General features: G+C 33.0%; 13 protein-coding genes, 5 long non-coding RNA genes and 1 pseudogene across 40 annotated transcripts in view; 10 read left to right on the forward strand and 9 right to left on the reverse strand.

Moving 5' to 3' along the window:
* The window catches only part of LOC122537359 (abasic site processing protein HMCES), a 1,760-nt gene extending 1,706 nt beyond the window's left edge, over positions 1-54 (reverse strand). Inside the window, exon 1 of the mRNA XM_043670452.1 lies at positions 1-54. This exon is cut by the window's left edge and continues 117 nt beyond it. The gene's annotated coding sequence lies outside the window, so the exon portion shown is untranslated.
* Positions 55-6,585: 6,531 nt separating this feature from the next.
* Positions 6,586-7,629, forward strand: LOC122537349. Its single transcript, XR_006308607.1, has 3 exons — positions 6,586-6,833; positions 7,019-7,179; positions 7,298-7,629. It is a non-coding gene; the product is annotated as an uncharacterized LOC122537349 (long non-coding RNA).
* A 7,715-nt stretch (positions 7,630-15,344) lies between these two features.
* Positions 15,345-16,248, reverse strand: LOC122537380 (annotated as a pseudogene).
* LOC122537364 (sarcospan) lies at positions 16,178-32,421 on the forward strand. Of its 5 annotated transcripts, none has more exons than XM_043670472.1 (8): positions 16,178-16,773; positions 20,601-20,935; positions 21,275-21,425; positions 22,177-22,357; positions 22,978-23,157; positions 30,192-30,358; positions 30,438-30,533; positions 30,801-32,421. In XM_043670472.1, exons 3-8 carry the CDS (start codon positions 21,312-21,314, stop codon positions 31,206-31,208), a joined length of 1,146 nt encoding a protein of 381 aa, XP_043526407.1. In that variant the 5' UTR covers positions 16,178-16,773; positions 20,601-20,935; positions 21,275-21,311; the 3' UTR covers positions 31,209-32,421. The 5 variants fall into 5 exon arrangements, with proteins under 5 accessions (XP_043526407.1, XP_043526405.1, XP_043526409.1 ...); XM_043670470.1 differs by having other exon boundaries at positions 16,182-16,773; positions 22,963-23,157; XM_043670471.1 differs by lacking the exon at positions 16,178-16,773 and adding an exon at positions 19,966-19,988 and having other exon boundaries at positions 22,963-23,157.
* Positions 32,422-32,438: 17 nt separating this feature from the next.
* Positions 32,439-38,316, reverse strand: LOC122537361 (transmembrane channel-like protein 3). The gene is made up of 17 exons (XM_043670461.1): positions 38,154-38,316; positions 37,829-37,994; positions 37,215-37,452; positions 36,947-37,135; positions 36,516-36,751; positions 36,253-36,444; positions 35,820-36,068; positions 35,658-35,727; positions 35,413-35,584; positions 34,444-35,124; positions 34,249-34,352; positions 33,856-34,151; positions 33,582-33,761; positions 33,291-33,411; positions 32,953-33,100; positions 32,731-32,884; positions 32,439-32,602 (listed from the first exon to the last, which is right to left on the reverse strand). The coding sequence occupies exons 1-17, from the start codon at positions 38,173-38,175 to the stop codon at positions 32,452-32,454; spliced, it is 3,369 nt and encodes a 1,122-aa protein (XP_043526396.1). The 5' UTR covers positions 38,176-38,316; the 3' UTR covers positions 32,439-32,451.
* Positions 38,317-41,062: 2,746 nt separating this feature from the next.
* LOC122537363 (carboxyl-terminal PDZ ligand of neuronal nitric oxide synthase protein-like) lies at positions 41,063-74,851 on the reverse strand. 7 transcript variants are annotated; one of them, XM_043670462.1, is made up of 12 exons: positions 73,844-74,851; positions 66,555-66,702; positions 59,974-60,045; positions 59,790-59,879; positions 58,666-58,727; positions 58,046-58,154; positions 45,284-45,488; positions 44,942-45,066; positions 44,653-44,841; positions 44,111-44,293; positions 42,560-42,829; positions 41,065-42,474 (listed from the first exon to the last, which is right to left on the reverse strand). In XM_043670462.1, exons 2-12 carry the CDS (start codon positions 66,660-66,662, stop codon positions 41,989-41,991), a joined length of 1,899 nt encoding a protein of 632 aa, XP_043526397.1. In that variant the 5' UTR covers positions 66,663-66,702; positions 73,844-74,851; the 3' UTR covers positions 41,065-41,988. The 7 variants fall into 7 exon arrangements, with proteins under 7 accessions (XP_043526404.1, XP_043526400.1, XP_043526403.1 ...); XM_043670463.1 differs by lacking the exon at positions 73,844-74,851 and adding an exon at positions 67,121-67,259; XM_043670464.1 differs by lacking the exons at positions 66,555-66,702; positions 73,844-74,851 and adding an exon at positions 60,238-60,312.
* A 441-nt stretch (positions 74,852-75,292) lies between these two features.
* LOC122537365 (diphosphomevalonate decarboxylase) lies at positions 75,293-77,587 on the forward strand. Its single transcript, XM_043670475.1, has 9 exons — positions 75,293-75,442; positions 75,763-75,833; positions 75,904-75,971; positions 76,041-76,087; positions 76,150-76,292; positions 76,490-76,657; positions 76,731-77,024; positions 77,102-77,260; positions 77,337-77,587. The coding sequence occupies exons 1-9, from the start codon at positions 75,391-75,393 to the stop codon at positions 77,484-77,486; spliced, it is 1,152 nt and encodes a 383-aa protein (XP_043526410.1). The 5' UTR covers positions 75,293-75,390; the 3' UTR covers positions 77,487-77,587.
* A 192-nt stretch (positions 77,588-77,779) lies between these two features.
* On the forward strand, positions 77,780-78,844 carry LOC122537366 (acyl-coenzyme A thioesterase 13-like). Its single transcript, XM_043670476.1, has 4 exons — positions 77,780-77,862; positions 77,963-78,085; positions 78,215-78,399; positions 78,469-78,844. Exons 2-4 carry the CDS (start codon positions 78,008-78,010, stop codon positions 78,626-78,628), a joined length of 423 nt encoding a protein of 140 aa, XP_043526411.1. The 5' UTR covers positions 77,780-77,862; positions 77,963-78,007; the 3' UTR covers positions 78,629-78,844.
* Positions 78,845-79,324: 480 nt separating this feature from the next.
* Positions 79,325-94,836, reverse strand: LOC122537360 (peroxidasin). 8 transcript variants are annotated; one of them, XM_043670454.1, is made up of 6 exons: positions 94,693-94,836; positions 93,534-93,917; positions 85,148-85,665; positions 83,046-83,814; positions 82,139-82,484; positions 79,325-81,697 (listed from the first exon to the last, which is right to left on the reverse strand). In XM_043670454.1, the coding sequence occupies exons 2-6, from the start codon at positions 93,716-93,718 to the stop codon at positions 79,640-79,642; spliced, it is 3,876 nt and encodes a 1,291-aa protein (XP_043526389.1). In that variant the 5' UTR covers positions 93,719-93,917; positions 94,693-94,836; the 3' UTR covers positions 79,325-79,639. The 8 variants fall into 8 exon arrangements, with proteins under 8 accessions (XP_043526389.1, XP_043526395.1, XP_043526393.1 ...); XM_043670460.1 differs by having other exon boundaries at positions 94,656-94,788; XM_043670458.1 differs by having other exon boundaries at positions 93,534-93,960; positions 94,693-94,774.
* On the forward strand, positions 90,337-91,626 carry LOC122537367. The gene is made up of 3 exons (XR_006308608.1): positions 90,337-91,027; positions 91,113-91,327; positions 91,434-91,626. It is a non-coding gene; the product is annotated as an uncharacterized LOC122537367 (long non-coding RNA).
* A 1,188-nt stretch (positions 94,837-96,024) lies between the features above and the next one.
* LOC122537376 lies at positions 96,025-97,882 on the forward strand. The gene is made up of 3 exons (XR_006308615.1): positions 96,025-96,126; positions 96,197-97,630; positions 97,726-97,882. It is a non-coding gene; the product is annotated as an uncharacterized LOC122537376 (long non-coding RNA).
* Positions 97,883-99,103: 1,221 nt separating this feature from the next.
* Positions 99,104-103,042, reverse strand: LOC122537381. The gene is made up of 4 exons (XM_043670489.1): positions 102,790-103,042; positions 102,299-102,593; positions 101,587-101,775; positions 99,104-99,223 (listed from the first exon to the last, which is right to left on the reverse strand). The coding sequence occupies exons 2-4, from the start codon at positions 102,311-102,313 to the stop codon at positions 99,104-99,106; spliced, it is 324 nt and encodes a 107-aa protein (XP_043526424.1). The 5' UTR covers positions 102,314-102,593; positions 102,790-103,042.
* Positions 103,043-109,374: 6,332 nt separating this feature from the next.
* LOC122537368 lies at positions 109,375-123,822 on the reverse strand. 2 transcript variants are annotated; one of them, XM_043670478.1, is made up of 4 exons: positions 123,620-123,822; positions 122,666-122,894; positions 113,236-113,389; positions 109,375-112,972 (listed from the first exon to the last, which is right to left on the reverse strand). In XM_043670478.1, the coding sequence occupies exons 3-4, from the start codon at positions 113,376-113,378 to the stop codon at positions 110,458-110,460; spliced, it is 2,658 nt and encodes an 885-aa protein (XP_043526413.1). In that variant the 5' UTR covers positions 113,379-113,389; positions 122,666-122,894; positions 123,620-123,822; the 3' UTR covers positions 109,375-110,457. The 2 variants fall into 2 exon arrangements, with proteins under 2 accessions (XP_043526413.1, XP_043526412.1); XM_043670477.1 differs by having other exon boundaries at positions 123,629-123,818.
* LOC122537375 lies at positions 120,733-121,733 on the forward strand. Its single transcript, XR_006308614.1, has 2 exons — positions 120,733-120,938; positions 121,275-121,733. It is a non-coding gene; the product is annotated as an uncharacterized LOC122537375 (long non-coding RNA).
* Positions 123,823-124,428: 606 nt separating the features above from the next.
* On the forward strand, positions 124,429-128,814 carry LOC122537369 (cleavage and polyadenylation specificity factor subunit 5). 2 transcript variants are annotated; one of them, XM_043670480.1, is made up of 6 exons: positions 124,429-124,643; positions 126,642-126,842; positions 127,022-127,085; positions 127,934-128,099; positions 128,434-128,548; positions 128,626-128,814. In XM_043670480.1, the coding sequence occupies exons 1-6, from the start codon at positions 124,525-124,527 to the stop codon at positions 128,645-128,647; spliced, it is 687 nt and encodes a 228-aa protein (XP_043526415.1). In that variant the 5' UTR covers positions 124,429-124,524; the 3' UTR covers positions 128,648-128,814. The 2 variants fall into 2 exon arrangements, with proteins under 2 accessions (XP_043526415.1, XP_043526414.1); XM_043670479.1 differs by lacking the exon at positions 124,429-124,643 and adding an exon at positions 126,379-126,503.
* Positions 128,815-129,343: 529 nt separating this feature from the next.
* Positions 129,344-136,651, forward strand: LOC122537372. Of its 2 annotated transcripts, none has more exons than XM_043670485.1 (3): positions 129,344-129,518; positions 129,610-129,741; positions 136,314-136,651. In XM_043670485.1, the coding sequence occupies exons 1-3, from the start codon at positions 129,489-129,491 to the stop codon at positions 136,530-136,532; spliced, it is 381 nt and encodes a 126-aa protein (XP_043526420.1). In that variant the 5' UTR covers positions 129,344-129,488; the 3' UTR covers positions 136,533-136,651. The 2 variants fall into 2 exon arrangements, with proteins under 2 accessions (XP_043526420.1, XP_043526421.1); XM_043670486.1 differs by lacking the exon at positions 136,314-136,651 and adding an exon at positions 130,534-130,728 and having other exon boundaries at positions 129,352-129,518.
* Positions 130,248-131,992, reverse strand: LOC122537370 (pyrimidodiazepine synthase-like). The gene is made up of 5 exons (XM_043670481.1): positions 131,681-131,992; positions 131,497-131,602; positions 131,025-131,268; positions 130,730-130,942; positions 130,248-130,627 (listed from the first exon to the last, which is right to left on the reverse strand). Exons 1-5 carry the CDS (start codon positions 131,703-131,705, stop codon positions 130,502-130,504), a joined length of 714 nt encoding a protein of 237 aa, XP_043526416.1. The 5' UTR covers positions 131,706-131,992; the 3' UTR covers positions 130,248-130,501.
* On the forward strand, positions 132,794-136,044 carry LOC122537374. The gene is made up of 2 exons (XR_006308613.1): positions 132,794-132,928; positions 135,350-136,044. It is a non-coding gene; the product is annotated as an uncharacterized LOC122537374 (long non-coding RNA).
* Positions 135,630-143,770, reverse strand: part of LOC122537371 (transcriptional regulator ERG homolog) — a 13,534-nt gene continuing 5,393 nt past the window's right edge. For 2 of the 3 annotated variants that reach the window (XM_043670484.1, XM_043670482.1), the window contains exons 3-4: positions 141,465-141,702; positions 135,630-139,660 (exon numbers count right to left, since the gene is read on the reverse strand). In XM_043670484.1, coding sequence (XP_043526419.1) covers positions 139,324-139,660; positions 141,465-141,691 — 564 coding nt within the window. In that variant the 5' untranslated portion in view covers positions 141,692-141,702 and the 3' untranslated portion in view covers positions 135,630-139,323. The remainder of the gene's footprint in view (positions 139,661-141,464; positions 141,703-143,770) is intronic. The other variant, XM_043670483.1, reaches the window with a different exon arrangement.

A 143,770-nucleotide genomic window follows, 5' to 3' on the forward strand; every position in this document is an offset into this window, starting at 1 on the left:
CCCTGTCACCTTCAATTTGGTTAAAACAATTTGAAAATAAGTTTGATATAAAAATAATATTAATTCGAAAAATATTTCTAGTAATTAACTCTTTATTTATCTATTTTACGGGATGAAAAACACTAGCGTCGTTATGATGAATTGGAAGGATTAAGTGTTTTACATTCACATTAAAAAAAAAAATTAATTTTAATGATTTACACCAATAATTTGCATTTATTAGATATATATTTCAAAGATGATGTTATCGATTACATTCACAAACAACTTTGATATCAATATTCAATGTAGTTTACGAGAAATTGACCACTACTTGCAAAAGAGTTTTGATTTATTAAGAAAAATTTTGAAAATATTAATACATTCTGAAATATAAATGGAATATAAAATAAAGGCTGGGCGTCTTAAACGAACGATGCAATTTTAAAAGTTGACAAATTATTTCTTTTGACTAGCGTTTTTTCGCAATTAGTGCAAATTTTTTCGTTTTACTCCTTTTAATAAATTATATTACGATAATTAGCAAGAAATCACAACTACTATTTATTTTAATTTCCTTTGCTTAACAATTGAAATTATAATATATTTTCCGCTATTCGATTTTCTTCTTTCTTCTTTCGTAAACGTCGCCGCTGTTAAGCTTGGTTTAAAAATGCCATCATAATTTTGTAGCGACCTCTACTTCGAAGAATTTAGATCAATGACGTCTATATCCATTAAATCATTCCGAGATGTGTATTTAACATAAACAATAAAATATTTAAAAATTATTAGTAATTTTATTATCACCATGGAAATATTTACAGAAACTTATATATACTGCAATCATCATGTTAATTATTCATTCGTTATTTACCTTTCATTATTTAATCTTCGTTAAACTATTAGTAATTATATATTTTGTTATATTGATAATATATTTATATAAACTACTAAAATTAATTACGGAATTATTATTTATTTGTAGTATTGTGATATTGATTTATTTATCGTCATAATTACTATAATTTTGTAGTGATTATGATGATAATTTAAATTAATATCACAATACTACAAATAGAAATAAGAACAACTTTGTAACTTCAATAATTTTTTATAACACAAATAAATAACTGTTTCTATGAATGTTGATTATGGAAAGAATAACTAATTATAAAATGGGAAAATCTATATATACATCTCTGTCAATAAGTAAACATGGTAATAACATTTCCATAGTAATAATAAAAATAAAATATCAATTTATAAATAATAAAAATAATAATAAATAATAAATAATAATAAAAATAAAATATCGATTTATAAATATTCTAATGTTAGATGTCGATTTACAGTTGGCGATGTCGATTTACAGAAAATGTACTTTTCGGCGAAACGATTGTGTAGATGGCGTTGATATTAATTTTGAAGAGGTAACAGTCGCTACAATTTTGTAATAATTATGTGATGATTTAAATTTATATCACAATACTACAAATAAATAATAACTCCGTAATTAATTTTAGTTGTTTATATAAAAATATTATCAATATAACAAAATATATAATTNTTCTATTGTTTATATTAAATACACATCTCGACGGAACGATTTAATGAACATAGATATCGTTGATCTAAATACTTCAAAGTAGAGGTCGCTACAATTTTAGACATAGTGGCGCTATCTATCGGTAAGTGGTATTAATTGTTTTTAAAAATTCCTATTTGTGCATTTTATGCTGCAAATGGGGTATAGAAAGAAAGCTGGAAATCTAATTAACAAGATGCAATTACACAAGATGAAATCTAATTTACAAATGCAATTAATTAATTTTTCTCGCAACTTAAAATATATCTGTTTTTTTTCTTTTTTTTTTATTTATTAGCTTCAAATCTGTACTTGGCCTATATATTACATAATCTAACATGCTGTAAAATTTGTATCTAAAGAAAAAAGACGTTATATACAAAAGCAAGCAACAGAAGAAGATATACAAAAGAAAAATAGCTTACAATAGTATAAAAGTATAAAAATAGTGTGTAAAAAAGATGTTATATACAAAAGCAAATAACAAAAGGAGGTATACAAAAAAAAAGTAGCTTTGTATAGAAATATAAAAATAATGGCTAGATTTCTTCTTTCCTACTGCGTTTAAATTTTTATGTTACTAGTTTTTAGGAAGCTGTCTATGATTTTTAGCGGCTTGATTAGAGAATCTATTAGGAATTGCTTAATTGCATATTTAGAGTAGAACCAAAATATGTAGTTCAGATTTTGCATTGTATGGCCACAATTACAAGAGATATCCTGAACCAACTTTGGCCAATGAGGAGCCAAAACTGTAGTGGTCAGCTCTATTAACCAATACTGTCACGTGTCTGGATATTCTTTTGTGAAACCAGTAATAATTACAAAAATAGTTACCACCTGATATTAGCTGTTTTGTAATAATTTCAAAAATAGTTACCATCTGATATTAGCTGTTTTGTAATAATTTCAAAAATAGTTACCACCTGATATTTCGGCTTGTGCTTTCCTTCAGTTAGTAATTGAATTTTTTGCTTTATAGCTTGTATATAATTGGTGTGTGAGATCTGTAGGTGTTGGAGAATTGCTTGTGCTGACGCTGTCTTTGCCTCCTTGTTTGCCATTTCATTGCCTTCTGATGCGAGCTGGAATCCACATTACGAAGATAGAATTTTTCATTGTGTTTGCTCTGAATTTTCATTGTGTTTCTTGATATTTGTTACATGTCTGTTTCTTCTAGGATGGTGTAAGTGCAGGGATCATCGATCCATTAATATGGATCATCGCGTAGTACAATTGAATTCGAGAGTTACAATACATTATATTCGTTTGAGTATTGCGGAAACCAATGTTTTTCGCGAAGGCTGGTCCAGCATTTATTCGATGTCCGACAGCGAACATATCTTCAATGTTGATTTCTTCAGGATCCCGTCCATAATCTAGATCAACGATATCCAAACACTGTCTGTTCCAGGATACAGAAACAATGCTTTTGCTTGCCTTTTGCACTACTTGTAAACTCATAGCAGATACGTATTTTCTTTGCTACCGCTTCCAGAAATGGTTATATATTCTATATACATTCTATGAAGGCTCGCGTTAGAAGCGAAAAAATTTTTATTTATATCTAGTCACCTATCTTACTATTAGCAATTGTATGCCTTAATGAACCAAAGATTGTAGAAAATTTAAACTCAAACGAACTAAAGAAGTCATTTTTTCAATTATTATAGTTTAGAAATGTTAGACGACATGTAACATGAGTGAAAGAAGTGAAGTAAATATTAGTCGAAAAATAATTATTCAATTTGAGATAAACAATTAGTAAAAATGTCAAATGTATAAAGATATTCAGATTACAAATGAAAATTTAAAAGATCCAATATTTTTAAAAAATGAATCTATTTTATCTTTTTTCAAGAATAAGTAAAAGCAATGTAAATATTTAAATATGAAAGCAGAGGAAAGAATTAGAATTAGAAGAAATTCTTCATCTAAAAGGAATTGGAAGATATAGAAAACGGTCCAAAGTCTTAAAACAAGCATAAACAAATTACAGGAAACTATTTATTTGTTAACAACTGAAAATATGAATATGAATAATACAAAATTAACCACAGAGCAAGAGAATGCAAAACAAACAGAATTTAATCTTAAGAAAACAATTGATGAACTCTATGCGCGAATTTCTGAAGTTACGAATGAAAAAATCGCGTTAGAAAGCGATTTAGCAGCTTTGCAAGATGTCAGTAGTATATAATGAAGAACACAGTGATATGCTTGTAAGTTGTTACAATCATATCAAAATAAAATTGATAAATTAACAGAAAATATCGAATTATCAATTTTTATTACAGAGAAAAACAAAGAACTTGAAAGTATTTCAAAGAAAATAAGTTACTTTTATATGATCACGATTGATGAATACGATTGTATTTACAAAAAGAAGAAGCTAATCTTAAAGAAAACAATAAGTATTTGCTAACTGAAAATAATGAACTTTCTACATATTTAATAGACACAATAGAAAAAAACATGTTAAAGGAGCAATGTGATATACACAAAAGTAAAATAGAACAATCAACAAATGAACATTATACTAAAAATAACATTGAACTGAAATGAGTAATCAAATATTAGTAATCAAATATTAATTTTATTATAATGAACCCTTCAAAATCTTATATATTTATTTCAGATAATTCTGCGATTAAGTATAGCGATACAGTTTTGAACAATCGTTTTGATATCACAAAATTCAATGTGAACTTCAATTCAATATCTACAATTGACATGTTTGATGGGAAAAAGAACACATAAACATTAATTGAACACAAAAAAATTGATTTTAGATTTTTGCAATTAAATTCAATTTTTTAAAGTAGCATCATTGACTAATAGGACCTTAGTTAATAATAACAGATTGTGTAATAATATAATTATATTAAATGGACTTAAGTTGTAAGAAATTTTTCTTATTATCATATTAATTTCTAAATAAAAAATAATCTTTATTAATTTTATAATATATCTAACATTGCACTAAGTCGTCAGTTAGAACCAGGGCTTTTCAAAGTAACGTATAACTAAATTTCAAAGTCGCAAAAATTTTAGTAAAAGAAAAAATTCTTGAACGCGCAACGACTGAAAATTAATTCAAAACCAATTTAATACCAAATAATTGTTTTCTTTATGATTTATTATCAGCAAATGTTTTAGTTCATTTACAATATAATATATTTGTTTAATGTTATAATATATAACATAATTTATTTGTTTATAATATATAATGTTTATATAATATATAACATTTATAATAATATAATGTCATAATTTCTCGTTTATATACCCTCTATACCAGGATCGCGAAAATATTTGCTTGGATAAAGGGGATCGCCAAATAGAAGAGTTTGAGAAGCCCTGAGCTAGACAACAGGTTTTCACCTTGTTTTAACAATTCAAGTACAAAAACGCCACGTGTCAAAGATTCACAACCATCGGCTACGTCAAGACCATATATATTTTTGTCCAATATTCTGGACGGTCGCAAACCTGTTTGTTGATATTAAAAACACTTTTAACTAAAAACATAGAGAAACGTCTGAAACGATCGATGTTGCTAGGCAAATGTGATTGGCTAGAATGAATTAGACTGATTATACAAAACAGGTTCACGGGCGGCCAAGCAAGCAGAATTGATAAAATCGTCTGGAAGAGCAGAAGTAAAATTTTCAACTATTAAATTAGAAACTAATAAATTTAGACTAAGAAGAAAAGCCCAAAATGGACGACGAAAGAACTCGAGAGGAAGCGGTTGCATCATCGTCAACCTTTCCATTCTCCACGTGAGTTGATTACTTAGCTTACATAATCCATTGCACGATAAAAAATTAGTTGAAAGCGTCAATAGCCGAACGCGGTTTCATCAAGGCTCGAACCTAAAGTTTAAGAAATTCGTCGATTCGTCGTACGAAAATCGTATTAAATATAATCGATCACTGCTTGACAAATTCGATGAAGTTCAAACGAGGGTAAAGGCAATAGGCGTCGTGTGTGTGAGGAAATATATTTACAGGATCTCGAGTCTTTCGAAGATTGCTTTTATAATCTCATTTCCCGCGCTCATAGAAATTTAAATGGCGCTCGTCCTTCCGATGCGCCACTTTGAATAATGGCGCGTCTCTTAGTCCTTCGAACGAGACTACCGGCGTGATCAATTTGTCGATGTTCGATGGCAATTTCGGCTAGTGGCTCCGCTTTAAACAGTCACTCATCTCACTAGTTCATAACGTAAAGCAGTTATCAGATTTCGACCGCTTTAATTACCTAGTAGAATTTTTAAACATTTGATGATTTAACCGACCTTGCCGCACGTGTAGTAGAAGATCATGGCATATCGACCGCCAATTAATAAGCTGGCGTGGTCAAGACTGCAAGAGCGATAGGATGATTCAAAATCACCAGTAGATTACCATTTAATTTTAAACTAAAGTATTTTTTATACTTTTAATATAGTTTTTAACACTTTTTAATTATACATGATTTTTAATACTTAACAATTTTTTTTTATCTATGTATAAAGAATAAATGTAACACATTATAGAATATTCAAGCAAATTTAAGGATTTTTTTATTTATTTTTTTTTTCTCTTACAAAACTTGCTTGAAAAGAATTGTTTCTTTTTTACAGAGAAAAGACGCTGAAACTCAAACAGATGAAATTGATGTTTCGAACGAATAAATCAGGCTTCATAACATTGGTAATGAAGAAAGCCGTTAACAAGTTCAAAGAATGAGAGATCAATGTCGTGGTAATATTGATAGATTTAATGACAAAGTGACAAATTTGGAGAATCCGAATATGCAAGAAATAGCTAATATCATATAGTTGTTCTTGCTATAGAGCAAAATATTCTACCAAAGTTTTGTGTAAAAAAAAATATTCCATGAAAACAATGCTTCAAGTGTAACAAGAGCTTTAATTAAATATGAGATACATATATAATATTTGGAAAAACCAAGGATGCAGGTCATCAAACAATGAAAATTTAAAATCTAATGAAGTAATGTACAAAAAAAGAAGAAAGAGGTCAAAAAAAACCTTGAAGTAAATAATTCAAAGCATAATCATAAAACTTAGATCCTGTTTTAATGAAAAGAAACTAAAACAAAATAACAGAAATAGAAAAGCGTACATACATAAATAAAAAAATCTAAACAAAATTAACGGACTATGCATAGTATTATGCAATAACTGTATGCATAGTATAACGTTTCGCAAACGTCATCAATAAAATCTAAGAAAGATGTCAAAGAAGCAATAAAGGTATGGATTTAAAATATCAGAATTTTAATTAAAAATAAACAATTAATTAATATTATGTATTATTGTAGAGGAAATCATACAATCATCTGAACAAAAAAAAAATAGATTATCATAAAATAGAAGCACATAATAAATCATTAATTTAGTAACAATATTATTAAATATGATTTTTTAATTTTTTTTAGGACAATGATGATTTTAATCCTATGAAACCTAAACATCTAAAATACCAGTTGGTGATAATACTGAAATAAGATCTTGTTATATTTTTGAGATATCACCAATTATGTGTAACAATTCATCTATCTGTCTGTTATTTCCACACAAGAAGAAGAAATTCCTGCAGGTACGTTACAATGTTCTTAAAATATTAACAATCCAATTTACTAATATTAATATTAGATACAATATACATAGAAATAAACATTCTTCTCTTGTTTTTGAATTCAATTTTTCCCAAATAGATTGGAACAAGTTTGCGTCCAGGACACAGCTGCGTGAAGCAGAGCAATTCACAGCCTTTTCAATCTGCAATTCTCAGCCTCTTGGAACTTTCTTGGAACTTTCTTAGAACAACGAATGAGAAGTCTAGAGAAAGCGGGTGCAGCATCGTCAATCTAATCATCTTGCATGTAAATTTATAGCCTCTCAATTTGCTTGATCCGTTGGAACGACGGAAAATCAGTTGAAAACATTAGTGGACGAGCGTGGCTCCATCAAGGCTTCAAAAAGAACATCGTGTTTCTTCTGTAAATATAATATTATTAATTTATTAGTTTATTAGTTATTTTACTAGTTATTGTTTCTTTGATTTTATCGATAACATTTGCAAAATGTTATATTATGCACATAGTTTAATATGTCTGTTAATTTATTTAGATAGTTTATTTATTTGAGTATTATTTATTTGAGTATCGTTGAAACTCCTCTTGTACAAATGTTTTTCTATTTCGGTTATTTTGTTTCGATCCCTCTTTATTAATAGAAGATCTAAGTTTTCTATTATATTATGCTTTGAATTATTTGCTTCAAGAAATTTTTTCCGCCTTCTTCTTCTTTTTTTGCACGCTACTTCATTACATATTAAATCTTCATCGTTTTGATCTGTATCCGTGGATTTTTCAAATATTATACATGTATTTGATATTTAGTCAAATTTGCTGTTGCATTTGAAGCATTGTCTTTATGAGTATTTCTTATACAATCTTATTTCTTAATCTTTGGTAGAACATTTGTTCTATAGCAAGAACAACTATAATATTAGTTATATCTTGCATATTCAAATTCTCCAAATTTTTCACTTTGCCATTAAATCTATCAATATTATCACGACATTGATCTCTCATTCTTTAAACTTGTAAACGGCTTTCTTCATTACCAATGTTATGAAGCCTGATTTATTCGTTCGAAACATCAATTTCATTGGTTTGACTTTTAGCGTCTTTTCTCTCTGTAAAAAAAAGAAACAATTCTTTTTAAGCAAGTTTTGTAGGAGAAAAAAAATGAAAGAAATCTTTAAATTTGCTTGAATATTCTATAACGTGTTACATGTATTCTCTATATACAAATAAAAAAAATTTTAAATATTAAAAATCATGTATAGTTAAAAAGTATTAAAAAGTACATTAAACGTATTAAAAATACCTCATTTTCAATCAAAATTAACGAACACTGTAAACACATGAAGGTCAAACAAACTTGAATATAAATCTGAGAAGAATTTTCTGTAGAAAACTGAAATGTAAGTAATTCCTTATCTTTATTTTTTTTTTTTTGTTTTTTTTTTTAGAAAAATAAAGATAAGGAATGACATACATTTTAGTTTTAAGTATTCGTAACATAAAGTCTGTGACATATAATGCTAATTTATGAAAATAATCATATTATAGCCAAAATGAAGTTGGCTGTCTCTTAATAATAGTCATGCAAATGGGAAAGCGTTTATATTCAATTAAATAAATAATTTTTGGTGTAACAACATGTGGTATATGCACAGACGAGAAAAATAATTTTGTAAACTTTTGTGATTGTATTGTGAATTTTACATCCTTGGCTTTCGTTCTATGTACAATTTATATTAAGAAATATGTGATATATACTGTGTAATAAATATGTATTAATAAATATTTTTAAATTTCGCTTAGATCGAAACTTTCTTTCAAATACTGTTCAATTTCCTGCAAACTACGTTGAATATTGGAATGAAATTTCTTTGTGGACATCATCGATAGCATCATCTTTGAAATGTATGCTTACAGAATGCAAATTACTGGCGTGATAGTTTAAAAAATTAATTATATTTTTTTAATATGAATACAAAGCGTTTAGTTCCATCATTTTGCCGCAACATGTTTTGGACTTGAATAAAACCAGATTGTTTTTAACTTACTTTTACTCTTCCACTCCTGTTTTCTTTCTCTTTTCCTTTTTTTCTTTTGTTTTAAATTAAACCATGATCTTGAAAATTAGAGTCTGCCTTTTACAACAAACTTGTAAAACCTGTTATACAATTTTTTTCCTCATTTTATTGAATTTGTCATTTTATTAGAATTAAACGACGAAATGACTTGACGACTTGAATTTTTGTTGTTCAACGTTAATGTTTAAAGTTCAATAAAATAGCGAAAAATAATCATACAGTTAGTTTTAAGGAATCATTGTAAAAGAAAGATTTTAATGTTTAACATCATGATTAATCAGTCACGACAAAAATTTTTCAGCGATTTAAAAATTTTTTCTCTTCGGCGAGAAAATTTTTATAATTATAATTTTTATAATTTTCGAGAAGAAAAATATTCTTACTTTTACATACTTCCTGCATTATGTAAAAATAAATATCCTTGTTTCCTTCAACAAACAGATTGTTAAGGTGGAGACATCACTCTTTAAAATAAAATCGAGCTAATTGTTCTAGAATTTTTTTTCATGAAATTATATAATAGTTATATAATAGTTTTCATGAAATTATATAATATGATTGTTTTCGTCCTTTTTTAAGAATTTCTCATGAATTTTGTATATTTGATCTAGAGTTTTTTATTTTTTATTCCGAGTTAACATTTCGTGTGAAATGCGCGCGTATTGAATTTAAATTAAAGATTACAGCGTCAACCGTGAAATGAGCAATACAATTCCTACGATTCTCGAACGTAATCGATATTTCTCACGACTGATTTTTAAACGGGAACTATGGCAGAAAGGAGCACGCCTCATCTGTAAAAAAGGAAGTATTATCCAGAAGAATCCTCCAGAAAGAAGTATCAAGTTCTCAAGTAAAAATATAAATCAATAGCTGTTAGATTTGTGTTGTGAATTTTTAAGATAAAACGTGCATTTTTGGCTTCAAATCAAAGTAAGATTTAACCAAATAATTATTACATATAATTTTCAATAATTAAAAAAATAATAGCATATAAATATTTAAATAGAACATATTATGTTAAAAATTGTTATTATTTTATATAAAATTTAATTTCAATTCTAACCAGTAGAAATATTATAACCTTATAATTGACTAACTCATTGTTATATATACACACGTATTTTATCATATACTTTCACACACACACTTTTGTTATAACATTTTCTACTTATTTGTTGATTCTTTAACTTCATACTGCGTATACTAAATAGTTTCATACTAATTAGTTCTTAACAATTCCAATATTAAATTCAATATTATCGTTTCATTTTTACACATTTTCCTTTGTTTGTTTTAATTTTTGGTATTTTTTGCAGGTTATAACAAACGCTAATAACGAACATTCAGAATACAATTTCTACAAACAAGGTTATAACACTAATAACAAACGTTCAGAATACAATTTCTATAAATAATTCTGCAAATATTAAGAAATACTTTATAATTTTCAAATAATATTTTTGATACATATTCAGGTTCCTTCGTAAGTGTTTTCTAGAAAAATAACAGTATTTTCAACGTGAACATACTCTCTACCCTTTCCTTTCCAGTCAGCTTTATATTCAGAAAATTTTTGTCCGTAAAACATTGATAGAATTCTTTGTGATGTATTGAAAATTTGACAACACTGTAATGGATTTCAAAAATTATGTTTTTGGCGCATTCATTACTTGATCAACTTCGATCGTTTGATATAGTTATAGTCCAATTGATAATCCAATTCATCGTTTTATGTCTTTTCAAAGAAGTCCCCTAAAAGATGCAATGTCCGCTTGTAAATCTCATGTGTGCTTCGTCCGATTAGTCATTCACCTGATTGCCAATAGAGGTAGACAGTTGTCAGTGGAAACATTCAAATGTAAGTTTTTAATTATATGAATTTGTTATAAAGTTAAAATATAAAGTTAATCATAAATAAGATTCTAAGTGAAAGTTAAAATTAAAATTAAATGTAATTATAAATTACCATTATATTTGAAATATAAAATTCTATATATTTATAACACTTATTCATTTTTATATAGATTGAGCAAAAACAATTGATTGGAGCGAAAATTTTAGATTACTATACTCTTAATTATTTTAATATCAGTGTACAAATTTTATTTACAATATAAGTATAAACCATAATTTCAAGTTTCGGACCAACTTTTTAAATTTCGTAACCATTAATACGTCAATTTTGAAATATAAATAATCGATATTTTATTATTATTTTATATATATGTATAATTTCCTAATATATATAATTTAAATATTTTAAATAATTTAAATAATTTGTTTGTATTAACAGAGATATGATTTCAAATGTTCTAGATTATACTTAACACGGTCCTGCAGATGATTAATGTGAAATACAGCCGTTGGAAACTGAATTTAATTATAAGGAATCATAATAATTATCATTTTTCCATCGTATTTACCTTTACAGTAATGTACTTGACCTCTGTGCTCAATTTCTACAATTAATCGTACTACACTTACATAACATCAATGTTAACCTCAATATGTTAATTTTATTTAGTTTCCTGTGTGATGTATGGAATGTGATTGAGGTATTACAACTTGACCCGATTGCACATTCCGTTGGCTTCTTGTACGTAAATGCAATTTTCCAAATATATGCAACAATCTTCCTTGTTCATTTCGAAGTCAATTTTCATTCAAGGATCAAATCAAATAGGTATTTCAGTGTTCATTTGTATGCATATCGGTATATATCAGGGGCAAACAATTCGCATAACAAAATTATTCCAATGAATTATTCCACTGTATATAGTTTCTCATTCGTATGATAGGAATTAACTAAATTCAGTTGGCAACAGTTCATTTGATTGGAAAAATTATGATCGGAAAAATTTTATTTATTGATTGTTTAAACTAAATGTTCTTCTTTTTTTATTTTGTATTAATTATATTGATTATTTCTGTATATAATAAGTTTCAATATTTTATGCGAAATTCAATTGAAATTTAGTTAAGATGACTTTATTTTATTTTATTAGAAAGAAATTTTAATTGATTAACTTTTGCCAATTGGATATACTAATTTAAATATATTAGTCAGTGAATTTTTCCATGTATATAGCCATTCAAATTTATCCATCTTACTTGTACAGATAAATGAAATTGCAATTCCAGTCAATTTAATTTCTCAGGGAAACGGTAAGTTGAAAAATGTTACGAATTATAATAATAACAATAACTAACGGATATGTATATTGTTCATAGTTTTTCTGTGCAAGCGCACATGGTACACCTGGAGAAATCGCGAAAAGAAACGATCGTAGAGTTCATTAGCAGCACAAATTAGTGTCTATACTTGAACGAGTGCTTCATGTCGGTATTCTCTAGAGGCGAAATGTACCGCGTTCGTTCGATAAGCATTCACGATGCGTCTCTACGTACAAAAGGAATGTGTCCCTTCTCCACCTTGTTGCTCATTGTCCGTCTCATGGGTGCGGTTTGATTTGTCTGCATTTCGATCCAATTTCATTCTTTTCTACGTTTTAATTTCCTTTCTTCATTTTTTCTTAACTTTTTGAAGAACATTCAATCGAAGTATTACCCTTCGTCTATTATCTGCAGCTTGTAATTATAATATCAATTACAATCTTATTTCGCGATCCAATCTTAATTGCGTATATTAAAGTTGACAATGTAATTTTTCTTAATATCATTCAAATTGTTTTTCTCTTTTTGTGTCGTGATATGTTTTCTCTTTCTTTCCTGTTGTAGTTTTTTAAACTGCTCGCATATAAACCATTAACATTTCAAGATACAGAGGTAGATAAAGCACGAAGGGCTTGAGGGATGCCTTCGTTTCTCTCTTGTTCTTCTGTAAAGCCCTGTTTTATCTCTACCGAATTCCTGAATGCCAACTCATCGTGCCTTATTGTAATGTTGATGTCACGTCGAGAACGTGTCTACGCATTGATTCACAGAAATTAGAAATTGAAATCTAAATTTCATACGCATTTTTTTTACCATTTTGCAATCTACAATTAACGAAGAACTAAAATTAATAGAAACTTTTGTTCTTTATAAAAGAGTGCATTATTAAATGTAGTATAATGCACTAATGTAGTATAAAGTAATGTGAAATAATATTAGTATACTATATAATAATAATAATATTCTCTACTGTACAATTACTACATAGTATTTATTATAAAATTATTAGTACTAATTAAGAACCGCTATTCCCCATTGAAATAAATTGGTAATCAAGGCTAGATATTCATCTGTGTAACATTTATCGAAGATCGTAAAATAAACGTGAAGTCAGAAATAAAGGATTCAAATGAATATCTATCAGAAATTGTTCAATTTTTAAAATTAGATTCTTCTCATCTTTCTTTTGTAAAAAGCATCGTTCGCATTAAAATAGTAGTAATCATCGATTGAAATTGAACTTTATTTGCGTTTAATAGACCATCAATGGAATCTTTTTAATTTATGCGCATAATATTAGAAGCTATTTATGTCATCTTTTATTTTGTTCCCTGTTTCATTTCTTTTTATTTTTTACTGAAAGATCATCTAACTTTTTTTTATTTCAATCATTATGAGCCATTAAATAAAGTTAAAACACCATTTAATTTGCATTGTTTTGTAACATTCAATGAAAACAAAATTTTTCATTATTTTTTAAATATTTCTTATAATTTTGTAAAGTTGTATAATCATTTGTATAATCACGAAAGGTTTCTTTATACCTCTATGACTTCTACGAATTATTTGTTATTCATCATTAATCATCTCTTTATTACTTTATTAACGTCTTTCAATAATGTCTACGCAAACACTTGAATTAATTGGATTTACTACATTTTTTCCCCAGTATTCTACAGAAATTCCGGTTTTCTTGATTCATTTGTATCAAACATTACAACGATCGATTAAAGTATCGTTAGTAACGGCGAGGAGAACGTATTATCTCCGCTGGAAATGGAATTTCTCTCGCGGCCGGCGTGGTTCTTTTGTACTTCTCGACTTAGACGATTTCGAGAGACCGGTTTCATCCGCAGGTATTCGCGAACCTGGCGGCGTATCCCCTCTCGACGACGTGTTTCGGACGACCGCTAACGATGTAGATGAGACTAAAGCAAAGAGACAGAGAAAGAGAGGAAATACCAATACGTTCGGGCAGGAAAAAAACTTGAATTTATATCGAACTGATCGTAGGTGGTGCGTCTCATTAAAGCGGAGGAAATGATCGTGGATGAATGAACGGCGTCGTGTAGGTGGATGAGATTACCAGCGGACGACGACGGCCAGAACAAAAGTGAAACGTTCCACTTGTACCAAATAGTAAATTACTTTTCCCGTAGTAATTTGAAGAATTAAATAAAGTTAATAAAAAAGGTTATAACAATTTATAATGTCTCGAGAAATATTGTTTGCTATTTAAAGTATTTATTTATTTTATTTACAGAGATTGAAATAATTCTAAGATACCAATATTTTTTTAAGATTTTTTGCTATAGTTACTTCATTTTTCACTTTTATATTTCTTTGATAAGTACTGAAATTTCATATGAAGATGAAATTCCATAAATTTTAGTTAATGACACTGTTACAAAAAAGATTACATTGCTAGATTTTTATTACAAATTCTCAAAAATTGTTCTACATAATCAAACAATTATATACTTTCAAAACATTTTTATAGATATAATTTCCTCACTGTTTAGATTAGATTATTGCATATTTTGTCAGGACTAGGATGAAACCTAATCCAAATCGAAGTTATCTAGCTTATCTTTATTCTATTCTATTCTTTTTAGAAGTCATACTGTTTCTGAAGTTTTCATTAATAGTACTAATGTGTCCTGACAAGTTTCATTTTTCATGAAATTAAAAATACTTCTACGAAACTTCTTGGAATGCCATAATACTTACATTGCAAGTAATGAAAAATACGGAATCGTACCAGTCGATGCTATAATCAAGGTAAAGATCAGCTGATTCGTGGTGAGATACACGATCTGACTACTAAGAGTTATACGATTCTTCACCATACTCGTTTACTTCATTTTTCACACGATCCAGATGTTTTTAATACGAATGAACTTCATTCGAAGTTTACATCCTTCTACATATCTAGTTATATAGAAATACTAGATAATTATCTAATTAGATTTGTTATTATTTATATGTCAAAGCTTAACTTAATTTTATTGGGAAATTTTTGCACAAAAAGGAGAAACTGCTTGTTAAATTTATTACCTAGCTGCGTGTCTAATCATGTTACCGACCTTGAATTTTATTGTTATTTTACAGTTTTACGTAACTATGCAGTGCCTTGCATTTTTTGCATCAAATATCCTAAGGTGATCCTTTAAAACGAACCAGTTTGTACCATGATCACCGTTCAACAGGAAAGAAAACAACGATGAAAAAGAAGGTTGCAATAAGGTTGCAAGAAATTGTTCAAGGTAAACGTGGACTGGTAGGTATGACCTTCTTTCACCCTTTTTCTCGCTATGACAACTTCCTTCATTGAAGGAACCTCCTTCAGAAACACGGTGGACGATGTGAAAGTGAGGGGACAGTGGTGCTCAGATAGCTAGAGAAAAAAAAGAAAAAAAGAAGAACGTTTTTTTTTTTTATTTCAACATCGAGACATCCGGTTTTGAAAGCAGAAGAGATGTCACTCCCTACTTACAAGTAGGAGAAAAAGATAGATACGAGATAATTAAAAATAGCTAGGATCAAACTGATTTGAATAATGAGTAACAGTTAAAAAGTGTTTGTTATTTGTCCAGCAAAGCCTGTAAACAGTTTTTTTACACCGATTAATTCGCATGAAATGCAGGATGTTTTGTTGGTGGAAGCATTTCTTGCTAAAGTAGTCATCACCTGCATCGTGATTCGTTCGATTTGAGGCCCGCTGACACCTGGTGTGTCTCTACTTCGGTGAATACTTTGGTGGGGTCTCGGGAGTTGGGCGAGCCTCGTCGAGACGCGCGAAACCGGAGACTTCAGTTGTCACTGTGACACCAGTGGAACAACGTTATGTTGTGTAACTTTCCAACCAAGAATTTTAGTTATATTAAATCATTTCCACTGCTACTCGCGCGTTGTTTATTTTCTTAAAAAAATACGATGTTCTTGCGTTAAAGTAGCATTTCAATCGAGTTTCATCGGATCTGATTCAACAAGTGTTCTTCATGTGCTTCGTGCAATTTTTCAATCAAAATACACTTCTTTGGAACAGTTAATATCGTGGAATATCTTGAAAAAGAAGTTCGATTGACGTGAAGTTGAAGTGTCTTTAAATATTTTTTTCTCGTTTAATGATTTTTTCCTGTATAAAATAATCAACGATGAAGAGAAATAATAATCTGTGTTCAATTATATAATCAGACGTTCAGTGAGTTTAATTGTACTTTTTGTCTACATTTAATCAATCAAGGAATTGCACATAAACGCGCGATAAATCTTGCAAGGATCGATATCCGTGGTATGGAAAGGAAATTAGTGAACGAGTTTACAACTTTCCACAGAACCTAGGTATTTATACTCACTCATTTCTTTCTCGTTTCACTCTCGAACGATTTTCGTTAATTCCGCCAAACAGATACTATATGGGAATTGAACGTATTTTCGGAATTTGTTAAAACAAAATGATGAATTCGCACGTGCACGTCAAGCCAGGAGCTGTACAGGTATCATAAACGAAAAAAACATTTGTCTTGCCTGATAATAATAGCACGTAGCAATAAACGTATAAAATCTCCGTATCAGAATACATTATAATCTCTGACGTAAACTCCTTCATTTGCCTTCTTCGTCAGATAAAAGATCAGCGTTTATTCTCTTCTTCTACAGAAAATTAATTTATCTCTTGTTTAAAAAAGAAAAAAAAATTGTTGACAAGAACATTGTAGACGTGATTAATAAGTGATGTAAATTTTGTACCATGATGAAATATTTTTTCTTAGAAAACAAAAAAAGAAAAAAGATATAAATACAGTGTATAAGAATCGATGCACGATTACATGAATAGATGAGGATACAGAGTATGTATGCTTTTTATTTCACATTGTATGCGTACAAAGGCGCGCAAAAACGAGATCCTTCCGGTGATATTGCTCTTTTAAAGCTCATTTCGTATGAAAGACATCGAACAATGGCATACAAAGCGACGCGATATCGCACTTTCAGGCACTTGATAAGAGTCGCACGTTTATGAACATGAACCCTGGGAATGGTTTGTAACTGGAGAATTTAATTGGAACTGTAGGTTGCACGTGTTGAACATGTTCTCGCGCGAACTTGCAGAATTCTCTAAGTGCACTTCGACGATGATCCTAATCAAGGCGAGGAGTCTCCTCACTTGTTCACATCTGAAATAAGTCTTCTCTTCTTTTAATGTGATATTATTAATACCACGGTGGTATACTTTGCTCAAAAGTTCTAAACAATTTTTTTACGACGGTCTACATCAAGACAGTAAAACAGTTTGATTATTCATTATAACGGAATCGATCTATCGTGCATGTTGATATACGTGATTTCAGAGATTAAGCTGTCCTACTTGTTTAATGTAACATCACGTACGACCATAGCTCACGAATCTCGAATATCGTGTTTCTTGTTGCACATTTCAGTACAAATATGCTTCTTTCATCATTTCGATAGAATAATAAGATCGAATAGTAAATTTAATAGGACAACGCGGTATAAGAATATTTTTTAGAGAGATATTTTCTTTCAGTTGGTACTCATATTAGGTACGCAATATAACAAAATTAAATAAAATAGTATAGGTACTCAATATTTAAATAATAATACTCAATATTTAAGTAATAGATTTGTATAAATATTTGAAAAATAGTGGTTAGATTGGTAATTAAATAATTTTACATAGAAAATAAAGTTTTCTCGTGGTGCACAATTATGTAATTTTATGAATTCTCTATCCTTCTTATAACTGGCAACACTACATTTTGGCAGACATGTGTGTTCGTACACACGTAACGCACAAATAGAACGCGATGGGTTTATCTCATTTCCTATAATTAAGTGCGCGAATGATCAAGCGCGTCACTTTTACAAAAAGACCGATAGAAATACGCAATTCTAAAAAAGACAGCGATACTACATCTAGCCTAAATACAGGAGAAAAAGGGGCAGTAATTGCGTTCTAATTGAGTCTCATTATGCACTCTTTTGTTTTGAAGTTAGTTGATCGTTGAGCGTTTCCTATTAAGATATGCAGAAGGAAACTTACACATTATTAACTATTAACTTCTAAAATGTAATACGAATCGAATCGAGTGGAAATTTATAAAATACAAAATATTGTTGGAAGTCTAATGAAAATATTTGGATATTTATAATGGAAAATTTTTGCGTGCATGTATATTATACACGTTACGTAAAATATTTTTGAAATTTCGTTAATACGACAGACAATTATCGCGATTATGTATATTGGTAAAACCTGTCTGAAATGTACATTTAAATATCTCGTGATTTCCATGTACATTCTACTTATTATAGTTTAGTTTTATTACAATATTAATGAAATTTTTAAATGTTTCATACGACATACGTATTTAAAAAAAAAAAAAGCACAAACACTCGAGTATTTTTGTGATCTATTGCATACGTATTTATAAATTAATTGAGCCGTAAGCTAGAATTTAAATTCGACGTTCGTGAATCTTCTAGAGTTCAGTAAACTCTCGGTCATGGTGACATGACTGTGAGCGCCGCATAAAGAGGCTTAATGGAGAAATGACTTATTTCCAGCCGTAACCTGAACACCGGCCCAGGCATAGGTAGCCCACATCATTGTACAGGGCCTCAATGCGCCACGGTTTCATTGCGTTGCGTACCATGTTGCGCAACAGCAGTCGGTATTAACTTCAGATGTGGTATCGTGAAAGTAAAGCCTCACTCACAGTCGTCGAGTAAAAGATTAAGGAAAAAACTAACGTAACAGTTGTGTATTTCGATGGTTAATCTTCATTAAATCTCAGGCTCTCCCTCGATATAATCGATCATCACAAACATTGATGAAACATTCAACTTGTTAAATTCTTGTGAACTGCTTGTCACTCGTCACTATCAATCGTCTTATCTAAAAATATACATCCAAGAACTCCTCATTTCCTGAAAAATTTGAATTCAGTATTCAAATTCACATATAAAAGTTATGAAAATTCATATCTTCTTGGTAATTATGTTTATACGTATATATTAGTAGAATATATTTGTACACGTATATTAATAGCATAGAGTAGACTTAACAGAGTAGTAGTAACTAGTAGAGTAAAATCATGAATTTTACATTTTTGTATTTACATACTTACTGTTTTTCATTACATACTCAGTATTAATACGAACAAAATATTCGTGATGATAATATTTGCTAGCAGGATCTCATTAGGTTGTAGTTCAAATTTTTTTATATTTTCCTGCATTTGCAATAGATTTATTTAAAATTGTTAAATGTTACAAATACAACTTTACTCTAACAGATTTTGCCTTTAGGCATACCACTTAAGTTATAACGCACGTGACCTATGAAATTCGTATTTAATTGACTGTTCTTCTTGTTCCACGAGGTCAAGACAATCGAATCAGCAACGACGCTTGTTCCCACGGGAAAAAGTAACTTTTTCTTTTAAGAGCGTCTCAAGGGTCTGCAAAGGGACTTGCTCGTCCCTCCTGAGGAAACATTTCCCGTGCAACGAGATTTGACGTTTCATTATATTGTAATTTCAAATGATTTATCGTTCTAGAAAGATTATCTCAACATCGTTAACCTTTTTAGTATATCAACCATAATACATATAAAACATAAGAATTACCTGTGTACGCACAATTTCACGTAAATTACCATTTCTTATATTTGTAAATCTTAGTTAACTCCTAAATTCACATTGTTTTATAATTGTTATAAATAACCCAAACAATCGTGTTTCTTTATTATAATTGAAAGTTCGTCTACTTATAGTATAGTTAATTTTAATAATATTCTACAAGAATGATACATTAAGATTACTAATACAATAAAAAAACTACTACTAATACAATAAAAATGACTGGACATTTTGCTTTTATAATTACTAAAAACCTTTTAATAATATTTACTTTCACTGGAACAGAAACATAATATATTATACATATTTATATTATGTTTATATATATTTATTTTCATCGTTCCTCTAATTTATTATACATAATACATTTATGTACGTATTAAACGCCAGTAGATCTAATGTTAATAGTTAAAGATGCCATGATACATACTGTACTTTTCTCAAGTAATTGATCACAGAATGATTCGAGTATTCCCAAGCTGACGATTTCTCTTCGTTTTTCAGACGTTTATGGGGTGACAGATAACGGGCGCACGTGACCGATCACGTGGATAGAACATCAGGGAAATCGAGGAACGCAGATCGTGACAATTCTCCGGCAATTCGTTCAAAGCTAGATAAAGAATTCAGCGCGTGACTTATGGCGCATCGAAGAAGATTAAGAGAAATTTCCCCTTGATCTATTGCTTGCAAATCGACTGTTGATTCATACAACGGTCATAAGACGCAGGTGTGCTTCCGGGAAGTGCGAAATTTGCGGTTCGAAGAACGAACAGATGTAATTTCTTTACTCATCGTAAAAGGAAACGTTAACATGAGCTGACACGAATAATATTCAGGTACGGATATTAACCTGCTAACCGAGTGATTCCTTACCTTTTATAATTCAAAATTTACCTAAAAGCGCGGGTTTAATTCTTCCAAATGTAAATATAATATAATTCAATTTAAATAGGAATGGAATAATGTACTAAGAGATAGAGGATCTATAAATAAAGAAATCATTTTGTTCAAGAAATTGGAAATGTCTTGCTTGGTTAACAGATTATAATTGTTATCTTAAAATTAAACGTTTCTACGTTCTTCTCAGTAAATTTTAATTCAAATTTTAAACTTCAGCTTGCTTGTTTGAATTTTAAATTCTTGGATAAATTAGATCGTTTTGTTTGATTTCACAGCCGCTGGAAGTGGTAAAAAAGAAAAAGGAAGAAGTGCATGCGCGCGCAGCCCTTAGATCCGACGATATACGTTGGTAGCATAATGCAGCCTGACGAAGAGATTCAGTACGCGCCAAGGAGCCGTCCTGTTAGCTTTTATGACAATTTTAAGGTGTGCCCTCATGTTGTACCACGTGTCACTGTTTATGTTTGTGTCTTGACATACCACCAGTATTAAGGATCCATGTACAAGACCAGTAATACACAGTGTAATGATAGTACGTTATATTATACAGTATTAAGTATGAAGTGTTAAATAGTATTTAAATAAAAGTTAGTTTTCATCTCCATACAAATTTTAATTGACAATTTCTCTTCTTCTCTTCAATTTATATTTTTTAATTAATTTTCCCAGATTGAATACCCATTAATTATCTTGTTTTGTACATAAAATATGTAATGGTGCGTAGTGCGATGTTCTCACGAGGCAGCATATAATTGTCGATCAAGTTCATTCGATTAATTCAGATTTACCTTAATGAATAATCTATCGATAGAATCTATCGCGAATTTAGTTAAGTGGAAAACCGCAACATGTAATGTATGAAAATTATCGATCCGTGTATACGTAAGAATAAAATTGACAACGTAATTGTAATTGTAACGTCATAATTACATAAACTGAAGTGGACATAAAACTGACTTGACACAATTTACGAGTGAATATTGAATCTTATAATTAAACATTAAAATTTAATTGCTTTGTAGTATAATTTCATCATTTTATTATATTTTATCGACATGAAAATGGCATTAGTTGTCAGAGTCTTTATGTCATCGAATTGAATCAATTTGTTATTGATTTGAATCAGTGTCACGATACATTCATAGTAATCTTTGCATTTTTCTGTTTCATTGTTCAGGACGTGCCAATGGTGGCACCTTGCGTGACTTCCGCTCTAAGCGCCGACAATTTGAATCAGGTTCGTGACAACGGTATCAGCTCGTCGATGGCCACGGCCAATAACAACAATAACAATAATCGAGTGAGTAGCGCAGTCAGTGCTGGTAACGTGTCGAAGATTCAGAACACCAAGGTCACAGGTAAGTTCAATGAACTTTCCACTTTCTTTTTTAATCAATCAGTATCCTGAGACAAACGCTTATTCGTTTCTAATTGCTACGAAATAAATACATGTAATTCTATAAAATAAATATCATATCAAAATGATTTACTTTAATACTTTTTTTAATCGTTTTTTGAATGGTTGTTAATTAAGACAATCATTGTGGTATATTTAACTTCAAACAAAATTGGATATGCCACCAGTCTATCCTAGGAAAGTTATTCAGCTGTAAATAGAACGGTCACGAGTGAAATTCGGTCGACACTTTGCTAGCGCTCGGTATTCGTGTAAACTTTCTCGAATTTCATTTTGTTCGTGCACCAGACAACATCTCCGGTAAAATAAAACCGAGCAGGAAATTTTGTGCGCTTTCTAGCCGTACCATCTTGATAACGAGAAGAAAGATTTTTTTTTTAATTCGCGTTAATTTTAATTAAATTAAAGAAATCCAATCAATTATAATTATAATCTTCCCGCGTAGGATGATTTTCTTAGTGCCACTTGGAATAAATACGAATCCTTTTCATTTGAAACATTCATTCACAACTGACTTTCTGTAACGATTGCAATTTACCGTGGTAGGAGCTGTGTCAACAGGGAACATTGGAAAAATCTATCGAGAAGGAAAGGAGTTAGGTCGTGCCCCATCAATGGCCAATTGTTTGTCAACTACGGTTCCCGTTAATCTGGCAGCCGCTCAAATTGCTGGTCGCCACACACCCACGAGAAATTCCCTCAGGCATAGCAGAATGATCGTTTTGCATCGTAGCGGCCATCGTGAGTACACAACCACTAAATCTCTTTTTAATTTCCCCCGTTGTTCTCTACTAGTTTTTTCCCATGAAACTAATTTGCTTGTCTATTATAAATATGGATAAAAATCTTTCATAGGATTGACTTAGAAAAAAAATGATATAGATTACTGTATAATAATTAAAGAGTTATTTATTCACATCGTGAATTATTTCATTTTGTTAATTGTATTTTTAAGAAATACTGTAGTATAAAAAAAATTGTAGTATATTTATGAGTGACAATGTAATTTTTGTTGAACTTATATTGTTTCTTAAAGTTATTTAGAAACAATCTAGTTTGAAATTACTTACTCAAATACTATCGTTTAATCAAGGAAAATGTTTCAAAATCCGGTCACTCATAGTGTAAATGTTACGCTTGAATGCTTTGAATCGAGTATATTCTCCTGTTGATTGCACGATACATAATCCTTTCCCCCATAATTTTGCTACTATTACTTTCTCTGTGAAAACAAAAAAATTTCAACTTTTTTATATGTAAAAATGAAGTAAAATTTTGAAATAGAATGTAAAACTTTATGAACCTAATAAAAATGAAAGTATGTGCAAGCATTTGTTAATTTATCTTCATCTTTAATATACTACAAGTTTTCTTTGAAAAGTAATTAAAAAGCCTACATTCTTCCAAAGTCTTATCAGTTTATTACACATCGTATGATTCACACTATTGGATATCTTAGGTCACTGAACTTTTTCTGCTGACTAATTTCACAAAAAGTTAGAACTTGAATATATTCAAATCTGTGTCTATCAAGTCGGAGAATATCTTACGTCGAATTCCTAGAAACATTAATTTTCAAAGATATTAAAAAGAAATTAGATACTTCAAAAGTATCTAATACATCAGCTGAAAGATGCTACTACTTACATATGTACATACGTACGTTTCTCATTATCATATAAATAAGTAAAATACTGTAATCTGTAAAAATTGGAAGAAAAAAATTTTTTTTTTGTAATTCTATACAATTATATGCATATTTTTATATTAAGAAAATTCTTAAGAAAGAAATGTTTTTTGTCCGAGCATTTAGTAATAAAATGACTTTAGAATTTTTGCTTTCATGTTGAATAACACGGATGCAACGCTTGTTGATTTAACAAAAATCAGAGATCGGAACGGGTAAAATACACGCGAACGAGTCTCGAATGTCACCGAACGGCCTTTCACGGTGCAATAAACATTCTTTCGAATAGAAGAAAAGTACAATGCTACTGAGAATGATTAATAATTTATATTATGATGTAAGGGACAGGATCCCTTCAGATTTCCTCTCTTATGAAATTCAATGTTGACGGATTTTAAATTTAAATTCGCAATACCTTTCAAAATCTAAATTCGATTACGTTTAAGCTTGTATCTTATTATTCGGTTCTATTCATTGATTCTTTTGATTCATTGATTTCAATTGATCCGATAGACATGATTTGAAAAAGGATTGGACGTTCAATCGTGACAGGCATCACAAATTGGTCCAGAATAAATCAACCTCTCTTGAAGATTTTTTCAGCTAGTTGCGTGACTGTTGCAATCTCGTTCTGCACTTGTGACGACATAGTTTTAATAAACTACTGACATCGAGATTGTTGCCAAGATAATCAGGAAGATTATGATTGAAAGCTTTCGGTTCTAAGGAAATCCCAACACATCCTTTTGTTTCTTATCTTCAACAAGTATATTTCAATTTTTTAAATCAACAATACCCAACTCAATATGTTAATTTTAACTGTGAAACTTCAACATTCCTTTCATACTTGTATAAATAAATGGTGGTATGAGAATTTTGCTACAATTATTTCATTAAAAGCAGGTGAAACAAAGAGATTAAGACTTCTTGGTTCGCTGCCGCTTTAAAGTGGCTGCACATGCTTCTCTGTGAATAGCGGAAGTAGCAAGCCGGAAATATATCATGCGATCCTTTTTCGTTCACGGGTTAGCGTGTACGAACTTTGTACGATGTAATTCTAATCGCTCCTTCCGTTTTGTAACTATAATACTGAATTTTTCAGTGACTGATTTATGCTCGCGTGTACCTATAACGCGAATCTGAAACGTTTTGTATAATAGAAGACTTCTCGAACATGGTTTCTGCTTAACTTCTATTGGATCTATAATTGAACAACTTCAATTATAGATTTAAGTACTAACGAAAAAAACGAGATTGCAATGTTATGCCAGTTTTGCGAGGGATTTCTCATTTTGTGTTAGAAAAAAATTCATAAATTATCGATAATCATATTTTGATTCTTGATGTAAGATATTTCGTGGAAACCTTTTAGAAACTAAAGATTTCAAGAAACTAAACGGATGTACGAAATATTCTTACTTGTTTTCAGTGCGTTAATTTACTTAATTAGATTAACACGGAGGAGATATTTTTCTTCGAAAAGTGTTACATAAATAGTGCGTACATTTTGCGAGTTTTGTTTAAATGGATAAAACGTGAGCATTGCCCGGTTTGATTTTCTCCCGTTTGGTTCATCCCTATCCATCAGATTCTATTTTTAGACGCAATAGACAGACAGTTTTAAAAAAGATAAACGAAACTGAAAGCGCAGAGGTCGATCAAAATTCCAGCAGAGAGAAAAAATTTGAATAAACGTGTATTACAACTGTGCGATAGAATTATTGAATTATTTCCAGTTTTGTTAAGTTTGTTTCAGTCATGTTTAATTTATCCTTTTTTGATTTGTAGGACACTTGTTATTGCAGAGAAAAAATACACTTGCGAGAATCTAATGTTAGGTAATGTGAATAATCTTAAACAATCAAATACCATGTATGACATTCGATTGTGATTTGTCATATAAAAAATTACGGAATCTGTTGTGTCAATGAGGTTAATACATGATCATGCATAATGCAGAGGTGGAAAGAGGTCTCGTGAGATGGCACGAGATGTCTGTATTGTCATGTGATGCTACATGATATATTATTTGTATATATGTGATACTTTGAAACAGTATGCATGCTTATTTTTTGATTATCTAACTAATTGGATCTGCATTCCTTCTATTTTTTTAGTTTCACATGTACTGTGATATTGGAGGTGATAAAAAATTTCCAAGAGATTTTCAAGTATCGTGAGCAACAGCAATTCTCCACAATGCAGTTACACAATTACCATGTTTCTTCTTGCGCGAGTTGAACACTCTGTCATTATACATGTATCGAGGTCACTAGATAATGAAAACGTACTACCCATATGTTTCCACACTCCGATCGTGCATTTAAATGAGTTTGCAATAAATTCTCGTGTTATTAAATTTTTTTTCAAAAATGAATCGAATATTTTAACTTGCATAATATTTTAACTTGTATGTAGTGTATATTCATTTTTATATATAGATCTCTCATTACAAGATCAATCAGAATATATGATAATTATAGATAATAAGATAGATATATCTTCTTGTTAATTGAGATCTTTGTATAAATAGTCCAATTGCAACTATATTTCTGAACGTTTGTAGACACGATACTTATCTGACTCCTGTAGACGATGTCCTGACTACTGAAGGATCTTATTCTGTTGTAATGAACATACATCTACACACATACACGTACAGACGTATGCAAACATAGGATCAGTATACAATAGAAACGACATACACATTCGAGTCCCCCCATTATTGCATCGTGTGAATCGTTCCGCGAGTGAGAAGCTATATGCTTGCATCCGGCATAAATCATATTTTTCCTAGAAAATTTTAATTACAGAATGTTGAACGTTTCTTCCTAAATAATTACCAAAATGTTGTTATAATCTATTTTATTTAAATCTTATTAAAACAAGTTTCTTACTAATCTTAAATAATTTCAAAACTATCATGTACTTTGATTTCTATCTGAATACTTAGAATACTTATATATTTGAGACAGGAAATATTGTTTTTTAAATAAAAAAACTTTTGATATGTATTATATGAAACATATTTCATTAGCACTATAATGAAATCTATTGATCTGTTGACAACTGATTATATTTGTATAATTTGTAAAATTTTATATAGAAACTATAAAATATCAAATCTAAATAACTATATATATATTATAAAAATCAGAAAAGTCTTTAATACTATATACTACAGTAATATATGTATATATATATTGATAAAATAATATACTATATCTATACTAGCATATACTATATCTATACTAGCATATATTAATTTTTATGCTAATTTGTTTTTACATTGATTTATACATGCTATATAGCATATATTAATCTTTATGCTAATTTGTTTTTACATTGATTTATATATGCTATATAGCATATATTAATATATATTTGCAATAACTTCTATATATTATATATATATTTACAGATTGCTTTTAATTTTGGTCAATATAATCACAATAGTCACGACTCATTACAGTGCTAATGAAATTTCAAAATATTATCTATAAATAATATTTTCTATAAGTAAAATATTATCTATAATAATGTTTTCTATAAGTAAAATATTATCTGTAATAATATTTTCTATAAGTAATTTTGGTAATTGTAGGTATTTAAATACTTTTGTAAGCCACTGTAAGTCCAATTGAGGATGAATCTTTAAATAGATCGATTCTTTTCTTTTTCTATTTTATGCTTACGTCTGGTACTGTTAGAACGTTTCATATGCAAACCTCGTGCAAAAAAGACCCCCATATCGATTGTAGTGCGACGAATGAAAATGCGGTGCCGCTTTTAGTTCCGTCGCGTCGCAAACTTAGTATATTCCTTTCTTCTCTTCACCATGTGCTTTATTCGTTGGTTGTCGATCAGTTATAACCATTCATTAATATTCTTCGGGTGTCGACTAATATTCTGCAAGAAGGTAGTTAAAGAATTTTCTTTTATAAGCATCATTCTATAGCTTCAGCGTCTTCGAGTTTTCTGAGCTTGTGTTATCATTGTAATACAATATAACTATTATAATTTTAAATCTTGTCGATTACAATATTGCAAGATCTCTTTAAAATTATTCAAAATAATTCTGTCTTTTACAGAATATGTGTTTTGCGATTCTTCAAAGATCAATTCGTCGATAATGACTCCATTATCATTGAATGATCTATGAATCACTCGTGATGAATCATTCATTAATACATTTTCTAAAAATTTAATTCTTTAACTGTGTCGAAATACTTTTAAATTTTCATTCTAATTCTTCAAAAACTCAAACAATATTGTCTGATGAAATTAATTAGTTTGACTTCTGAGTGTTTTATGATCTGAAATTTACTCGTGGAAAATTACTATTATAAAATGAAATATCATTACGGACTCGTCAGCCAGTGAGGATTTAAGACGACATTTGCTATTCTTCTTCGCAAAGAACTATTCTTGCGGTTTCCCTTTCCTGGATCAACTTGGTGCGCGGTCTTAAGCCACACATTATTTCTGAGGATTGTTCTCCCTTCTTTTATTACCGAAACTTTTCCATCATCTCTTCAAACCAACACGAACCCTCGGTTGCAGCCAATATAAACGCCAAATACAGAGCAATATAAAGTGAACAGAATATAAAGTGAAAGCCAACTATTTCTTTTGCTCCGTTTTCATGAAAATATTCTTACGTTGCTTCGTATTTTTTGCATTGCAAACTTCTAATCATACAATAAGCAAAATATCTTAAAAGGTCTTAAAGGCTTTTACAAATCGTTATTCTAACTAAATTCCAAACGAAATATTAACATATATTATATTATAATATTAATTATATATTATATATATATATATATATTATAATATTAATATATTATTCTAACGAAATTCTAAATTCCATACGAAATATTAATTCTAGATTTCTCGGATTATACCTCTCATCAATTTCCTAACACTGTTAATTTCAATATCAGCGCCAACATTGTCGCGAATCAGCATAGTGCTAGGCGACGAGAACGTTGACGCGTTGCTTTTCCTTTTTGTTATTTTGTTCTATTTTCTCCCTTCGAATTCCTGTCACAAACATGTTGCACAAACGATCCTAGTGGGCGAGTTTCCTGGCGACGGAGTTCGACATCGGCAAGGACGGGTACACGTTCGATCGTTCGGTTAAGATACCTTGTAAGGAGGGACAGCGAGGTCGCTGTTCGGAAACTCTCCTTTCTTTCGGCCCTACATTCGTTTCTCAGAATCTGTCACGTCGTATCAACCGTCGATCACTGTGGGAAAAATGTGTGTCGCCAGCTGCGAGAAAAACACAACGAGGAGATAGGTTATATGCGTGACGTACGGTGCGTAAAAAGTTGTAACAGCTAGCTCAGAGAAAATCTTTCATTCGTTCGTTGATGTCACGTTGCTTCTTATTTATTGCCACAGGTCTGTCGCCATCGTTGCATTTTTCTTCTCGTTATTAATGTTTTCATTGGATTATGTATGAACTTGTCGGTTCCGTTGTGTAATAGATAGGATGAAATCAATTTGCTCTTCGTATACGGGAGGAGGAGGATGGATGTCTGTTACGTAACTGGATAAGTGATTGAATGGCATCAGCGATTCTATCTTTAACTCCTTGTTGTGGGATGTAGTAGATTAAAGATTTTCTCTGTCAACGAGATTCTCTCTTTAACCCCTTGCGCTGACAACTGATTCGCGGACCGTAATGAGTGACCGAACTGTATACAATAATTCGTCGCTTTCTTCTTCTTTTGAACTCGTCCTTATGATACTCACTGGATTGACACTATTAAGAAGTAATCAGCTTATCATTTGTTTTGCCTGGGTTACATTTAAATATACATAAAACTGAGAAAATGTTGCAATTTAGGACAAAAAGGCCGTCATTCCAGCGCAAGAAATTAACTCTGGATTAATAATTGAAAAAAATTTGTGATAGAAGCATTAATAATATTAAAAATAATAATATTTAGTAAAATATTGAATGATTAAATTATAAAATATTTAATAATTAATATTAAATAATAATATTTAATCTAATAACATAATAATATCAAAATATCAATGAAAATAATAACATAGAGTGTGTTTTTTTTTTTTTCAGGACCACAAAAATTCCTGCCGCCACTGGTTTATCACTGGCGATTAGGCCGATGTCTAGCGGCGTTGCAAACGATCCTCGGTGTAGCCATTACTTCATTATCATTATGGTTATTGCTGTGGGCACCTCATCTACCTGTCGCAGATAATCCTTACTGGAGTGGAATGCCGGTAAATATTCAAGCAACGATCAGTCTTTGACGTTCTTCAAAAATTAGTCGCTGAATCACCCGTTTGTTTTCTTTTGCAGTTATTACTTTCGGGTAGCTTTGGTATTTGTTTACTCTGCTGTTTTAAGAAGGAGTACCCCGGCCTGAGTCCCGGGTTTTGTCTCACATCGACTAAGGTGATTATTTATCATTTTGAAGCATATGAAATGTATTACCTTCAAACACGTGGTACTCCATATTGCGCGTAATTTAAAAGATCAAGTATTAAAATTTATTTATTATTCTCATATAAATTATAAGTTTCTTTTAAATTTCAACTGCAATTTATCATTATTATAAGTCAAGATTTATATTGTTCACATGAATTATCGAATTCTTTGTATCAAGTTTACTGAAGTTTGTATCATATTTTTCGTTGCTAATATTTTCTTTTCTTTTAACAGCTAATTAGTGTATTATTAGCAACGTTGGCGACAGTGACCTGTTCTATCGCGTGTGTATTCTCCGCGATACACCTGGCACGTTTAATGGGCCTAGAATGCAATCCGGCGCGCGTATTGAACGCTACATGCGTGTGCAAGCCTCGTGAGAATGCGTCGAATTCCACCGAAACGGCAGTCAGATACATGGATCTGAATTGTCCCGAAGTCGAAAGTATTCTGACCATTCTTCTGATCTTCTCTTCCACTTGCAACGCCTTTGGGGCCGTAGTGGCCAGTTGGTATACTTATCTACATTGGAGTACCAGGCACAAAAGGCCGAAGTACATGCAAGTCAGGACCAATCCGACCCGTGGGAATAACTTTCTCAGTAACAGGCCGATATACAATCCGAATCTGAACGAACGATGACAGCCTTCACTTAATACCGACCAACATACTTCGTATCTTCGTTATTCATCGCTAACGGTGGATGACGAGGCGTTCGAAGAACTTTCGAAGCTGATACCAACAGGATTTCTTCAGGAAATGTGCAATTAATGTACAAACGACAGTAACGATGGTTTTATTTAAATGGTTTAATTCGTTGGGGAGGCTTTTTAACATGTATGTTTTTAAATTACGATGACAAATTAATAACGAGACACTTCCGTTTATTACGGATATATATTGAAAGTAAAATATCGAAATACGTGTGAACTAGTCTCAGCTGAATAGAATAGTTCTGCGAGTGGTTCCTGAGCGAAAGGTCGTAATGTATTAACTTTTTAAGAAAGATTCGAATGATCGTTCTTCTGGTAATTGAGAAGAAATCGTGGTAGTAATCAACATGAATAGGATAAGGATCGTTTCATTGAATTTACTCATTTAACAAGTTTCTTAATGTGTTCTTGATAGTTATTATACGATAATTAAGATACACATTGCTATACATATAGTAGCACTGTATATATATAGTGTAATAATTTATTATCTTCTTAAAAAAGGTGAACGCAAATTTGATTTAACATGTTGAATCTTATAATACTATTTTTAAACTTTATCGAAGCTGTCGATATTACATGATACGGTGATATAGAAAAACAAAGCTAAACAAAACTGAATTAAAATAAATTATCTTTTATTGAAAAATAAAGTATTAAGATGGTTACATATCATTAACATAAAATTAATGAAGAAGAGACAAACTTTTTTGATGGTAGAGACATATTTACAAGAACATATATAGAACAATGGCAAATTCAATTTCTACAAAGATATCAATACTATCACGATCGAATAACGCGCGATTAATCTCTAATCGTGTAGATCGCCAGTATTTTAGATGTAATTAGCGTGCATGAATGTCTCGTGTGCATGAATTTGTACGTGTACGTGTTTGTAACGTGAACAACAAGTAAATTAAGAGGACGAACGGAACTCTTTTTAACTTGTGTACTTGAATGTCATCGATTTTATACCTCATCGCGACTAGTGAAGTTTAGAAAAGAATAGATTTTAATTCGTAAATTATATCGTAATGTGTGCACGTTGGAAGAAGAATTTGTCAAATCTTAATAAAAGTGGACGAATGAATCAATACAGTATTCGTAAGGCCTGGCTGAATAAAATTGACGTGTTTGTATCTGAATCTTTTTACTTCTTAACCGTTTATTCATTTCTTTTCACTTACATTGTGACTTTTTCTAAAAGCTGATCGAGAATGACACTCCGACTTTCCTTCAGCTTCGTTTATGCGAATCTCTGGTATCACGGCACAGTCACTGGATTGTGATTCCCAAGAATCGTAAGAAATTCTCGTCAACCTGTTTGCAATGTTTGAATAATCATCAATGATTTCTTTTTGTCAATTGCTATTAATTGAATGTTTCAATAATTTAAGTAGATAATTTTATAAAGAAATAATCTTTCATAGCTTTAAGTTAATTATCACCTGCTATTAATTGGTGCTTTTTCATCGTAATTGTTTTCAGAAACTTGTGCCTGATCCTGTGGTATCACATCCTGCTCCATATCTGTTAACTCTATCACTTCCGAGGCTGAACATTTCCTTTCATTCACGTCTGTTCTTGCAATTTCTACATCATCTATAATTTCATTGACAATTCAATTAATTATTTTAATTATTTATTAATTATTAAGTCTTGTTGTCTACCTTTGGCTCTTGTTTTTGTAGATTTCTTAGATAAAATTGGTAACATTCTTTTCCATTTTAGAAAGGACAAGTCGGACAATTCTTCTCTCTTCTTCACTATCTTAAATAATTTCCTACGTTCTTCAGTACGTTCGTGACGCAGTTGTATCTGAGCAATAACGAAGAAATCACCAACTTTTTACAATAACTAAATGAATGTAACAGATGAAATTTTTTCCATTCACTTTATTAAGTCATTTACTAATTATTATTAATTAAAATTTGATAAATTAACAACAAGCTCATTTGTACTTGGTAATGTTAATTTCTCCACTCAGGAATTATAATTTAATGTTTACCTTCAAGTCATTATTAGCTTCTCTCAATGAGCCAGTTAATGAGACCATGTAATAAATAATAAGTGTCATAAGAACAATTAATGGAATTACTATGCCAGGTGAAGCAATGTAATCAAGGCATCTGAAAGAATTACAAAGCAAAAACATGATAAGTACAAACTAGTACAGACTAGGTTTCCTTTTATCAGTTTCTTTTATCATTCCTTTTAACTTTAAATTTATAATTTTTTGAATAAAACAGCCTGCAATATGATTAACTTTACAAATATTAAATAAAAAATGAAAATATACCTTTTAATTGGATCAGGAAGAGAATCAGTAAGCTGTTTGGTCGCTACATAATAAATTTTTTTGTAACCAGAAAATGGACCACAGTGCCAGGATGGTTCAAGCCAAACTATGGCGTAACCAACAGGTAGAACACATAAAAATAACATTGTTAACAATAGGGCGAAATAAAAGTTGTTGGATCTGGAAAAGATAATATTTCAAAGTAAATAAACATAGATTTCTTCTGACTTAGAAGAAAAGATGTTAAAAATAAAGAGTATAATTTTCAAGACACCTAGAGGCTCGAAATATGACTTCATGAGGCACATTACAGGTAAGGACAGCCCAGGATCTTAAGTACATAAGAATTCCAAGTTTTAAAAGGTTCAGTGTAGTTAATCCTGGACTGAAGAACATCCCCATCCAAATCATTCCTTGATTATTTACTAAATGAAGTATATTCTCAGCAATTTTGAAATCCCCATATTGAGGAAATTGTTTTTCCAGGTCCCAACACCAACAACTGTTCATATATCGTACAAAAACTGCACGAATGAAATCTATACTAAGCGTGGTTACTATACTAAGTACCTGTGATGAAACGAAATATTCAAACTTAGCGAGAGGGTACGTTAAAAAAAAATTGAGAGGATGATATTAAAAAAAAAAATTGAGAAAACAAATTCACCAAGTCCATTACGGTGAGTTTGGCAAGCTCTTGTCCAAACATCGTTTCCCAGCACAAACGACGAAGCTTCTTTCGAGTTTTTAATTCTAACTTCGATGAAGAAACTAGAAGAAAAAAATGTTCAAATATAGAAGATACAAGTTGAAACCATAATATTTTTATAAATATAGTATACAAATTGTACTTTGTTCATACTTGTATCCTGCGTAGTATTACATATCTGTTCGAAACACTTTACAATATAGTCTTTTTCTGCAAGAGGAATCACACCTTGGTAATGATCAATAGTAGAAATTTTATCAGTTGTTTCTATATTAGGTTCTTTGGTAAGTTCAGTCGTGATAACCGAAGATTTAGTGTTTGTATTGAATGCTGTAGTTAAATACTCGTCAGATGTGTTACTTTCTTCTACAGGTAAAGACATAGTAAAATCCTCCGCCTTTATAGAAGAAGTCTCATTTAAGTGCTCAGTAATAGTACTTGAGACAGTATCTGTATTTGTACTTGTATTATGGTCTCTCTCCTGTGTTGTTTCATTAGAAACTGTAGATTCGTTAAAAAAATTACTAGTCGTAGAAGCAATATCAATTCCTTCACTTAAATCTATGGTGTCAGTGAAATTTTCAAATGTTGTAAAAGTGGTAGCATCGGATGTGTCATTTTGTTGAAGCATTTGCGTTGTAAAATTCATTTCTTTAGTTATATTTTCGATGAAACTAGATCTGTTCAGCTCGTTTTTTGTAATATCATCGTAATTATCGTACGTGTAATCCAGAGGAGAGTAATCTTCGACGTTGTATATCTCTTCCAGGGATTTGTCATCGAGAATCGGATTTAAGTAAAAGTTTGGTGGCATGAACGAGAGTTGTGGCAGTGCTAGATTATTTGGTATAAACAAATTGTTAATATATATATTTATAATAAAAAATTAGAGAAAAGAGGAACAAGAAATATAAAAAAAGCTTTTACTGACTGATTTAACTGCAAATAAATTTTCTTTTCTGAAATAAAAAACATAAAAAGAATATTAATAAGAAGCACATAAACGAGAAAAAAAAATGTTGTTGGAAGTCTGTAAATTAAGAGACGACAAACAATAGTATATTATGATAAGAAAAGAAAGCAAAAAGTATAAAAAGTTACTACAATACAATGAACACATACTCGTTTCGAGAATTTCAGTCTTATTCTGCATTCCAGTGACATTACTTGCCAGGACTAAACTCAAAGATGCTAACGTCGCTAACTGTTGCGATTGCTTCGGACTATCATCACACTTAATGAGTTTGTACGTGCAATTTGTAATTGTTGGTTGAAGCTCTCTTAAATCTTGCGTCTACAGCAAAACATATCAAACGAACACCTTCTTGAATCTCGCAATCGTATAATCACTTTGGTAATTCACTTACCATTGAGTCAATCTTCTCAAACAACGCAAATATTAAGGAATAAAGATTCAATAAATTCAGTACCATGATTCTGCAAGAAATGAATTCGATCGTCAAATGAGTAACTGTAAAATGGAATTCTTAGTGAAAGTGTCAGAGAACAATCTTTTCCACAATACTTACCGTGCCAGCTGCAAACGTAATTGTTTCCTGGGGTGGTAGCTTTCCAGTAATCCTAATATCTCGAAAAATATCGGGAACACATATGTGATCAAGGACATCACGACTGTAATTTCGTTTTGACGCCACCAATTATTCTGTTCAAATTCTTCGGAGCTTCGTGCAACCATCTTTACCACAGCATATGCCGACAGTCCCAACAACGAAATCACACATATATTTACAAAGATCCTCATTGATATAACCTTCCAACTAAAATTTGACCAAGCATTAAATTCAAGAAGCAAGGATATTTCATGTACGAGTTAAAATAAGCTTTATAAAGATGAAAGTAACCGTGGATAATATAAAATATAACATAACAATAGGGGATTTTATAGAAGAGGAGATATTATGAAAAAGGTAGGGGAGCAGATGTTTCTTCGAACGATCTTACTTCCTTTCATCTTTCTCTTTTTCAGCTTCCTCTAACAAAGCTTCTTTAAATCCAAGAACAATGCTCGCCGTCCTATTGTATGCAGTTTCAGTATTGCCAATCATAAAGTCCCATCCCGTGAATAACTTCCAAGAGAACACGCATTCGTCCTCTTTCTCTGTGAGTTTGCTCAGTCGAGAATTTTCTGCCATTCTAAGGAAGATATTAGGTTTTTTTTTATACAGTACTATAGAATGTGATAATTGATTCGTGGCTAGTCGTACTTGCGTAATATGGTGACGAAACTGTATATATAAACGACCAAATTCGTGACGAAATAAACTAAAGGTAATCTGTAACCGCTTCGTGAGTCTTGATTCGTGTACCAGCCGTAGAAGAACGGTGAGTACTTCAAGACACCCTCGAATTCCCATAGAGTCAACAAGTGCTTCGATTTTATCTTCTCTTCCTTGAGCATTATCTTTCGTTCTCCTGCTGCTGCTGGATCTGCTGTTAGCATCTGTCATAAATAATATCTGACGAAATTCGAGCAACTACTTTTCATTGTAATAAGCGAGAGTTCAAATTCAAATTCAATGACAAATCTCACAAAGTGATTTTATATAAACCTTGGATCATTTTTCAAATAAACTTGCACAGTCTTCCGTAATGAAATCTAGACGAATGAAAAATACTGTACATTTGCTAGCATTACCTCGGGAATGGCCACGAAAGCAGTGAGAATGGCTGCTATGACAAGATTAATCCAAAACAACCAACGAAGAAATGTAAAATATGAGGCCACTGCCGAACCAAAGTGCGATTCAATCTCCTTTATACGAAGTTCCCACGGGACCAACCATGTTTGAAGATTAACCAACTCTCTTCGACAGTACTGCCATTTCTAGAAATTGAAATGTTGTTATCTATTTAAAAAGTTTCTGTGTGATAAAGCGTAATCGGTAATATTTTTCAATTATTACTTTCGTGATGTAGAGTGAAATTCGAGCAATGGCATCTTTCGTGCTACGAGTCTGAGCCAGCCTCTCCTGGAGAACACCCTCGTGCCTTCTAATGTAGGATTTTGCCTGTCGTACTAATTTGATCTTCCGGCAAAGTGGCCATGGCTGTTGTTTCACACCACTCAGCACTTCTTTATGCAGCTCCAACTTTTCAAATATCTGTTCTTGGCTTCCAATTTCTTCAATAGAGATTGCCGTTCTGTGCGTACAGGTCTTATTTTAACCGATGTTACTTTCCATTTTCTTATTTAAATTATTCACTAACGTTCTCTTCTCTCATCTACTTTCTCCACTTTTAGTTTCTAACAGTGATCATTTTCTAGCTTTTAGCTGGGAATAATTTACAATCGACAAGAATTTGAATTAACCAAACTTGCGCTGGCAAACTGATTGCGGACCATAACGAGCGACCGAACCATTGAGAGGTAATTAATTTGTTATTTGTTTTGCCTGGGTTACGCCTAAATATACTTAAAACTGAGAAAGCATTGCGATCTTGGGACAAAAAAAAATTCTCGACGCGCGTGGCGCGTCGTTCCAGCGCAAGAGGTTAAAGAAGAAATTGATGTACTGACTCTCCAGAACTTATAGTGTAAACGGAGGATCTTCGACGAAGTGTAGCCTCAGCTTCGAAGGGAGAGGATGGGCGACGTCTCCGTCTGCTTTGTCGTCGACTGGAACTCCGTCGTTGCATAATCTCACACGCTGAAGCGGAATATTCATCCTCGTCACCCTCCTCTTCTAAAATTCATCAAACCATCAACGCTTAAGCATAATCTTTTGCAAATGTGATTCTATTTATTTAATGGGTTATTATTATTATTATAGATCCGTTGTTAGGAAAGTGAATTACGTTAATGAATTATTTGTTCGTAGACATAATTTATTACAGATACAAACCTGCTATGGAAATTCTATGCATATTAGAACTATTCTTCACGTCAACGGCGTTATCGTCTTCTTTCCTTGCCTGATTTGAACAACCTTCCCTCTGATTATCCTCGTCTTTACTGACGGCAAATGTAACTGACAATCGGTCGACCGATGGTTGTGGAGAAGAAGGTTCCACCTATCGCAGAAGGTAGAATTAGTTGCATGAATTTCGTCCATAAATCATCCATCCTCACGCCACATACTATGCACACAACTTGCACAGACCATTGGCTATCGAACTTCAATGTTGAAGACTCGATTTTGAGTGCACAATTTCTTGTAAATTCTACGTTACCCGTTTTATAAACGTTCGCGTTAATAAACTTTTTTCATTGAACGTAACTCCTAAGGCCGCTAATTCGGGAAAGGGACTAACTATCACTTTTTTTATATACTAATTTTACAACTAACGTTATAGGGGAAGATAATATTATAAGAGAAGCTTTGGAAATAAATGAGAGAGGAAGTTGATCACAAAAGACAGCAAGTTGAAAGTTTGTTAAGTTAATAAGACAGAGATCAAAGATGAAGCAGAGTCAATAGATGCAAAGCCACTGGCATCGTGTCAATGGAACAAGCTGGTCATTCCCTGGTGGGACCACCCCTTTGTTGAAATCTATAAGTTGACTGTAATGTCCGTTCCACTCGATATCAGGGACTCGGTATCGTGTTTCCATCCACGGCATAAATTCTCGAAATCACGAAAGGTCGTATATTAGAGGCAAGTAGATACTTCGTTTAACGATTAGACTACTTTGTTAGATGGTCATAGCATAAACGTGTTTTCTAACGACGTTTCAATTTATCTTTAGAAAACTTAGATAGAGAAGATATGCTTTGCTATGGGAGATTATTGACAATGAATTTATAGAAGAAATTCTTATACTCTTATAATAATTGTATACTGTTATTATAAAATTATTAATGATAGTATTATTACAAGAATATGTTATAATATTGCATTATGATGTTTATTAATATCTAAACTCATAATATTCTTCCATATATTTCCTTTATCTTCTCTATTAGAAGTAATAAATTTTGACTGAAATTAAAAATTTATATAGTTCCTTACAAAAGTAATAAAACATTATGTACGTGTATAGGACATTTATAATTCTTATTTTCAAGGCATTTACAATCTTTATTTTCAGGAATATGGATACGGTCAGTGATCAATGACAAGAGCTTGATTAAGTGTCAATGTAAACGTTTCAGAAGCCCGAGGTCACATGCGACGTGCCGCACCCTAGATGCTCATCATGCTCACGTACAACTCGCATTCTTCACGCGACCCCACCCTTCGCCTCACAGATAATTATTCTTCTTTCAGAATCTCTAAAGACCCCCCCAATATCATCCTCTCCCTTTTTGCCTACTATTTACCCGCGGAATGTGATTTGTGAAGGGTCACGAAAATCCACGTTATCGTTATTGCTCATTTTTATGACACACCTTCGTAATAATCAATCATTTGTCTAGGGAAGCCGATACGGATTTTTTAAAATCGAGCAACGTATAATTTTAGTCATATTAGTCTATAACTTGAAATTATTTGAATATAAATACGATGTACTTTCGGTTTTATAAATTTTTCACTTTTATACTTTTATTATATGTCAAGCTCTTTGTTAATAACATTTTACTTTCTAACATCGTACGTAATTATATTACTTGCTAAAACTTTATTCTCTCTATTGTAATTATATTTGTATTTATTGTGTAATTATATTGTATTTATTTTTATATTACTTGCTGAAACTTTATTCTCTCTATTGCAATTATATTTTTTTTTATTTTACTTGCTTATTATATTTATATTTTTATATATTATATTTATCTTCTTATTATTATAATTATATTTTATTTATTTACTTCTCATACATAAGAAATTATATTGAATTTAATATTCTAATGAAGGTGACTAGTTACGTGTCCTCTAGTAGTATGAAAGCTGCAAATACAGAGGGTAGCGTTTATCGTAAAAATACATGTCCAGGAATTTCATTTCGTGAAATTAATTTGCTAATTAACGTCAGGTATGCATCTTATTAGTCACTAAATTACTCGAGAATTTATCGAACTTGATGAAAACTTCGCTGTTCACGCGATGTTACCCTTGTTGCTATCGTTGACGCATTTGCTGATTAGATAAATGCAAGTAATACACACAAAAAATCTTTATTTCTTCATTTTTCCAATCTTTTAATTGTTCTTTGAAATATGAAAAAAATATGTTTCACATTATAATCCAAAACGACGTTGTTTTCTTTATTTGTTTCAGAAAATTTGTTTAAACTTTATCTCCAGAGAAGATTGTACTAACAGTGACATCACTTACATTCGAGATCGAGAGGCACCATTCGATCTTAAAATTTTTTCTATTGATTCCGAATTTTTCTCTATATTTGTATTCGCGACTTACACTGTATCTAATGTCAAACGTCGTCACAGTTCTTTCTTATCAAAAGCGAATCATTGTATCCAAAGATTTAGTGAGTTATCTTTTAATTTATTGAGACTTAATTATTATTTCGATAAAACTTTAAATACTTTTCCTAAAAAATTTTATTAAATCTTCATCAAAAATTGCATAAAGTTACTGTGAAGTAACTGTGAAGGTTACACACAGTTACTTCACAGTTACTGTCAAGGTAGATAGAAGCATTTTCAAAATGAACCGCGTGGTATGAATACCCTATGAATATATACTGAAAGACAGTAACACGCATTCAGCTGCATCGCTGTATGCCATTAATAATCCCGTATACACTGTCAGTGAAAAGGATATCACCATTTTATTAAATATGACTAAAATTCAAATAACTTGAATATTGTAGGATCTTCAAGAGTAAATTAAAGACATCGTTTTTTCGCAGAACATTTTATTTACTGGCCATTGCAATTGTTAAACGCACTTCTCGATGATTTCAACATTTTTTTTTATAAATGGTTCCAACATTTTTTATATCTTAATTTATTTTAACTGCGATTTTTCAACATGTCAGAACTACATATTTATATATTTTTCTTTTAATTCAATATATAGATCTGTCTTTTTCCTCTTACATTCATCAATTTTTTCCATACATATAATACAAAAAAAAAATTTCTTTCCTAAGAGTTGTGTCGAATAAAATTCACAAAAGTTTAACATCAGGTTAAACCTGCATCTTTCTATTTTATAGTACAGAGTTATTTGACTTGTAAAATTATCGGAGTTTAATAAGTATGTAACAAGAATGACGCTTTATATACACTCATATGTTATATGCTGATCACAAATTTCTTTATTCGCTTGTTGAAAATATATTTTATTAAAAGCTCTGATCTTTTGGCACCAATGGAAAAGATAAACTGAATTTACACTTTCAACTATAAATCTTTCCCTTGATTTTATCTCTCAAGGAAAGTCTATAAACAATCATCTGGAACTACTTTCTATTGTTGATAATTAGAATTCCATCTTTTATGAGCAATCTACTGCGTTAACAAGAAACAAAACGCATTTACACGCTTCACGTAGTTCTCACTTATGATAATAAACTGACCTGGATAGAACTTTCGTCTATGCACAATGTTTCTCTTATATTTAAAACTAAAAATAATTATAACAACAAATTATATTTAATTATGTTATAATACAGACAATTTATGGAACTTCCAATCAGTCTATGGAACTTCAAATCATACTACAAAATTAGAAAGAAACATTATTTTTCATCAGAAACGTTTTACCCAGGAAATGATATGTCTAGTAGACACTAAATTTTTCAGAAACTATTCCAAAGAAAATTCTTCATCATTTGGTTGTATGTCTCGCCCAAGTAGTTCTTTGCACTTCAGACATCAAATCATTTCTCGGAGGCAAACGAGCACTGGTTGTGCGAGACGGTGGTGGACCAGGGGTTCTTAAGATGGTAGCTAGATTTTTCTGGTTCTGTGAGCTCTTCTTATTTGATCCTTGGCCATTAGAATTTTCTTTGGTCGACAATTGTTTAGCAATTGTCTCTGAACGTTTACCCTGAGGTGCAGGATCCAGCACAATAGGTGGAATTTCATCATGCAAATTAATTCGATCCTGCTTACTCTTTGTTTCCTGAATTACGTGACTAGCATTCCTTTCGCCTGTACAAGGTAAAGGTTTTATGAATGTTGTTTTCAATTCTGTATTCTCTGGATTTCCTACGTAATTATCTATTTTGTGCGTCATTACAGGTGATGAAGAGAAACTGTTTGTTTGAGAAACTCTTAATGACATGGAGCTTGGAGACAATTGAGCTGAACTCTACAAATCCAAAAAATTGTGTAAGTCATGTATATTTTGCGAGATTATTTGAAGTTAATATTAGAATTTTTATTAGAATACTTACAGATGGCCTATTGTTAGGAGGTACAAGAAGATTGGGACCCATTGCATAAGGAGAAGGTGTGTTATACGGTGATCTTTGAGACTGATATGGACTTATGTTGTGCAGCCTTTCTAGGAGTTGCGTTTGAAATTGTAACTGATCTACTGGACAACTGTTCCCTTGCATTCCCATTGTATTCAGACCTCCAGAATATAAGGGATCTGATGCATAATAGTATGGAGATGGTGGATCCAGTTCCCATGGTGAACTTTGCCCTCCTGTTCGTTGGCACTGTTTAGAAGATAATGATACTAAAATATTGTTCTAGAATAAATGTATCAAAGGGTAAATGACTAGAAATATTAATATTTTATGTATTCAGAGATATATATTCGGATTTTAATGAGGCAAAATTTGGAATTTTATAATTTGAAAAATTATAAAAAAATTTGAAATATGAAACGTTAAGAAAGCATGATAATATTTGATTACCTGAAACTTTATTACTTTTCATTTTTTTTCTTTTTTTAAATTCTGATGCATGCTTTGTAAGAATTCAAAAATTGGCAACGTTACCTAGCATTTGTTGGTAGCGCAAAGTCCAAAATCCCGTGCGAAGACCTGTTACATAACATCGTCACACCGGCGCTTAGCACGATTATTGGATTAGCGATTTAGCTTTAATGTCAGCATTAAATTGCTACCTTCCGGTCGAGCAATCTAGGACGAAACGCGTCGCTCATAAGCAATACTGTTTTCAAAGTTTAACCGCTCATACAGTTTCCTTGAAAGGATTAAAAAGTTCCTTTATAAAATTTGCTTAAACTTATCACGTGTGCTTGACCAAGTTTCTTTTTCTATTTCAGCATTCAAATTTTATTCGACTTTTTTTAAATAATTATTATCCATATTGATTAAATTATAAGATTTCTTGATGTAGATGTAAATCTACATCCATGTAGATGGTCCATTTAACAATTGATTCTGAATTACACAGGCATTTTGTATTTTTAAATGGACGCTATTATTTAGATTCAAATATCTTAATTACATAAAATCTCTTATGGCAGCTAAGCGATATTTTAAAATATACAGTCCAGTATACATGCAAAATAATCTAGGACATTCAGTTTAAATTAATAAATATTTTTGAGCATACATTTAGTTGTATCTTATCTAAAAATAGAATGACGGAACGCAGTTAACTGATATAGAGAAAAAAAAATTGTGATTTTAACGAATTTAAAAATGTAAAAAAAAAAAAAAAAAAAATACGCATTCTCAATTTTATAATAAACAAATTAAAAAATATTTGTAACACATTTCTCGATACAACAATCGCTTATTCGATGATGAGGTGCAAAACAAAAAAAATGCGTGTAAATTGTTTTATTAAGAAATTCATTTAAAAAAAAATGCGTCAGTACAAAAGGCGTTACAGTATAAAAAAAAGAAAAAGAAGAGAAAAACAAAGGAAATACAGTGCTAAACGTTAATTGGAATGCAACGTTCGCAGGCATACAGTTTGCTGACTGTTGAACACTCGTGTCATGGTATTCTGTAGAGCGTTACCTGGCCGATGTTCGACAGGTCAGGAACGGTAGTAGTTTGTTGCATCGTAGTTGAGCCAGACAATTGAGATTGTGAGGTTCCATGTCCACTCGAGATCCGTTCTTGCTCTCGAAGATGACCGACCAATGCACCTATATGCTCCAGAAGCTCTTTGTTTTGCATCAACAATTGATGCGTTCTAGCCTAAAACATAAAACATAACTGGTCAATATCTACTAGCTATTACTATCTATGGATAACAGTTACAAAATTTATGTGTATGTACCAATATCTTTTGATACTTGCTTGAATCTACAAATGTTTAGCAAATCTTACTAATACTTACTTGTAAAGTAAGCATTGATAATATTATTGATAATTATTCATTTTATCATTCTTTAATGCATGTTAATATTTACTACATATTTGAATTTATTTGAATATATATTTAGTAACTTTAATTAATGTCTACAGAGCAGCTCAATTCTAATATTAATGAATCAGCATTTTCAGATTTGGCACAGTTGATAAACATTCCATAAGCAGTACAGCATATCATTTACTTGAGCCTCGACTCGAGCTGCCGTTTCAGCTGCAAGCTGATCCTGAAGCAATCGCGCATGGGCAACAGCGGCTCTGGTCTGTTGGCTTTGTTGCTCTAATCGTTCTCGCAACAGTTGAATCTCATGCTTCAGAGCGGTTAATTCTCCTCCAACCAGTAACCCTCCACCACAATCGGAGGTCACCGTACCCTATACATGAGATTAATCAGTTATATGTTTAGTGTATCTTTAAAAAAAAAACAATTTTAAAGTAAGATAGTATATATTTTTAATGTTCTGCTCAACTTACCGATGGCGATTGTCTAATAGGCGAGGTAGACGCTGCGGTCGCTGGGACTTCGTGCGTCCTCAAAAGACAAGGAACAGTCGTCTGTTCTGGCACCGAATCATCTGCGTCCCCTAATAACGATATATCTGAAAATATATATATTTTTTCACTTTCATTTTTGAAAAAAGTTCATAACGAACAAACTACAGATGTTCATGCAATCTCACGATCTTTGCAAGTTTTATTGAACAAATGGAATCTTAATAGAGATTTTAGTCGTTATTAATAAAAATATTAAGACATTCATTTAGTTTAAAACGAATTGGTTTTTTTTTTTTTTTTTTTTTTTAGATTAAGCAGAACCTTTATGCACAAAAGACGGCGACGGCTGCAACTGTTCATTCGGTATTTCATCTTGGTCCTCGTAAACGTCACGATGATTCTCACCGTGTTCCCTCTCTTTCTCTTTCTCTCCCCGGTCCCGCTCTTCCGCGGCGTTGTTTATACTTAATTTATGGCACACCTCGAAAGCCTGTCCGACCGTCCTGACCACCCTCATCGCCTGACTCTAACGAAAGCGAACTTTTTTCAATTGAACGTACAAGTAAGTGCAATATTTAGAGGTGACGAGGGACAATTGCGGCACAGGCATGCAAATATTAGGGTGAATTTATGCGCGAGCATAATCAAACTTCAAGTATTGAAAAGATCAAAATTTACAAATGCGTCGGAACATTTTAGTATTTTTCGCGTTTCGAATTTTTCAAGGTTCAAATTCTTTTCATTTTCAAAATTTCAAGTTTTCAAATCTTTTTATTTTCAAAATTTCAAATTTTTTAATTTTTAGCTTTCGAAAGTTACAACTCTTTAATTTGTAAATTTTCAAACGTAATATAAAGTCCCAGTATTAGAATACTCACTCAATACAAAATAATCTAACTCTAAACTTAAAACCAAGCAGAACTCCATTCCAAAATATTTTCATACATCAATCTCTCAATTTCTACCAAACTATATTTTCAGTGTCGAAAAAATTCCACCGAGGAAAACTACTGAGAAGAAAAAAAAGAAGAAACCATAAGAAACTGAAAATCCATGGATAGAAGAGTTAGGACATGCTGTAATTATATAATTTATTCCTGCACGATATCCCGTGGCTCCTCTTTCTTTCTTTTTTCTTTACAAGAGCGGGACAACCTTATCCCATAAACGGCGTTATTCGTAAACGTACACCTTTACCTCGAGCTCCTCGAGGTCATCGTTCTCTTCTTCAAAGGGGTTCTCATCGAAGCTAAAATCGACACTCGTTGTTGAACGCGTCAACTGGAGAGGGGGAGGTTTTGACTTTTTAAAAGGTTTCTTCAACTTCAGATAGTTGAATATCTCGGGCTCCTTGAACGAAAGTTTCTTCCTGGGCTTCGGAGTGGTGTCGACGACGGAACTAGGCGACACCACTGCTGCCTCAGAGTTCGTTTGTTTCGAGTTCTTCAGCATGGCTGATGCGCTTTTGTGATTAGGATGTGATTAATATCTGTTTCAGGAGACAGATAATTACATATACCACGATGGAAATTTATAGTGTTCTTATCGAGTTCATTTATGTTCTACATTTGTTCGTAATGCTTCTTTTTGCGCTCCTATCTCGTTAGATTTAATTACACGGTCAACAAACAATTCCAGTTCGTAGAGACTATAATTGTAAAAAGTATTAATATACATGTATACATATATGGAAAGTTTGTGATTTTAGTTTCAAGATTTCAAGTTCATTTAAATACATCCTAAGCTTCTAACTCTACTTATAGAATTTTTTGTTTGAAAAATTGTAATCTAACTCTAACTCTACTTCTAACTCTACTTATAGAATTTTTTGTTTGAAAAATTGTAATATTTTCTCAGTTTTAAGTATATTTAAGTAAAACAAAATAGGCAAGACGATTAATAAATTTATTACTTCTCACGTATTGTTGTATATACGGTTTGGTCACTCGTTACGGTCCGCAATCAGTTGCCAGCGCAAGCGGTTAATAAGATTGTACATACATATACAATATCCCACGTATTACACATGTTAATTCTTTTCATCCCAATTAAATTCAAATTTAGTCGTGAATTCTTGCCTCGAAAGAAAAGCCATTTAATGAAAATTTTATGAAGTCATTTTCAACCCTTTACAGCCTCTTTGTTTTCCATTTCGGCAGGTCAGACGAGTCTGATCATCTGATCGGAGGCATTGATACTTTTAGAGGGCGCCCAATTCTCGCGAACGAAACCAGCGAACTCGAATAGCCGCGAATCGCGTTTCGCAAAGAACGATAAACGATCGAACGAAAATTTATTTCGAATACGTTTCGAGCATCGAACGGAGGAATCGATATTTACGTGTTGTAGCGTACACCGGGACGATTCCATTTATAAACAGCCGGTCGGCCGACAACTGGCAAATTCCCCCGATAAATCTTGCTCTTGCTTTAGAAACTACATATTACAGGCCAGCGTCGTTAACGGAGCTACACGAGAGTTTATTTGCTCTGTAGTGTGTACGACCGGCGACGGCATACCGCGTTTCGCAGCGTACTCTCATTTCACTCGGGGAAATTAATTCAGAATCTGTAAATCTTCCGGCCGTTTCAAAATCTCTTTCCGCGATGCTTGTTTTGAAACGACGTTAGACGAAGTATTATTTATTGTGTGCGTCTTTCCGTTTTACTACATCTCCTTTCATCTCTTGCCGATTTGAATTTTATTACTTCACTGCCTTCGTGAATATCCCTTATAAAACCTATTTCGCGATTTCTTTTGCAGATTTATGAAACGATTATCGTTATTAAAAAGGATTTTTAGAAGAAAAAAAAAAAAAGAAAAGAATGGAAATTGGAGGAAAAGTGCATTAATGAAACAGTTGAACAGACTTTCAGTGACAAGTAATATTTCCTTTGCTTTGTCAAATTTGTATAATAACTGAGAAAGGTGAAAGAAGACAATGAGAAGAATACAAGAAAAAGACGCAATTCTGTATTACTATTTTCAAGATCACTTCCTAAAAATATGAATCAACATCAACGAGTATTTTATCTTTAAGTACTTTACTCATATGCCGGTAAAGTCATTCATAAACCTCGAACTTGATCCCACATGACCGCCATTAGTGATAACGGGCAGTAGTATGTCGCTTTGATTAGACGAGCGTGCGTAACACGAGTGAACATGTTCTGGTCGGTGATTAAGTGGCGACTTGATAATACGCGCTGCGTTCAATTGGATGCACGCGATCGTATTTAAAGACGCACTGCTCGTGTTTGCATAATTATAATCATTTGACATGCACGACAACCTAAAGCAGGTATAACTTTTACGTTTCTTCTATTTTATTAATTGTTTCTTTCATTTCTTCCTTTTTTTCTATTTTTTTTTACTTTCTTCTACAGATCCGTTTGTATGGCCAAATAATCGATAAAATAACAATTAGTAGATATGCTGTAGAAAATTATTTTACTCGATTTAAAAAGGAGAATATTATGTTAAATTTAAAAAGAAGAATATTATATTAAATTAGATCATCATTTTTATACAAATCGTTGAATAAATCTTTTTCCAAAGCTAGCGAACACTGATCATGTCTCTATCGATAAGATCAAGGACATATGTACGTATGTAGGCAGACTGATCATAGAGAGTGAATTAAATAAACGAGAGAAACCTGCTCGGAGAATCATCAGTGAGATAGAATACGTGGCCTAAACTAAATAGCTACGGCTAATCGTTTACTTCTAATCTCTAAATCCTTTGATCTTCTATCTCTCCTGTTTCTCCTGTTCAATCAAATTAAAAGCAAGGAATATAAAAAAAAATATACCAACATTCATAAGATGGTTAAAAAAACGGTATATACACTAGAACAAGTATCACTCATCCGGTTTCGATTCTCCAATTACTTCGATTGGTATATTGTTTCAGCGGGCGGAAACAGAATGGTGAGAAATCAAAGGCTTCCCTTGAAAGCATCATTTCCTGATAGCTTTTCATAAATATTTGCCAGTTCCGAGGAACGATTTCGATTTGTAATACAACCGTAAGAGTTTTCCTAATCTTATTGTAATCATCCGTGTATACGAATACATAATATTATCTTTTTCTTCAGTTCAACAATTTTAATGAAAGACACAACATTAACAAGTGACAATCTTTTGAGAAGATAAGAGAGCAAAAAGAGGGCAAGACAGGAGAAGATGAATAAGTCAATTATTCATCTTCGTCAACACGATAATAAATATTACCAATTGCTGAAATAGTATCGCATCGATCATTCGGAATCAATCGTGTTCATTTATCACTTTTATAAGCATTTCAACGATTTCAACGTTTACGTGTACTTTTAAAAACATACCTTAAAAATTCATTTTTCCTTTCTCGATAAACTCTATCTTTCTATACACGTCCACTGACAAGAACGTATCGCTGAAATTAATCTTCGTTTAAAGGTTTTTCAATATTGCAAAAGGGTCTTTTTTTGAATATCACTGAACAGATTAGTTTATCTGTAATTCGACTCACTAAATAGATCACTTTACTTGTTTCTTGATTATTTTAAAATATTTTTGTCTCTATATTTAAGTTTCTCGATATATATCAATCACAAATTATAATTGATAATTCTATAATTTCAGTTTTTATCGATCGTCTTTTACTTTTTTTTTTGTTGCTTGATTATTTCGAAAGTTGTTAATTTAGTTTTGCAATTTTTAGACAAAACTTCTGCAACTTTCTTTTCCAAAATGTACTCGATTTTTCGACTAAGATTTCAACTCTTGTATCATCGCTTGTACCACTCCACACTTTCCTATAATTTTCTTTCTGAAACTTCTTCTATTTTCTCACTAGGACTCCTTCCAATTCTATTTTCCAGACCAATTCGAACTTTCTTCTTTTAAACTTCTGCTTAGAAGTTTCTCAGAAGTTTTCAATGTTTCTCCTTCCTCTTGTAGTTATTTTCAACTTTCTGCTTCAAAATTAATATTTCCCGGCGTCTCTATTGTTCCTTCCCTTTTTATTCTTCCATTTTTTTCTTTTTCTAGATCAGTATCCTATTTTTTACTTTTTTCTTCAAATAATAATTTTATTTCTTGATTCATTTCCTAGTGTTTCTTACATAATACTACACTACATTTTCTATTTCTTCTTCCTTCGTTTTCCATTCAAATCGCTGTTCTCTTTCATCCCCAAATCATCATATCTTCATTTTCTGTACTTCTTACAAGTCAAATGTTCTAATTTTTCATTTCACGATACAACTTACAACTTCTCTGTTTCTTTTCTTTTAAATCACGCACAATTCACTATTAACCTTTTTATTTACCCTTCTAAGTTACAATCCCATTCTTTATTATAATTTATTTCTTTGTTTTCCACATTTTTCCTTTTTTTTTTTTTTTTCTTTCATCTGTTACACGTCCTGCCATCCGTTTCTCTTCATTTATCTTCTCACCGGATTACAAATTTCTGTTTATTTAATCTACTATTGTGAATTCGGGTCTAAAACCGAAACGAGGCGAGACTCGAACGCGGCCGTGTGTTCTCGAAATACTCGAAAACGAACAGTAACTTGCCGCCGCGGCCAGGTGGAGCGGAACTAAGCGGCGTGTGCCTCTGATGAATCGCTGGCCGAGCGATAGCGCCAGCAGAGAAGCAGAAGCGTCGCGACGCCGTGGCTCGTTGGTTTTTTCCTCCAGTTTATTTATAAACGCATTAATATTCTCGCTCTTTCGTGCAGCTCAATGGCATTTCCGTGTTTGTCCAGTGTAAATGCGTAGCGAAAACCTCTATTGTTCTCCTCTTTTGCCTTTCATACCATTTAATATTGATTTGAAAAAAACATTGCACTAGACATTTTGTAAGTAGTATCCTAGTGGAGTATTATTTAGAAAGTCTCGAATGCAGTTTGTTAAATTTGCTAAATTTGAGTTCCTTGATTTTGCTGTTATGTACAAAAGAGACCTTTACAATGAGACCTTTTGATTTTCTTAGAGGTTTAATGTTGTACAGAATCATTTGAAACATTTAACATGGATTTGAGACATCTTTATGATGTAGTTTCCTCTGACTTTCTAGTTATTTAATCTATCTGATTCTTTGTTATCCCTTGATTATTTTTAGAGATGAGATTCAATGTTATAAAGGATTATTTGGAATATTTAATGTGAATTTGAAATGTTCTCTTCTTTGAATCTATTGTGTAAGGAATACTTATTACAATATTTATTTTGTATTGCACATGTTATATTATAACATTTGTGTTCAGTATGGGGTATTTTTGACGAAATATTTCCTTTCCATTTGCTCCAGTGCTATTTTTAAAACAGAAGTACTTTAGAGTAGCTCACGTGTGAAGCTGAAATTTTCTTCTTACGTTGAGTTTAATCTTCTGTCTGAAGAAGAAACGTTTTTTTAGAAATTCGACGGAAAATTTAAATTTGTATTCTCTTGGCAAATTTCCTGAAGCTATTTTGAGCTAGTACAATGTTTGGACTTTATTGTAATGTTGCCTTTAGTCTTTTTTAAACAAAAGACTCTTGGAGAAAAATTCTTGGAGCTGTTGTTCCTGCTTATATTTAGTACTAATTTTTTTCTTAAGAAAGTAGTTATTTATTTTTGTAATAAAAAGTTGGGATTATCTTCCTTAAAACAAGGAAATAGAAATTTTTTCAATATCTTCAGTGTAAAATTCAAATTCTCTTCTCAGATTGATTTTAGTGGGTATATATAAAACTTCCAATTTCCCTCTGTCAAGCTCGTTCGGTTTTCCATCCCACGTCTCATCTATATACGTACACCTTTGTTACATTCCTTAATTAACTTTTACTGTTATAAAGGAACTCAATCGATATCTTATTACGGCGAATTTCTGCTCATTTCCACCATTATGAGACTATTCACTATGTACATAATTCACACATCTCACATTATAATCAAAATTAATTATTGTCATGTCCTTTTTTCTACAAACTACAAGCTTTATTGCACCAAAGAAATTCTTGACTGTCAATTACAAAAGCAATTCTCTAGTACACATAGCTCAAAATACAGTTACTGCATAACTCCAATTGTATTCCAGTCTCCACAAATACAAACACTAACCTGACAATTTTTTCTATTACATTTCTTTTTTTCAAACAATAATTTCTGACAGTTGATCCTATCTTCTGTACCAGAAATCCAATCAATTCGAATACAAAGATATACAATATAGGAAGAGTTTTCAAATTGAAACTTTGAAAAATAGTCTGTTTAAATTTACCCGAGCTTTGCCAAAAATGAACATCACTTTTGCCCAATCTTTCTCAATAATTTTCACACTTGTTAGTTTTCAACAACTATGTACAATCATTTTCATTCATTTCCTTCTATTTATCTTTCTTAACTGCCTTGCCTTTCAATTCTTTTTGTATTACGTAATTGAATTTCTATTATTCTCTATAAGTTCCTTTGGTTTTCCTCTTACTTACACTTTAACAACTCCATACAATTATTCTGCTTCACTGGTTTACATCTTCTTCTATCTATTCTCAACCACTTTCATTTATATGTCACTCAGACTTTGTTACTCTTTAGAATCTGGAAGTGTTGTTTATCTGTCTACTTACTCCTTAGCAACACAATTTCTTCTCATCGAATTTCTTCTCCAGCCACTCTCTTCTTTTTGTCTCCTTCAATCACTTTAACTCGCAAACCTCGTTAATATCAGTCAGATTCTTGTCATTCTTTATCAGTCCCTTTTCTTTTCTTCAATTACTTACACTTTCATGATCTTTATACAATTTTCTTCGTCAGTTTTCTTCAATTTCCTCTATAACCACTTTGAGGCAATTCTGTTATACTTTACAGTCACATGTTTATTACCATAAAATCCTTCTTCGTTAATTTCCTTCGGTCTTCTTTAATCACGTCAAGAGTTAAGCAGTTTTTATTATATTGTCCAAATTACTTTTATCTTTCCCTGTTGTTCCTTGCAGTTCCCCGTTTCTTCTATCTTTCTTCACAGTCGATCAAGATCTGTGCGTTTTCTTCGACGACCAAGCCGCTCTCTGCTTCTTTTCCTACTGCTGCTCCTTCTCTTCTGCCGTTTCGAGAGCCAAAATGAGAGAGAATGAGAGAAAGAGAGAGGGAAGAGAGAGAGAGAGGAGACAGAGAGAGCTTAAAGTGCTACGGTACAAACGAGCTTTCAGAACGCGGAAAGCAACGCTTGAAATTCGCCCGTTTGCGTTCCGCTGTTCCCGTTTCGAGCATCCTTCAGTCGGAGCAGTAATTCGGTCGAGCGATTCTAGTCGGTCGTCTCTCCTCCTCGTGCTCTTCTCCCCTTCTCGTTTTGTGTTGCGATGATAACGAGACACGTTACACACGTTTAGAAGAGTCGGTTAGAGTACTCCAGGAAGATGCTGGGAAAAGGGATGTCGTCAAGTGATTCCGAGGATTGGTTGCTATAAAGTACAGTGCACTGAATATTTCTTTCTTTACCTCTTCTTTCTTCTTCTTTTTTTTTTTTTTTTTTTTTTTCTTAAAGGAAACAAGTGAAGTTAAGCGTTTCCTCTCCTTTCCTTCTGGTTCAGAAGATAATAAGCGTACTTAAATTTATAAACTGAATTATTTCAAGTATTACTTAGTATTGTGAGTGATCTTCATTCGTTGTAGCGTGAGACAGCGTGGTTTTCCTTTTCTTCTTTTTTTACTTTTTTCATTTCTATTGTTCTAGAGATTTTATGTAAAGTTTAGGACTATTGATTATGTAAAGTTTTATGTAAGTTTAGGACTATCGATTAAAACTTCAGAAAATGGATATTAATAATTGGAAGTGTTTTATTTATTTTAAAAAGATGTATATTTTTGTGGAGAATATTTATTCACATTTCGTTTCCTTCTCCCGCCATATTCTCACGAACGAGAAGAAAGGAATACTTTATTTAAAGGAAAATGTTTTTAAAAAATGTTTTAGTTTATGGAGCTTCTTACGTGGAAATGAAATGACAATCGTATCGGTCGAAACGTGAAAAGTTTCATCAACAAAGACAAAAATACCCACACAATTTAATTCATTCGTGAAATTGTTTATTTTTTTGGCCGCAAAAATACATCTTGAACGGAAATTTACCAACGATTAAATCACTTTTCCCCATTTTCTGGACAACGAATTGACGTTTTAACGTTTTAAAACTTTACAGCGAGCCTTGAATACTTAAACAAATGATCGAACATCTTTAAACCTCACTGCACTCAAGTTTATCCAAGAAATTTGCTCTATTTCTTATGACCATTGAAATGATGAAAACCACGATGAAAAAACAAAAGATTTCTTATATTTTTGAATATAATAATTAACGAATAAATCTTTAAATTCATCAATATAATAGGCTTTAAATTATAAAAAAATAATAAAGTTTTTTCTTCTTTTTTAGCATAGTATATGCTTTTAACTTTGATATATTTTATGCAAGTAAAAATCTCTTCCAATTATTTATTCTTTCGTATGTACAATAACAAATATGTATATAGTCCTCTATAATTTGTGAATTCTGATATATAGATGCATATATATATATATATATATCTTTGAAAACAATGAAACAAACAATATTTAAGAGTTCTTTCGTCGAAGAAATCTCACGAAAGGGAAATTCAAAGATCGTGTTTGACTTAGAAAAAACTTTCGGCGACATTCGAAAAGTGGAAGGAGCTCTTTCTCTCATGAGTTTAATGGCGTGAAACTTTTAAACATTAGCCCGTGATTTCTGCTGGTTTTCAGCTGCACAATCTGTTCTATTTCTAGCCCAGCCATTTCTAAAACATACGAGATATTTGAAAATCTAGCCCCTACAGAAAAAAAAGCTATATACGTGTGAAAGGAAAGAATACAGAAGATAAAGAAAAAAATTCATAGCGGATATTGAAAATCTGAATTTAAATCACCCGCGCATTCAAGATTTTATCAGAAATTTAAATTATTGTAAAAAGAAATTAATAAATAAATTTCGATTTGTTCGTATGAAATGTTTAAACAATTCCTGTCCAATGAATTTAAATGAAACCAGAAACAAAGATGCATCGATTCAACAAACATGTACGAAAAAATTTGCTGACGAAATATTTCGCTGATGAAATTCCCTTTGGGAATAATAATTTCTCGTCGGGTTGATATTTAAAATACCGCTGGTTTTCAAGATATTTTCAGACGATAATTTACGCCCGAACGCCGGAGATCAACGCATGTATAGTGCGAGAAATTCGTTGCCGTGGGAGAAATATTTTTAAAATAGCATATTGTCGGTAGGCTCCTGTAAACCAACACTGTACAAGTTAAAACTAAAGGCTTGACAACAACATACGCTCGTTGCACTGACGATACGATGCCAATTTTTGTTGGTTTCAATTTGTTACTGATTAGTAAATAATTGTGCAAGAGAGCGTAAATTATTTAAATCTTGCATTATAGAGGCTTAAAAGCCCAAAAAAAGTCAATATTTTTATTCATTGTACAAATTAATAATCGTGAAAATTAATAATCGTAGTCAAATATCGGATAAATATCCACAAATACAGAAAATTATTTCTTATTTATGTCATTTTCTATTATAGAAAACGATGAGCACGAGGTGTTGAAGTTCATTGACCAATAGAAAGAGAGAGGGAGAAAAAGACAGACAGACAGACAGACAGAGAAAGAGAGAGAGAGAGTGAGTGAGTGAGTGAATGAGTTTAATTCGGCTATTCTTCCTCAAAATCAAGTCGCTCGTTGTTTTCCCCGTGAGTGTGCATCTCAATACCTCAGCCTTGATCTTCAAGTAATTTCCAACAATCTTTTATTATAGCTTGCCGAACACGTCTCAACATTCTTTCGAGGATCATGCGAGAGAAACTCCGATAACATTGTTATTTCCTTTACCTGCGGATTTTTCGCGAACAGGAAAGACGACGCGACAATATTGATTTAGTCTGTTGATCCTGAGACGCACGATAATCGTTCTTAAAGGGTCAGGACAGTTTCAAATTTTCAAAATTTTTCTCTGTTTCGGTTTTCTTTCAAATAGTTATTTGAAGTCTTAGAAATAATATGCAAAAGGTTCTAGCCTTTAAAACGACTTATTTTGGGGTATAATAATAAATCCACGGATACAGAATAATTGTATTTGTAGCACACAACTTTAAACAGTATTATAAAGTGTAAATCGTGTGATTTAAATATTACTTTTGGTGAATCGAATATTAGGAGACTTGGATTCAATTTAGTTATGAATTGTAAGAACTTTGAGTCGCGATATATAAGTAAAAAAAGTAAGTAAAAGAAACACATGTGAAAAATGACGTTCTGAAACTTCAAACGCGTTTTTCTCGAAACTAAGTTTTTATAAACGGTGTGCAAGATATCTCGGAATCTAACCAACCGATCTCTGTGAAACTTCGTACGTATCTTTAGTGTAACATTTAATAGGAATTGACGATCGAACATTTTTTAATTTTTAACAATCTCGAAAAATATAAACAAAAAACACAGAAATTTTTGGTATAAATTCGATACGTCAAAAACAAATAGCTGCCATTTTCATAATTTTCACAGAAATGAAAATTGTTGGATCGTCAATCCCTAGAGAATATTGTTTACTTTTGAACTTTTTTTGCCTTTTTGTTGCAGCTAATCCTGTTTGGCTGGAATCATGCACACCGATAGGCAATGTAAAAAAAAGTTATGTAAAAGTTCGTCAAAAAGTTAAAGAAGAGCCCTCTAATTTTCTTTTTTTAATGTTGCTTTTTACAGTTCATAATGTGTAAAATAAAATAAACCACGAAAGCTCACGTCAATTAAATATATACTTTTTTTTTACTAGCCTTCCAAAGTATACGTAATTTTTAGGCCCGTCAAACTGTCCTGCCCCCTTAAAAAGATTCCAAATACAACAATTAAACGCCATATGAAAAATATATACATATAAAAAGTATGATGACCATATCACGTGTAATTTCCTAGCGATAGCCTAATGACATCCTGGCGGTATTCTACCAGCGGTCCACTGTAAACGAACGTAAAATTATACGAGGCAGAACTAACGTTTATTATAATACACCGGTAATAGCTATCACAGAGTAATAAACGAGCCAGTGTGGATAGAGCAGGGATTTTATCGTCACACGATCTCCCAAGGCCCAGCGCCCATGATCTCGACCGAGAGAAGCAGAAGGTGCATTCTGCTCCCTTGGCAGCGTTGCAACATTATCCCCACTGCTTCTGCGTGTTTGATCGAATGACAACGATGGTTCTAACAAACCCTCAAATCCGAGCTCTCTACCAGTCTATCGTTAAATGTTGAGAAAAGATTCTCAAAAGTCTCTTTCCATAAGAAAATTTTTTATTACATCTACACTTTATGACTCTTTAAGTATACACTCGCGTCTATTCCTGACATTTTAATTATATTCGAATTGCAATCCGCCAAATTTTTTGCAAGTTGCAATTTACAAGGAATAACCATTCAAAAAATATCCACCTGAAGATTTGCTGTAAAATGCTGAAACGACCACGGCGATTGGTCGAAGAAGAGATTTCAGTTGATGAGAGGAGGACGAGTAGAAAAGAAGAGCAGAAGACTCGTACTTATGGGCTGGAGAAGAACCGGGAATAAAGAAAGCAAAAGTGCGCGTGAAAAAATTCGAGAGGGGATGGGTCGGTTATTTATAAGATTACAATAACGTGACTTGATAGAATGCCAGGCGACACACACACTCGCATCGTGAGAATAATTGTAAGTGTACGCACGTGCGTCACGTAACATTATAGTTTGACGATGCTACGCCGCTCTGCGGAACGAGAAGTTCTGCGTGACAACTTTTAGGAAGAATTTTTCTTATTCTACGATCGATGAAACTTTTTTTTCAAAATTGTCCTCCGATTACTTTCAGGATCATTCATATCACTCGATTGTCGCTAAATCTTTATGTGAGTAACTTAATTTGTTTGCCTAATTAAATTAATCAAGTAATATACATTTAACATCAATACTTGAAGTTTGATAACGTTACAGATATTTAAAATAGTTTCTTATAATTTACACAAAGAACATGGATCATTTGATATGCATCGCTTACCTTTTTACTAGATTTGAAGACATTACACTTAAATGTGTTGCTGCTTCCATCGCGAGCAATGTAACTAAAGATTTTCAAATCGTGGCTATCATGGGAGACGTAGAATATCCTGCAACAATTAAACAAAATTCGACTTACACTAAACAATTGAAAAACGAATAGAATTAACACTAGAACTGCCGAGGAAAAAGTATATTATTTGTACCAAAGAAATTAAAATGCAAGCTAGAAGAAAAAGTTAATTATATAATAAAGAATACAAGCTTCCATTGATACATTTTATTAAAAATCACTCGAGTATCTAAAAATACACTGTTGTAAATATATAAAATTTCCGTGGGAAATTTTGACCACTTTGGTAGTTCTAGTGTTAAAGTTGCGAGCAAATACGTCAAAATGAAATGTATAAAAAATGATTCTAACAAGAAACTGCATAGTACGGCATAGTTAGTACAATCTTTTAATCATGAGATGTCTATACTTAATTAAATTAAGAACTGATCGGAAGTTGTGGTAATTGAACGAGCTACAGTTAAACTTGTTCTTGTGCTCGTGTTCTTGTTCATGTCACAAAGTGAGCAGGATGTTCCCATGGGAGAAGCGAACGAGATTCAACTTACCTATATATGGGATGGTGCATTAGGTATATCTTATTCTCGTCCATCCATTGTTGCTGTTTCTTCTGTGAAAGCAAAGGACAAATAACGACTCATTAATCTCATGAAACGTAGGTTATTCTTGAACTTAGAGGAATTGGAGTTTAGTGTAGCGTGCCTCGAATGTAATGTGACACTTCATTGAGAAAGAAAGATTAGGAATGTTAACAAAGTATTCATGGTAGATGAAGACAGTAGAACAAATTTCTTCTCTAAATTAAAATCATAAACATTGTTTCCCTTTTACGTGAAACGTAAACTATTCTAAAACTATATATAAATATTAAACTATTCTAAAACTATATATATAAATATTAAACTATTCTAAAACTATATATAAATATTAAACTATTCTAAAACTATATATAAACTAAAACTATATATAAAAATTTCAAATCAACTTTGAAAGTTGATTTGAAACAATTCCCGTTGAATGATAATATATATACGAATAAATACAATCAAGAAGTACATATATACTATTGTGCATATTGTGTGACATTAGTGGAACGAGCCAAAAAGCATGGTACAATAAATCAAAACCTACTGTTTCAAATAATTGGTATGTTAACGTTAAAATACCACTAATAGCAATTTTACTAATCTATTGAATTTGGACAGTGTAGTTTCGTATATCTATTAATAGATCTGATTGGAAAAAAAGAAAGATCTCAGTGAAAAATTAACAAAGTTCTGTGAAGAACTATTTCATACTCAATTTAATTCAATATCTGGTACACGACATTTGTTACTTGACATTTTGAACTCGGTGCTTGGCATTTGATAGGTGCTTAACTCTCACAACTTATTTACAACTCTACAACTTTGCACACTATAATTTAATGTTTAAAAGTCAATATTCCAACATCTATGACCTCTTTTTCTAAGAAACTAAGTACTCCAATATTCTAAATTCTAGAGTTGGGGAGCAGGTATATACACACACACATGCATAGAGAATGAGGAAAAAATTTAAAAGAAAGAAAGAAAGAGTAAAGAGAAAGAACTAATAGTTGTCGCAATTATGGCAGATACGTAATGGCGTGCGGCCAGTCGGCGGATAACGAGTTCAAGTACACAGCAATTACCTTCTTCTTTCGAAGAGTGACTTTCAGCCCGTCCACCGATACCTCCAGCGTCACTTTCTTCTTTTTGATCCCTTTGGCCTTGAACTCGTACTGGGGACAGAATAAGGTTGAAATAAACGACGCAACTACGCGCCCCGCGATGCGAGGCCATCTTCACGGTTAATTAGAGATCATGCGAACTCACGCGGATTCTTCGCATCGCCGCCACGATCTCCACTCGGCTGGTCGGTCGAGGAACCTCCATAGAGCCGATGAACTATGAACAAACGTACGAAAGAGAACGAATTAGAGAGAGAGAGAGAGAGAGCCTTGATTTCTTTTTATTCGTTGCTTTTCCATACACTGTCTGAAGTGGAGAAGCACGGATTAATTAATTTCAGGATGATCAGGGACTCTGGTGGACCCTCTATTCTATCTTGGGTCTACTGTAGGGTGGAAAATTTCTAACCTTCATAAATGAATAAATGGTACTTCTCGTTACCAACGACAGAACTTCTGAAACAGTCATTGCAAAGATCTGAAGAAAAACTTCACCTTGATTCTAAAACATAAGAACAAATAAAATAGGTACGTTGTGTTGTCAAGGTTCCAGTATACTATAAACGATTCGTTTTTTTTTTTTTTTTTTTTTTTAAATCTTCAACTTCTATTCTGACTGAAATATACAATACAAGCTGGATTATTAGAACATCTGACTTCTATCGCTATTCTGACAACGCCAAAACAGCTCGACTAAACCAGTCGGGAGTTATGTACCCGTTAAAGATCAAAGACAGATGACTGGAAATAGATTTGCTACATGCAGTGATACGTTTCGTTTCGACCGATGATTTATCGGAACATTCTATATCTCGGTTGTCTAATGGATTAACAGGAGTTAACAGATTGAAAAGACTCTCATATTGTCAGTATGATCTGTTCTTTCCACGTGTTTTCTACGTAATGTTTTTTTTTTTTTTTTGGCAATTTTTTGCAATTTTTTACATCTTTTTCACCGGGACACCCTGTGTAGATCATGCTAGACGGGAACACGCTAGACACGACCAAGCGGCCATATTTAGAATTTCCCCATTGAAACGATGACCTGGGCCACGTGTTCTCCGCTACACACGTGGTCATCTCCCACGCACGCCGCGAGAAACGATCGAATTCCTCGAATTCACGATTGATCGCGAGCGCGGCACAATGGGATCGACCATTCTTCGCGGTGTTTTAAATATTTTAACAGCTACATATGTACACCGGCGTGTAATTCTTGCGATGTTCCTATTCTGCAATTGACGAGACTATAACCCTATATATGCAGATAGTACATGGTAGAAAGATACAATTGCTGGTGTTAGGAAAATTTACATGTATGCGCACGCGTAGGAATTAAATTCTAAGAAGAAAAATTCGATTAAAAAGGGGAATAATTTGCACAATTTATTTCACATCAAAGTGAAAAACATACGGTGGCGTGTAGATAATACACGGTCGAAGTCTGAAGCGTGACCAAGTTTCCCGGATATTCGTATCCCCGTGAAAGAAACGCAATGCCAAGAGGTTCTAGCTAAAATTATTGTGACTTTAGTAGGGCAAAGTGGGACGCGTCAGGCGTCGAAATGTTAACATTTTGACTTTTCACTTCTGAATCGTTGTTAAAATACTTAAAATACATAAATTTTTTGAATGAATTATTTTACTGAATCATTCATTTTTGTCTGGACAAGATTGAACTTAAAAGCTCGTTGATTGAAAAGGAGGCTTTGAAGGCTTTGTATATACGAAACCCGAGGTGAATCGTACATGGTACATCCAGAAATCTAAACATCTAGCAAAACGAAGATTAATCGCTAGGAAGAAAGTAAACGCTAATAAATATCGACGAAAGTTAATAAAATCTGACTCGTCTGACCCATATTGAAACTGTACACAGTGAAACTGAGAAAATAACACGAAGAAAACTTTAATAAAATCAAAAGAAAACCGTACGGAACACGTGTTTTTAATTCGGTTCAGAAATGAATTTTTAAAAAAAACTTTTCATGAAACGCAATTGCAGAAACAAAAGTAAAATATAACAGGGAAATTGAATTGCAACAAAATAACTAGAAAACACATCCATCAGTTAAAAAAGGATCAAACAAAAAAAAAAAAAAAATTCCACTCTATAAAAGATATATTAAAAAATTTACAGATCCTGCAAACAAAATTCTAAACCTCTCGTATCAGTTTCAAGTGAAAGAAAACAAAATAAACAATACACAATATTTACACAAAAACAATAAACAATATTTTCATCAATTTGGACAAACACAAAAAGAAAGAAATACGACGAAAATCTTCGTCAGCAAAAATTGAAACTAATACTAAGTAACTTTAGAGATTAGATCAGCAATTCATATATACGTATTGTATTTCCTTAATAGGTTGTATTAAATATTTTAAATTATGTTTTCACTTTAATTGAAAACAAATAAATTCGCAGTTCGTGAAAATAATCTGTTTCATGACAAAATAACACTATAAATAAATTATTGTGTATAAATAATAAATATATTGTGTTAGAAATAATGAAATACACAATAATATGCATCATATAACAAACGAAATGTTAAACTTAAAAAGCTTGTTACGTGTACGAATACGTGACTCGAAACTCGCATGGCAGAAACTTAATGGACTTGAAACATCGTTGGAACGCGGCGCGGTAAGTCGAACGTTGACGAGAGAAGAACGGCAGAAGAACGCCGTGAATAGCCGGGGTGCGGCGGTTCTTTCGTGAAGTGACCGCTTTACGAGCTTACGGAGCGCGAAAGTTTTAACCTTTCTGAGAAACGAATACATGCACCACTGGGATAAACACGTGCACAATGACGTCATGATCCTGTTCCTTTCTGCTCGTAACGCCGCGACCAAAAATACCCGCTCTACAACACTATTGTCGCGTAGCCATCAAATGACCACCTATAGCTTCCTTTGCTTTTCCCTACGGTCAGTTAGCGCAACGTTGAGTTACACGCAAATCGTATACGCTCTTTGTAAAAGTGAATGGCCATCGACTTTTAACCCTCGCATCATAACGGTGGCTGGGTCTGCGGTGACCCGTTTGAAGTCCTACTTTGTGTGCGAGTCGTACAAAGTTAGCCTGTACGGCTACGATTTGGCAACAAAAAATGGGATCATATTACGTTTCCAATAAGAAGTTTCAAAACGCACGTACGAGTCAGTTCTGAAGAAGCAGTCATGGCGAATGGTCGAAAGTGTATTTCAGTGCATTTGTTTTCAGTATTTTTCACTTTTTGTATTCTTTAGTTTTTCTAGTATTTTTCATTTTTTTTTTTGTATTTTTTAGTCTTTTAGTGTTTTCCATTTTTTGAAACTTAAAACGATCGAGATGTTTTATTTGCATAGGCAGTGACAACAAATACAGCGCTAAATGTAGCAATTGTCACAATTTTGTTTGTAGAGCAAACACAAATGCAATCTAACGTATTAGATACAACGAAAATAAATAATATTATTTATAGGTAATAAAAGTAGCAAAAAGTGTTTTTATTCCCTGCTATCCTATTGTTATAAAAATCATAATAAAAACGTACATCGTTTCACTTGAACGTATATATATATATAGTCAGTAGCTTGGGTCTCGCGAGACCCGGCCACCGGCCAGTACAGCCCGTCATGCGAGGGTTAACGCTGTTATATAATTATACTCAATATTATAATTTTTTTATATGAGCGATTCTAAATTACTTGTATTTAATAGCATTTTTTCTTGTAAGGCATTGAAATCAAGTGTGCGTGCGTAGATCCAATAACGTTCTTGGATAGAACTGAGTTTCTGGATTATCTCTCTTCTGTTAGGATTTCTGTTAGGATTTCTGCGTTTTTCACATCAACAGCGTTAAGCTTCCTACAAGTAAAACCAAAGTATTTATCAGTAAAATTATAAATGCTTGAAAAAGGAAAAAAAAATCAGATTCTACATAGATATTTGAAATCTGAGAGAGTTTTATATTTTAGATTGTGCTCGAAATGCTTCAAATACATATCTCGTGTAAAAATTATAATATATATTTGTAAATATTCGCTTCAGAGATCCCGTTATTGTAAATCACTCTGCACTCTCTCAAACAAACAGATCAACCGCTTCTGTAACAGAATGATACACTTTTTAGTTTCTCGGAAACACTTGCGGTTTTATGCGGCTATTCGAACGGTCCGAATTGTACAGTAAATTACAGCGTCGCTCGTCAGAATATTTCGGGAGAGCCGGAGGCCTCTCGTGAATTGCTTCGCGGTACAATTGGAAAACCGGAGAACAAAACTTGAATCATTCGCATGGTATATATCTACAGCAGTAGAAGTTACGAATCTAAAAAAAATAGTATACGTTTAGTAAGTATAGTAAGTATACGTTTAAAAAGAATCAGATGTATCTAACAGTACTGATTAATCCATAGTCCACTCGATTTTTATACAAAACGCACGATTTATTCTTTCAAATGTTCCACGAGATTTGCTGGATATTAAATGCAAACGAATATTACTGCAAAAATATAACTCGTGTATATTATCATCGTTAACAATCTAATTTAAATGAAAAATCAAAATAGATAAATAAATTGCAGATTTTTCCGTTTTTATGCACGCTGAAAAAAAAAGTCTGCCATTTTCCAACACTTCTCTTCGGCGATTGTATTTTGAAAGTTCGCTTTCCGCGAAACAACTGTCTCGTACTGGATATTACGACAGTAACGTCCTAGAATATACCTCTGGAAATTACGCTTTATCGACACTTCAAAGTTAGTTGCTACCTTTGTTACGAGTTTTTCATAGAAATCACTTCTGTCTCCCACAAAGAACGCATACTTTTAAAGTGTGAGTAATAGAAGTACGAGGTGAGATACATTCTCGATTACATCCCTTATTTAGTATAGTAATTGCACGTGTCGCGAGTAATCGAAGAATTTCAATCTTGGAGATGGTAAATTGAAGAAGGAAAATTATACGCCACGGAAGCATTCGATACAAAGCGTTTGAAGTTGCAAAGCCCGATACGAGTGTCCTTTAAGAGTTAAGACATTCACTACCAGCAATGATGTGAAATTTCAGGGTTGTGACGGTTCGTGTTCTTCGATGGGAATTAAATCGAACTATGAGACATAATGTAATCTTTACAAGATTATAATTCTCGTGAAGTTTCTAACAGTTCAATATCTGGATGAAAACAGAAAAGAGATATCAATTTTAATATTTAACAGGATGTCCCAGTTTTTTCAGCATAACTTTGCCAGCGTATTATAGAAGCAAAAGTAAGAAAAAAATGTTATATGAATGTTCTTAAATGTTTCATTAAAGAGTTATAACTAATAATACAAAATGATAATGAACTTGCATTTCGTCGGCACAATGTAGGAACCTATTATGAATATCCATTTGTGTTTACATAAATTCTTATGTTTTCTTGCTGAAGTAGTTGATATCGTCATTGATTTCTGCTAAGCTAATAATGTTTAGTACCTCACTTTTTACCGGACAGATTAACGGCAGAGTCTTTTTTGGATTTCTCAGAAAACGAATTTGAGACAGAAGTAGCAGGAGATATTCCATTATTACTTCGACAAAACTTATGGATTCGATTAGACGGTTGCCCAATACGTTCCGCAGTACCAGTACGGCAATGGATAAATGACCATTATCCACAACGATGGACAGATCGAGGAGAACCAATCTCATGGCCTCCAACATCACCAATTATCACGCCAATAAGTTTTTACGTGTGGGGAGTTGTGAAAGCAAAAGTTTATAAAGCAGAAATTAACACTCGTGAGTAGTTAGTACAGAGGATTAATGACGCATTTGCTGCGATTAGAGAAAATGAAGAAGACATTAATGCGATAAAGTCAATTTTTGTTTAGATGCCAATCCTGTATTCATAATAACGGACGTCATTTTGAAATGTTATTACATTAAGAAGGTATCTACTGTTATTTTGCTTAGTTTTGTTGGATTTAGTTTTGTTAGTAAACACAGAGCTTCAATGAGATTATGTGAGTTTTTGTAACACTGATGACACGTTCGTACGCTGTGTTCGACGAAACGCCGGTTCATTATGATTTTGTGTTATTAGTTATAACTCCTTAATAAAACATTTAAGAGCATATCACAGTCTTTTCTTACTTTTGCTTGTAGAACACGCTGGCAAAGTTATGCCAGAAAAAAACTGGGACACCCTGTATCTAAACAATTTCAAGAACTCATATCGTAAACGTTATGTTAAGAATTTATACCTGAGAGGAATGAAAAACACAGCTAACCTGAGACTCCATTTCACCAGAAACAAATCTTCCTAGGGTCAAATGACCTGAGGCAGATAACTACAAAATGATGAAGCTCAACTGGTGGCACCACAGTATTATGGAGAACCTCAAAGTCAAGAGACTGTGTCATCTTAAGATTTTACAATGACAGATTCAAGTCCTACCACGTTTTTAAAATTAAGATTGACGTTTTCTAAATTAAGATCCAATAGTCTTTGGATGACCTAATTCAAAGCTTTATAGTAAACATTACTCTTCAAATTAAAATCTACTTCAATACATTGTGTTTGTTTTTAACTAAGATCATATCAATCGAATGTTATGCATACAATATATCTGTTTCTTTGGCATCACGTTTGCTTCAAGACGCAATTGGGAATGAACGAGTCCTCGTGAACTCTCTCGTTTGGGGAGCAAATTGGCTACAGAAATCAGAAAGCGTTTAACGTTCGATTACCTTGGCGTGAAAGACAATTCCACGATGAAACGCCTCTTCGCTGTGCAACGGTATCCTCGTGTCGTACTCGTCATTATGCACGAGATTGTATTGCTTCTTAGAGGGCATGCTTGGCCCAGCTTCATCCGATTATTCTCGTCCAGTCTCGCTGAAACATTATGCCAAATATTATCGCTTGATACGATTGTTTCTTTACAGAATGTTTATTGAAAAAAAAAACAAATATCTCCTTAATTGTTATGTATTATGATTTTGCTTTCTTCTTTGTATTTTAACAACCTCTTTCTCTTCTTAAATTTAATGACTAAAATTAAGCAGGGAACGTTGCTCTCCTACATATTTATTATGAATTATGACTTAGAAACTGGCCATTTAAACAATTGTATTAATTCCGATTTAACAAGAATATGAGCCTCAATGAATCTTATTTTAATGATTATCTTTTTTTTTTAGAAGTATTGTACAAGTTAATTTTTTGATACATTTTATGTTATGTTTTATGCATTCTGCATATCTCATAAAATCTATATCATTGTGCACATCTACATAAAAATCCATACATTTACCAGACATTTATCATAATCGAGAGGAAGGAAACATTTGCAACGTTTGTAACCACTGTGTCACTAACTTCCACCCTGCTGACTAATGGACAGGAAACCAACTAAGCTTGGACAGGAAATCGATGTTGGAAGATCTGTATGTAGCCACCATCTGCTATCTCTGACATTCGATTCAAGAAGAAGAAATTTACGAATATGTCGGGTTGACGACAGGAATGACCTAACTCGGGATAAAAAATGTGGGTTATCGCTCGATTGGCTATAGCTGGCAATAACGTGAAGAGCATTGAACAAAACAGAGGAATCTTTGCTAACTCAGGCTACTTGTGCTTCGATGCACATATACAAAATTGAATTTCATAACTTTCATAATTTTAATCTTTCAACGAAGCTTCTACAGTTTTTTTAATTTTGTAATTTAATAATAATGATAAAAAGAAAAGACAACTTACAAAACATGTGACTGATGTGAAATAAAATGTGCGTAAGTCAAAGTTTATCCAACCTTCACCGTTCAAAAATTAAAACAAGAGTAAACAGAGAACATGAAGATACAAATAATGCAGCTCAAGATAAAAACAAGAGCAGACAGGGAACATGAAGATCCAAATAATGCAGCAGGATTACAAAGTTACGCAATAATTAATTGAAGTTCTCTTTGTACACCAGATTCCTCAAATTCAAATCAGCCAACATTAAGTACCTCGCCGTGATAATCAATCCATAATAAGTTGCCTTGACAAATTCACCTTGACTATAGGGAATTGCTCGCCACTGTTCAAGCCTTTATTGCTTTATTCCTTCAAAGCTATCGAGCCTTGGCCACTTACTAAAAATAGCACGTGTAATCTCTATTTAAGGCTTGGGAGTTCAAAGTGAAAGAAAATCCGAGAACAGGAGACGGATTGAACCTGTATCACATCCACGTGCTGCAACTGGTACCGCGTTCAAGGTCAGCTGTAGGCATAGCTGACGCACGGCTTACGTTTTCTGATCGAACTATGCACCAGTCTGAACAAAAAGGCTGGCCGAAGCCTCAAGATAGCATCGAGGCCGAGAATAAGCGCCGATTTCCTGTGCCCGCATTCGATGCACGGAGTCTCCCTCCGACTCGTTTTCTCTCATTCATGGCGGAGAAGTGGCCAGGTCCTTTATCTCGAAAACGTCTAACCCTCGAACTTTTTTGTATCTATACACGTGCATTTAGAGCTATTAGATCGTTGTATTTTGGACTACTGGAACCAGCACGAGAATTTACATCGATCGAAGCAGATGAGAATGTAGATGAGAATGTTTCATTGCGTTTAATTTTCGATAATATCTAAACTTAAAAGGCTTCGCTAAAAAAATTAAGGAAGATCTAACGTTTCGCGATTATAAATTATTTTATTGAAAATAGCACAGATAATGGACTGACTCTCCTATCTCGTCTCTCCCAGCGCCAGACAATAAGACTATTCTCGAAATGCAACAAAACATCACGAGATTAATCTCAGTCTTCATTGAGCAGCCTTTTGAAGCGGAAGAAAAATGATACGAATCCCAAGAACATGATTTTCTTTTGTTGGATGTAAGTCGTCTACGAGCGGAAGATTTTCAACCTCTGAATATCATGCATACAGGGTGTCAAGCATAAAACTTCAGGAAAAGCAAAAGATTTAAAATCTAAAAAAAAAAAAAAAAAATAGTGATTCAAATAGTGTCAGATAATATAGTTATATTAATTTACGTATTAACAATAAAATCAATACACAGTGGTTCGTGAAAATACTTGAACACTTACAAATCACAGAGAACTTTTTAACGATACAGTCATGACAGTTGGATCTTAGTACTAAGCGCTAATAAAAATGGTTCATATAGCGCGCATAATATATCAACGAATAAAATTGCGTCTACAAGTCGTGGTATTTGAGTACTTTCGAGATTTATTCGGCGTGTATCTCGGCACATCCAAAACTGCAATAAATTCAATTCCAGTAATTTACACGCGAACCCTCCGTATCCTCTCTCTCGATAAACGTTTAATAAATCTAAACCACACGCTAGCGTGTTCTCAACCCTTTACGCAGCGTGAATCGTAACATGAGCGGAAAGAATACAGAGAATTCATGAAAATTACAGTATGTTGGAGGACTGCGAGAAATCCTAAGATTTTCTTGAGTAAAACTTGAGAAATAAAACCTCGAGGGAAAAACGACTTCGGCAAAGTAAACGAGATACGAGAAAGAAAGAAACAAAGAGAAATAGAGTAGAGAGGTGGCACAGAAATCTTCCGTATCAATCTGTACTCGCCAAGATTTTATCGATGGTGATTCCATTAGCCCTTTGCGACAACAGAACTACTTTTGACTCCAATGCCTCGGTAGAAATGACGTTCTCTGGCATGTGCTATGTGTATTGAGCTTAAATTACGGCTGAAGAAAATAAAAACAGACATAACGAGAGAAACGAACAAAATTGTATGTAAAATTGTAACGATAATATGTATATAGTGTATATATATATATATATATACACACATGAAAATTACAGTATATATATAAAGTATATATACATATATTAAACGTTATACTGAAAGGAAAAGAAAAAAAAGAAAAGGAAACGAAATAGACTGGACTTATCGATCGAGTGCGTGATTCACTTTCAAGATGAATCATTTCGATAGGTAAATGAATATATAGAGCTTGCAGGTGTCGCATCGTACATCGAGATAGAAGAATCAACTGCAAAAGGAAGTTGAACGGGTTCGTTAAAGATTTTTCTGTAGTGTAATATATTCTTACATAGAGAAATAAAAAAAAAAAATTTGAGCCGCTTTATATGCTTACTTTCTCGCATTACCAATGACAGAGAAAATGGTTCTTGTAACTTCTATGTTCGCATTGTGCATTTTCAGATTGCTTTCAAATTTTGTCAACGTGCTCATGACAATTCCATTTCGTTACTGATGAAATTTCGAAATGTTTCATGTAAGACGTGACACAAGCTCTTTTCACAGTAAGCGCTCAAATATTTTCGTGAACAACTGTGTACATGAATGATTCTTTGATCACACCCGTTATAGGAAGCCTTGGAAACCATGGGAACGAAATAGAGGGGATTAGGACGAAGGAAGACAGGAACCTTGTATCAGTAGGACAGACCCTGGTTGAATTTATTCTTCGGAACTGAATTCACTCTGCTTGATTCATCGGTTATGTCTGTAAACGAATTCACGAACCATGTAAGGTCGTCTAGCAATTTTGTTACGCGAAGTAACTGCAACTTTATCCATCTCTTCGTATCTTTCCGTGATCATTGCAGAACGTGTACACGCATGTATATATACAATGTGTACACTCAATCTGTGAAGTGTGAAAAAGCTAATTAAAGCATTCCATTGCATTAATGAAAACGCATGAAGCAAATTAAATTTCTAAAGTAAGTGGTAAATGTTACCTCAATGCTAACCGCGCTAGAAATCCTTTATTTTTCCTAATTTTATTTCTATTCTCTGTACGTAACAATGGGCAGGTACTTTGACGTATGTGTAGAAACTAAAACAATGTAGAGAGAGATATTTCCTGCTTCTTCCTCAAAGATATCTTAATTATGAAGTGAAAACAGATTTCATGAATTACAGATACAGATAAAGGAGAGTCACTGAAATAGGAGAGCAATTTCATTACATTCGTTTTAATGCCGACTGCGTGGAATTACGAGCGATGAAGAAAAAGAACCATAATATGTACGGTAGATAGTTTCTGACACTATCGCCGAGGCTAGAAAGTAATATTTCTTAGAAAAAGGGTGATTAATTTATTTCTGCAAACTTGATACGATATTTGTGTAAATAAAATGCCTATTTAGAAAGATAAATTTAGTAACGTTTAATAAATGTCAAAAATTTCCATTTTATCTCTAAATCTATTAAAATTTAATTTATATCATTATTAAAATTAATTTATATCATTTTGTTCATTTTGTACCTATAACAGATATCTGAGTCAACACAAATAAACGAATTAAGGATATCTATTAACTGTTGCAGATTGGCCGTATCTCTGTCGATTAGAATTGGACATGCTTTTATGCAAGAAATCTGAAGAAAACACGATTTACATTCAATACTATACTTTTCCTCAGTATTATAAAGAATATTTGATGAATGTTTAACGCGCATGACAATTCCTAGAAAGTTACATGAAAAACCATAAAGTACTGATTTATTTTTGATGAGCTATACCTGGTCGCGTAAAAGTTTAGACCTGGATCCGTTAATCTTAAACATAACATAAAAATAAATTGTAAAGAAACAAATTCAGCAATTAAAATCCGTTCAAGAATACTTGATATACAAAAATTGTATTTTTTTTTTTAATCCCTTGGCAACTGGTTCGCGGACCATAACGAGTGACCGAACCATATACAATAATTCGTCGCTTTCTTTTTTTTTTAACTCGTCGGATATGATATCGCTGAATAGAAATGATTAAGAAGTAATAAACTTATCATTTGTTTTGCCTCGGTTATAACTAAGAAAATATTGCAATTTGAGACAAAAAATTCTCGACGTGCGTTGCACGTCATTCCAGCGCAAGAAATTAAATTCTCTAATATAGCAAGTGTGCGTCCTACTTACCGGCGAGTATAAAATATATTCGTAGTTAATTTTTTGGGATAGATCAAACACGCCTATAATACATACCATGTTGCTAAAATATTACGATAAAAATCTTGAGAGATTTGATTATATAAAGGAATAGGCGATCTCGTCGAAACGCGAAGTTTGAAGCACCGTCGGAGAACAGGGAACATCGTGCGCACCTAAATAAAGGTGACGTTCACACAAGCGTAATCGAACAAAGGAGACGCTTCTTGTAGTTACAAGCTACGTCCGCCTAGTGGCAATAACTATGGAACGGTAAACGCATGCTGCATACTCATTCCACGATCCGTCTCTCTGATCTGTTTGTAATGCGACATCCATCGTGAATTGAATTTGAAAAGGAAATGCGCCTTAACGCGATCTTCCTTCCCGTCTACGTAATCTCTCGGTTTCTACATCGAGGCACGATTCCGATAGTTCTATTATTATTATCATTATTGAAGACCTCTCCCTCGAGAGACGTCTTTTCATCCTTCGAAACGAGAATAGAAAAAATAGGACGTGAGAAATTCAAAAATTATAGCGGGCTTCGCAAAAAACGAGATCTAGGGAAATGCTAGGGACATTTTGTAGTTTGGCCGTTGGCCGGTAGCTAATTTATTTCATTTGAAAATAATAAATAACTGACGTAAGAGGAGAAAAATTCTAATCAGAAAGAAACACTGATGCATTATAATTAAAGAGGATTTTTCCTGCGACGAGAAATCGCAAATTGTCAGTCAGTATATGTACACTATTTATAAATATTGCTCGGTGAGCAGGTTGCGGGGGACCTATCGGAAAGTGAAGTCAAAGTGAAGAATCTCGTTTAGCCACCCCACGTGCTATTGAACGCGTTTCACGGCCTGTGAGTATCTATCCCGCTACTTTCGCATGAATCGTTAATTTCAGTGCGAAGTCCATTGGTTTTCGTGATTTACAACGCGACTCTCCCCGGTATACAAATCTCTCATTTGGTGTACACCGCAGGGAAGAAAAACACGAGAAAAATGATGGAAAACAGAGGCCTCCCGCGGAAAATAATGTATCAATGATAGAATCTAACCTAATTTTACAATGGAGCATACAAGTTACAATAATATCGTCATTATTCCCACTATTTTGCGTAGTGAATCTCAGAGTTCTATTACACAACAATTTATTAACTAACACCATTACAAATTGTAATGTTATAAATTTCTTTCTTTATACGATTTTACATCAAACGGTCTAATTTAGAAAATTTGCTGGTGTAAAATTAGCTGCTTGTATCAAAGTACACGAACTTTGAAACTCGTATGGATAAACAATCGATGAATTCTTCGAAATTATTTCGAAGAAAAATCGTGAGAATAAAAAAAGGCGAAAAAATCATGGCATGTAGATAAAACGAATACTAAAAAAAAAGAGAAAAGAAACAAATTCAAATAGTATATTAATTAGCGTCAATTCCTTTTTTCTTAAGAATTAACTTTAAATAAAATAATCAATTTTCAATACTATGTATGCATGTACATAAAATAGTCAGGTATTTATATTTTACGAGAAAAAAGAGATACATGATATTTTCTAGAAATATATTTCTCTCGGTAATTTTAGTCACGGAAGTCCTCATCTGTGCCCAATTAACGAGATTTTGGTATGTTATTAAAAAAAAAAAAAAGTTCGCCAACTTATTATTATAGCATTTAATAATACCATCACTGAAAGCAAGTTTTCATCATTAAAATATAATGTCTTGGTATTAAATCTTTTATTATTACTAGTCGAATTACATTGTTTCTCGGTTATTTCTCAATTGGTAAATTAAAATTAACAATTAGTATGAGAAAATTATTATACAAGTTTTCTGTATAATTTTTTTTATCTCATGTACGAAATTCAAATTTAAATGTAGGATATCTCACCCATGATCAACCGACTAGGAGATACGCAGAATCTCCCAGTCGCGGGACATCCTGTATACAAGTCAAATAATAATAAATCTATCAAATAATTATCATTTTCTAAAAATAAAGTTCAGGATTAACAATAATACAATGGTACGACATTATTTGAAATAAGATGCTATAACTATGTGATCATGAAGATGTTACCTGCAAGCCGATTGGACGATCGAAGCCAGATGGTCCTCATTAACCGATTCGATTCACGTTTTTGACAAGAACGACCGAGACACGGTCCTTGCCCGAAAATCCGCCTGTTTTGTGAACGCAGCTTAACGGTGGAAGGCAGGCCGGTCAGCCAGGGGAGACACGCACACATTCAGGTCCCGCTGTTGGTGAGGGGCCGCCAACATTGACGCTCCATGCCGCCACGATCGTGCACCGACACACACACAACGAACCCGTCAACCTCTCTCTTCTTGGAAACAGATGACAGAGTGACTCGGTCACCGTAACCCACCAGACGTCCTACGGGAACACCTTTATCGTCGCGATCTTACTCGCAACACGGCCACTACTTGATCGTTCGACGCGTACGACTACCACCCATCTCCTATCATCTCTTTTTTCTCCTTTATCTCTCCTCCTTGCTTCTCTTCTTTCCCTTTTTCGTTCCTTTTTTTCTTAAGTTTCTTCTTCCCGCAGTGACTCCCAAGTTTATACCCTTCGAGGAGTATGTACTAATACTCGGCGAGAGCTGACTCGAGCTTACTCGGACGAGACTCAGAGAAAGGAGACGACGACGCGGAAATTCGCCGATGTAAACGCACGCGGGACAACGAAGAAAGGACGGGGGCAGAGTCGTTCGAATCGCGCCACTACTTTTGCAACGTCTTTTAACGTCGAGCGGCACCTTTCATGCACCATGTTGAGCTCCACGCTCCTTGATTTCTTTTTTTTTTTTTTTTTTTTTTTTTAGAGATTTCACATCCGATGCTTCTACGCGACACTCACAGCAGCATCGTTCTTACGTTTGTTTTGCATCTCGTTGGTCGGTCCGTGGCCAAGGAACAAGCGCGCGCTTTGAATACACACCGTGCCCGGCCGTGTACGATCGCAGTACGTGCAGTCCTCCGAGGATCGTGCAAATAACCCCCACCGTCGACACAACCGGCATCATACTGAAAACCGGCTCCGGATCGAGTACAAAGCGGGAGTGCGAACAGGGAGCAGCGCTATCTGTGAAAGGAATGAGAAAACGTATGTGTTGTAACATCGGTAACTATATGATCAAAGTAGATTTTGGCGGATAATCGACATATTTTTAAAAACAAATTGCTAAACGTAAACAGAATAAGCAAAAAACGATTAAAATTAATGGGATTAACGAATGGTAAATTTATATACTATTCAACAATGTACAAAGATTCTTGCTGATATATAAAGTTATTATTCTGTCATTTGTTAAATGTTGTAAAATATTTTATATTGTAAGTGTATTTATAATATAAAGTGAAAGAGTACAGTTCTAATTTGAAATTTGATTTTTAGTAGAACATGAAGGGAAGGAATAAATATTTACAATATGTATTGTGAAGTAGAGAAAAAATAAATTGTAGTAAATTGGAGCATAGAATTACCTATCTAGCTTATAAACAGTTTATGTTTTTTGAAGTATAAATGCTATGTACGGGTTCAAAGCGCGTTATTTGCCGCAGTAAGCGATAAAGGAATTAGTCGACGAGCAGATTGAGAAGATGTGTACCGTTACTTGCCTCGCATCCATCAATATTGCTGTTATAAAATATTGTACGTATTCTTAGGCTTTTTATCTCTTTTAATGATAGTAATACAGTATAATTATTATAAGAATTAAACTATAAATTTACTATTTTATCTATTTTAAGAAAAACAACTCGATAACAATTTCCTTACACTACTATTCGTATGACGTCCTCTTTGAATTTCAAATTAAATTACAAAGTACAATGCCACAAAAAAAATTATCATACTGTTATATTGAAAAAATGTTGGTCTTATTTCTGCATGAAAAGAATAAATTTCTATTGTACTGCGATCTTCTTGAAATAAATATTTATAGCATTGTAAAAATATAAATTTTTTTATAGGGGGAAAAAGAGATGAGGTGCTGATTTTACCAGTAAATGATTCCATTAGCGCCACTTTGGATACAGATCATGTAAAAATACAATTATATTTGACAAACCAGTATGTACAAACGATATATTTCAATCTATTTTAAATTTTAGCTACATGCAAAAACTACTGTAATGACCAGTTCAACTTTTAAAGAAGATCGTATATGGTTAAATGGAAAGTAAGTAAAAAAAATTTATGTATCACGAAAATTAGGTGTGCATTTCAATTAAACTTTATAACTTTTCAGAGAAGAAGACATCAAGAATCCTAGATTGCAAAATTGTTTAACACAAAGTATGTAATTGTATGAAAAAAGCTTTGATCTCTTAAAATAAAACTCTTTTATAATATTTTAGTTAGGAAAAGAGCAAGAAATTCTAATCAATGGAAAGTTCATATTTGTTCAGAAAATAATTTTCCAACTGCAGCTGGTTTAGCATCTAGTGCAGCAGGATATGCTTGTCTTGTAGTAGCCCTTGCTAAATTATATCAAATAGAGGTATTGGAAAGTAAATGTGTTATATTTATATAATTTTGTCTTGTTTGAATATTAATTTTTAAGATTTGAATATTAATTTTTTAGCTCTTGCTAAATTATATCAAATAGAGGTATTGGAAAATAAACATAATTATAATTTTTATAATTCCATGTGGTATATTTATATAATTTCTGCTTGTTTGAATATTAATTTTTAGGATGATATTACTTCACTCGCTCGTAGTGGCTCTGGTTCAGCATGCAGGAGTGTCATGGGAGGTTTTGTAAAATGGTGTATGGGTTCTGAATCAAATGGTGCTGATAGCATAGCAAAACAAATTGTGCCTGCTTCTCATTGGCCAGAAATGAGAATTTTAATATTAGTTGTATGTATCAGTTTTAATTGTTATTTTATGTAATATTTTCTACTAAATATATTTATGATTTAATATGGACTAGGTAAATGACACAAAGAAGAAAATTTCTAGTTCAATTGGAATGAAAAGAACTATTGAAACATCTGATCTTATGCAACATAGGATAAAACATGTTCTGCCTAATAGAGTAAAAATAATAGAACAGGCAATCATAGAAAAAGATTTTAAAACATTTGCTGAACATACAATTAAAGATTCAAATCAAATGCATGCAGTATGTTTGGATGCATATCCACCAGTTATTTATATGAATGATGTTTCACATACTATTATTAATTTTGTTCATGCCTATAATGAAGCTGTGAATGAAGTAAAGGTATTAATATAAAACATCATTTTTTTCAACTTTGATTTATATATATTGGTATTTTAATTAAATATGTTATTCATTAGGTTGCATATACATTTGATGCAGGACCAAATGCAACTCTATATCTCTTAGAAGAAAATGTACCAGAATTTGTGGGAGTATTAGATCATTTCTTTCCACCAGGGATTAATTTAGAACAATATAGGAAAGGGTTAACTTTTAAAGAAGTTATAAATTCACAAGTAAATAATTTCCATCATTACTTAACGATCATATCTTACTTGATGCATATTAAAATAAATTTCATATTTGTTTTAGGAGCTATTTAATAAAATTAATACAACAAGACAGGCTCCGGGATCTCTTAAATATATTATTTATACTAAAGTTGGAAATGGTCCTAAGTACTTGGAGGATCCTAACGATCATCTTTTAAACAAAGAAGGATTACCTATTAATCATAGTTAAATGATTAAAAATGAATGGCATTTAAATTGTATCTAAAAAGTGGTTATTATTTATTGTAATTTATATAGAAAGTAATCATATTATATATAATATAATAGAAATCAAATTTTTTTATTTATGTATTTATTTTCTTTTGTTGGATATTTTGGTAAATTATGTATTTAATTTCTTTCGTTGGTTATTTAATTGTATTATATTTATAATAAAATATATAGATTTTTAACCATGATATACTTTGGTAAAATATAAATATATAATTAGTAAAATTTTGGGTACAGTCTTCTTGTATTCATCTTTTTAAAATAAAAATTTCCTAGCATAATGTATATATATATATGTGTGTGTATTTAAGTATAGGTTATGTCAAATGTGACCGGTAAAATTTTTCCTATAATATGAATTTAATATCATTAATTAATATCATATATTCTGTGAATATAATGAAGACTTTAAAAATGTATGATTTTTTGTTATAGAAAATCTTTAAAAAGTGAAAAACTGTAAAATATACAAACCGAACGATGTGTAAAACGAAATTGATCACATCAGTTTTGGAACGAGTTCTTCAGTCGACTAATTTTGCCCAATGTTTACAAAAAGTAATGTTTTCAATTTTATGATCTTTTAAATTTATCAAGTATCAATCTATAAAAATATGATAAATGTTGATAATTTATTATATCACGTAAATTAATGGAGTTATATTTTTGTACTCTTTTTTTTACTAGCTCCAAATAGTCTCAGCAGGAAATGGAAATTGCAAAGCACAATTAGTTGTATCCAAGGAGCATTTAAACTTAGGTGGTACCATGCATGGTGGTTTTACAAGTACCCTTATTGACTGTGTTTCTACATATGCAGTAATGACGCAAGGAAATAATTTACCAGGTGTGTCAGTGGATTTAAATGTTACGTAGGTATAATATTTTTCATGATTATATTTAGAATTAATTATACATACATAATAATAATCAATATATAGATTCATGAAACCTGCTCTTCCTGGTGATTTGATAACAGTTGATGCTAAAACTGTACGCAGTGGAAAAACATTAGCTTTTCTTGCAGTAGATATTACAAAAAATGAGGGGAAAGATATAATTGCTCATGGAAGACACACAAAATTTGTTGGGCAAAAATAAAATAAAGTGTATGTTGTTATCTACTATTGATATCGATATGATTCGTAGATAGAACAAGTACACTAATTTATTATACTAATATAGTACACTAATATATTATAAAATCTGAATAATATAGCACTGCATTAATGTATATATAATATGTATATGTTTATATAATTGCTTAAGAGAATACAATCTCTTTATTGGGTATTGCATTATAATATTCATCAAACATTGATTTACCTTTAATTTTCTTCAAACACTCCTATTTAATATACATTTCCAAATATATTAATAAACACTTCCTACGATACATCTACAAATTTTATAGGGGCTAACATTTACACAATATAAAACAAATACATGGCACAGAATCATAAAAATGTAATTGTTAACATAGCAATGATCAATATTAAAACTGTACATATTAAATATGTATTTGTAATTCATTTTTCTTTAAAGTTTGTGCTAGATTGCTAACAAAATTATTTTATGTAAATTATCAGTACGTAGTTGATATCTATGTATTGTCTATGTAAAAAATGGAAGGCTAAAGTGATATGTAAATCTTTGCTAATTAAGGAAAAATGTTATTGCATAGAATACAAAGTATTTTTATCATTTAACTAAATCAATTCCGAAACGTATTTATATTGTACTATTAAAGGAATATGTGATTCGCTGCAGCTTCAAAAATGATAAAACTAAAAGATTGCAATTTAAGCTTTGTTGTTGCCTCTATAAATATCATTAAACTCTTTTTAGTACCATTAACGTATCAGATATGAGACTAGAGATAATAAGAAATATCTAAATGATGAAATCAAATTCGACAGGAGAGCAATAAAGAACTTGCTAATTTCCTAAACTAAAGTCAGGCTGCTTCTACGCTTCGTGTATATACAGTAATAAATACGTTAATGACACAGCAAATAAACGTTAATGAACTTTTAATACAAAGCGAATTGCAAAATAATAGAATCAGATACGTTGTTGAAATAATGGCACAATGTCTATTATTCTATTCGATTATTTATTCGATTTCTTCACATCCTTTAAAAGCGATTTCAGTTCTTCTATCTTATGAGACAAGGATTCTATAAGATCCATAACCTTCCTAGACTCCTGCTCAGTCTCCTCGATTGTTCTTTCTAAATATTCTATTTTTTCACTTTGAGTTCGTGTACTTATGTCTTTCAAAGAGATGTTATTCTGCGGTGGCAAATATTTAATTGCGCTACGTCTGAATCTTGAAATCGTATTACTGTGGTCTTCACATCCGTCGCAACATTCGGACCAGACTCTCAAGTCCATGTACGGAATCTCATCACAGCTGACGAATTTATTATCATTCTCTGGCAGTAAGAACACGTTCGACTGAATTCTATTAATATTGTCACCGTTATCACATAGAATTCTAGCCAAGCTCGTTTGTTTTATTTGAGCGAGTTGCTCCAGCTTGAACACAGTTGGATTTTCGTACCAAAATCTATCGCCGTCTCTAGTACGCCTGAATTGTTCTAGCAAAATACATTGGAAAAGTGGTCCTACTTTGGCATTGGGCAGTTGATCTTCCAGTACTCCGCCAACCCAGACGTCTATGTTCCCAGGATGACCATACAGTTCTCTTAACTTTTGTCTAACTCTGGCGCTACGAATTTCATTGGCTAGATCCTCGAAAGTCTCAACATGAGACATATTGCAGAATCTTCGCCACTCCAAATAACCTGGCAGTGCATGATCCCTACCTCGCTGGATGTTCATTGCAGCTAAATCTAAAGCCACTGCATGGGCAGTATAGAACAATTGTTCCGTCAGTTCTGAATTCAAATTTTCCTCGGGCAGTTTTAACTTTGCAGCAGTGGCGAACATCCCTCTCATAAGAGGATCGACGCCGCCTTCCTCCACCAATCTCCACGGTGAAAAGAAAGCATCTCGTAGCTTGAGAGGACCTTGAGGAATTGATTGAAAAGATTCGTTAAGACGCTGCAGTTGAGGCTGAATCAACGTATGACCGAATCTTAAAGCTGCAGTGGCGAAAACGTTGGAAATAGTAGCGTCGAGATTAGGATCGTAACCTCGATAGGAACCTAAAAGCTCTTCCGCGGTACTGCCAAATACGTGAGGTATCCAATGTTGATATGTGATATGTTGCATCTCAGCACCTACGATCTTTCTAGCTTCCTGATACAATTTTTCTCCGTTCCACTGGGGATTCATGTCGCGCAAAGAACGAGCTATACGATTATGTTCGCGTAACCATATCGTGTGCATTGCCAAAAGACCAACTTGTTCGTTGGCTCTGATATCGCCGGCTACGAAACAGTTGATGGAACTTTCCAAGGGATTTCTCCTGCAATCAACAAACTGACCAGAAGCGTATGGAAGAAGAGGTTTATGACCAGGAATTGCAGGCCCTTCTCGTAACAGACCATGATCTGTAGTCAAATCACGGAGATCTCTGGCTAAAGCATCGTCATAACCGTACACCTGAGAAGCATCCATGTAACTAGTCAGTTGATTTAATTGCTCTCGAGGAGTGAAGCTACCCCACAATACGCTGGTCGCGCCAGAACCGCAGACTGCGCTCGTTCTGATAAAGTCAATGCATCTTCTGTTATTGACTCTGGGATCGCCAGGTGGAACGTCCATAGGGAAGCAAGGTGCAGCGTTGTCGCAAGATTTCTTGCAATCTATACCATCCCACGATTCGCTAGAAACTGCAGGAAGAGCATGATCCAAGTCATGATCCAGAAATTGTCCCCATTGCATCACCATATGTGTGATTCCGCTGTCTGAAGTTACGTTACGAGTGGTGATCAATGTTGTCGAGATCAAACGCGCAGATGGTTTCGAAAATCCGTAGTAACGGCGATCTTTTTCCCAACCAACTGGCGATGAAAATCCATTTTCATAAATTGGTTGTAAAACTCTACGGAAACCGGTGTAAGAGGAGCCCCAAGTTGGATGACGTAGGTTATTGCAACTGCCGTCTATGCTACGATATTTATTATGATAGCACATATTCGTGCAATTTTTACGGTGCCTGTGGCCCGTGCATCCGGATAATCTTTCGATTTCTCTAACCTGTGAAGCAATAGAAAATTTTTTAATACCTTAAAATATTACGGAATTTTTTTGTATCAGGCTTTAACGACAGAACCAAAAAAGTCAAGGCTCATAAATTTTTATACAAATTTTATATATTTACCATGACACAGTATTTTTTGACACAGTGTTTGAATGATTTTTGCAAAGAATCAAGTGAATAAAAGCTCGTGTCTTTTCTCACTTTACATATATTTTTCCACGTATTTTTGATTTCTTTGAGAAAATAGAACAATAAAATAGGTAAAACTCTGAGAGATTAATGGAAAATTATTTTTGGATACGTGAAACAGTCGAGAATATTGCAGCCTAGATTCCAAGATGACAAAGTATTTAGAAGGATGCACGTGTTAAGAGGGTAAATTTGGAAAACAATTGTGCATAGTTCTAGAGTTAAGTTGAAACTATAACTCGACGCACCTGCTCCGCCGTTAGAATTTCTTCATATCGGAATTCAGCGCTGGTATTTGCGCTTAAGCCGGAATTTACCATTCGTCGTATATTCACCAACGTCCTTTCAAAAATTTCTGCGGGTCTGGCGACTGTGCGACCGATCGCGTCTGGGAAGCGCGCTAATCTAAACGGATTCGTTCGCCTGTTACCGCTAAGGAGATCCGTCAGCGTGTTATTTATGGCTCGATCGATCTCCTTGGTCGCATCCTTGAAGGCTCTTATTACTAGGACATCCGTTGCTTCGGGTTGGCGAACGCGCACCAGTGCCTGGGCGGTTACCCGGCCATATTGGTTCACAGCAGAGCATTCATACCTGCGTGCACAATTCGATTAATGACGGTGAAGCCAAACGTAAAACGCGATTTACTGATACATCACATTATCAATGATTATTACAAAATGCTACAATAAATAATTTTAATAATTCAAATCAAGTATTTTTAGATTACCAAAATTTATAATCACTTTGATATAACTTTAGTCTAGTATTTCAAGATTTTTTTGAGAAAAAAGCATCACTTTGTCGATTCATTGTGTTAGATTCAGACATAGTTTATATAACTATTCTCATATATTTCTAGATATTTGTACTATTGTTTATATAAACAATATGTATATTTATATTTCTCAGATTATTAATTGTAGTTATTGTATTGATCCTGATATCTGTTATTACATTAAGTACATTGAAAGAGTATATCAATTTTGAATTCAAGAAACTTGAATAAAATATTCTTAAGCCTGTCAAATCTTCTAAAATTTACATTACAAAATTAGTCTCTTTCTTTCTTCCTTATCCTACCCAATAACATTCTGCACTTTTAAAATGAACAAATAACACAAGAAATTCAAGTAAAAAAGTATCCAAATTCACCTTCCAGTATCCGCGGCAGTAACGTTATAGAGATACAAACTTCCCCCGCGCGATACACGGAACCTGGACCCTTCCATGGCTGTCCCATCCTTCTTCCATTGTATCACGGGTTTAGGAAAGCCTTCTACTCTGCAAGGCACTTCTATAATGGCCCCAGGTTCCGCCTCCATATCGTGTGGCTCATATGTTAGCCTAGGAGGACTGTAAGACTCATCCACTATCCTCAAGTCCGCGCTCGTTTCAGCGTATCCATTAGAATTTCTCGCTTGGCAAACGTATCTGGCCGAGTCTGATTCCTTTACGGCAAAGATTCTCAATAAAGTTCCTTCGTTCTCTATAGTGATACGACCACCGATGGTTAACAGTTGACCGTTTCTCCACCATTGAATGGTTGGAGCGGGGCGATCGTACACTTTGCAAGTGAAAGAAACATCTGCACCAACTTGGGCAGTTTGTGACTCAGGCAGTTCGGTGAATCTCAAGGATGGTGATACCGTGATTACAGCTCTGGCCTTTCTCGACTTTGTGAAGCCCATTTCGCTCTTGGCCACACATTCGTATTCACCGGTATCCTGTTCCGTTACATCCGATATTACTAATGTTCCATCATCTTGAATTACGTAATGGTCCCCATCGGCGGATACTTCATTAGAGTCCCGCATCCATTTGATTTCCGGTATCGGATCTCCTATTACCTCGCAAGTAAAGCTGATGGTACCTCCCAGTCGGACTTCCACATCCTGAGGGCCATTCATTATGCGTGGTTCAGCTGGAAAATGAAGATAAGAAATTCAAATTAATTTGTAGCTGAATAATTATATATATTATATATTGTAGTTGAATAATTATGTATATTATATATTGTAGTTTAATAATTATACATATATATTAAATGGACTCTGCTTATGTTATAATATTGTTGAAGAATTTTGTTTGCAAACATATATAATATATTGGTATAATTAAATATGTACTTAATATACTTAATATAAGTAATATTAATAAATAATAATATTGGAATAACTGAACATTTCTTTTTACTTTTAATTCTCTTACTTTACTAACTTTGTTTATGTGTGTAAATAAAAACTGTAATTTTTCATTTTGATTTTGATTAATCTAAAAACTAGTAATTAATAATAATACTATTTACTATTGCATTGTAAAGTCGTATTTTGGAAAAGAATTAACTGAACAGTTTACAATCAAGGCGTAGTTGGCATGTATTTGTAAGAGACACTAATCTGTCTGTCAATATGTTTTAAGCACAGTGAAACTGACAAATGTCTGACTTCAGCTAAGTTTATTTGTAGTTGTCAGCTAAGTTTATTTGTAGTTGTCTCAAAGTAATTCGTATTTCTCACTTTAATCTACATTGAAGCTAATATAATCGGCTAATATAATTGTGCTCGCTAATTTATATCAGAATACTCGTCGAATAGACAGAAAGATAATATTTTTATTTCTATGATTAATATATATATATCTTTTTTTCATTAAATGCATGCTTCCAGATTATCGAGGATAATCGAAAAAAAACAGCACGCCGTTGTAAATGGTATCTCTCTGTCAGACTCTCGCCACTTTGTCTTCATCACCGTTAGCGAATCAACTTTCCCAATAAAAAGTTTCTAACTGTAAAAACCAACTGTAACCCGTGATATTTTCTGATGTCATAAAACAAAGTTTTCTTAACGCCATTAAGAGCAATGTGTCCCGCGAGAGCCATAAAGGAACGCGATGGTCGATACTTCCTCTTATACTTGTATCACATTTTTCGTCAAACCTCAACTCAACGATTTAATTTTCAGACCATGAGGAACCATTAGAATATTTTGGGAAAAAATATTTTTACTAACTTCATCATCACTGTTTTAAGAGTTCAATTATTCAATTGCAATAAAAATAATCCATCGTTAATTATTATCACAAATATAACAAAATATTGAGGTCACGAGTGATCACAAAAGATTTACTAATTTTAATTTTAATTTAGATTACTTACTAGTTTTGGGCTCTTAATTTTAGTGTCGTACTCCGATTTATATAATTGTTCTTACTAGTTACTTTATTATCCTTTTAAGGGTACTCAGTTACTCAACTGCAATGAAAATCGTCCATTGACATGGTTGTCAACGATCTTCCCCTCATCTCGTTCGGCGATTGACAGAAAGCCGCCATCTCGGATGGTTTGCTTTGAAGTCTCTGCACCAGCCAGACCAAATTACAGTCGCAAACGAGAGCATTGCTATCTAGACGAAGCCGTGTCATGGGTCCCACATTGTGGAAAGCGTCTGCTGGTAGATGATGCAGCATATTGCTGTGCAAGAAAAGCCTCTCCAACGATGGTAAATCATTGAACGTGCCCTTTTTAATCTCTTTCAGCCGGTTGAAATGTAGGTACAATTGTTCCAATTTTGCTAGCCCAGAAAATGCTCCCGGCGAAATCCGTTCCAAACGATTTTTGTACAGATAGAGGATCTTCAAGTTGGACGCACCTTCGAAAGTTCTTGGTGCGAGATGTCTGATGTGATTGTCGCTCAATAGAAGCGTATGCAAATCGGTTAGGCTGTGGAAAGAGCCTGGTCGAAGCTCAGCTATGTTGTTGAATCGTAGATCACTGTAAAATTGTTTGATATAATGTAATAAAATATATCGATTACGAGAGTAACAGTAAAACATTTGTTTTTATAATATATGATAATGATAAAATAGTTTTATAAAAGAAAATGGTGTATTATAAATGTTATATATTATATATTATATATACATATATATATATATATAAGATTATATTAACTAGTGTAAATTATAGAAATAATTGCAAGATATAGTTCAGAGTATATTTTGAATTACGTAATAACAAAGACAACGGAAAAGCAGAAGATACGAATGAACTGAAGAATATGCGTAGAAGCGAAGATGATGAAGAATAATAGGTATGTGCCTTAAATTAAATTTTATTTAAACTAAATCTCTCGTTTGCGACCTGTTCTAAATTCCCTTTTATTTTACATTTTTCTTGTTAAAGTGTAGAAGTCGGACAAGCTCGAAAACTTCTATCCATTCTGGTCTTCTACAAACTTGAATCAAAGACAAACCACGCAGAAAGATCTCTATGTGGGTTGACTTTTATGTTCCTCTCACAATTGAGCAATAATCGCGCTCCAAGTATTGATTACAGTAGCAATCGACTTGTTAAGAGCTCGTGAATTAACGAAGAAATTTAAACTTCTTCATTCAATAAAATTCGAAATTAATTCCCATTGAAAGTTGGCCCATTTCGATTACTACTAGTTAACTCTTTGCCTTATGATAGTTTTCATAATATATACATATCAGAGTTACTTATTTAATACTATGTCTAAAGAAAGGGGAAATACTGTAGAATTTGTATATCGAATAATTTATAATCTTGTAATTTGAAATTAAATTCAGAGTTAAAACACGACTAAAAAGTTGTTTAACAATCAAAATCAATATTAAGTTTTAATATAAATAGAGCTTCTCTCTATTGTGTTTGATCGTTAATTTGATCAGAACTAAAGTACAAAAATAAAAAAATATATATATTTTGTATTATATGCTTCTCAATTTAATTTTTTTTATAAGTTTTATACTTTAGTTCTGACGTTAACTATCAAACACAATGGAGAGAAGCTCTATTTATATTAAAATTTAATATTAATTTTGATTGTTAGATTATATATAAGAAAAAGAAGCTCTTGTCTATTATATTTTACAGCAATTAAAATCTTTACAAATGCAATGCTGCAAATGTATAAAAATTCCAGTAGTAAAACAGTTGTAGTATCGTATGACGTAAAATTAATTTGTCGAATCAACATAGATTTGCCAGATTCTCCTGCATGTTATCGAGAAACAATGACAGTCGATGCGTTATACATGATTACACGGTTCGCCGCTGCGGAGATCACCGGAGCCGTAGAGCGCGAATCTCTTAATTAACAATTTTACTCGACTCGTTGCACATTATTTCCTCCGTCTAAATTGTCGGGCGAGTTCTCGGTTCGACGCGCCGGTATTTTAACCTCTTTATCGCTCCAGCTGATCTTCCAGCGGTTCGTTCTGTGGCGAAGCACCGAACCAGGCAAACGAAAATGGAACGATCCGTGAGTAGAGCCGACTGCTCGCGACACACCACGGAATAATGAAAGACTTTCCCGCTAAAAGGCTTTTACGAACTACGACGTTCGTACTCTACTTCTTATTTTTCCGCCTGGTGCATCTTTTCACTTGTACTTATCTCAATTTTTCGCCAGATGCGGTAAAGACGAAAAAATTATTACACCTGGAAAGAGGACGGCAAAAAATATTGTTAATAATGATAATACAAGTTAATAATATCGATTCGTGATATTTATGTACATACAATGAATACCACTTTAATAATTTCACTTCAAGCACTTGTCGATTTTGTAAGTTTGCAGTGATTCGTAGAACTTAGGTAAATCATGATATAATCGACATTTTATCAGCTATGTTTTCTTTGCTTTATTTTTTATTACATTATAAAATTATTTACATTATAAAATTGAGAGCATAAATTTAGAGTGCTTCTGCAAAATTTATCAATTCAACAATAAATTTTTATCTAACGATATAAACTGTATAAATTTTACTAGTTAAGTATAAGATTCACATTTACAATCGTACAAAATCATACAATAATATAAGTTACACATGCTACATTACCGTGTCTTTGCAATAACATTTCTTTCCCAGATGTTCTTGGGAGATCAGGAATATCTTTCTTACTTTTTATGACAACATTTCACTTAGAAGTTTACGATAGAAGATAGTTTTCTTTTTATCAACATTACATTCCCTTCGTTCTTTTTATTTCCACTTTTTGTGATTAATATGAAATATCCAAGAGAATATATCGATTATTCTAATTGATGAAAAGCAAAAATCACATCAAATTACACGTCTACTACGTACGATGTGCTATGAAAGGAAAAGAAGCCAATAAAAATGATAATGAAAGGGAAACAAATTTACTTTCACCCCGGCTAGACGACTTTGCTATTTTACGTACAGATTGACATGAATATTAATAGTAAGCATTATTTACCTGAATCGATCGTTATAATTTTCTCAATAATTCAACAGCAATAAGATCGGCCTGGTAAAAAATTAATATTAAAGAGCTCTCGACGAAAACGACAAGGACAATATTAAAAAATTATACTTTTAGAAATATTCAATAATGTTAACTTTTTGATATACGTTTCCTTAATTTTATTCACCACATTCCAGCATCAAGGTGACGTCACAGCGAGTTAGTGATCCACAGGTATACCTTTATATGGGATTACATACTACGTCTGCAGTTTTTCTGGCAATTTTTATTTTTGCATTTCCTTCTTTTTTAGTCAACTTCAACTGCAATCTAGGTGTAGATTTCAAGGCAAAACTTTGAAACTGAAATTAATCAAAAATGTAAATTTATAAAAAAAGAAGCTTTGTTGTCTGTAACTATCGTTGAACTAATAAACTATTTAACTTTGTTAAATATCAAATGTATAATAATAGTGTTAGATATTCATAATGGAGTAAGAAATTATTAGACAATCAAGATAGAAAGTTTCCACAAAATGAAAATATTCCAAACAAAATATTTACAATGCTTTTTTCTGTTCTCTTTTATTACAAATAATTCCAACTCTTCTGTCCTGTATCTTGTGTAAGCTCTAGAATAATTTTTCCAATACGTATCCGTGGCTTAATTGTTTAGACAACGATCGTTACATCAGGAAATTTTTATCTGGAAGGCGTATCGAAAAGGTGTATTTATTCAATGAAGTCAGGGCAAACCCCACTTAAGGATACTCAATATTCAGGTCAATATCCATAATAGGTATACCTTGCCTTCGATCGATCCGAAGACCGTTCATTTCATCATTTTAAAAGATTTCCGATCCCCGAAATTACGCGTAACATTTGACGCTTGCAGCTTCTAATAAAATACTTGTTTAACTTTCAACCACTATCTTCTTCTTTATTATAAATTTATAAATAAAATTTCCTCTTCGTCTTTCTTATATCAAATTATGGCTAAAACTAATGTAATGAAAACAATTTGCAGGAAATAAACTTTCTCTCTCTCTTTCTCTGTCTCTCTGTAGTTATTTCCATTTTATATTAAATTTTATTTGCAAGAAGAGTATCTATCATAATATCAAATTTTAATTAGGTTTGATCCAATTAGATACGGTGTATTTTAGTTTTTCTTTTTTTTTTAACAAACGTTATCTTAGTTAAAGTTTTACTTCGATTAAAAACTTCTATCATCAATCTTGAAGACACGTCCGAAGTTCTGCCTCCCCCGTTTTAACTTTTTCACCTGAAATTATTGAATTACTCTCATTTATTTAAAATCGATTTAGTTCTAGAACTTTATTTCTTATTTTTGTTATTCTTGATATCTTTTTATTCTGTTACTCGTAGTAGAAAAAACTTACGAAATAAGAACATATTACGAATTAAATTGAACTCTGTGCTGCCATCTGAAGACCAATTATTTTCCATCTCATTGAATAATCTTTTAAACGTATCATTTAAAATATTTCCATTCGTTAAACGTACACGGTAAAGTTTATGTTTATAACAGCACTATTATACAAATAAAGGGACTAGATTTGAATTAATCGTTCCAAAGTAACGATCCTGCTTCATGTTTTTCGCTAAGATGCTTGAAATTAACGAGATTATTTTACCCAGAGTAAAAGAAACAGAGACCATCAAGGAGTCGTCGTGTCGAGTATCAATTGAAATGCAATTCGATCCCATCTTAATAAAAACATTCTGGCTTTTAACGAAACAATTTTTTTCCAACGAAAGTCAGTCTGGGCGATATCCGTCATTCCTTTTTGTCAATTTTTACAACTAATGCACTTTCAAGTATTTCTTGTCTATACCAGTTATAAATAGAGGATCGTAGTATTTTATTCTAATTAAATATCTTATAATTGTCTTGTATATTGATAAGCCATAATATTCAATATGATACACGTGAGTGATGTATCTTCTCCAATAATTGGTAGTAAGTCCTCATTTATCATCAGTCGATATATGTATTTATTTATAATCAAATAATTGCGTGTACAGAAGTTTTGTTGTTAAAAATATTGTACTATCTTATTCCAGTTACCTCATCATCGCAACTCAAAAATAAGAATAATTCATTTTGCGAATTTCAAAATCAATATTTGAACTTAACACGAAGAAGAGAATTCCTTATTAAATCCTGCATATCAGAAAAGACTAACACATCCGATAAAACAGAACCAGTAATAAGAAACCTATAGAAAGGATATTCATGGAAAATAGAATTTGCGTAATAATAGTGCCAACTATGAGATCATCAAGGCTAGTTTACACAATCGTAGAGGGAGCTTAACTGTCGAATGTCTTTGGTCACCTCTTAATAATATCGATGCATTGCGAGTGGGTGCAAAATCTTGCAAAATTTTGTTGCACAGTAGCGCGAAAAAAGTGTCGCTGCAGGTTAAAAGGAAATCGAGGAAAAAAAAAATCTTTTCGATTCGAGGAACAATGTTTGCTTTACGCGTTTCGCTCGACGCTCGGTAACAGAAGTAATTTATTATAACGATCTAGTGAACAAGCGTATGGGGATTAAATTTTTGCGCAATCCTCGTTTATTGATAGAGGAAGAAGTGCCATTGCCGAAGGAAATACATAGATGTGGAATGTTAAAACCAGTAAATCTTCCAGTTTGATAAAGACTTATTTTAAAAAAAGTTACAACAGGTTAAGGAGGAACGCCGTTTCATCGGAAAAATGACGAAGAGTTTGAAGAAGATAAATTGAACTTATGTAGAATTACGTCATAGACTGATTAGTGTTTTCAGTCGTCTGTGTTTAAGCGCGCGATAAGAATATAAATTATTTCACGATATTCTATTATGCAGGAGGTCGTCCGGGTTAACCGAAAGGTTTACGGTTCAATCAATGGCAATTTTTTTAATTACATTCTAATTACATCTTTTAATTTTTTAAATTTTTAATTACATTCTTCAGGGATAAGAATAATGCATCGTACATTCGTTTCTGAATCACCTCCCGATGTAAATGCTGTATTATTCTTGTACTAAACGAGATTCTTATACTAATTGTCGATCGTAAAACTCTCTTCAGTTCCATTCAGTAAATTTCAAAAGAAAAAGGATCTCATATTTATCAGAATTGTATAAAATTGGAACAATTTTGAAAAAGAATTTAATTTATTTTTAAAGGTACATCTCTACATATTTTTCTACATTCGTATTTCCAAATCTATTAGTCTACATTTGTTATCGTAATGTAATCTTTTACACTGTATGCTCATTTCGTTTTTTCCAGCAAAAAGGGCAGAAAAAAGTTGTAAAATTAAAACACAATCTTTAACCCCATTGTGGGTGACAAAAGTGATAAAGCATTATCTATAGATATATTTTTATCGTTTTTTCTATCCATTTAAATACGTATATGTATATACGTTTATACGTATATATATATCCGTTTCTTTTGCTCAAAGGAAAAAGATCAAAAGTTCTTCTTGTAGAAGTGAAGAAAAAGAGGATGTTACACATTCATGTATGCGCATATTCATTTTATAGAATGTATACGGATGATGTCATGGACAGAAGTGTTGATAAGAACGAGGGCATGTTAAGAAAATACCTATAACAGTATAACAAAAGGAGAGACATTATTTCTTTTTATGAATAAATTAACTCATCGTCAACTTTTCAAAGATATTTTATACTGTTTACAAATTGGATGAAAATCAACAGAAACATTTATGACATTGTACAGAAATTTAGAATATAACCACCATTTATTATTCTATGTTGTTTACTCTGTATTTTTTGTATGCAGGTGTTAAAATTAAAAGTTGTTGAAATAAGAACAACTCGTTCAAAAATTTACAATTCCTTTTTAATAAATATCTTGGAAAATTGCAATTGAATATTGGAAGGAAAGATCACAGAACTTGGCGAAGATTGAGTTCAATAAAAATTAATTCGATGTGTGCAGTCTGTGGAGAGAGAATTTACGTTCATGTTATCCACCTTTGTTTCACTCTTCAAACATTCATTTACGTCTGCTTGTATGCTTCTTATATATAGCTTCAGTTGCACGGTCACGCCTATTTTAACTGTATTCGAATACACGTAAGTATATATATACTCGCCTGTACCATACAGAGAAATATATATATTCGAGACACATATTTATACGATTGACAATCTTGTTACAAATGTATTGATGCATCATTTTCTTGAGAAATACAAAATATTTATAATTATGAAGAATATATTGCACCACATACACATTAGAGAATTGTATGCAAGTGATTTTCTTACATTGAATGTATTTAAAATACAATATCATGTAATCATTTGATATATAAATATACGTATAATACATACGCGATTCTTTTCAGCTTTAATGAAACGCGAGCCTCCAATTATCCAGAGAAATAAGTACTTATGTACCTTTAATCAAGTTATTGCTCTCATATCACTAGGATAGTCTGGCAGTATAAAGCTTTATGAAGTTTCAATTAACCCGCGGTTGTATAATTTTTTTGAATCACCATGCTACTTAATTATCCGACTGCTTGTGACGATATCTTTCATCGATCGACGTACAGTACCATAAATCTATGAAACACAATATTATGCGATTATGTACCTACTTATTATTAATATTTACAAGTTAATTTCAAAAATTTAAAACTTTCCGGATAGCTTGTGTTTTTCAAATTCTGAGTTTAAGGAATACAAGGAGGAAAGGATTTTCAAAAAAGGATAGTGGGATATTTTTAAAAATTTTTGAAAGGACGCCAAAAATCTTTAATTTTCAAAAAACTAAATTCTTCGGCTAAATTTCTCAGAAAAAAAAAAACTATATATTGGAAGACTATTTCTAAATAGACAGAAAAACCAAGATTCAACGAATACCACTGAATCGTTAAAAAATGTAAAAATGTATATTATATTTATACTGGATCCCAAGCAGCCAATACAATTCCCTACTTCCTACGTGCACTCACGTTAGAAATATTCATAGCCAACAATCTACACCATGAATATTTCCCGATTATTACTTCATCCCAATTTCTCCATAATTCATCTGTGGAACACGGTATGTATCAATCGATACATACAGTCACAGACTTGCATATAATCATCAGTAGATTTGCGGATTTTTTATGCAAATTCATATTCTTGAGAATATAATTAAAAAAAAGAAACTGCGATAGAAAATTGTTTTACCTACAAAATATTATGGTAGAAAGCACCGTGTTTTCGATATTTATTATATTTTTCTCATATTATGATTGTTACAGATTGCAATTTTGCTACAAATTTCTGCTAAAAATTCGTAGCCTGATCATCAGTCTGAGGGATTGAAGTGAAAGAAGAGTAGAATTTGAAGAAGAAATCCACTTACAAGACCGTCGTATTGGTTGGTACCCGTGGTACACGGTTCAGCTTCTGAAACATGCATCTCACGGTGCTCCCGAAGCACATGCACTTGTGAGGGCATTCCACGTTCCTCCCGTTTCGCCACTGGTCCGCGTTGGATAATGGCAGGATCAACAGGAGCGAGTAAACGACACTCAACACCAGTCTCATCTTTGCTGTATCTACGTGTGAATCGATTCTTGTTCACATCGAAGCTGCTTCTCGCACTGTTTCACGTGCTAGCACGTGCTGATATTGGTCATTGAGACAAACGCGTTTTTCGTCTGGCAGCGGTCTTTGGCCACGCGATACTTTCACTTCTATTTGTTTCAGAGATCCACGAGCTATTCTCGTTAGTGAGCCGAATGTCCTGCAATCAGGATCCGTGCAATCCTGTATGTACACTGTGTTGGCTATGTTGAAGGTAGCAATTTATTTTTGTCAATTTACTTTAGCAATATTTTTTGGATGCATTTGTCTAGATGAATGTTTATGGAAAGTACGATGAAAAAAGAAAAATTTTTGATTATTTAAACATTAAGTTTAGTATCCAAGTTAATATCGGAATGATGGAGTGCTACTATGAAGGAATGTGGAAAAAATGATTTTGGAGTAAGCATTATAAAGATGGTTATTGAATATTATATAGTTTAAACGTTGGGTACGAGAGTATTATAAGATATGTTGTTAAATTTTTGAGATTTGATACAAATATCATGAAGTTATTGGCAAATGACTATAAATATTAATATAATTTAATAACAGATCTAACGGTGATACAAAATTTGAATAAGTATTCACTATTCTTGAGCAAAATTTCTAGGAGTACATAGGATATGTTGTTAAAGTTTAAGATTTAAAAATTGCCTGTTGTCTTATACATGTCATATGTATTTAGTATAATTTAATCTAAAACAACATCCTAAATAATTTAAAACAGAAAATACAAATTAATTTATTTAATTACTCTAAACTAATCCCAAGTAATTAGAAACTAACTAGGCATACTATCACACCACTTAGAGCCTCCAAATGATCGATTCTAAACTTGAATTTCTGAAACGAGAGTAGATGCGAATATCCACACTAACTGAAACGCTCTGTTCACAGGAATTTCACTAGTGCAAGAACGAAGAAAGCCCAACCCTTCTGCGTTTTCAAGTTTAGTCGATGAGATTTCTTGAAGCCTGAACGACTGTTGAATATCGTCTGCGTGGATCAGCGGACGAAGCAACAGCAGCGACGAAGGAATGAACAAACGCGGAGAGACGCCGCCGCTGCGTTCTCGTCTCGTCACAGCGGCTCGGCTACTACTGGAGTTGCACAGCGCCAGCCCGCTCCGTCCGCTAGCGAGCGTGCTCAAGCATTTTCTCGCGAGTCCTCCTCCCCCACTCGCTCGCACGCGCAACATTTCGTTTCACCGTGCCACTCTCTTTCTCTTTCTCTTTTTCTCTCTTCTCGCTTTCTGCACATTTCTTCACAAGCTTTTTGTTTATTTACCTGCACACGTGGACGCACTCGAATGGCAATAACCTCTGCGATATAGCGGAATCGTAATACAGCTTATGCATCAGAGTTTCATACGCTCGTCTAGACGAACAAGAGATAAAGGCACGAATTATTGCACTGAATTATCAACGAAGGTAAAAAACAAAATCGATTGAAGATCGAGTCTATCGTATGTTCTTTAAATCATAGAAACAATTTCATCGTTTCTGGCGTTATTGGTGAACTGATCGACGAACCTGGGGATAACAAGTAAGAAAACACAAGAAGATGCAATCTCCATATAGGTGGAAATAAAAAGAGAAATGATATGTCATTTCGTAATATATATGCATCAGTGCAATTGTTGAAATGAATTATTATATTTCATCTGTTGAGATCTTTTAGAATATAGTACACAGATCATTCACAACTTCAATAAAAATTGCATGATAAATAATACGATTTTACTTTGCATTTTACAATTATATACGTAAGGTTACATTTTTAATGTAAAAAAAAAAAAAAAAGAGGATGTCTATTATATTTTCTTTCATACAACACAGTCCAAGGGAAATTATTTCAGCAAACTACTTCAGTTTGCATACAAAGCGCGGTTTCAAGTGATTGCTTCTTAACTTGCTGCGCTGTATGTTTCTTTTTGTGGCGTGCAATTTCAAGGGAACCATCGCTGTATAATTGGCCGCTTTGTATCTGTCCACTTTTTCCGCGCGGTGCTCTATGGGACAGTTTGTTCTTGCGTGGTAACGCCATTGTGACCGCGCGATTTGCCTTCCTGAGATCTCGGGTGCAGGGAATAGTGGTTACTGTTCTTGGTTTTATCCTTTAAATCGTGCATTATCAATCTTTCAAGCATGTTAGTCTATTATTATTGTTATAGATATTGATTGACATATTATTATATCATAGACATTGATTGTTATAGATATTATTAGAAACAGTTTCTAGAATTTTAAAATCAACCTTGATTAAATTGCAATTGATAACAATGAAGTTACGACAATAATTGGTCTAAGTACTTATCCATTTAGCAGTTCTGAAAGTTGCAAAATGATCGAAGATAGGAACTAACAGTAAGGCTCCAAGTGTCTCTTAACGTGTCATCTTAATCGAAACTAAAATTCTAATTTCTTTGTTTTTCAGAATTACACGGCACTTCTTAGATCTTGCAATTCAGATCACAGAATGCATTAGCCTATCCGTATTTCGCTACGGAACACACGCATGCTGCATTCGAAGCTGTACTTTACCATCAGAACGAAAATGCAATATTCGGCGTAATGCGATATTTATCGACAACATCGGGCGCGGGATAACCCATTAACATTCCGTATGAAATCCATAGACAGATAAGTGGAATGCCCTGTACAGAGACGCGTTTGCATACACGCTTTGATATATCTAGATGCTACATGCATCTGCGCCAGTGGAACGTGCATGCACGCGAGTTCAACGAGCGTAGCAGAGACTGGCGCCAAACGGCGATCCTAACATCGGCCAACCGATCCGCGATCGCCTCCTACGATGATCTTCTACGATGACACACCCCCATGGAAACGATCGAACATAATCGGGCCTCGTGTTTACAGGCTATTGCTGACAGATATCATCAGATAGATATCAATAAACGTACAAGTCGTGCAAATGACGATCTCGAGCGTGGTATTACATAGGACGTTCGTTGATAAATGACGAGTATCGATCGCTGAAGGTTGCCTAGAGAGTGGAAGTTGAGATTTACGTAAGATTATTTGTGCTTATTGTTAGTAGTACAATATCATATACATACAACATAATATATACTCAACATTATGTCTAATAATATATTAATACAGAATTATATGTTTTTTACAGAGGGTAGTAAGGAGTTCTTTCAATGATTTGCATGGATTAATTATCAATATGAAAAGTCAATAATAAATTTAAGAAATTGAACTCAAGGAACTTCTTATTGTTGAACCGAAAATATTTTATATGGTTGGAGAGATTTTGGGAGGAATTAATAATCAAATACACAAATGATATTAGAGAGGAGCGAACTGTACGTGCAGGGGATCATGAGACTATTCTTCATTCATAAATGAAGTGAGACGAAACGTGAAAGTACTTTATTCATCGTACCGTAGATACGGCAATGCATAGAATATTCTAGCTAAAGAATTCCCAGCACTGAAAGTATCCTGCAACTGCACTGAAAATTCATTTTAATTCCCCGAGAAACTGAATTTTATCAAACTCCGCACGATCTAAAATTCTTCTGAAATTCAATTAAAAGTGTTTCAGAGCACTTCATTGGTGAACCTATTCAGAGCTTGTAATTTGACACGGAACAAACTGTAATCTCCTTAGTAACATTCGCCGAATGATTTTGATAAGCTTAATAAATTGGGCAAACACAACGCTTTGTGAGAATGACTTCTAATCGTACATGCAATACGTTCAACAGTCGCAATCAGTGACCCAGAATGTTAATACTTTCTCCTTCTTCAAGTATTCTTTTGTTCTCCGTTCGAATGCACCTGTATTGTACCCGTGACGCACAGCTGTTCCGTGACAATGCAATAACGGGTCACGGCGGTAATAGCTCCGTTCTTTTTTTCCATTCTTTATATTCCGCCCTCGAATTCGTTCGATGAATAGAACCAGGCATCTATGAAATATTTCTACGACAGGTTCCAATACTACATTTGGAGAAGAATATATGTGTAGATAAACACGCTGTCTGGACGATCACTATTAGGTCATCGAGATCGAATTTCGGAAATAAAACGATACGTGGTTAAATAGACTGGAAGAGAAAATTCTCTCTCTCTCTCTCTCTCTCTCTCTCTCTCTCTCTCTCTCTCTCTCTCTCTTGCTCTCTTTAAATCATGCAGTATTCGAAATGGAAATGTAACAGTAATCAATCAACCATGTCAAAATTAAAATGATCGATGGGATGGATATTTAAAATCTAGTTTGATTGAAGAGATTTTTTTGGAAATATATTAATGCTAATGGTAAAATTCAATAATAGTAATAAGGCTAGAAATAGTATACGATACTTGAAGCTTATAAAAATCTTAATTATGATTAAAAAAAAGTTGATTATCAAGTAGTAGCAGTGACACTTTAGATAATAATTAAAAACAAATTTTGATTAAAATTTTAATGAAATAAAATAGTATTCTGAATGAGCTTTTTAATTAAAGATACAAAGCTCATTCTAAATTAAATATAGTAGAAACATTGTTAGAAGAAAAAATTACCATAAGTGTAATGACAAATTAAAATTGTTATTTTATTAAAATAAGAAATGTGATTTCAATAATCTCTTCATTTATTATATTTTAGAATCATATTGGTTAATTGGCATTTTCTTATTTGCAGAATAGATAGAGAGGCAAATTACGTAAACTTGTAGAGATTAAAGGACAAAATTATCTTATCGAATGAAAATATAAATTTGTATAACGGAGAAATGATAAAACCGTAATCGCGAAAATGTACGAAGAAGTGAAAGAGATACAATTAGACGCGATTTGCGAAGAGTAATTATCGAAACAGTATCTACCAACTTATATAAAATCATTTGAATAATCATACGCATCAGCGTATATATGATTCTTACGACCCTGACCGAGGTTTCAACAGCTTATTTTTTAAAGCTTCTTTCAATTGAGCCAGATAATCAAGAATAGATATATAAATATCGATGTTTAACCTGTTTTATTGCAATATTCTCTTCGATCCCACAGGAGCCGATTCGTCGAAACAGTTTCGTGAATTTTCTCGCCTCGAGGTGAATCAGCACATTCGACGATTAATTTTCATCAGAACGTTATGTAGATCTAATGGCGTCCGTTTATGGTCATTATATCAAAACGATCTAACGATGATTAATACCAGCATCAACGGTAGCAGCTGTATCTAATCTGGATGTCCTTTTAACAAGACCCGACGAAATCATCCTCTTGGACCCAGATAAACGTGCCGCGCGGATATTCTAACATTAATATCAATTTCTTCGATGCCATTCATAGAAGATACATACACATAGTCGAAATCGACTCATTGATTCCTCTGGCGCTGATACTTCATGTCGGAGATAAACCCGATTACGGCAATTGCTGAAATAGCTTCTTCTTCGCGATATGTTCTTATAACTCGGCAACTCCCCCAGTATAACGTCTAGAAATAAATGATGATGAATCTTGCTGAAGAGGATTTATCAAATGGTACAAAATCTTATTGCATAATAATTCATAAAATTGCTATTTCAATCCTACAATCAGCAGGAACAAGGGTAAATTTCCCATTCTATACCATTCTTCTTTCTTCTCTTGTTTTCTATGCTCTTTTTTTATTTATTCTATTATTAATTTATCATTCTATTTTCATTACATTAATCTAAATCAAATTGGTAAATCTTTTTTTTTTATATTTTGTATTTGACTCTAGTTTGTAATTGTACGTTTTTAATTTTCCATATATGTTTGTTAGATAAAAAAAGATAGATAGGTATGAAGAGTAATGTATATGATATACCTTCAGAGAAACAAGATTGTTTATTTTCATTTGATGCTTTAGCGATAAAGAAAAATCGGAGATGGCCTTGAAAAGCGTATCAAACCGACTCCCTATCCTCCATCCACGCGAAAGCACTTGCAAATGCGTTGATTCAGCGTCTGTTTCATACTATGTTCTCATATTTCATGTTTCTTCGTTCGCTTTTTTTTTTTTTTTTTGCAAACGTATTGCTTCTGCATAGCACTAATCCATTAATAAAATTTAAACGATCCATCAATTAATTTCCAATCCATTATTATTATCTTTAATAACAAGATATATCATTTTATAAAACATGTAATTTTGAATATAAATCTTTAACAAAATTCTTTTATGAAAGATGAAAAACTAAAGAGATTTTATGAAAAATTGTTCACATTTGTATGAAGTATTTAATTAAATTTAATTAAATTAATTCCTTCTATAGTATTATGTTAAAAGGTTGTAGAACTATATAGAATACCAGTACTTATTGGAAAAATAGCAATTCTGCTATTATTGCAGAAGATGCGTTGATCAATTATGCAAATCTATTTCACCATCTTCTTTCATCTAACAGCAGATGAAGCCAGATCTAGCCCATTCACTGGAGTCCACACGTTTCAACATATTTGCATCATAGTATTAATGATTTATTATGATAAACTAATATAAAATTATCGATAAGGAAACAAAGGTTTTTACTACGCTGTTCAAACAAGATAGACATAATAAAAGACAAATATTTTGTCTTCTCATTTTTAAATAATTTTCACTTCGTTTGTCTTTATAATGTTGCATTTCATATCTTACCCTTTATGTGTTTAATTGTATTCTTTGTGTATCTTTTATGTATTTAATATGTTAAATTCATTTTTTATTGTTATAATGTAATTGTTACTAGTATTATTATTAGATTAAGTGTTATCTTTCATCTAGCAGTGAAATTTTCTTTTTCAGTATGTTGATCTTCTTTGTTGAAAACTCTTACACATGACCAACTACAGAAATATGTTTATCAAAATGCAACTTTTATTGCATAAGGCGTAAGACATATCCCACGACATCGAAGAAATTACCAAAATATTTCAAGCAGCTCAAAATTCAGATTTTGTATCAAGAGAAGATGAGGCTCGAAGAGGTGGCATGACAAAGCCCGCCGTCGAGCGGTTCTCCTGATACAGAGCTTTTTCGAAAAATGATGGATGGGAGAAGGATAAGGTGGGTTTCGATATATAGCAACCTCCACGTGGTAATTATTATTATTTGTAATATAATTATGAATTATGTAACAAACAATGAGTTAATCGGCTATGATTGCTTATTTAGTTTTTATATAATTAAAAGATTTGTTAAGTTGTTAGGGAGATCGTTGATTTTTAAAATTCTGGATTGAATTTTTCTATGATAACGTATAATGCATTTTTAAATATTGTAAGAAGCTCGTAGATTTTAGATTTTGATGAATATTTTTAAAACGTAATATGATTTGATAAAATGAATAGATCTATTCTATGTCTCCTCTTTGATTAAATATCAAATACATTCTAAATACATTTCTGTGTTTCAATAAATAAAAAATCCCTTTATAAGTATTGATTTTATCGTTTCTAACGGGAAAACCTATCGATGAATTCGTAAAACACGAATCACAGATACACACACGTAAATATATAATATAAAATGGAATAATTTTAGATACTAATCTCATGTTTTGGAATCTAGAAATACTAGTTGACAACACCGTAACAGATTTCATTTTACGTATTGTTAATCATTTCACTGGTTTACCTACTTCTCTGTTTACTTTCCCGTTGCTTAACCGTAGAATGTATTAAAAAAACTAGCGATTCCTTTCCTGGTCGGCATTTCAGACTATGAGACACGAAGTCCCGTTCTTAAATGATAGAACTAATATCCCCTTTTTGAAATCTGATCATATCCATTATGAGATTTCGGGTCATAGCTGACGATGCAATAATGACCAACGTTAACTTGTATGTCACCTGCACCAATGATACTGTTCCTTCAGCGAAATTATCTGCTTCTTTCCTCTTCCTTTCTTCCACAAAGCGGTGGATCGTAGTCATCCAGTCAGCTATTTCGAAACCTATGCCATGTTTGATACGCACTTCATTCGATTTCCAAGAATTTTTGTTCGAACCACCGCGACACAAACTTTCCCAACAGGAAGCCTGCAAAGATGATATTTATTCATTTACAAACGTTCGGACGGAGAAATCACGGACGAACCGGCTGTACCACATACGGGCAGTCTGAGAAACGACGTTTCATATTTACGAAACTCAATTTCATATTTACATTCTCAATCTTTTGATTTACTATTTATTATTTGTTGAAAACTTGTTATTTTTTTGTTAGCGTCAGCCACGGAAAATTACTAATTTTCTATCTGAGCAGCTGTACGTGTTGCAACTTCTGTTAACTGATCGTAAGGGTCGCTCCAATGTCTAGTCCAAAATGTTGTAACAAATGAACGTTGTCTAAATTCGTATTGCGCGGTGTAACACAAGACTTGCGGTATTCTTCGAGGATTAATGGGACCCTCGGTGCTCAGATACGGTGTTTAGATCTCTTCTACGAAATTCTATTAATAACGCCGGGAGCTTCGCGGATTAAATCGCGATCGTAGATACACAAGAAAAATGAATATATATGTACGTACGTATATGTATATATATATATTCTTGTACGTACGAACGGAGCATTCATTGACCCTGGTTAAAGCATCAAGCCGGACCTAATTTCTGCTCCTCGGATAATTATTATGCGAAGTTGAAATTTAATTCGTTCGCTCCGTTGAATTCGTCGGCTAATTCGTCATTGTTGCTGTAGAGGACTGATATTAAAATGCAGCCGCTATGTTACGTGGAAATTCTACATTTCTATGCGCGTCAAAAGCTTCATAGTTCCTCTTTTGTTCGTTACGTTCGTTCTACGGGCAATTGACAATCAGATTGTTCTTTCAGCGTAACTTCTGGAACGTAAATATCTGTTAAGCGATGTTATTTTTTTTTTATTTTATTTCTTTCCTACATTATTTTATTCCCCTATCATATTCAGATAAAATTTATATATAGATATATTCTATTATATATTTAAATAATAATTGTAGATTATTGTAATGTTATGTACAGTTAAGGTGTTGTCATTTTTTTTCTTTTTTTTCAGAAGAAAAGTATACATACATGATTCAATGGTAATATGATCTTTTGACATGTAAGACTTCTTCCTATTCTCACAATGTGTATGTATAAAGATTGTTCATGAAGAGACTCCTTTGAAGGTTCATTTTTCTGTAAAATGTGAGGATGCAACTCGATTCTAAAAATAATTACATTCTTTGAGATAGTTTATATAAGCACTTGCCGCGTTAATAGGCTGAGTAAAACAATGAACGGCAAGGAACAAAATTTGCGCAGTAAAGTGATTATAAACTCAATCTGATTATAAACGCTTTTCATAGTTAAATAGAATAAACTTCAAGAATCATTTCAACTTCTTACTCATCTTATTAACTTCTCACTCTATATATATTTAAATTATTCTTGAAGTTGTGCTTATATTATTTAAACTAAATTAAATTATATATGTAAATATATAATTTAACATATAAATCAATAATTTTTCATTTGAAATAATTTTAACTACTATTAAACAGTGATCAGTACAAAAATATTAATGAAACGTACATAAATGTATTAAATTAACTCAGCACTGAAACAACTCCTTCGTTCATTCAATTAAGAATTTAAGTTAGGTTTAGGTTTAGGTTTTTTTCGTTTTATCAACCTCAACATCGACTATTCGTTACGCAAATTTCGCATCATTGCAAGTCTCTTTTTCATCCTCGACCTTCGCCTGGCAAGCATAACTGTGTCTCAGTGCGATGAGGAAAGAAAATTCGTAGACAAACAGAGAGAAAGAGAGAGAGAGTCTATCGGTTTACTCGAGCGAAACGCATGCATAATATCAACGCAGGAGCCGCGCAAACCGATGATTTGTCATACAACCGTGTTGCAATGAGAAGTTGAGCGAAATTCCTTCCCGACAAAAGTAAACTGCCGCGAAATGTAAAATACAAAATCGATTTCTCGTTTATGCGGCGCAAACACGCTCTTGCATAACGTGTCCGACAATAGAACCAATGTAAACAGCAATCGTGGCGGTTTTGATAAGTCATGTTGATTCAAGCGAGACCAACAGACTTTACTTACTTAATCGATATTTTTGTAATCGATTGTAGGTTGTATTTAGCCAAGCGTCGACACGTCAACAGTGAATGCACGATTCTTTCGTTTTATTAAAAATATTAAACTACTTCTGAAGATATTCTTGGACATGATCGTATTCGTCCGTAACCTGTTTGGTTAAACTACATCGCGAAGGCTTGAAAATGACTGCAAAAGTAGAATAGGCAAATTATAAATTATCGAGATTTTTAAGTAAGACTTACAGTAAAAAAATAAAAAAAAAAAGATCTTCAAATTCGAAGCATCGAACAACAATTTTCTCCGTTCTTGACTTTCATAGTTACAGGACCACTCTGTAAGTTCTTTGTGCATGATTCTGTAATATAATTGACATTGCAATGGAAATAATTAATAGTTCGTTAGAATGTGTAACAAACGTGCTAACTCGTAAATCACGGAGCATCGTGCATCAAGAAAACGTGTTTTAGGAGAAAAGCGGAAGCTTCCTTTTAAATGATTCGTTCGAGCGAGGGCAATCTTCAAACATCTCTGCACCCCTCGCACGGTGGGAAGCGAGCATGTTAAAAAAGCTAGGAAGTTTTTGTCTCGGTGTTGAAGGCCCGTTTTTAGGCGGTAGAACAGATTCATCCGTCACGGCTGTGAGACTTCCGTTCTTTGTTTGCAGTCTCTATTTCAGCAAGCAGCCACGAGGGAACACCTCAGAGCGTGGTCGTTCGCCACGAAATTACTTTCATTTCCTCTCCTTCGATAACGAGCGTCGTGCCACGCAGAATGAAACAAAAATGCCATCTAGTTAATTTTTTTTTTCGCGAAACTGTAAGAATTATCTTCCCCCCCCCCGCTAACTGAATTAACACAAATATACATCCATTTTTCTGACAATTACGTTAGAAAAGCAAAAAGATCGAACTTCAATGCGCTGTTCCTATTTATGACAGTTGCAGAAAAAAAATTAATCGAAATTATTATTTTAGTTCTAGTATTAAAATCAATTTTAATAGAATATAAAATAATAATGTAAATTCTCGGCGAATTTCTTAGAATTTAAACTCAACTTTTTTTTTTTCTTTTTCTCAAAGGTTTGATTTTGAATACGAGAGAATAAAAATAACATCTCAATGATGTTTTTTTTATTACAGAGACAAGTCAAGGTTGACGTTCTGTCGTGAGGAATTTGATTCGATTTCTATCAATGCAGATTGCATTGCGATCGGGACAACGATAGACGTCAATTCGAGAATAGAACGATGACAATGTAGTTGTAATTCACGTGTTGAACAATACGATTTCGTTTTGATCGAATGTGTTTCGGAAACGTTGAATTTAGGTTTCCTGTACACACTGTAAATCGAACAAGGTTAATGGATCGTTTCCTCTGTCGATCATGCAATTATGATGGAAATTTTAGCAAATTAGAATGCTCGGCACGGTTAATTGATATCGTTGAACGATTTAACACTGGAGGAAAAGAAAAAAGATTCTTCAGTGGGTCTTCGAAGAATATAATTAACTCGTCGATACCTTTATATCTATCATTAAGCCGAAGATTTATTGAATTCTAATATTCATCTGTGTTTATTGAAGAGTGGACGCTTTATATACAGTCAATCATAGTGTAGCAATACACACTGTTTGTATCGTTTATTGTGAAATTTTCAAAAGGTGAGTGTAAAAATTGAGAACATCAAATTTCAGATTAATCACCTTCACCAACGTTAATAAAGCAAATTAAAAATGTCTACAGATATCTTTCGATCGCGGACAAAAAGAAACGAAGAATCGCATCCAGTGTAACAACGACGATCAAGTATTTCACGCGCTATTGTGTCAGTAAATGATATTCCATTGATGCTGCACGACCTATCCTGAAACACATTACGTAAACACATCCTTTAACTCTGAATGTAAATTCATATTGGCAGAGGCACAAACAAGATGAAAATGTTCATCTTTTTATCGTAAAGCGCACCTCATAAACTATCGTTAACGTTTTAAATATCTCGACAAATAACAAAGGTTCAAGCCAGCCTCCTCGAGTAAACTCATAAATATTCAATTGATCTTCTGCGCATAACCGCCAGGTTTCGGTGGTCTCAAAATTAGGATCTAAATATTCGAGGAACGATTTCAATGGACAATTTCAGTCTCATCGAAGCAAGCTTATTTTGCAAAGAACTTGCAGTAGAACTGAAACGGAAGGATGAACAAGCTTCTCTTTTTTAATTGTTGCAACGCATAAATATTGATGCAATGATCCCGAAATACTTTTCCTTTTCTTTGACACTTGAGTCACTTGAGCTGTATTGTTACGAGCTCTGTTCGTAGGTATTTCAAATCTTTCGCGTGGTTTCGCGACCTTTACGTACGGTGAAATCGTGATTGACATCAAAGCGACGTTACGTAAAACTACTTGCATAGTTAGATCGTACGCACCTCTTGCAGGACGAGTTAATGACGTACGTGTGATAAAAATCTTGAAGCATGCTAGATGATTCCGATCACAGACGATCTGTCATAGATAAATGTCATTCAAAAAAGCGTCATTCCGCGAAAATAAACTTTGCCAGAATATATATAGAGGATGGTCAGCGAGAAACTGAAGGTTTTGAAAAAGTCATAATTTTGTGAGCAGGGAAATGATGGTCATTTGAGGGATGTTGATTTTCACACATAACGCTGAAAAAATCCATTAATTATATTTCCAAATAATCTAATAAAAAATTTAAAAAAATGTGTGTTTGTAAAAGTTATTTTTACATATATGTGAAATATACATAATTAATAAATTTAGAAAACAGATGGTCATATTTGGATGTGTCACGAATTATGATTAATTGAAAGTCGTTTGTCAACTTTCTCTCTGGATACGATCTTTGCGTTACAAGATTTTTCAAGATTTAGAGTTCAAATTAAAAGTTTGTAATAATCGTGGTGATTGTACTCAGAATGTTTGTTACGTATCTTCCCATAACAGCCTAATTATAGTTTCATTGCAGTATATAAAAAATATAAAAGTATATAAAAAATATAAAAGAAAGATTTCAAAGCTAAAATTCGTCAGTATTACAGAATAAATAACGTGTTATCTTATTTTTCAGAAATTTGTTTTCGAAAGAAGAGAATAAATATAAAATTCAAATGAACCCTCACTACCCCGTAATATATAGATGACTGAGGATGAAACAAAACGTATCTTTCTCTCTCTTTTGATCAAGAAAAGAAGTTGATAGTCTCTTACTTTTGTTCTGTTGCACGACTCGATGATATTGTTATATTTCGCGAGTTCGTGAATCATCTGTGTCCTATGCTTAAGTGAACATTCTCGCGAACACATTTGCACGCACGTATGTATTTTACGTTACGGGCAAAAAGAACAGTGAACAAGCCACAGAAATAGCTTGTGACTCAATATTTAGGCAGCAACTGATTTGCCACAGTACATTTAGCATAAATAACCACGTGAGTTGAAAAATCGATGATCTACTTGAGCTACAAGTGCAGCCCGATAACCATGATTCGCGCAGATCAATTTACAAATTTTAAATTCTAGTAGGATTTCGGTGTTGGGAAGTTGCCAACCAAAATGTGTCTTCAGTGTCAAAATTTTCTGACCTTGAGATAATTTCAGATGGTGTCTACAAGGTTGGCTCAACTTTCTCTGCCTTCGAACTTCTATGCTCTGAACTGATTTTAAATTTCTTCTCGCTGTTTCAAGTCTATGTTCCGACTGGATTGATCGATTTTATCCAAGATTGATCTTACATGCATCAGATGCAGATAAAAACTGCGGCATAACCCTTCGCCTACTGTGCCGGAGTCACAGTTTTGACCTTTGCTGGGAGTTGCTTGTGTTAGCGATCGCACTAACGCACGAGCATCATGTGGCTGTGCGCCATGTGTTTGCCAAATTGCCGAAGTGACGGCGACTAAAGACGAAAAAAATCAGTTTCTGATAACGTTCTGAGGAAGAAAGAGCTGTACAGCAAATAGAAGTAATTTTTTATTTCAAAGTTTATTTCATATTTCAGTGTTTTTATTATTGTTTTAATATTTTAGTATTAAGTATTTAATAGTTTGTATTATTTTTGTTTTTAGCATGTAGTATTTTATACTATTTTCGTATTTAGTATTTTGTATTATTTTTGTATTTACTATTTAGATTTTAGTTTTTAGCACTATTCTAATATTTTACTATTTTCATTGTTAATTTACTGGTTTTATTCATATTTTTGTTCTTTTTATTACTTTTATCCGTTGTTCCCATTTGTGGACGCATGTCTTCATTGCCAACGAGCAATTGTTCCTTGTCTTCTTTCGCTCAATTTGCACAAGACGTTCCTGACAGTGACATAAATGTAGAGTAAATATAAATAACTTTATTTTGACTATTATTTGTTCCTTATACTTCTACATGTTCCTATATGAGTCGGGTGTCTGGTACAATATCAGTGAGGACCTCGGTCTCTAGCGACCGTTACACTTTGTACAGTATCGGTAAGCCGTCTGGACGACCCTAAATAAGTATTAGTGAGATATCCGTGTGAGTCAGAAATGACTCCAGCACTGGACGTCGAGGTTCAATAGTCGGAGGGTTAAAAAGTTGCTGAAAAAGACTCATTTCTAATATGAAAATAACTACATCTTTGAATTAACTCGAAGCACAGTTCAGCATTAACTCTTGTGTGATAAAAAGAAGGGGTTGTTTAAAGTATTGTGGAACAGTTATTTCTGTACAGAATTAATTGTTACTTCAAAAAGGAATTCATTTCAGTTACAAAGTACATATTAATTGATTACAAGGTAAGACAATCTTTTTTCACTACATATAATGTCAGAAATAAGAGAGAATATTTTCCAGCCATGACTCCAAAGACCTCCAGAAAAGGTAAGCCAAGTAGAAAATTTGTATCATTAAAAGGAAAATTAGAAATTCTTAATCGGTTGAAATCTGCTGGTAAGTTAACATCTCTCTAAGAAATTTAACAAAAATGAATCAATAATTCGCACAATTAGGAAAAATGAAAGTAAAATAAGAGCTAGAGCTTCTGCTGGAACATCATAAGAGCAAAATAAAAGCTAGAGCAATTATATGGATAGAAGACAGTAGGAAGAATATTCTTTTAATACACTCATTTATAATAGAACAGGGAAAAGAAGACTACTGTAGTTGCAAATGAGTTTCGTAATTCTGATGTTTCTTTTAGGTATAAATTGCTTTTCCTCGTGTCCAGCGAGTAAAGGAAGAAGTAAAAGGGGAACCACATTATGTATCGCTGTAAATATAAATTTATTGAAGTCTTAAGGTGCTTACATTGAACAAAAGAACATACGGCAAACTGAACGATTTAAGTACACCTATATTCGCCGTATAAATATTATTTTACATCTATGGTGGATTTATTTATGATGTATTAACATATGCCTATATATAATCTGTGTACAAACTGATGGTAACGCCACACATATATATGTATATATATGTATGTATGTATATATATGTATGTATATATACATACATATATATATATATATATGTATGTATGTATGTATATATATGTATATATGTATATATGTGTGTGAATATACATATACAATTGCGTGTAGAAAATACAATATTCTCGATGGATGTTTTATTTGATGACAATTTTTATGCCCTGCGCAACGTAACTCCACGATACTCGAGTTTTGTACTTATCTTTACGTACTATATTTTTACGTAATGTGTACATTTACGCATCATTTCGAGGAATTCGTGTCAACAACGAACATTGCCTGTTTCTCTTATACATGCATGAATGGTCTTTCCCTTTTCCAAGGATATCATCATCCGTCGTGAAAATGGTGAGCATGAGTTATTTAATCGCTTATCTTTCGATCAATTTAAAAGATAAAAATTGCTCGACAATATGTCGAAAAGTCTTTTATTGTACTCTTTATTGCATTTTGTTTAGAATAACCTAATAATAATCAGATGGACGAAAGCATGTATACTAGATGACGTTCTGCGTGTGTTAAGAAAAATCGACGACGGCTCAACATTATATTTACAACTCGAAAACTCTTAATGGATAGGGGAATACGACGTCATTCTTGCATAGCAAGATACGACTTACCTCGACTTTGATACAGTAAAAAAAGAAATTGAATGATCAATTGGTTACAAAATTATCTAAATCGTAGAAACTAGAAAGAAAATGATTTCTCTTCGTGAGAAATAATCGAGAATACATTGCTGATGTTCCCTGAACCTAAATATCTTTACGAGTAATTGTCCTGATATGAAACAACGTTCTCGCTAAAGATCAACATCCAGCGAATTGTTAAAAACTAGTCGCACTATATACAAAATCTTAAAAAGAAAACGATAAAAAGAAAAACGCAGATAAACAAAAAATATCTTCAATTCTTTTGAAAGAAATAGCTTCCACGAGGAGGTACCTTCTCGAAACGTATGTACTCTACGTTTTCTGATCATCCCTGACACGTCTATTATTGTTCCCATAAAAATCAATCGACGAATAAAATCGGTTCATCAATCAATTTTCCAAAACTCGACGTCTGGTCAATTTCTTCTGAGTGCCTCTTTCGAAGCACTGCTGGAGAGATTCTGAACGTAACTTACGAAATATCCAGTGAATTTGTTTACGCAAGTTTCATGTATATCGTACGGTCCCTCATCTTGCAATGCTTCAACTCTCTAAGAGCTCTCTGTGCTTCACTAGGTGACGCGAACGCCACCCTAGCGTCACCCGTAGGCATACCTCTTTCATTATATCGACGTATGACGTTTTCCCTTTTAACATCAAAGTCGCCGAAGAACTCGATGATTTCATTAATATCGGCTTTAAAGGGAACGTTCTCTAAGGACAATACGCAACCAGGTTTGCCAAAACCTTCTACGTAATCCATGGAGCTTGGATGCCGACCTAACATGTGTCTAGGTATACCCATTAAACCAGGAGGGCACCTAGGTCCGAATCCAGAGTTACCAAAGCGGGGCAAGTGATTCATAGGTCCAGAGAATCGCGGTCGTTGTTCCTGAAGTGGTGGAAAATGCTGCTGTTGCGTCTCCATGATCTGCGGATCCACCATTCCCAATGTTTCCAACATTTTAGCTCGCGGGACTAATTCTATGGTTGGTACGTTTTTTCCGAATGGCAGACCATTTTTTGCTGTGGCTCTGAGAGCCTCGTCCGCCGTGTCGAACTCGCAGAAACATTCGCCAGCAGGTTTCCCATTCTGATTGAGCAGCATGTGTATTCGATGGGGCACGATGCCAATGTCAGAGAAAAAGTCCAGAATGTCACGGTCGATGGTTTGGAATGGAAGACCCCGCATGATAACGCAGTCCGAGCTGGTGGTCTGATTCATGCTATTCTGCTCGTGGTCACGTTTCGCTTGAGCAAACTTCTCCTCGGTGATCGCTGTCGCGGTCACGGGTTTATTGCCGATTTTTAAAGATGTGTTCACCGACGCTTTTGCATCCTCTATTCTAGCGAATTGCACGTAGGCCACACATTGAACACTTCCGGACTCCTTGGTACTGGTGATGAACAGATCGTTAATCTTCCAGTCGTGGAACAATTTGGCTATATCCATTTCTTTAGTAAAGGACGGCAGATCGGTCAATAAAATACAAGCGGAGGATCTGACATCCTCTATCCCGTCTTCTCCACGGTCTCTTTCCTTTTCAGGGGAGTACGAATCCACCGCTTTGTCGAAAATACTTTCGTCAAGGTGCAGCACTTCCACTTCTGATCCTCTGACGAATCTAGTCGTGCTCAGAGCAAGCTCTTTACCCTCAGCTTTGCTAAATTTAACATAAGCAATACCAACGCGATTGCCATGGTTATCGTTAATTAACTTTAGTCCATCTTTTCTGATATATATACCTTGAAACGCATGACGAACGTCATTGTACGTAGCGCTTAACGGCATGTTACGAACCTCCACGCAGTATCCGCTTCCTCCACTGTTCTTACTCTCATTGGAGAACCTAGAGCTGTTCGTCGAGCCACGGTTCCCTCTGTCGTTATCAAAATTGAATTGAGAGTTGTTTGCTTGGAAAGCATGTGGATTGCGACGCCCTTCCAATTCTTGTACCTTGTTCAGAAAAGGGTTGTTTGGTCTGATTCCTGGCCTGTAGTTTAGAGAACCGTTCGAACCATACATATCGGCTCCGAACTGGCCTGATCTGCCAGGGAACCTAACTTGATCCATTCTAGCCTGCTCACTTTGGTTCCAAGGCTCCTTTGGTCTGCTCAATGCACTCACTCCTGTGGTCAAGTTGGGTAGACTTGATCCACCCACGTTCTGGGACAATGGGTTCATGCCCACAGTGTGACCGAGAGTCTGCATATGCGACTGCATCAAACCTCCGACACCGTTTATCCCATTTATAGGAAATTGACCTTGTTGAAGCATCGATTGCTGACCAATCACTGAATTGCCGAATGTCATTGAACGTGTTTCGCCATCTTGCGACAACGCAGCCACTCCTGCGCCTAAAATTCCAGGCGCCAGCATGGCAGCTTGCATCTGTGTTTGCGGTGGAACCTCCCATATACCATTTTCCAATGGTTTCTTCCCACCAGCCACGGGTTTATCTTTATGAAACTGTCCTACACAAACTACGTCATTATTGTCGTCGTCGTTAGAGTCCTTTCGACGTTCTCCTGTCGAGTTACGCTTCGCATCTCTGTCCCTGGATCGCGTACGATCTCTGGATCTGGATCTGTCACGACGACGACGTCTATCTCTTCTGTCTCTCTCTCTGTCTCGCGATCTACTTCTGTCACGACGCCTACGATCTCGTCCTCTATCTCTGTCTCGCCTGTCTCTATCCCTGTCACGATCGCGGGATCGAGATCTGTCCCTAGATCGCGATCTGTCTCGTCTGTCCTTACGGTCCTTGCTCGATTCACTGTCGTTGTCTTTCTCTTTCTCTCGTCGGTCGTTAGGTGACCCAGGCTTTTGAACAACCGCAGGAACAGCGACTGGTGCTGTCTGCATGAAGGACTGGAGGCTCAGTGTCTGTTGTCGGGCTGCCTCAATCACTTTTTGCATCTCTGTCCGCGAGCTAAGCAGCAACTTTATCTTCATCTCCTTGATCTTGCCGCCATCGTGCATCATTGCCTGTCGAGCATCTTCATCGGTGCTGCAAATTGCATTTAGTTTATAAGGGATTGTATTTTTGTACGTGTTTAAGTACAGAGGTGATTTTTTTTTTTTTTTTTTTTTTTGCTTAAATCCATTTAAGTGTTTACAATATTCCTGAATAGAAAACAATTCGGTTCAAGAAGAGGTAATAGGATTAAATCGGGATGAATTGTGATAGTGCACGCGAAATGGCAGATTGTAAAGTGGGATCAATGTTGATAGACTTATAATGGGATTAATATTAATATTAATGTTCTTTACCTGAAAGCAATGAAAGCGTCTCCCAACTCGCCGCCAACAATGTGCACCCCTCCTTCCGGGATGCTCAAGCCTCTGAAGAACTGGCGGATATCCAAAGCGTTGGCGGACCATGCCAAGTTCTGTAGTCTAATTATGACACTCATTTTCAACGAATCTGTAACCAAGGCGAAGAACTCGAATTAAACGGGGGCAGAAAGCGTTCTGTGCATAACGTGCAAACTTTTCTTCAAAATTATACACGGAATAATTGACGATAATTAGACGACTGATGAACAAAATTGGGAAATAAAAATATAATTTTTTTCGTTACTCTTATTACTTCTTTTTTATCATTATTTTTATAGATTAATACATTTATATGTACTCGCATACGGGCACTTTCAATATCAGTTTTCGAAGTGCAGCATAGCGTTTATGACGGTTCTTAATTATTCAGTTTCATTCTACCGATGAATTAAAAAAAATTCTTTAATTATCCTGTTTTCTTTTTTGTTATCAACGTTCAGATATTAAACATTCATTTTATACGAAAGTTCATTTTTTGTAGATCTCTGAATTCGATTCAAATACGGAAAATTAATATCCGTCGTCGTTAATTCGGTTTCATTAATGTTTCAGGGTGTATGAGAATTAAAATTAGAGACACGTCAAAGTAACGAGGCGATTTAACATCTAGGAAATTCGGTAATTTGATTTAGATACGGAACATTAATTAAGGAGCTTGAGAAACTAACAAAACGCGGGCGAACCGCGCAGAAATAGCGAATTTCATTTCCAAGAATGTGAGGAGGCATAATCAACACGCGAAACCCGATTAGTTTGAAGCACAGGGAAACAGGAACATCAATCTCGTAAGCTTTCGAGCAGTAGACGAACCTCGAAGATTTTATCGATCGTATCTCTTCCATCCTATTTAGCGAAGAATCCCAAGGATTTACATTTCGGGATTTCAACCTTGTTTTTCTGATTATACTAATCTGATAAAATAAATTCAATTCTTAACAAGTTTCAATTGTTTCCGACAGAGTCAATGAAATAGTTAGCAAACTCAATTAATAATCAAATTATTATTAGACTCCTCCTATAATTTTTGATAACAAAGAATAACGATAATTGCGATATAGATACTGTTGTGATAATTTATCAACCACTATTAACTTAAAAACTCTTCATTCTTCTATATATTTCCATCATCTTCTATTAATTTAATATTGTTGTTCCACGAGAAGCTTGTTAAATTGATAAAGGCAAATTAATTTGTTTTAGCTCTCGCAGTAATAACATAATAACGTTTTAAAAATATGATTGCATCGTTAATAAATAAATTGCTCCCCAATTCTGCTATAACTTCATGCATGTTTTTATTTGTTGGTCAGTTACGAATTGTTGCTATAACATTATATGTATTTTATAACATTATATGTATCTATATTATATGTATTTATAACATAATATGTATCTATATTATATGTATTTATATCATTATATGTATCTATATTGTTTTATTAACAATGTGCAGTCTACTTCTGTTAAATATTATGCCTTAAATTAAAAAAAATTGAACTTTGATTATCTATGATTGTTTGCTTCGCAGATTAACAAATGTTTCCAATTGTAAAGGGTTAAAGTAGCAAATAGCGGCGTCGATTGATGCAGTGACTCTCAAAGAGACATTCTTAGTTTTTAAAATTGATATATTTTATACTAGCCAGGCTAATATCTACTAAGTTAATATTATAGAATCACTTCGTGATCCATACTATAGAATGCTTATCAAATATTTCAATTTCAAAATCACTTAATCCTTAAAAAAAAAAAAAAAAAGAAATTGATAAAATTACATATTTATCGATCGGTTTAACAGCTAAATCAATCCATCCGTAGATGCAGTATGGAGTCTGGAAATAATCTCTCCCCATTTTTTGCCGTCTTTCCTCAAATAGTATAATGAATCTCGAGCCTTGCGAGGATATTGATTATACCTATCGTTTAAATGTTTTTTATACTGTAACTATCCTATAATGGATTCATCGATTATAGTGCCACGAGTATATTCTTAACAAATTTTCCTTTTTAATTCAAATATATATATGCATAAAAGTAAAGATCATAAAATATAAACTACATTTAATTAATCCAATTATTTTCAACGAGTTTAATGTTTCAGAAATAGAATAATTACAAGGACTTTTAAAGGCTTCAAGAGATCCAAATTTGTTTACATTATACATGTAGCCAATGTATACTACTTTATCAACAGGTACAGCGTTTCAAAAATCTTTAACTTATGATCTTGCTATTTAAGTTCCATCCACTGTACGGTCACGTTGTACATTTTTATTAGGTACATTTCTTATTTTTAGAGCTTACGTGTTTAGAAGTCGCGACGTTTCAGTTTCAAGATCATAAAATTGTTCCAAGTATAGTAATCAATATAATACACGTGATTACGAGATGTGTCAAAGTTCACGCGTCCGTGAATTCAAATGAAAAACCTGAAACCCGATTAAAAATTCGGAAGGGTAAAAACCAAAAAAAGTCTGTCATATTATATGTGTGTGTGTGTATACGTATGCTTCGATTAGATTCCTATTGGAGAGTGCAGAATGTTGCATATTTATAAGTCTGCATGTCAGTGTATATCAATTGAAATGCTTACTCGACGCTTTAATGCTGTCACTGCCGATCAGATTTTCATTGTAATAAGTCATACAGCGACATGACAGAACAGAGAAGTCAAAGCAATTATGCCACGTGTGTCAAATCAAAGGATATACAAATTCTTTAATACAAGGACCTGAGGACTTCTTGGTACAAGAACGTGAACGTCCTGGGTGAACGCCATAGAACAAGTGTACAATTTTCTATGGGGAGTGAATTACAATTAAAATATTTAACTTACAATCTTTCCTCCTTGTGCTTTTAATTCACTGAAATAACAATCGATGTTAAATTGAAAAATAGGAATGGACTGTAGCGAATTTTATAAGTCTAAGAGAATTTTGAATATTTAGCGAGGTCCTCTTCAAGACATAACGTTTTAAAATCTGTAAAAATACGAAAGTTTGTACGTGTAATTGGTGAAATGAGTGAATTGATAGAAATCTGCGAAGTTACAAAAAGTCATTCAAAATTATGTGAATGCATCGATATGTAGAAAGCATAATTTACATATTTATAAAATTTCTATGAGACAGACATCAGAAAATTCAGATATTACATAATTGAGAAGAAATTATTTAAGAGATTTATTTAGGATTTATATAAAGAATACATTATTTTCAAAATAATATATTAATGATTTGCGTGACGGATTAATTTCTTTCTTTCATTTAAGTAAAAACCTATATGAAACCTATTACAGTGACTTGTCATGCTCTGTTCCAATTGACACAACTACAAGTTCCAGTACTTTCTCCGCGCATCGATTAAAAGCATGAATAATAATCGGCGAACAAAACTCTGTGTCTACTGAATAAAAGATTTTGAAAAATCGATTTTAATTGGTTCTTGCTGTTCGACAACGTGTACAGGATAGTTTTATAACGTTATTGTTCCTTGAAAGTGACGGAATGCTTAAAATTTATAACTCTTTTTATACAAAGTAAATAAAGAATTGTTTTTAATTTCTTATGAATTTATATCGTTTTAAAAGTCTTCTGTATTTTAGGTTTTAAAATGTTGACTCTGCGAGGATTTCGTTTTTTAACTGGCAACTGAAAATCATTTTACCAGATATTTCCTATTTTGTTAATCATTTTTTCAAAACAATTTGAGAGTTGCTTAATTTGCAGTGCTTGCTCGTTCTTAACAGACGAGGCAAATATTAATTATTTAATGATACTAGAAAAAGAACGTAACGCAGATAATAATAACATCTACAAATAATAAAATAAATTTTCATTACTTGTATCACAATATCACAGTAGTGACGTAATGGAAAGTAGCCAATATCATATTTTAAATCCCAAACAGTCTTCTGCTATTTCTACTCCTTCTAATCATTACCTAAACTAATTCCATAACACGATTTACTTATTTTCCAGCTGATGCAACAAAAGAAGAGAGACGATCAATATCAATCTATTTTTGAAGTTTATTCTCGAAGACGAGGGACTTGGCAATAACAAGACAATAGCTTTTGAACATTTTTTCCCTTCTCGCAATGATTACGTTGATCACCGATAGGAGCACAGAAATATTTTTGCTTCTCAGCCTGCGTTCTTTTTAAGCCAGCTAGTCGTTGTTTATGAAGCGTTATAAAATCCCGGACGTTCCACAGGAGCAAAACAGAGCAAATTCCACACACGTGTACCGGAAGCATTTATTGTTTTAACGGATTTCACGTGCACTAAAACTCTCTCTAACTTTAAGTTAGAACCATAAATCCGTGAACACATCGTCGAACGATTAATAAACAGTCATCAAATCTTATATTTTTACATAGCCATTCGAAAAAGTCAATTATTTTTAAGTGTTGTTATTGTCGGTATTATTATTATTATTATTATTATTAATAAGCACGGTCCAACGTGTATAAGAAGTTAATTAAATCTTCCATTAAATAATGGAACATGTACATAGAAATATTAATTAAAAATTTCGTTTGCAAGCACAAGTGAAATTAACACGTAGATCAATAGTAGGATCAGATAAAATGCAACTAGCATTAACTGCTAGTTAATTATAATTGATAAGCGCGACTTGAAGGTAGCAATGCTGAAGTTTTTATTTTATTTATTTTATCCACCAAATAAATCATGCCTCTCCTATAGCAAAACAAACATCTGTAAGACGTTACCATTATATCAATGGATTTAGATATAAATCGAGATTTATACACCACCGTTTAACACTTTCGCCATTGTTGAAATTTCAATTTAGGTGCAACAACAGAACAACGACACAATGGTCCTCGTTTTTTTAGCGCAGTGACTTGGCAGTATCCGACAAGAAACAAATATATAACGTTGCCGTCAGCAGCATTATAGAAACAATTGAAAGGACATAAAAAAAAAATGTGTGTATGTATGTGTATGTCAATAGCAGTAGAGAGCAGGTTGAAAGACATTCAATAGATTTTTTTTTTATATGAAATCCGACAATGCACAAAATGCATACAATGCCTGAAACTATAGAAAATGTCCAAAGCAGAGTACCGTTTATAATTTTAATAGATGAAACAGACAGATTTTTACAGAAGTCTTACTACTTCAGTTACGTTTATAAAGAAATAAGCTTGTAGTCAGGCCAGTGATGAGTAACTACGACACCATGATTTTCTTATCAAGAAAAAAAAAAAAAAAAAAAAATACTTAACTTACTCTTATATTTTTATAATATTAATCATGATGGAATTATCGATTACTCATAACGTCGTAGTCACCACAAATTCAACGCAATCTCACGTTTCAGAAATCCATACCGTTCTAAAAAAAGTAATGAAACCCTCGGTATATTCGGATTTCAATACTGCTGCGTGAATACCTTCTTAAATGCAAACCTTAAAACTTGATTTCACGTTCTTACTCGAGACTGATCTCAAAGGTGAGTCGTGAGATTCAATAAATTTATGGATAGGATTCTTAGATTGAAAAAAATTTACAGAAACCTATGTCACTACATCGTATACACTACGTCGACTTCATTTTCAGAATATTTCCATTTGCGTAAGGACACAGATACCTAGAATTCCAGATTCAGAGCGCCAGTTGCAAGTAGAAAAAAGTCGAACGAGTCCCCGAAAACTGCATGTATTAAGTCAGCAGTCTGTAGATGAAAATTCCACGCAAATTTAGTGCTCACACTTGGTAGTCGATTAGTCGATTCTTGACAGAGTTAAATCGTCCTCTCAAATCATCTACCTCGAGTGCCTTGAATTTAATCACAGCTTTAGTTAAATCATATTTAATGTGCTTGCTTGTTATAAGTTTGAATTTATACCAATATAAGAATTTTCTCGAACGATTTTCGACTTCCGAGCTGTAGAATTTCAACTTTATCACAATACGATTTTATTGTGTTCAAAAGTTAATGTTCCGATCATCAGGATCAAGGCTAAGTAAGGATCGAAGCTCGAGCAGATCGTTGATCGTTGTGAAACTTCGTCAAACTTCGCAACTAGAGTTCGTCGTCAGCACGGATCAATGGAAAAATTAATAAGACACGACGATGATGGTAAAATCAGCAACTATCCACCTCAGGTTCCATCCAAACAGCGGTGGCGTATCCATGATGTCACAACAGAACAAAAATATCCATACGAAACGATGACCGCGCGTTTCGAACATTTCTTTTCCTCCCCTTTCAAAATTTCTTTCTCCCTTTCTTTCTTTCTCGTGAAGATTTTGCAACAGTGCTGAGCTCCCATCACGGCCAGAAATTCCTTCGAGCGCGTATTAAAGATTCGACAATCGTCTAAAAACTTTCGAATGCGCGCGGAGATCCTTGAGCAGAGTTTCAACTGAAACATCCGAATACTCGCTGAAAATTGGCAAGGAATTCGTCGAGTTTGGCGCGCGTGCTTCTTACTTCCGATGAATTCAACGCGTGGAAAATATGAACGCAAACGTGTTATTAATATTAATAAAAAAAATATATATATATATATATTTAAAGTAAAATTGAATAATGGGCAGGGATTATTATTAATACGAGTTCACGTGGATTTTTGATCGCGTTTAAGGATGGTTCCCTCGAAGGGAGTAGTTCTCATTTAAAAACCTGTTTATTGTATTCTTGAAACGAGAACCGGACATCCTTGAACGTAAATCTAATCCAAGGTGTACGTAGTTCGACCCAGTCGAATTTAACGTAGTTTAGAATTTGCTGTGCAAGTGTATCATTGCGTATTATTAAATTGCAATTTCATTTTTAATTAGAACGACAGATTTGTTTTCTCCTTTCATTTCGGTAAAGTTTCCCAAGACAACGTGTACGTATGTTTTCTTTTCCTTTTCTTCTTATAGTAAAATTTACGGAGGTAGAGGAAGGGGGAATAGGTCGATGTATCGGTCCGAAATCGCCGCAATTCGAAGCTGGCTGCACGTGTTCAGCTTGAGCACAAAAGAGAGGTCGTACCGGTACAAGAAAAAGAAATCCAACGAGACAAAACGGAGACTCGCTTCCATTCAGCAGGCTTTTATACCGCCAATACGAACTGTAGCTGCATCAACTTGTAAGCATTCACGACGACGACCAAGACACTCGTTTCTCTCTCTCTCTCTCTCGCTCGCTAGTTTGTTACAAAACCTTATCTATTTTTAAATTGTTGAAAAATTCGAAACTTCATTTGTATTCATATTTTCTACATCTAAAAATGAGTTTATCGAAAATTTAATTATTTACTCACATGTACACTCTTACAAGTGTGTCTACATGATTATGAAACAAAAGAAGTTTCGAATATCATGAACAATCCCGAAGCTTCGACCGTTCAATGATAACGTGACCGCGTTAAGAAAGCATGAGCATAACTATTAGAAATATCGATGCAAACAGTAGCAAAATTTTCTCCGTCTCTATATGCACGATTGTACGTCGACAGTAATACGATGTACCGTAGTGTAGACATAACTTGATTGCCACAGTCCATGTATACACTCGAGCGGTGTGTCTCTTCTTATCGTTCAGCATCAGAATTGACACTTTCTGCGACGATTTCTTAATTTTACGTGTCCAAGAACGTTGTTTTCAGTTCTAAGGTATTATGTACATGTTTTACGTTTGACATTTAGAGACGAGTAATCAGATTACTTTTTTTTTTTCTTTTTAAATGAAAGTTTGTTTTACTATTGTTTTACGATTGACGCAATTTATGTAGTTTAATTTATTACGAGTACGTAGATAAAACGAGGATCGTAATTTCCAAAACTTGACGCCACGGTGCCGGATAGTGATTCACATTGTTATCAATGCACTTCTCGTTCAGTGGATAAGCGTGTCTTAAATCAAAGGAAACAAACTGCACTTTGTAAACCGGTGCAGTGCGTAAAGTATGCGACAGGAAGAACAGAATGTTAGGAAAATTTTTGTTGCAGAGTAATTCTCGATGACCTGTGTCCACGCAGAACATGCAACGGAAATGCACTTGAATGAGAAGGCGATGACTCCCAGCTTTCAAGGGCCTTGCAAGAGAAATGGACCTTGCACTTCACAGCAAAGAAGAACCGGGAGAGGGGAATGCAGCAGATATCCCACGCCAGCTTTTTGCGCTCCGCTTAACTTATACTCAGTGGAATAAGCTATGTAGGTAAAATCACGATTTCTATACCTAAACGCCCTTTTTGCGCGACTTCCATTTTATTCTCAACTGGACTTCAATGTTTTCCGCTACTTCTTTTGCAGCGAAGTAAAACTTGGTTTGTACGGTAAAAATAGATGATTGTATTAAATCTCTTAATTGTTTTCAACAAATTTCTGTTGCAACAGTAGTTGTGTGAATGTAAAATACGCATTTTAATTTGAATATTGCAAAATATATTAATACTTTATTTGTGTATAGTTTTCTTATTTGTATGCATAAACTTACCTTCTTTTTATGCATAATAAATGAAAGAAAAAAAAACGATCATAGTTGCTTCATATTTAAGGTATTTAAACGCGTACAATGAAATAAGGATTTTACCAAAAATAAATTTATATGTTTAAGATGACAAATACATACTTTAAATTCAATTTTATACAACATGAACAGAGTGCATGATTATAATTATCTATATTAACTTTTAACAAAAATAAAAATTTGCTTGTAAAAAATCTTTTTGCTGAATTTACTCATATACTGTGCAAAAATGAGAAGTATACGCAAAGGAATGTAGGTTTGATTATTTCTAACATACTCAACAAAATCATAAAGATAAGAATACATAATTCATCAAAAATATATATACATATATAAAATGAGGTCATATAATATAATATAACTATGAATGACAAAAGGGACTATTCCCATTATTCATCATTGTTGTCTCATAGTACTTCTCATCTCAGCATTATATGTAATTCAGTACTGTTCAAGTTCATGATAGGTGTATTTCAAAGAAAGTTATTAATTTTTAAATTTTATGAAGATAAGTTTATAATGTCAGGATGATTATCAATAAAAAAAAAAGAAAAAGAAGAAAAAATGAAGAACATATAAAAGACTGTCATGCAAATGTATAGTGTCCTTCATTTCTATGCAATATTTTGCTTCTGATCTCTTTATTATTCCCAATGTTACTTACCATTTCTCATTAGATAGCATGAATATATAATGAAAAGAAAATATATTTTGCATGAAATATAAATTTAAAATGGTGCTTAGCTCTCAACGACCATCTTGGAATGTTCCAAGACAATGAAGAACTAAATGAGCCTGTAGTAAAATCACAACACTTTCCTCCACAAATATGAGCTAGATTTTATTACATTACTTATGAAGCATTACCTTCTCTTTAGATACTTGAGAAATCTCTTCCTTCTTCACCCTCAGTTAAAATGTACGATGAAAGATAAGAGGTTGATGAAAACAAAGCAGCAAACACTCCATCAGCGAAGGATAATAAAATGGAGAAGCAGAAAAGGAGTCAAGCGCACCATGTCATTGTAATAAAGTCCACTGATGATGCCCAATAATCTGATCTTGACACCTAACACACACTCAGTTGCCTAAGATCCTGCAACACACATCATTTTTTCCATACTGTACCTATAAACTTCTTACAACAAACACTGTAACTATAAAATGAATATAGAGCTTCAATTTCTATTTAATTTCCAACAATATTATTTTAATAATTACATTAGTGTGTTGCTTCTTAACTTTAAAATTTTCTATTAACTTTTACAGGAAATCTTGTTTGTCATGTTAAATTCCGTTATCATATGATATAATACAATATTTATCTATATGTATATAATAGTTTTATATACATGTACATAGATATGTTTAATTCGTGTTATTGTATAAAGAATGATGAGTAAAATTATACAGCAATACATTTATCTATTTATCCACTACTAGTCGACTGTATCTCAAATTCAATTTACGAAAAAATATTTTAATTCTTAAACACACCTCAATAAGAAACATGAATTCCCCACATATCGGTGAGTGCCTTGCAACAGTGTGTGGCACTCAGCAACAAAGCAATAGGAAACTCGACTTTTTGTAGTTTTCGAAACGCGGAAAGAACAGTGTAAAGTAAAGAAATTCCATTTAATGATAATAAAAATAATAGAAAAATGCATGAAGTGTCTTATGAAAGAAAGAGAAAAGAACTCGAGAAACAAAAATTACTTTTACGTTATTCGTTGCCCATCCGCCATTTGTAAAATTTGGAAATGTTGACCGAAATATTTTTGAGAAGTACACCAGAATATATTTTTTTGAGAAACTCACCGAACTTACCGAACTTATAAGAAGAATGCTGATTTTATACGCCGTATACAAATTTATGCACGATAAGAAAAGGATTTTCTTTCTCAATGAACGCCAACGCAAACTCCTCCTGCCTTCAGTCAATTCTGAAATGACTGTCGTTCTCCGTGCGGTCGCTTATGAAAACCCCGTGATGTACACATTGCTGCCAACATCTCAAAACGAAATTCAAGCATTTATTACATTTCAGTTTTATCTGTTCTGTATTTTTATACCGTTATAATTTATAAATAAATGATTTAGATTAAATAAATTGGACAGTCTCATAATTATAAAGTCTTTTTAGTTAATTAAATATACTTACTAAATCGAATCGATCATGTGATATTTGTATTACTGACAGTTTCTAGTGAATAATCTTCAAATGATTTTGGAACGTTGTAGAAAATATTTTAATTAAACTATTAAATCTGATATATTTGATTAGACTGTAATAAATTTGCAACTTTATAATCGTTCCATTTAAGAGACAAATATTATGAAAAATAGCTTTCCAGTTTCCACTAGATTTTAATCACGTGATTTTATTTACCTTTCTCAATCCGATTTGTTCAATAAAATATAGATTTGTATTGTTCAATGCAAGGATAAATTATTAATGTGTTAATGCATTAAATAATAAAAAAAGATTTTTGTATTATTATATGCAAACTATGATTAATAGATATTTGTATGTAAACATATTTTTTGATATTTAAGTCGTGTAATAAATGCTAAAATAATTTATGTATCTGGCAACACTGGTTAGTCCGCGAAACAGTTCGGGATATTCGAGAAGGAACGAAGTGGTTCATTGTGCGCGTAGACGTTGGTGTGAACGGTTGGACGTCGGTCTATAGTATACGAAGTATAGTATACGAAGAAAAATGGCGATGGCAACAACTCAAGTTAAAGGAAGTGGATGGCCAAGAAGAGCTAGTAACAGTTCGTTTGAAGGGAAGGTGGTACAGAACCAGTCTGTAACTATCAACAGGACAGTTAATTTGTAAGTGATAATCAATATGCGACTTAATTACATTATTTTTTAGAGTTAATGTTTTGACTGCCTCTCCTGTAGAACAACTATGGCCGGTTAAGAGACGCTAGCAATTAAAATTATGTTCCTAACACCTTTTAATGCATCTTACATGGTACAACCATGAGACGGCTGTAAATCTTTTCGTTAAGTAATTATGGAAATTTTAAGCAATAAAGTCGATGATATATATCGATTGATTGACCATTCAATAATTCATCACCGACTATTGTAGAACATAACCAATTATCTTAGTGTAGTGTGAAATCTTCGAAATGAAGATGAAGTATTTTTTTTTAAATCAATATCACATATTTTTGTAATTACGAATTAAAAATGTGGTTGTTTGCTTAAAAATTTCCAGATATGAAAATTATACCTTTTGTGCTTTATTTGCGCAAGGTATAAACTTTCAGTAATCAAAAAGCTAAAGAAAAATTTGATTTCCATTACATTACATTAATAAATTTATAAAAGTTGTAGCCATCGTGTATAATATACGTTGGCCTCTTTTATACATTGAATGTATGTTGCGTACAGAAACATGTTTTATTATTTTTCTCACAGTCACCCTAATAATGTGACTGGTAATTTGTAATGCGTATATATTTGAAAATAGTTGTATTGTCATTATTTATTGTTTCTATTTGTACAAACTATTTTGTTGTATATAAAAAGGAAAAAATGTACAAAATAATCTCGCAAATCAGACTACAATGATCTTAGATTTATATAATCTATGGTAGTTAAAACTACAAATATTTGTATTTTTTTTATTAGTAAATTGGCCTCATATTTTACGTAAGATAAATTTTGCAATATAACACTTTTTTATATATGTACATTACTATGAATGTATTTGTCTCAGATAGTTCATAATTATATTTAATTCTTAATTTAAGAAATCTTATGATGTGCACAGATATTGTGAATGTTTTTAATTCTTTTTTACAAAACAAGTAAGTTTTAATGAAATATTGCACATTGCATTTGAGATTTATATCCTTCACTCATGCGTAATTAATAACGTTTCAAAAATGAAACAGTATATTGAAAAATGTAATATATTTATTATACACTTGCAATCATGTCACGAAATATCATTTGATATTTATAAGTAAATGATAAATTCAGTCTGTATAATATAATGAATTATATAGGTATAAGTACTTTAAATATTTATTTATATTTTGATATTTTGGCAAGTTTATAGTTATATAGTATATAATATCGAAAAGTGTTACAAGAGGCTAATCTTGAAAGAAAACTACTGAAGTCTATTAGCATACAACTTAAAAGATACATGTAATAAAATAAAATTCTAGAGATGTGAGAGTAATATAAATATATGTATTATGTACTTTTAAACAAAGCACTACATTTGATAAAATTTACTTATAACTAATGTAAAATGTAATGTTATAAGTAATATAATGTTTCACATATATCTATTATAATTAATACTTTGTACTTGTGATTTTTATATAGAAATTTAATATGCAAACAGAAATATTTTGATAAATTCTATTGAACAACATTGTATTTATATATATGCTTTGTAAATCATATGGATATTTTTATTAATTGCTATATATACTTGTTCTTAACTGTAAATGTATATATAGATATATTTTTGTTCATTGTATATACATTTTTAAATATGAAAAATGTCGGATATGAAGTAATTATTTTTATACATATTATAAATCTGTATGTTATTCCTATTGCTTGCATGAACAAAATCATATTTTTTGTCTTGTATAAAAATGTGAAAATTAATATAAGGATTGCTGGGGACAAAATTATATGCTCAGAACTATCTAATGCATTGTGAGTACCTGTATAATCTTTATGATTATATATTGTAATATTATTTGTGAAAGTGATATTGAAGAGACTGGATTTAGTTACTGAAGGATTGCATAAAAAGTAAAAACCTAACACAAAAATAAAACTCATTTATCATAGATATCCACTCACAAATTATACATTTGGAACAAAAGAGCCACTATTTGAGAAAGATCCATCTGTACCAGCAAGGTTTCAGCGTATGCGAGATGAATTTGATAAAATTGGAATGCGTCGCAGTGTTGAAGGGGTTTTATTGGTGCATGAACATGGATTGCCACATGTCCTCCTGCTTCAGTTGGGAACAACATTCTTCAAATTGTAAGTATAAATATTATCTAAATTAAATATGCATGAAAATTCAATATTAGGGACATCTGATTGTACCACGAGTTTTTAGGAATCTTAATGTAATCCGATATTTTCCCACATCCGTAGATTTAATTATAAAAAATATGTATGGAAATGTATTAAAATATTTTTGTATCTTTATTTTGTAGGCCCGGAGGAGAACTAAATGCAGGAGAAGACGAGGTAGAGGGCCTAAAACGGCTCCTTACAGAGGTAACAGTTAGCACGACGCCTTATGCTACCTTACAAGGTAGCTAGGAGTGGCACTTTGATATGTTAGATTGTAACACTGTTCAAGAATCGATTGTATTAATCCTACAGACATTTGTAGAACTTATGTAACCGGGCCTGTAGCTCAAAATAGGGAATTTCTAATCACATTAGCATATGCATTTTTAGTGCGCTGCATGCCCGGACATTTCAATGTTTATAGTAATGCAATTATAACTTGTTACATTGTACATATCATGGTTAGCTAAGAACATTGTTCTTATATCACTCATTACACATGTTAACTCAAATAAGGAGCCCCTAAAAAAGACAAGATGTGAAGACTGTAATATTATGACTAAGAAGATTGTATTATATATGTCATTAATAACTTTTTTTTGTGATTCATTGAAAAAACAAACAGAAAAATTGTATGAAATAACATTTAGTCTTAGAACTTTTTATTAGAAAATATAATTAAAATATGTAGGATCGTGATTCTTCGTCATATACATTTATACATTTGTCAATTTTTAATTAAAATGATAAATGTATGTACAACAGCTGTTTCATTTAATTAGGTATCTGTAAGTAAAGAAACCTGAAAGTATTTGAATAAATACTTTTGGCCTATATTACTGATTATATAGAAGCTAGTAGGAACATATTAGGGAATCATCGATCATTTAATTGTTAATTAAAATAATAAGATTATACAGCCGTTTTAAGTATGTAAAGAAAATTGTGTAACCATGTTCTTAGTGGACTGAACGAAGAAGATTGTATTTTGATATATATGAAGTGTGGCAAAATTGAAATGACAGATGTTGTAATAGCAAAATAACTTTTAGACCTTTGGACGTCAAGATGGAGTTAAACAAGAATGGGTGATAGAAGACACCATTGGAAATTGGTGGAGACCAAATTTTGAACCACCTCAATATCCTTATGTACCTCCGCACATTACCAAACCAAAGGAACACAAAAGATTGTTTCTTGTTCAGTTGCAAGAAAAAGGTAACGTATATATGATAAAAATACAAGATTCTGATAATTTATTGAAAAAATGTTCGAAACAAAAATTAATCAGTATTTAGAACTTTGAAAACTATGGAAAAATGTTTTGTTGAATAAAAATTGATTTTTTTGAATAGCATTATATTTTTTGGATTTTGTAGGATTGATATCGAGACAAATATAACTATCTAACTTTTGTTTTGAACATTTTTCTATTTTCTATTAGATTATTAAAAGTGTTTGAAAAATCATGCAGACTGTTTTGTAACATATCTTGTATATTGCTATACTGTTAATTGAAGTAAGATACAATGATTATTCTTGAATATTTTAGCCCTATTTGCAGTACCTAAAAACTATAAGTTAGTAGCTGCACCATTATTTGAATTGTATGATAATTCACAAGGATATGGTCCTATTATTTCCTCTTTACCGCAATCACTCTGCAGGTAATTATTATATACCTTTTTAACGAAATCGACCATATTTAATTGCTGTAGTATATTACTTTTTTTTTACATTGCAGATTTAATTTTATCTATATGTGAAAAAAAAGATAAATAATGGGAAAATGGAGTAATTTTATTTATCAGAAACTATTATTATAAATGCAATGTATGTATGAGATGACGAGTGAACTGTGTTTTGCAACTGTGTTCTATGTATAATATCACGTACACTAAGAATTAAATCATTTTTTAAGTAGTACTTATAATTCAGTAGCATTTTTAATCTCGAATCCTTATATTTATGTTAGTTTCACCTTATATTTAATGATAATAATCATATATACATTTATTTGTAAAATGTACATATATTGTTAAAATTCATCGTTTATATATGATTGTCGAGTGTTTAGTTTTGTTATAAATTTTCATGGAAGGCAGACTAGGTATGGAAGATACATATACATACATACATGTTTGTGTATGTGTGTATATATATTTACACACAATTTTATGATACTTATAATTTTGTAAAATTACAATAAAAATTTATGAATTTCGATCTTATAAAAATTAAATTCATGACCCAAAAGTGTTAATATTAATTATGATTGTCTTACTTTTACATTATAAATATTTAGATAAGAAACTATAATATTATGCTTGCAATAATATGTAATTCTATAAAACATAAGAAAAATGCATAGAACTTTATTATTTTTAAGCGTATTAAAGTTCTTTGAAAGTAAAAACTCATGAAAATTATCTTTACGATCTATTTTCCCTGTAACTATATGCGTAGTTCCGCCATTTTGTATTTAACAAGTTGGTAAGAACACATGTACATACAATATCTTATATTAAGAAATGTCAGAACATTTGAAAGGTTAATAATTTGTGCTTAATGTAATAGGAAAGGATAATAGACATATTTTCAGTCAGAATGACGCAAGATCAAACGATTATGACGAAGGTATACATAAAAATGATTATTTCGTACATTCTGTACTTCAATTTCTGAAATTCTCTTAACCTATGTTTATGAACATATTTTTATATGTTAGATACAGAAGGTCGAAGATACGTTAAATGAATCTATGTATAAACTAGATGTGTTGAAAAAAAGACTCAAAACAAAATTACTCACAATGGAAACTCGTGAAGAATTGGAATCAAAACTGGAGGAAATTCAGGAGGTACTTGTAAAAAATGAAGAAAAATTAAAAAGCTTGAGGAAGCAAAATACAAAGTCTTACATGGTAGCAGCAAGCATGATTTTTGCATGTTTTCTGCTCTATGGATTGTACTTAATATTTTATGAAACAATATAAATTAACATTCTTAAATTATACATATTTTAAGGAATGAAATATTAGTGTAATATATTAAACAGTTATTCAATATTTGTATTTATATTTTTTTATTGTATTATATTTATATTTTGGTAATTTTATACTTTTTGGCTATTTGTAAGAAACGGTATAGTTTTTAATGTCATTCAAAATTTATATTAACAATAGATTTTTATAAATCTATATATTGTACTTCAGTAGGATTATTATTAATATAAAGATTATATCATTTGTTATAGGAACAATGAATTATTTTAAAACGCACTGTATAATAATTTTTTTTGCAAATATGTAATTTCTTTTGCATTTATGATCAAATAGTATAAGGATATTAAATTTCTCAGAAAGACTAATATGAGAATATATTTTATTTACAATACGTAAATAGATTTATAATATAAAATTTGATTATCATAGTTGTTACATAAATGGTAAAAGAAACAAAAACTTATATCTATTATGTTTGCAACAAATTTACAACATTCATAATAGTCACTCAGTTATTAGCAACAATTTATAAATAATGATATACTTTGATATATATTAATTTATGAACGTTTATATTCAAGGATATAAGAAGTTATTAACTCCTCAGTTTATTCAATTAGTAGTTAAAATCATATTGTGGCGTTCCAGCACGACGACTTCGCATGTACTTAGCATGTACTTCAGTATCTAAATAACTAGCTTGAACAACAGGATTTTCTTTCATGGCAGATTTCCATTCCAACTAATATTGTAAATAACAAAAAAGAATTTATTATTTATATATTTTACATGTTATGTATATGATATTATTATATTGCGTTTATTAAATGTATTTGTAACTTACCAGCCTCTTGAATTTATCACGTGGTATAGAAAACTGATCTCCATATAGAACTCTAATTACATCAGACCTTTCCCACCATGGCCATATCATAAAATCCAACATGCCAGGGGAATTACCATTGAAGAACGGTGTTTCTTTTGATGCAAGTTCCCTTTCAAAAAATTCTAATTCTGACAAAACTTCATCAAATACATCACGGTTTGTATATAATAACTAAAACCAAAATATTTGTATTCCAATTGTAAGTATACCATATTTATATCTTATGTTACATGTGTATATGAAAAATAAATACCTTGTACATAGTATTTATAACAGAGTTAAATCTATCAATTAATAGCTTGTCCTTAGCTTTGGCTAGAGGATCAGTAGGGTAAAGTTTGTTATGTGGATATGCATCATCCAAATATTCAGCAATCACTAAACTTTCATACAATGTTTTTCCTTCTTCCAGTTCTATTACAGGAACTTTGCCTAAAGGACTTTTCTCTAGTAACCATTCAGGTTTATTTGTTAAATTTATGTAAACAACATCGTGTCTGTAATCAAAAAATATTTGTTATCTGTATTTGAAAATGTTTTAGTTAAGAACTAAAGTCTATTTTAAACAATTTATTAAAAAAAATAAACAATAGTTAATGAATGTATAAACTAAAAAAAAATATGCAAATTACAGTAAACAGAAAATATATATTAAATAATTGTTTGCAAAAATACGAGATCTTAAAAATTGGATTTAAAAAAATTTTAAAAGCTAGTTTACTTACGGTATATGTTTCGCGTCCAATACTAGATGAATTCTTTGGGCATACGGACAAAATTTCATGCTATACAAACGTATTTTTCCAGGTACAGTGGGCGGGGCAATTGATCCTACAGAACAGTATAAAAATAAATTATTTTGTAATTATTTTGTAATTACAATATGAAATTCCAGTAATAGAATTTTACCAGTAGTTAAATGTTTCAGACTCATTTTGATTATATCATCGGTTAATTTAAAGAATTTCTTCAGTCAATCGTGTGTTCCTGTCTCTGATGCGTATGTTTCACATTAACTTATAATCCAGGCGATCTCATAAACATCGATGATAGTTCAAGGTTCTCCAACCCCAGGTTATCTATACTCAATCCAGAACATCTCTTAACAATTTGACATCTAAATAGACATTTTGTGTAATAAAATATGTTTCCAAAGTCATCTTAATTATTGTAGCTAATGAATCATCGATGATAACAGTACTTTTCTATTTTGTTTTAAACAATGAAGAATTTTTACTTGTAAATATTTAAAATTTGTGTACATCAGAATCAAGTTTGACAACTTCAGAAATTTAACGTCGTTTTAGGGGAAAATTCAGTGATTTGTGTTGCTAGGGATATTTGGCCCCTCGATGTTGATCCTAGGAAATTGGAATTCCACATTATTGCATACTTGCATATTTTAAAAATTACTGTTAAATTTTAAGTTTAGTTAAGTTTTATTATTTTTTAATATCATTCTTTGTGTATTTATATACTATATGGAATATCACAAAAAGAAGAATTTAACTTCGTGTTGCTCAAATATTTCAAGGTAGAACTAAATGTAATTGTTTTTACAGAAGTTTTGCATTAAGTTAGTAAGTTACGTTGGTAAGTATACACTTTTATAATATTTTATAATATTTATAATGTTTTAATATTTTAATATCTATTATGTGTTTTGAACTGTGCTAGAATTTTGTCAGTGATTATATAATAATATTTAACTTGTTATATTACGATTCCTGAAACTGAGGTTGAGAAACATTTAACACGTTAACTGTAAATTTCTAAATTCAGAGGGAAAGCAATCAACTTAAGAGACTTGTGGCGTTATCTGATGTCATCTCAATGTATCCAAAAAGGTAAAAATAAAAGAATAAAAAGCAAGTTTTCTTTAAAAATTTATAGCGTGTAGCCATTAATATTTAACTCCTTTACAAATTTTAATAACGTGTTTTAATACCGTTGATTTCTCAAAATTTTAATTCGAATTTACTTTTCAGGCTGTTAGTTCTAATTAAATTCTAATTAAGTTCTAATTAAAATTTGAATTTAAATATCTATAACAATTTTTTTGAAAACTGTTTAGCATTCCTTTTCTTCACAAAACGAAACCGAAAGAACTAGCCTCGTTTCAATCTTCCATAGTTCTCCATTCTCCAACCTCACCAGGTATAAACCCTTTGAGCAACGTTTCATCTTAAAGAAGGCCAAGAAAGAGAAAAGGTTAAAGCGTCGATTGCCTAGTCTTCACTCAGCTCTTTTCTCCAAGAGCCAGCTCCTCACCCACTATAATAACCGTACACAGAGATCAGACGGCTGCTTAAGTAAAAGTGGTAGCATAGTATGGTAAAGAACACATGCGCAGGTGGAACACATAGAGCAAGCGAGAGCGAGCGAGAGAGAGAGAGAGAGAGAGAGAGAGAGAGAGAGAGAGAGAGAGAGAGAGAGAGAGAGAGAGAGAGAAACAGAAAGACAGAGAAAATGAAAGAGAGAAGACTATGCTGGAAGCGCGTGGTAGAATAGGGAGGGTTTCGGGGGTGTGTAGAGAAACTACACAAAGGGTCGAGTGAGAAGTTGAGAGACGTTGTAGGTTGAGGCGTGAGGAGGTTGAGGACGAGGGCGAGGAGGAACAGCGCTGGCGCTGATTGGTAGCAGAATCGATTAGCCGAGCCGAGCTAAACCTCCGGCACCGCGGCAGCTTCGGCGACGCCACGAATTTCCCGAATGGGGGTTTCCCGTTGGGGCGGGCCCGAATCCAGGGAATACCCGGCGTTCTCCATGGCAACCCGACCAATTCGCCAACCGCCGACAACCAAGGCTGACCTACCGTGTGTTGCTTACGCTTTTTTCCTCCCTTTTTTCTTTTTCTTATTTTCTTTTTTTTTATCTATCCCTTCTCCCACGACTCTCAATCCGGTTCTCGTTTCACCGTGCTATCCTTTGTGCCTGTTTCTTTCATTTACTGTCTGCTTTCTTTTTCCCAGATTTCGTTCACGCTTCACGAAAGAAAGAGAGCAACGATGTGAATCTTTATACCTCTCTTCCTCTCAACAATGTTGCAGTCAACCTAACTTGCAAGCATAAAGCTTACACATACTTGCCTATGTGCTCTGTATGCATGCCTATGTGCGTGTGTATACGTAGATACGGGAGAGAGTTACATTGATTTTGCCGACGACTGATACAACCCCGTCGGCACGTTTAATTAGAACATGGCGACTTTAATACAAGCGCACGACAACAAGAACAACAACAGCGCCCCTTCCCACCCCCTGCTGCTCTTCTTCTGCTCATTCTATTTCGACTCTTCTTTCATTCACGTCTCGTTCGACAATTTTGTCTTTCTATTACCATTTTTTTGCACGTATTGCGGGCCACGGCATGGCGAGGTTGTAAATCAAACTATTAAGTAGCTGCAGTGATTGATATCTTACAATGGGATGGATACGTGATGTAACGTGATGTTTTTAATGGATCTTTGCATAGTGGTAGAACTTGGAAAGCTAAAGCTATTGGTAATATTTTGAATGGAGATGAATGATAGTTCGTGAAATATTTAATATTGAAGTTGCTATCTTTAGTCTACCTTTTGAAATGAGACTTTTTTTTTACTAGGATAACTGATCCATTTAGGATTTTACTTTACCGCATACTTTAGGATTACATGGAATAAATGTGAATGATTACAGCCTCGTTCAGATTATCAATCAAATTATCTTAATTCAAGAGGCTTGGATTCAGATAATTTGACTTAACTGTATTATTATTTTCGTTTATTATTAATTTAAATCTTTGTTTTAATGCATTTTAAAGAGTGCATTGGCTCTGTATTAAAAGTTTTTTTCATACAGCTCTGATCAAGATGCGATTATACTCCAGTTAATACTTCAAGTTGACACTAGAAATATAGCTATTTGAATTATTATTGAATTTTTACAATCTTGCTACATCGTGGCCCGTATTACACAATATTTCTGGTTGTAGCCGGCCGATTTTCCAATCGACGAAACTCATTTTTTTTTTTCTCCTCTTGAAGGGGTCGCTTATCTACCTAGCCTAACGCGGTCTATGCTAGTACCAAACACCCTTCGCCCTCTCTCATCCATCATTGTCATCGTCATCATCGTCATCGTTATTATTATCATCCCAGTGTTCCAGTTTGTGCGAATCACGCCCACTCTTCCTTCTATCACTCACTTCACTCATCCGTACGCGATTTTCGTTTCTTTTTATCAATCTCTCCCACTTTCTCTCTCTCTCTCTCTCTCTCTTCCTCTCATTCTTCCACGCATACATGCACACACATACATATACGTACATGTAAGACAGAGCCACACAAGGAGGACACCTCGCCACTGAAATACATTCTGTTGTACATTCTCGCGCTAAAACTATGTTCTCTACACGCCTACGCTACACATGAAAACACCCTATCTACATTAGAGGCCCGTCGACGTTCCACGGAGTCAGTTTCTTCTAATTCTTTTCTTTTGTTTTTTTTTTCTTTTCTTTTTTGCTTCATTTCCTTTTTCCCTCGTTTCATTTTACTTCGTTTCATTTTATATATATATATATTTTTTCTTATTTTAGTTTTTTGGAAAAAATGAAGAAAAGATCGGACGGGGCGAGCGTCGTTTCCCCGTCCCGGAGAAAACGATCGTCGTGGTCGAAACCGAGGAACGGTCGACAGGTTGGTTATGACTAAATCGTTAGAGTAATTCTAGGGATGCTTACGTCTTACGAATGGTATGATACAGTATACGACTTAAGGAGTTACTCGCTTCTTCGACAGAGGTACACCTTTCCAGAGTAAGGGGTAAGTCGCCGACAGATCTTCCCTTTCGCGAAACCAATTTCTTCTTTTTTTCCCTTTAACTTCGTTTCTTTGCTCCTTTCTCTCTATTTTATTCACATTGTTCATCTTATTCGTTTGTTGTTTCAAGATTGGTACACAGGATTCGATTGGAGACCTACCCCTATGTTTTGTATATAGACAGAGCGACCGCATCTCTCGACTGATCGGTGAGAATCGACGTAATGAACGCGGTTCAGGATTTCGTACGTTCGGTTTTGATATGACTCAACGTTGTACTTTATCAACCTCGATAATTGCGACTCGAGCTTCCGTTGGATTGATGGATGCGCTACATTCACCCGGGATTTGTCGTTGGTTTATTGGTTCCTCTAGTGATGTTCGGTTCGTGGCAAGGGAGTGCATGTTGTGCCGATTCTGGAATCAGTTCTGAGATCGACATCGATTATGTGTTATTTTTGAAATTATAATATATAAAACGTATAGTAATGTGGGGATTCTCTAATTCTTTATTTTTAAGAAAATGAATCTACAAACAGTGAGCAAACCAATATTTGATTCGTGAACGTTGATCTTGTTATTTCTACAGGAATGGTATGCTTGTATATTTAGAATGATATTTCTATCAAAAACTAGTCATAGAACTATAGATGAGTAAGTTTTATTGTACAAGTAATCTTAAATATTGATATTAGTGAGGTAAAATTTTATTTTGATAAATATTTATTTGATTGTTTTCAGGTAACCAGCAGATCCGGCATAATCATCGTTACACAGATAAATAATCTCAGAAGTCATCCCAGGATCAAGAGAAACACATTTCTACACTTAGTACTTCCGGGTGAACTGAAAATAAGGTTTCACGGTTGCATAGTTGAATTCATGATCCACGTAGAAATTTCGTTGGTCGCTCACGGTTTTCTTTTCGCGGCACTGAAACATTTCGTCATGAAATCATAATCGCGCGAAGAAAAGTAAACTGCGTATAAGAGAATTTCATTTATCTGGATTTGGAAACAGTTAGTTAAGTTTATTCGTTAGCGTATGACTCGTCCATGATCGAAGGAATGTTTAAAAAACGTTGATCTGTACACAGTTCAAAAGATACGTTCAAAAGATCTCCTATTCAAATATCAAATACCTCATAAAAATTAAAATTTCCTAGTTCTATATTGATGAAACTGATCTCGAGATCTATCGTTAATTAAAAAGAATTTTTATTTCTCTATGTTCCGAAATCTTAGATATTCTTTTCATTTTTACAGCTGTGTACGACAATGGTTCACTGACTATTTCTTCTCATTGAAATAATTAAGGTAGACTTTAATTCAAATTTCATTCAACTAAATGAAATTCAGACAAATGAAATTCTGTCATGTATGTGTGTTTGGTCGCTGAATGAACTGGTTGGCGTGTTCCTTGAACTTGCGCCAACAACGCGTGCAACGTGATTCGCGCTGATTTTTTTCCTTCTGGAACGACGACATGCGGTTCCTCTATCTACATCTCCATTATGTAACAAATAAGTTAAAAGAGTTTATAATACACGCGTTGCTCTTGGCCCGAATCGAACATGTAAACATTTAGCGAACTAAGAACGATCAAGCTCATTTGGATGTGTTCGATTATCGCTGATCGCCGTGATGCTTGCCAATGGTTCATTGTCATCAACGGTCGATTCGACGAACCGTTCACGAAATTGCCTGATCGCGCCTCTGCACGGAGATATTCCTCGTTAAAATGCGCATGTTCGATTCCATCCAGTCGGAAACGCCGACGTTTCTCCACGGAAGTACGCCGGTTTGTTATTCGTGTACAAGGCGACGTCCTTTCGGACAGGATAATTCTCGACACGCGGTTTATCGCGGCGTTATCGTCAATCGATTGTTTAAAAAAAAGTTTCGATAATATTAAAATATTAATTAAATGTCGAATATATTAAAAAACTGCGTAATTGAAACTTCGGGGTTAACTACAGAATTTATTATTATCTAGAATATTTTGAAATTACATTCGAATAAACTAAACAATTCCGAGTGATAACGATTCTATCGTAAATTAACAATTCGAAAGGTTGGGCAGGCCAAGTGATTGAACTTTTAAATGCTCTCTAAAATTTGTACGATCTTCGTAAAGTCTGTAATGGAATTGAATTACAGTACGTATACTTATAATATAGATAATATAAAAACGAGAGGATTCTTCATGTTTAGAAAGTAAATTATATAAATTATATTTCTACAGTATCCTATTATTGCACAAATTTTTTTTCTTTTTGCCAATGACGGTATACTGGATATCATCGTGATAAAACGAGTGATGAGAATCGTCTTGCGAACGTACCCTGTACTTACGTAATCCATTATATTGTATGTACAATGTTCTTACAATAATTCGAGCGCACCGTCGGCCGTGAACGAGAGCTTTTGGGGCAGAGTGGTCGCGTGTGATCGTCACCTGTTTTTACGTCAGCGATTCGAATTAATCGCTACTTGTTGCCAAGGAACCAGATCGAATGCTCGTGATAGCGAATATGATATTGCTGATTAGTCGGATTGTTTAATCTGTCCACTTGCTTGATACTGAATGAAACACAAACCTATAACGGATTATTTAAATCGTACACAAGTGTTTTATTTTAGCAAGATCATTGTTTCGTGTAAAATTATAATTTTGTCTTCGAATTATAATTTTATCCCTCAGTGACCAATAATCTAGAATTAGAAATAAAAGATATCGACTTGTAACGATTTCAGTGTTGTTCCATTTTGCAGAAACCAGTCCGCATCCAGTAAGAATGGATTCCTTTCTATCAGATCCACGTCTCCGTGAACAAAACGGTTCAGTCTTGCGAAAATAGTGTCACTGAATATTTGTATCGTGCAGTCGTGGTCGCACAAGAGAGAAAGCTATCATAATATTATATGTATTTATATATATTCAATCCACGATTTTGAAACGATTCTCACTTTGCTATTGCCAATTATGAATGCAAAAGTTCTATTGTTTTGAACAATATTGAATAGTTATTTCTTGGTAGGAATATTTAATGTGTTATTTAAATACATGTGTACTACGTGCTTGAAAATTAACTCACATAATTTTTAATTTTACGCGCATTGAACGAATATTCCATTTTTCTCAAAGAAAAAACACTGCCATTCATAGACTAGAGAACTGTAAAGCTGCATTTTTACGATGTACATATGTTACATCGAGTAAAGTCATTGTGTCTCTCATATACACCGTGATATAGTATGTAAAATCTTTAGAGACAGTGATTTCTGCAAAGTTTAATGTACACGAATTATACTATACGAATATTTTTGATCCGTGTATATACAGACGCTGAAACACAATTATTAATATCTTTCACAAATCTTTCATTTTCTGACACGTGTTTCACGCACACGTTTAAAAACTATATGAAACTCATATCAATAATCTAACACATCGTCAATGCTTTCAGGCCAACAACAAAGAGCGATGAAGAGAAACGAGAATCCAATCGAGGCAAACAGTTGTTGTAACGTGTATCGAATAAACAAAAGTTTACAGGAGGACAGATGAAACGACATGGCCGATCATCGCAGCAGGACAGTTGCAACCAGTTGCAAACTGGTATGGTCTATTCGCGGGATCCACAGACCGACGGCACACGTAGACCGCGATGGCGGCGGTCGGTTAAATTCCCTCGAGTAGAAACTTGTTAACGTGGCGTACCCAGGGCGCCCCAGTGCTCGGCGGTGGGTCATGCGTAGTGCGGATAGGTGCCCAAATGAGGCGGCACATGGCCAGAGGCCGTGTGGTGTCCCGCGTACAGGTTGGCACCAGGACTCGTGGACCAGTAGCTGGAGGCCGATTGAAAAAGCCCTCCTGGAACGGAGACCGACACGGAGGCGGCCGGTGGCGGCATAAGGTTCAACTTTGCGTGCCCGTAACCGGACATAAACAACTCGCTTTGGTACTTGTACGCGGCTGGGTCCGCAGCCGCGGGCTGCGTCGCTGCCGCCAGACCCTGGAAGTCGAACTTGTACGCGTACCTCTTCCCGTGGACCTTTGTCATGATGTTCTTGTCGTAATAGTACCTGGAAACAGACACGGGCGCCTCGATGCAAGCTGGATGCAAGAAGATTATATATTTTGGTGGAGGTTGATCGGTTTGCTTGATCGGTGTCGTCGGATTTTAAAGGATTTTGTAACTTTTGATAGATTAAAAAGAGCTTAACTTGTGTCCTATTTCATAACGTAATAAGTATCAATAGTAGTATTGATGATAAGTATTGACATTAGATACGTAGAAATTAAGCATAGACTGATACCAATTGATACCAATTGAGAATTAGTTTGGAAACACTTGCAAGGGAACGAGATTTCTTTTTGTTTATTCAACAAGGGAGAACGTATTAATGTATAATGATTACGGACAATCTTAAAGAGAATCTTAATTAGTATTGTGATGTATAGAGCATAAGAAATTTGCAAATTCACAGATTTTATTAGAAAGACATTTAATTATCATTTGTATCATCATTTATTATTTTTCAAGCTCCAATATCCAAAACATACAATCCCGGCAACTATCGTAAACAAGCAATAATTCTTTATTTATTATCTTTCAGATTCCACCAATATCTCAAGAAACTTCTCCGCTCCTTCTTCGTTACACTAAATTTCCATCGGAAACAAAACTAAGGATGTAAAGTACAAGAACAAAATTCGTGAAACTGAACATCCTTCCATCCTCTTATCTCATGCCGATCGCGAGACCACGTTCCGTCATAAACCAGCGATTTACGAACACTACGCAGCCGGCGTGGAGATTCTTATTTAATAAATTCTATTTGCCAGCGCCGATAACGACTACGCTTCCGCGACGACGGAAGCGTTTCTTTTTTTTCTTTTTTTTTTTCCTTTTTTTTTTTCATCGCGTCACAGCCTGAAACTTGTCGCTATACGAAGGGGTAGCAATAGTGGTGGTGGGTAGAAACAGAAGAAGCAAAAGTGAGACAGAGAGAGAGAGAGAGAAAGAGAGTGAGTGGAGCAGTCTAGCGTAATATAATCAGTCGATCTGATCGAAAAATAATAGCCGCGTCTGCCGTCGGTCTGACTGTCGGTGATTGAAATTTCTCTCCCCTGGCTTCTCTGTACCACCACCGCCATGCCATCGTTGCGCGCCACCATCCTCTTTCGATCAACGAATTTACTTTCTCTCCGGATCTTCCGCGCGGACGTCTACCCGTTAAATATTGACGTTCCTCGCCCGCGTTTCTCTACCCTGCGAACGTTACCTCTTTGTTAACTGCGGTTTAATGAGCAACTGCTTGGTGTTTTTGCTAATTAAAGATGAATTTATATTTGAAGGATTTAAAGAAAAACTGGCGTGACATGAATCTTTAAATGGAGATTGTCGGTGAAGTTTGAGAAAGATATTTAAGCTCTTAATTTCGATGGTCTTCTAATTAAAAAAATATCAAAGTCTTCGTAAATAGCAATTGATGGTATGTTTTCATTGGCATCGTATACATTTATACATTTTATCTGCACGTAGGAGCTCATATTACATCTATACTCACTTATAAAAATTTCTTAGAAATCCATAATAAAATCCTCTAGATAAGCACGTATCATTTCAAAAATTAGTTTCTCCTTTTTTGAAAAAGACTACGCTTGCGTCAATTTTGGTAGAGTTTTATAAATTTTATTTTTACTTATAAAAATGCAGTGAGATGGATTACAATAATTTTCGTAAATATTGTTTGTAAAGGATATCTATTAATTTACAATGTTGAGGAGGGATGTACCAAAGTGTGTCTTCCGCATAAAATACACTAATGGAAGATTAATATCACTGTTGTGTGTTTCAGAGGAGGATTGTAAAACGTCACTCACCTCAAAGCCCTCGACAATTTGTCATAATTCATATTAGGCTTGGACTTCCTTTCGCCCCAACGTCTCGCCACCTCGTCGGGGTCAGTCAACTTAAATTCGCCGTTGGTTCCTTCCCACGTAATGCACGCGGCGTTGCTCGAATCCGACAGTAGCTCAAGTAAAAATTGCCAGAGTTGAATCTGACCGGAACCGGAACTCGCGAGCCGACTGCTCGTCGCTCCGAACATTTGGTAGGGATCTACAACAGTCGGAAAAATTCGACTCATAATTTACAATCCTTTTATCCCCGATTGCAAACTTTGCCTCTGCTTCTTTTTGGAAGCGATTACCTTTTCTTTTTTCTTTTAAATAATCGTTTTGCTTTTTTTTTCAGATTCAATAGAGAGAATATATTTGCGTTAGTCTGATATATTATGGTAAGTAGCGAGTTTTTAAAAATCGATTATACGATTAACTATCATTGGATCGTCAAAATTAATTTTACAAGGGAACATTTTTGAACCATAAATTATATACACAAATTCATAGAGTAATTTTTTAATAAATGTATCAACGATTCCTTTCTGTAAATTTCACTCTACTTAAGGATTAAGAAACTAATAATTCAGCCCTCAAATTTGAGAGATTATTTTTACCCTTTCGCTATACTGACAAAAGACACAGTTTCCTACAATCACTCCTTCGCATATAAATTAGCATAAAAAAAATTCGAGATGTCCCCTTACTAGTGTACATAATTTACCTTTGTACATAATTATTTAATTGCAGGGAAAATTCATCGAAAGCGAGGAACAAGAGCGGAAAGAAAAACTTGTATTTTTCTACTCGAGTCGATTGTAATTTTTTTTTTTCTTCTTCTTTCCTCGGTATTTCCCCTGAACATATACCTATCCATTACACGGTTGTTTCCCAGTGCTCCCTGTATCGCCCTTTAAAAGCCTTACAATGCGTCATCACCGTCGTTCGCTACTGCTCAGACCTGGAGTGCCCTACAACCGTACAAAAGGATATAATCGCAACCCTACAATAGAATAGAGTTCGTTTGGATCATAATAATTTCAATTGAAGGAACGAACGACGGAGTGGTTCAAAGGGCGAACACAAATGTCTTGTGAGAGAGCGAACACTGTTAAACTGAGCATCGCGTTCCGACCAAGCGTGAGCTAAATGATCAAAATGCTATGGCCCTCGCGTGACAGATGCGGAGAACAATCTTTTCTTTCTCCTTGCCAGAATATTACACGTTTCCTCGTTTTTCGCTTTTTTTTTTTTTTTTTTTAAGATAGCGTTCGTAGATGTAGCGTGTACATACTGATGAATGTAATATAATATGGAAGGAATTGGCGGTTACGTAGGTATTAACTTCAAGCTTGTAATTGGGTTTAGCTTGGTTAGTTTTAGCTTGACTTTACGATGATCGACCGCTGTTCGAACAATTCTGCGCGGTTTCCTTAGATATCGTCTGCTTCAGTTTAGTTTTGGAAATTTCGAAAGTTGGATTACGTTGGAAAAAGCAGTTCAATTTTCAGAGAACGCAGACTTCAGTTGAAGCAATCAAAACAATTCAGTTCATAATTAAAATCCAAGGAGAAAATTCAAGGAACAAAACTTAAGGAATTAAGTTGATTTGGACAAATCAGATCGTTCAAGAGATTGAAATGATTTAATACTTCAATTCTAAAAATTCAGATAACGTCGAGAATTCAGAAGATCAGACAAGTCAGACGTGTCAGTCACATTAAATTACTTTACACAAGTTACTCTTTATATTTCTACATAAATGTACATAATGTAAAATTTTCCAGAGAACAACTCGGAAGCAACTTGCACTTCCAGAAGAAGAATCAAGAATGAGGAACAGAGTAAAAGAAAACGAATCAATGAAACTATACAGTTTCTGGCTGCCGTTGATTCCCGGCTCCCATAAAAATACATTTCGACCGATTATGATAGGGGACGGACGTGCACGATGGGGATAGCTGGTGAATTGCTGGACCTCAAAGGTCGTTTCGCCCGATGAATCCCCTGAAATGCGTGGCAGAGTAATCGTCTTTCGATCGAACGGTAATTCACTTACAAGTTAATAATGGGAAGGAGCGCGGTACACCCATTTATCTGCTGAACAGACTAAAAGGGACGGGGACGAACCGGAACTGCCAACAGAAATACTGAAACGCCACTGTTTCTTACAGGGCCCGACCGTTTTATGATGCTGCACAACCAAGAAAATGTAGATTTTCAGCGGATGTCAGTGACCCTGTTTCAAGTTGGATCTGGTTCTTCTCTTCCATTGATAGAAACCGTTC

This window comes from Frieseomelitta varia, unplaced genomic scaffold (assembly GCF_011392965.1).
Source record: "Frieseomelitta varia isolate USP_RPSP 00005682 unplaced genomic scaffold, Fvar_1.2 scaffold_905, whole genome shotgun sequence".
NCBI lineage: Eukaryota > Metazoa > Arthropoda > Insecta > Hymenoptera > Apidae > Frieseomelitta > Frieseomelitta varia.

Bases quoted from the DNA above. Each gene is read 5' to 3' on its own strand.
- LOC122537365 (XM_043670475.1), top strand. From the start codon at position 75,391: ATGTGTACCGTTACTTGCCTCGCATCCATCAATATTGCTGTTATAAAA. The intron at 75,834-75,903 runs GTAAAAATACAA...TTTAAATTTTAG, and splicing joins CCACTTTGGATACAGATCAT to CTACATGCAAAAACTACTGT. The intron at 77,025-77,101 runs GTATTAATATAA...GTTATTCATTAG, and splicing joins AAGCTGTGAATGAAGTAAAG to GTTGCATATACATTTGATGC.
- LOC122537364 (XM_043670470.1), top strand. From the start codon at position 21,312: ATGCGCGCGCAGCCCTTAGATCCGACGATATACGTTGGTAGCATAATG. The intron at 23,158-30,191 runs GTGAGTACACAA...TTTTTTTTTCAG, and splicing joins TTTGCATCGTAGCGGCCATC to GACCACAAAAATTCCTGCCG. The intron at 30,534-30,800 runs GTGATTATTTAT...TTCTTTTAACAG, and splicing joins TTTGTCTCACATCGACTAAG to CTAATTAGTGTATTATTAGC.
- LOC122537363 (XM_043670462.1), bottom strand. From the start codon at position 66,662: ATGCCCTCTAAGAAGCAATACAATCTCGTGCATAATGACGAGTACGAC. The intron at 44,842-44,941 runs GTAAGTTGAGCA...TCTCATGTATAG, and splicing joins CTATTAGACAATCGCCATCG to GGTACGGTGACCTCCGATTG. The intron at 42,475-42,559 runs GTAAGTATTCTA...TTGGATTTGTAG, and splicing joins CTCCTAACAATAGGCCATCT to AGTTCAGCTCAATTGTCTCC.
- LOC122537368 (XM_043670478.1), bottom strand. From the start codon at position 113,378: ATGAGTGTCATAATTAGACTACAGAACTTGGCATGGTCCGCCAACGCT. The intron at 112,973-113,235 runs GTAAAGAACATT...TGCAATTTGCAG, and splicing joins GACGCTTTCATTGCTTTCAG to CACCGATGAAGATGCTCGAC.
- LOC122537369 (XM_043670480.1), top strand. From the start codon at position 124,525: ATGGCGATGGCAACAACTCAAGTTAAAGGAAGTGGATGGCCAAGAAGA. The intron at 124,644-126,641 runs GTAAGTGATAAT...CATTTATCATAG, and splicing joins ATCAACAGGACAGTTAATTT to ATATCCACTCACAAATTATA. The intron at 128,100-128,433 runs GTAACGTATATA...TGAATATTTTAG, and splicing joins TGTTCAGTTGCAAGAAAAAG to CCCTATTTGCAGTACCTAAA.
- LOC122537370 (XM_043670481.1), bottom strand. From the start codon at position 131,705: ATGAGTCTGAAACATTTAACTACTG. The intron at 131,603-131,680 runs GTAAAATTCTAT...ACTGTTCTGTAG, and splicing joins TCTGAAACATTTAACTACTG to GATCAATTGCCCCGCCCACT. The intron at 130,943-131,024 runs GTATTTATTTTT...TTTTGGTTTTAG, and splicing joins TTATAAATACTATGTACAAG to TTATTATATACAAACCGTGA.
- LOC122537372 (XM_043670485.1), top strand. From the start codon at position 129,489: ATGACGCAAGATCAAACGATTATGACGAAG. The intron at 129,519-129,609 runs GTATACATAAAA...TTTATATGTTAG, and splicing joins ATCAAACGATTATGACGAAG to ATACAGAAGGTCGAAGATAC. The intron at 129,742-136,313 runs GTACTTGTAAAA...GATTGTTTTCAG, and splicing joins AACTGGAGGAAATTCAGGAG to GTAACCAGCAGATCCGGCAT.
- LOC122537360 (XM_043670454.1), bottom strand. From the start codon at position 93,718: ATGAGACTGGTGTTGAGTGTCGTTTACTCGCTCCTGTTGATCCTGCCA. The intron at 83,815-85,147 runs GTTGAGTAACTG...TTCATTTTCCAG, and splicing joins AATGGACGATTTTCATTGCA to CTGAACCACGCATAATGAAT. The intron at 81,698-82,138 runs GTGCGTCGAGTT...ATTGCTTCACAG, and splicing joins AAATTCTAACGGCGGAGCAG to GTTAGAGAAATCGAAAGATT.
- LOC122537361 (XM_043670461.1), bottom strand. From the start codon at position 38,175: ATGCATAGAATTTCCATAGCAG. The intron at 35,125-35,412 runs GTATGTGTTCAT...CAAATAATCTAG, and splicing joins GACTGAAATTCTCGAAACGA to CACTGCCACAACTCTCGTTC. The intron at 33,101-33,290 runs GTAAACATTAAA...GTTATTGCTCAG, and splicing joins AAGCTAATAATGACTTGAAG to ATACAACTGCGTCACGAACG.
- LOC122537381 (XM_043670489.1), bottom strand. The intron at 99,224-101,586 runs GTGACATACAAG...ATTTATTTCTAG, and splicing joins GAACAGTATCATTGGTGCAG to ACGTTATACTGGGGGAGTTG.
- LOC122537366 (XM_043670476.1), top strand. From the start codon at position 78,008: ATGTGTAAAACGAAATTGATCACATCAGTTTTGGAACGAGTTCTTCAG. The intron at 78,086-78,214 runs GTAATGTTTTCA...TTTTTTTACTAG, and splicing joins TTGCCCAATGTTTACAAAAA to CTCCAAATAGTCTCAGCAGG. The intron at 78,400-78,468 runs GTAGGTATAATA...ATCAATATATAG, and splicing joins TCAGTGGATTTAAATGTTAC to ATTCATGAAACCTGCTCTTC.